Source organism: Abrus precatorius, unplaced genomic scaffold, assembly GCF_003935025.1.
Source record: "Abrus precatorius isolate BTA unplaced genomic scaffold, Abrus_2018 Scaffold7, whole genome shotgun sequence".
In the NCBI taxonomy this organism is placed as follows: domain Eukaryota; kingdom Viridiplantae; phylum Streptophyta; class Magnoliopsida; order Fabales; family Fabaceae; genus Abrus; species Abrus precatorius.
This window is the reverse complement of record NW_020874417.1, coordinates 23,461,141-23,605,319: the sequence shown is the minus strand read 5'-3', so window position 1 is coordinate 23,605,319 and position 144,179 is coordinate 23,461,141. Positions and strand designations below refer to the sequence as shown.

Genomic DNA, 144,179 nt, shown 5'->3' with positions numbered 1-144,179 from the left:
CTAAATCTCCCAAATCTGAGCTTGAAAGCTTATTCCTTTTGATCCCAAGTAATTTCCCGGAGCTTAGTTCTCCAAACTTCATTCTATTCCATTATTTTCTCTCTTCTTAAAAGTATTCTCTTTTGTGATATCTAGGAAAAATCTTGGTCCTTGGGTAGCATTTCTTACCATAACATTGCATTTCCTTTAGATCTCAAGAAGAACGTAGTCTTAGAGACCTATTTCTAGGTAAAGAAAGTTGATCCCGAACTCTAAATCTTATTTATGTATTTTCACTTGGAAACTTAGACTACTTTATTCTAAATAGCAAAGTTATAAAAATTTTCTTGAAATTAGTGTTAAAAAGGGATTTTTTTTTTTTATAGGAAAAACTTGTGGTTTAGTTTAAGAATCACCTAAGATAGAATTTTATAGCAAAAGTTATGAACATGAATGAGTTTTTAAGAAGTTTAAAAAGACAAGTAAAAAGTTATGCTAAAGATGATTTTATTAAGACCGAGTGTGATCTCCAGCAATATACCTATAATTTAATTTTGTGTATGTTAAACTGTACGATTGGTCTGAGTTTGGAGGTGTCCAACCTTTGACACACTTCATCAATTTGTATGATGTAAAATAGGTGTATGATTTGTCAATATTGGAATTGTGTATTATGATGAGTGTGGGTTTATGTTTGATAACTGATGAATGTGAAAATTGATGAATCCATGTTATTATAAAAAGTATTTGATTGTCTTAAATGATAATGTGTTATTAGTAAAAATTAATGAATATGTGTAACACCCTTAATTCCTCAATTAGATTTACATAAAATTTGTGACGAGCTAAAGGAAATAAAAATGAATTTATTATAAAACATGTGATATAAGAAAATAATAGAATTGAAACTTTCCTATCATTAAGTCTATTTATGAAAATTTCAAAGATTTTATACAATAAAAAAAATGTGATTTATGTCTTTAATAATTTCCATCACACAGGAATCAATAAGGAAATAAAGTACACAACTAAATTTCATTACATACATAAGTTTAACATTTACAAACTATTTCTCAAAATGCATCAGGACTTAAATTACAAATTTACAAAATCAAAATATATTAAGTCCCAATAATCATATCACTCCTATCCAAAAATACTGAGACCATGACTCTAGTTTTCATTACTGTGTCAACCCTTGATCTCAGCTAGCTCCTCTGGAGTCAACTCCTCATCCTCTCCACAGTCTTTAATGTCAGCCACAACCTCAGTACCAGTCACCCATTCTGACATAAACCGGGTTGGTCTCTCATGTTGGTTATAATCTAAGAAAGTGTAGACATAATTTACTGCATCTAGTGTCATAACCAAACCTCTATATATGTACAAGCAAAGAGTGTGGTGTATCTTACTACTAATAGGGTACTCAAAAGGAACATTTTACCCTATAGTCATTTCTAAAAAGAATACAGTACCAGAACCATCATTACTATTTATAATAAATTTACAATGACAAAGTCGCTGCCATTCCCTAAATACATTATTAAATCTACTAGTTATTATTAACTCAGACAACCTAATCGAGTCTATGGGGGTCTATCATCCTCGTTCCTTGAAAATATTAGCAAAGATGAGTTCTTTCCTCATCACTAAATCATATGCAATTTTCAATATCACAATACCAACCAAATAATAATCATATTAGCAAATCATAACACACATACTTAAGCCATCTAGTTAATAAGTTCCTCTCTCAAACAAGCACTTCTTTGTGCACTGTGATCATAGATATTAGTTGCCTCCAACATTTCATAAGGTCTTACACAGATAGGTGTATAGTCGCCGGTTAGCCCTTCTACACGAATACAATGCTTACAGTATAGAGCCCCTTAGCAAAGTTATAGGCAGAGGTATTAGTCAAGAAATGAGTGTGAGAACATGTGATGCATTTGCTAACAGATAGATTGTGTACACTTAGGCGAATGCTATTCACCACCCTACATTTTTCCTAAATTACCACAGCCACCCTCATATTCCATACTTCTAGTACATTTCTATAACTATTCACACTAATTCCTTTATCACTTTTTCACCTATAATATCCCTTCTTTCATCTTTATTCTCATCATAATACAATTTCACCATTGTCATTCATATATAATCATTTCATCAATCAATTTGCCAGAGGTCGAACACCTTTGGACTTAGCCTAAATCGTATATTACAATAGTTGTATTTCATATCATACAAAGAATAATCAAGTATACATCAACTTAATCACTCAAGGTCAAAGAAACATGCATCATGAACCTTTCTCAACAATAATAATCATTAAAACCTATATTTACAACAAAGGAAACACACTATCTTGCTCTCACGAGTACAAAATATCTGCTATGTTCTAGTGATAGGATAGAGCTCTTCTTACCTCAATAAAATGATTTTGTAAGGGTCTTGTGAAGGATCTTGCTTAAAGACTGAGTTCTCCACAAATATTACAAGAAATCTTTTTTAGAGGTGAGAAACAAGAAAAAAACTAAAGAAATAAAGAACCAAGCTTTAAGAACTTACCAAATAGCAAGAGAATGAGCTTCTAAGCTCAGATTGGAAAGAGATTGGGTTTTGTCAAGAATTTTCTGAGAAAATGAGGAGAGAAGTTAGAGGAAATGGAGAGGGGTCATAAACTTGGATTATAATCCAAGTTTCTTAACTTAAAAACTATTAAATACCTCGCAACTTTACTGAGCCTATCATTTGATGGATATGGATGGTAAGTCCCACATTCGGTCCATAAATGGGAAATTCTAAAATGAAATTCGATCCGTAAATGTTGGTAGCTACAAAGGGTCTCGCTCAGGCAAGACATGCCTCACTAAAGCGAGACAAATTTCTGGACTAGGCATTCCAAAGCATTCTCGTTTAGGCGAGCTGAGTCTTGCCGAGGTGAGAAGGGATAATATCACCCCAATTATCTTCAAGTTCAGACGAGAAGGCATAGGATGAATAATGAGCTCTCTAAACTCATTCTCGCTCAAGCGAGAATAACCCTCGCTCACGTGATAATATTAGAAAAATTGAGAAAAATCATTGTCTGATGTTTTCGCTTAGGTGAGAGAGGCTTCCACCAAGTCATCTTTTCTCGAGTTTTGAGGAGTATTTAAGGAATTTTCATTCTAAAACTTGCATTACAATCCAAATAATCTTTTCTCTCACTTTTCTCTGATCTTTCATCTTCCATCCTCAGAAAAACCTTCCTTAAACCCCAAGCCTTCTTTAAACCCAGACTTAGACTTTTGTTTTGATTGAATCCAAGTAATCTTTTCAGATCTCAGTTCTCCAACCTCATTCTATTATATCTGTTTTCTATTTTCTAAAAAGTTCTCACTTGTGGTATCTAGGAAGAACTTAGTCCCTTGGACGATAACCTTCATAAATTTTCTTCCAAATCTTCTCATTGAGGTAAGGAGGCTTTATCCCATCATTAGAGTATAATATATATATTTTGTACTCATGAGAGTAAGATGGTGTGTTGTTTTCTTATTTGCAAATATATGTTTGAATGAGATTTTAATTGTTGTGAAAAGTTGATGATGCATGCTTGGTTGACATTGAGAGATTATGATGTACTTCCTTAAATATATGTGATGAGGACTTAGTCTAGAAGTGTCTTACTGTAAATATGATTTGTTTAACTGAACGATGAGAATGGAATGAAAGAAAAAGTATTATGAGTAAAAAATCATGAAAAAAAAAGTATTGAGTAAAAAGTGATGAAAGAATTAGTGTGAATAGTTACAACGATACACTGAGGTATATAATATGGAGCCAATTGTAGAAGTCTAGGATGCTGAATGACATTCACTTGAGTGTGAAATTTATTAATTATGCGACTTAAGTATATGTGCTTTGAATTATTGATATATTTGTTATTGTGTTTGATATGTTAATGTTTTAAAATTAATTATGTTTTGAGTGATGAGGAGGGAACTTATCCTTACTAATATTTTGCAGGAAACTAGGATGATTGACCCTTAGAGACCGATTAGGTTGTCTGAATGATTTGTAAATAGTAGACTTAATAATGTAAATTTGTGGTAGATAGTAATAGTGGGTCTGGAGATGTTTTTACCTTAGAAATAACAATAGAGTATAATGTTTCTTTTGGTTACCCAATTAGTGGTAGAATCCATCACACTTAGCCTACATATTTATAGAGGGATGGTCTGAATGCCAAATGCAATAAACTATGAGTGCACCTTCCACGATAACGATCATATGGGAAGACCGATCACGTTTACTCAAGAGCAGGTGCCTGGCACAGAGGTCATTGCCGACAATGGAGATCATTATGACGAGGACTTGACATTAGAGGAATTGACAGAGATAGAGTACTGGTTTGGGGACAACGATTAAGATCGTGTTCTCAGTGTATTTTTGATATTGTAAATATGTAAACTAAGTCTTAATGTATTTTGATAATGGTATGTAATTATTAAACTTTTGCACATCAATAAAAAATAATTTATGTATATTCCTTATTTGTTCCCGTGTAAATTTATTTATTAAGGAATAATTTATCTTTTTTTGCTTTTGAAATACCCTTGTTTATATTTTTTTTAAACTCGAATCATGCAAAAAAAATTAAATTTATTACATTTTAATACTATACGTATAAGAACTTTATTTTATTTTTCATATTTTGTCATAAAATTATTATTTTTACTTAAAATTGAATTAAGAAATTAAGAATGTTACATGTGTCAAGAAAAATGATGTAATTGGTTTAATTTTTGTGTACCTAAGCATTGGGTAATGATTAAGTATAATATTTGAATATGATTAATTAAACACAACCTATTGTTAATGGAAGGCTAATAGTACTTACAGAAGTTGACGGTGATGAAGAAGAAAGTGATTATTAAAATATTAACTTAGCAAAAAATTTAGTAGAAGACGAGAAAACAAAAAATGTCAAAGAATATGACACAGATGATGAATAATTAATATTGTATCCTATTTTGTTAGAATAAACTTTTTTTTTCTAAACTTGAAGAGAAATTGTTACTAGCCATTTTATATTTGTAAAATTACATTTTTTACATGTATACTATTTTAATTTCAATTATGATATAATAATATCAATACATAAGTATGATAATGAAAATCATGGAGACTCATTTGAATTTTTAAAAAAATTATAAAATTGTTAGAAATAATTTACAATATTTTAATTATATATTATAAGAGTATTTTAAATTTTAAACTTAACTCTTCATAGGTTAGATTATAAGCATCGTTCATCAAATTTTACTCAAGTTAGGTAACGATCACAATTTTTAAACTTATAAATTAATTTACACGCCTAAAAACTAAGTGAAAGAGATAAAAAATTTTAAATAAATTAAATTTATTGATTTTAGGAAATAAATGTTTGATGTAAAAAAAAAACTTACATGATATAATTAAAAAAATAATAAAATCATAAGTCATTTCCGATCAATATATACATAAATACGTACTAATTTTTAAACTAGAGCTTTATTTAAAAAGAAAAAAAATCTTAAGACTATTTTGAAGAATTATTATTTTTTATCATATCAAGTGATTTTTTATATTATATTATTTTAAATTTTAATTTTTATGTGTTTTAATTTTATTTGATATAAAAATATTTATTATCAATAATTATGATATTTACTGTTTTATAAATTTATAAAAAATTTAAAGTAATGTATGAAAATATTCAATATTTTTCTCCCTTTATTGATTTTTTTAATTTAGTTTAGATGTGAGACGACCCTCCTAAAATAAATTAATTTTTTCTATGAAAAATAACTAATAGTAAATTATTGACCAATGAAGAAAAAATTAGGAGAGGAATGATTAACCTTTCTACTTGCCCTAATGCGGTGAGACACTTGAAATTATTAAGCATGTTCTCCAAGATTATTTTTATACTAGAAATGTTTGAAACCATTTTATTTTACCTAGTTAAATTGTTTTTTTTTTTAGTAGTGATGTATTGAGTGTTGGTTTTATGTGTCAATTAATTAAATTTTGGAGAGTTTAAATGATGTAAGTTGCAGGATATCTCGCTATAGCGAGGTAGAACGTCCAGAATCAGGTTTTTTTACGTTCCCTCGCTATAACGAGGAGCTCTCGCTATAGCTAGAATAACATATAGCAAAGGAAAATTTTGTTTGATTTTTCTGCTACTGCGAGAGATAGCTCGTTGTAGCGAGAATGTCGTAAGTTAAGGGGTATTTAAGGGTTTTTAACCTAGAAAACTTGGATTATAATCTAAGTTTTGACCTCTCCCCTGTCCTCTCTGACTTCTAACCCTCCATTCTCATAAAATCTTCCCTAAACTTCGACTTTCCTCTGAATCTGGGCTTGGAAGTTCACCCAATCAACTCCGGGTAACTTCTTGGAGCTTAATTCTCTCATTTTTGTTTGTTTTATATGTTTCTTCCTTCTCAAAATGCTCTCTTTTGTGATATCTAGGAAAAGTTTAGACTTTTTACTGAAACCCCTCATAAACCCTCCTTCAAAACTTTGTTTCAAAATAAGGAGAGCTCTATTTTGCTATTTTAAGCATAGTGAATATTTTGTACTCATGAGAATACTTTTGTGTGTTTTCTTGTATGTAAATATATGATTAAATGATATTGGATTGTAGTGAAAGGTTATTTAAGCATGTTTGGCTGATTTTAGGTGTTTGTACTATATTTGGTAGTATGCATGTTTTGAACTTAGTCCGAGAGTGCTTTACTAAGCACGATCTTTTACTTGAATAATAAGATTGACACTAAAAAGAATATGGGATGAGTATAAAGTGTTGAATGGATCTAGTGTGAATAGTTATAGAGATACACTAGGGATATAGAGTCCGGAGGCGATGGAAAATTTGGAGGAAACATAGGGTGGTGAGCGACATACGCACATGTATACACACTTTTTCTAAGAGCGAATGGGTCATATGGCCTTACACTCATTTCCTAACTATACCTTTGCTAAGGGGTTCGTTATTGTACATGATGTATCTGTATGCATGGGCTAACTGACGACTATTTACCTGATTATGTAAAACCTCAAGAACTGCTGGAGGCATCGTATATTTGCGATCACAGTATTAGGAGTGCGTATTTGCAAGAGAGGAACATAATGACTTGTGATGGAATGCATATATATGTGATATATTGCTTTTAAGATTAATATTATTATGTCTTCTCATGTTTCATGATTATGATCGTGTTGTGTTATTGCCTTTAAAATAGTGCTATGTTTAATTGATAAGATAAATGTTTATCTTTACTAAATATTTCAGGGAATAAGGATGTCGGTACCACAAAGATAATTTAGATTAGTAGACTATCTTGTTAGTTGTAGAATAAATTATGAATTTAAGGAGTATCAACGTTGTGTGTTTTTTAACTTTAATATGGATTGTGAGGATGATAATGTATGGCTGTAGAAATGAATGTAAATTATAATGTTCCTTTTTGAGTTCTCTGTAAATAGTCATATCCATCATATCCTTAGTTTTAATATCTACCAATGGACAGTTAGGCCCTTAAGGATTGTAAATAATGTTTTTATCTTCCATGATATTTTTGAGAGACTCATCTAGTATACATTTAAGAGATTTTCCAACATAGAGGTTGTGGCAAATTCTGGTGATGCCTACCTCAGAGAAGATAAAGAATTGACTACTGAGGATTCGGCCGAGATATAGGGCTGACACAATATTGATGACTAGGACCAAGTCTTCAGTGTATGGGTGTGAATGGGGACTGCTCATAGGACTTAACTTATTTTGGTTATGTAAATATTTATTCTAAGTCTTACAACTTTTTGATTCACAATTTGTAAATTATTACAATGTTCATATGTAAATGAAATTTAGTATATGTATGTTTCAGTTAAATATTTCAGTATAGTATAATTACTAAGTCATGATTTACTTTGTACACTTTACTCTCTTGTTAATTTTGTGAACAAATTCATCCATAGAAAAATTATAATTTCTTCTAAATTTTATGTTATTTGTTTTAATTAAAATTTATTTTTATGTTCTCTGAAAATCTACAAATTATAAGGTATTTGAGAAGATAAAATTTAGAGACAAGTGAGTTATTGGAGTAGCTGGTTTTAAATTTATCCTCCTTCTTCTTCTTTTTTTTTTTTTTTTGCAAGATTCATTGTTGGAATAGATTGTTTAACATATTTGGAAGGATAGGAATGCTTTTATTTTTCAGGCTTGCTCTTCTAGCCTAATAATGGTTCATATTTTTTTTTTCTGACTTTGGTTTCTTTAATTTTTGTTGCAGGAATAGTTCTACTTGAAATGGATTCCTGCAACAAGGCTTGCTAATGATCAGAGTCACATGAAATAGATTCCTCCAAACTCTGGGTCAAATTGAACGTGGATGATGTTTTTTCCTATGTTAATTTGTTGTTTGTGGAGAGCTTATATGTGATTGTCAAGGCTAATATATAGTTACATCCTATATTATAATTGATCCTTATTCTTGTTCTCTCCTAGTTGCTGAATGATAGAGTATTTACTTTGGGGTATAATTGGTGTTGCATAAAGACTTTCAAGTTATTTGGATTGAAAATAACTGGAATGAGGCTCTCCTTGTAATTTTAAAAGTTCAATTTTATTCCCATCCATTATTATCTTTAATTAATAATATTAGGGAGTTATTAAAATCTATTAGATTTATTAAGTTTACTTATGTTTGTAGAAAACTTAATTAATCTGCCAATAAATTAGTTAAATTAAGTTTCGAGAAATTTATGCCTTATTATCTTGAGCAAACTATTATTTTTTTTAAATCTTAAGAAGTTTCTTTTAAGTTTGTTATTTTAGACTTAACTCTTTTGTTCAGTAAAAAAATAAAAAATAACAACATTATTTATGGTTAGTTTTTTTCTTAATTTAAAATTAAAATTAACAATAAAATTACTAAATAAAAAAATAAAACTAGAAAAGAGTACGTAGCAGAAGATACCAAAAATTTACTCACACACCTCTTATCTTTATATTTATTTTTTGTTTTATCTTTCTTCCCTTTACTTATTTTATACTAAAAAAATAGGTGTGAACATCAATGTGAAGGAGTGAAGGCTGAGAATTCAACAAGTGGCACAATTTACCCCTTTTTTTCTTTTTCTTTGGTCAAGAGTGACAGAATTTATCTTCAGTCTTGCTTTGAAAACAGTAACACGTTCAAATTTCAACAACTATTTATTTCAAAATAACCATTTTGATTCTCTCTCTAGAAACCCCAGATTATTCAAACAATTATTTTCAACAGTCTTATCTAATTTTTACGCATAAATATAATTTGTAAAAAAAATAAAATAAAATTGATAGGTGGAGTTTGTTGTACACGTTTACGCTTTACAGCTGCTGCGGCTTGACCAATTTCTGAAAATCATTTCCAATGTTATAAATATTTATAAATAAAGACCAAGAAAAGATAAGAAAAAAAAGAGTAACAGAAGAAGAAGAAGAAGAAAATGGTGATGGGAGTGCTTCCAAAGAGAATAATACTGATGCGGCATGGAGAATCACAAGGGAACCTCGACACAGCGACGTACACAACCACCCCCGACCACAGCATTCCCTTGACCGCCCAAGGAATCGCCCAGGCCCACCACGCCGGCGCTGAGCTCCGCCGCGTGATGGGCGGCGGCGGCTGCTCCCCTTATTGGCAAGCGTATTTCTACGTGTCTCCGTACACGCGCACCCGATCGACACTGAGGGAGGTTGGTAGATGCTTTTCGAAGAAGAGAGTAATTGGTGTGAGGGAAGAGTCGCGGATTCGAGAACAAGATTTTGGGAACTTTCAAGTGGAAGAGAGAATGAAGGTCATCAAGGAAACTCGCCAACGCTTCGGTAGATTCTTCTATCGCTTCCCCGAGGGAGAATCCGCCGCCGATGTTTTTGATCGCGTTTCAAGTAACTATCTCTCTTCTTCCTTTTCTTTTCATCCACTGCTTCGTTCTCAACCATCTTTATTTGATTCCTAAAATCTCACTTTACTCTTTATACGTCTTTTATTGAAGTCAAGAATTCAAGATTTTTTTATATAAAATTGAAGACTAAATTCACCTATACTTATTATAATTTAAAGAATTTAAATAAATATTTACTTCATTTTAAAGATTGTATTGCTGTATTTAGTAATTTTAATTATCAAATTAAGTGATAATATTTTAAATATTGAATTAATGTTTTCTTTATTAAAAAATACTTATGTGATATTTAATCCTAAATTAATTCTTTGAAGATGAAATAGGCTTGAGTAGAGTAAAATAGTATTATATTTTATTATTTAAAATATTTGAAATAGGATGAATTGGAATGTGATGCAATTATAATATCTTATTTTATTTATTATTATTTTTCCTCCTTAGTATGGAGAGTGAACTTGAATATGAGAGAGTATATTTGTTTTGTTCCATATATTCTATTTTACTCATTGATAAAAATATCTGAAGAAAGTGGTCTAGATCTAGATATGTATTTCATGAGTCAAATTAATTATTAAAATTTGTGGCATAAGAATTGATTTTCATTTCAAAAACTAATATGACAGATGCTAAGGACTAATTTGATTACTTACCCGTATCTTTTTTATTGGCTGTGATGTTTCTTATTTGATTGAGTTGCAGGTTTCTTTGAATCTCTATGGAGGGACATAGACATGAATAGGCTTCGTCATGATCCTTCGAATGATCTGAACCTGATAATTGTGTCTCACGGGTTAACATCACGAATTTTCCTAATGAAGTGGTTCAAGTGGACGGTTGAACAGTTTGAGCACCTCAATAATTTTGGAAATTGTGAGTTCCGTGTTATGCAATTGGGAAGTGGTGGAGAATACAGTTTAGCTGTTCATCACACAGAAGAAGAAATGCTAGAATGGGGTCTCTCTCCTGAGATGATAGCTGACCAAAAATGGCGTTCCACAGCGTGCAGGGGTGACTGGAATGATCAATGCTCTTGGTATCTTGATGCTTTTTTTGATCATCTTCCTGACTCTGATGATGAAGCTGTGGAAAATGAAGAAGAAACTAATTCTTTTAGTGTATGTGCATAGTGTGCTTGTTTCCCATCTGGGTCTAAGGATTCATTTCTAACATGTATTGGGTTGATTTTTCTTTTAAAAAAATTAATAATAGAAGAAGAAATTTCAATAGAATGTAAAAGGGAAAATCAAGATAATAAAATTGACAATTTGGACGTTCCAATAGATAACCTTTTAATTGTAGGTCGACTAAGCAATTTTACACAGTTAGTAGGAAACTTGCTTTGTATAATTGTATTAAAACAATTCATGCTTCTTTTTGTGATTTTTTATGGTTTAGTCTCAGTTCATTTTTTTTGTTTTTATCGTGTATGCCGACAAGATCACATGAATCTGGACCTTTCTCTTTGTTTATTTTTATACGACAGGGTGATGTCTAGAAACAAAATACAGGTTTTGCACATGACAAAATTTGTTCGAGTCACATGCGAAGTTTTTATATCTATCCGTATCACGTTGTCTTGCAAAAAACTCACGTGAGAGAGGACTTATGAATTTAATAAAATGATTGCTTAGAACTGAAGTTTCTTTTGAAGAGGGCATAGAAATATTTAAATGTATAAAATAAAAAGAACAACTCTAATTTCGGAATTATCAACGAATATAGAGATTATAAGGCCACCCGGCACATTCACACTTGGCTGCTGTATGCTATTCTAATATAAATTAAATTGTTAAACTCCAACAATGTTACAAACGTAAACGTGAAATTAACTAATGGTATTGGAAGTATCACTGAGATCAGAACTCTGTTTCAGAATTGAACGCGGAGGCTTTGCTTCTTCTTGGTCTTGTTCAAAAGAACTTGATTTTGTGAAGGACCAGCTCCTCTTCTTCTTCAACTTCGGTATTGGGGGAATCTCTTCCACTTTCTCATTTATGCTTACCGTTTTCTTTATAGATTTCGTTTGTTGCAAACCTCCCTTTGGCAAAGTTGATGCCACATTCTCTACCGTCACCTCATCACCGTTCATGCATGGGTTTTTCTTCTCTTCAGCTTGTTGTGCATTAGAAGAAATAGAGTCACCAACGATACCTTCATTTGGTGGAAGTGTCTTGTCATCATGATCATCTTTGCTTGGTGTCTCTGATCTTACCTTCTTGTTAGCTTCAGACTCAGAATCTGTTACTGCAAATGAGTTTGAACTGTAACGTGTAGTACGCCCTAAAGTCACCGTTTTTAATGCTTGGGAAGCCAGAGTTTTGGTGATGAAATTGTATAGCCTGTAACAGATACCCATTGGTTGAAGATGGATTTTTCTTTGGTCCATTTGCTAAAACTTTAACCAGAGATAAAGATGTGAAAAGGGTGTTAGGTTGTGTTAATGGGTACGGTGGAAGAAGAGATTCATTAATTCCACCACGAACTAAGAATATAGAAGTCTAAATCGGGAAGTAGATTTTGAAAATACTTGAAAGATATACTTTGCTTTTCTTGGAAGGGATGTTAACTAAAAAGTTTTCAGTCTTTATAAAGTTGCTATTGAATCTGAAAGTAGAAAGCAAGAATATAATAGGGCATTGCTTAATTTTGCATCTCCCACGCTCTGATCATGTTTTTGGCTTGGCAAGAGCACATTTGAGGGATGCAATTAATGAGGACTAATGTAGTAACCAAAATTTATAAGCGTGTTTTAGGGAATCTTTCCAAATTATTAGCAAGGTTGTCAAACTAATACGGAACTGTCAATCTATTTGTAATAATGAATTGCAGGTTTGGAGAATGGAATCACTTTACCCATTCTTCCACGTTTTCTTTATTAATTATAGAGATGTTAGCGAATTGCTTTCCCGTATGGTTTCTATGGATCGAGAAATTATTTTCCAATTTGCCACCAAGGAATGAGACAGATAAGGAGAACAAACGAGCAAAAAGGAAGGGAAAAATAAAATAAAAAATTTCCAAATGGATTTAATTCAAAGAACAAAATTTGGATAGGTTTACACCTATATTTTACTTATTCAGAGGACAATGCTCCAGTGACAAATATACGAATTCCGCTTAACAGTTATAAGTTACAACACAGGAACATCCAACTATCATAAACTTTGGTTTCTTCTTTCAAGGCCATCATGTTTTTGGGGATATCCGTCCACACAGACGCCAGTATGCACCGGGGTGAAACATAGACTTCTCAAATACCCATATATCACGAACAAGAACCTGGAACATAGGAAACTAGCAATCAGGGCGAAGGGAAGGAGACCTTTATCTAAAATAAATAGCAATGCACTGAACTTGAGTAAACAAAATGATGCATCATTAAAACAACATGAAGTTCCCTCTGCCATAACATCATGTCATTTCACTAGAAAATGAATGAGTACCCAACAATGTAAGCCATGCCACATAAAATCAATTCTAAGCCGTTCCCTTCTATTCTTCCTCCGTACTGATGAGCAAGAAGCCAATGAAGAAAGAAGTGACTATCTTTTCCTTGGTGGTTTAATTTAATGGATTTTTATACTTGGCATAATGAAAAAGGGAATGAATATCAAGGAAGGCCCAAAGGATGGAATGGAAGCAAAGAAATTTAATAGCATTACCTCCTTGTTCTTATCTCCAGCTACAACAGAACCTTTTGAGTCATATGCTGCAAATTTCTGCAATTAATATAACATTATTTCACTATTCTGAGTTATTGAAATTCCTGCTACTCATGGGTGTAAATTTTCTGGGATTGGACTAGTTTTACTGTGCATAAAACATACCTGTTTAGCCAAAATCTCAAGAGTAAGCTGAATAAATACTTTATTTAGGTCTTTTCGATCAACTCCAATCTGTAATTGATCAGGAAATCAGCATAAAAATCATTATGTTGAAAAGCAAAATACCAATTTCAAAATGTGCACGCACGAGAGAGTGACAAGTACAACGCAGCATCATAAATAATCTGCTCTGTTGCAAAAAACTAGTCGGTTATAAAGCACATACATACATACTAAGATGACCTGGTCAATTCATTAACACTTCTAGAATTGTCATCATACTTGAAGCAAGGAAATACCAATTACAATTTTGTTTAAATATATAATCCCAGAAAAGGTCAATGCAGCAGAAAAAAAGTTTTGCTCATGGTGCCAACAAGAAATAACAATTACCCCCAGGGACATGTTCAGAGAAACTTTACAAATAAGCCATGAAGTAAAATTCAAAGTTTTCACTTGTAAAATGATCAGAACACCTCCAACAATATATCCTACCAGAGCAAATAATAGCTATATAGTATATATAACTACTAGATCTAATGGGATCAAATTTTGATCAATAATGCCTCAACATTAGCAAGTTGACAATGTCAATTCTTTGATATGCCCCTATGCCAGTAAGGCAGGTGTTCTTTCTCTTATTTTAATATACATGCTACATTATTTTTGAGCCATCATATCATCTTCATCAAATTATAAATACAGTGAAGAAGAATACTAACCAGACGAGCACGCAACGTCCGTATCTTGACAACTGGCTCAACCATTTCCCAATATACCTGGCTCCATGATGCAGTTTCTCTTTGCTTAATTTCATTCTTAAGTGCCTGTGGACAAGAAAATGAAACACAACATTTAATAAATTAAACTATACTATAGAAATTTTGATGAAAAAAATGTAAAGAGCTGCATCATAGCACATATAATCCAGTATGTAAAATCATGCAAAGGAACTGAAGCATACAGAAAACATCTTCTCAGTAACTGATTTCCTTAATGATCTTTTGTCGCCATTAGCTATTAGTGTGTTTATCTGGAGAAAAAAAAAAAAAAGAAACATGAGCATAGACAAGGAAACTGCAAGCATCAAATCACAGTTCACACAAGGTCTGGCAGCGCGACAGAATTTGTTTCTTAAACTAGCATCAAATACTATTTACATATCTGCTTCCCAGGCAGAAAATCTGTTCAATTACATTGATGGATGACACGAGAAAATTAAATCCCCAAGGATTTGAAGTCATCATGACAGTAAATCAAGGATAAATGGGGATTTGAAGTCATCACGACAGTAAATCAAGGATAAAAAAAGATTTCAAGTTTAACAACTGCACATTTTGAGCAAAATATTTACCATTCATTATTTTAACTAATTTTCATCACTTGCATAAAATTAAATTAATTAAAATTTGATTTAAACAGGTTTGATTTGGTCCCCTAGTTCAGATTTCTATGAAGGTGTCCTCATCAATCTTCAAATTGATGTAAAGTACACCCATATCATATGTTACTATTGTTGATTTGGAATTGGCCACACCATTTCCCTGTCAGCAGAGATTGCCACACCAGCAAACATGTTGGCATGCTAGCCAGTTTTACAAATGTGGCACTACCTTTGCTGACACAAAAATAATGCGGCACATTAAAGACTATTTATTTGCATCAATTTGAATTTTGAATAACGAGGGAAATGTTAATTCAAATTGAAAATAGGGGGACCAAAATATAACATGTTTAAAGCTAGAGGGACCAAAAGTGTAATTAATGCAATATTTGTTTTTCCTCTAAATGTATTTTAGTTCTACTAAGTAGCTTAGTAACAAGCAATCAGTAAAAGATTGTTATCAAATGGAAGAATGAGTTGTAAGACAGGAACACAATGGCATTGTTTGATTTATTTAGCAGATCCCACCCAGTGGGAAAGACAACGGTGGTTGTTGTTAGATTCTGTCCACATGAGTTGTAAAACATTAAATCTTACTAAATGTACAAACCTCCTTGTACATATTGACAACCTCCTTATAGAACTGTGTTTTTGAATATCCTGCTTTTCTTAACTTTTGAATAGCATAGGCACTTTTAAGCTGCAACAGAGCAAACGACAAACTCAGATTAAGGTGACGATTGATAGCATCCATTAAAATAACAAGATTAATGTCCACTGTGCAGGTAAAATACTTTCAGTATGATTTCAATCTTCTTTTTCTTTTCTTATCACTCATAAAAGAGAATATTTAGTAGACAGAATGGGAAAAATAGACATCAGACAGAGGAAGGGAAAGCCTCCTTAAAAGGAAGCAACAATCTGCTGTAATTTCCATGATTGGGGTAAAAGAAAAGAGAGAATAGAAAAGAACAATTTAAATCAACAGAAATTATTGGATCAAAATAGTAAGACTCTATTCTCTAAAACAGGAGAACAATGCAAGCAGAAATTAAAATAAGTGATATACATCATCACCTCAAGAATTATGTCATTTTTGGTTCTTCTCCAACCACTTCTAGTGAACCATCTGATACATCAAATATCAGAGAAATTATATAGCAGATCATGATGCATAATTATAATAGTTTACAAGGAAATGTAATACTATACAAGGGTTGCAGGCATGTCAAATTGGTGAAAGAAAATTGCTAGAAATATACTATACATAAATGATTCTTAGCACATACAGCATTATGGAAATGTTAAAATAAACTAACAAAAAGCTATGCTAATTTTAAATTTGTTGTGTGTGTGTGTGTGTGTGTGCATGCCCCTACGCGTGTGTATAATGGAAGAATGTTGGTGAAAAAAAGGTAAGGATAAACAGTGGAGATTTAAAACCATTGTGATCTAACCTCTTCCAAAATGAGATTTTCTCACGAGGTTCATAAGGTTCATAGATAAATCCGGGACTTGTTATGGATATTTGTGCTCCCTGCATCAATGATATGTCAGCAAAGCATCAAAATTATTACCTGATCAGCAAATTAAATGATCACAGACAGCTACGATGGATCAATTTCATTTATGTTATCCCTTGAGAGTAGTATAATATAGTTAAGCAGTAGATAAAAGCTCAAATTCGAATCAACCTAATCATCAACTCTAAAGCATGGGTATGACACTTCCCATGGAATACCAGTACCGTGTACAGGTATGTCGTGGGTACACCTGGGTACGTACCCAAAAAAATTTGCAAAAAAAAAAAAAATTGGGTATGGAAAGTGGGTACGCGAGTACAGTTTGGCTAAGGAAATGGAATTTTTGGACCAAAATTTTAGGGTTTTGGGGTTTTTTTTTGCCCACAAAACTAACGCGGTTGTGTCTTTCTCCCCTCCAACTTCCACATACCCATACTTCCTCCAACCTCCACATACCCACAAACTGCATACTTCTGCTTTTCTCCTCCCATCTCGAACCTCAACCATCAGCCCTCACTGGCAAGCGGCAAAAACAGATAACAGCGATGGCAAGTCTGGCGACCATCTCCAGCAACAGCAAGCCACGAATGTTACAATTTGTGTGCATAATTTTATATACAGTTTTTTCAAATTTATTTTGTATAATTTTCTATGTGTATGTGTGTGTGTATATATATATATATATTAATCGACGTACTTGTACCCTATTTTTTAAGAAAATGCTGTATCGCATAGCCTGTACCAAAACTGTACCCATATCCATGCAACATAGATCACCAACTGTCTAGGTGACTGTTGTAGTGCAACACACACACATGTATGGTGCATGCACTAACATCTAGCACATATCCTCTTTAAAGTTGTTAAACAATGGAGGCTTCTCAGGTGGTCTGCCAATTTAAATGCTAATATGCTATGAATATTATGAACTTTAGAATTTATGAATGATCAAATTCAAAATCTTTGTAATGCCGCTTAAATTTAATTAAAGCAAACTGAACATCGGTTAGGTCCCATGAACCTAAGTGGACAAGTCCAATCCAACTCAGTCATGGGCATTGGATTTGGAAAACATATAGCAAGAAAAATAAGAAGGGGCACAATGAGAATTAGAAGAGAGAAATTAGTCATGAAGAGCAGATTGTCATGTAATGTTTCATATAGTGGGAGGAAGAGAGAGAACAGATCAATTATGGTTCCTTTTTTTTTTTTTTTCTGTTAGTAGTGAGTAAGGGTGTGAACCTTTGTGGGAGCTTCACTCTGGGTATTGCAAATTGATTCTGACAGTGGAGCTTCTCATAATTTCATTCCAATAAAGATTGTGGAATCCTTGGGGTTTAAAGTATGGCAACACGACCAAGGTGGGAGTCAGATTAGGAGACGGGCCTTGAATTTGGAAAACATATAGTAGGAAAAATAAGAAGGGGCAGAATGGGAATTAGAGAGAGAAATTAGTCATGGAGAGCAGATTGAGGTGTAATGGTTCATATAGTCGGGGGAAGAGAGAGAACAGGTCAGTTATGCTTCTTTGTTTTTTTTTTTTTTCTGTTGGTGGTAGTAGGCAAGGGTGTGAACCTTTGTGGGAGCTTCACTCTGGGTATTGCAAAATTGATTCTGCAGTATTTTCTTCTTCATTAATAATATAGTCTATATCCTTTTGATTTTGTCTCTGACAACATCTTAGGTTCCAGTCTCCCTCTTTATTGAAGAGGAAGAAAAAAACTCCTGGTTGTTTAAAGAACCCCTTTACTTCAGTTGATAATTTTTTTTATAGAAAGGAAACATGAGATAATGATTAATAAATTTAGCAGTTCAATTCAATTAGTAAAATAAAATAAATTAAATGGCTACATAATCTGGTATACAAGTACAGAAATGAGAGCAATAGTAACTGTTAAGATGTCCCACATTTGTTAAGAATAGAGTCAGAATACTCCTTATAAGGGTTAGGAGAGCTAACTTTAGGAGTGAGTTAGACCCAAGTTTCTTAACATGGTATCAGAGCCTATCCAGTTTGAACGTTGGGCTGCCCACAGATGTCAAGTCATATTAGGTCCACCCATGTAGATGTCCAGTCCTAAACGTGAGGGGAATGTGTTAAGATGTCGCATATTGGTTAAGAATAGAGTCAGGCTAAGGTTAGGGCTAGGGTAGTCCTCCTCCTATGAGCTAGCTTTGCTTTTGGGAGTGAGAAACATTAAACATCAAATGAAAGATAGAGGAAACAGGTACCATCCTAAATACAACAAAACTCACCTCTTTATCAATCCAATATAATAATCAAAATTTGATAAAATGTATATAGATTATACCATATAACATGAAGAATAGCAGTAAACACTAGATCATCATAAAATGATGAGAAGAAAATTAAGAATGTACCATTTGTCGTGCTTGTGGTGAAGCTCTGGCTTGAGTAGTTACCATCCTCTTATCATTCAAGAAAATAGACAACTCAGCAGCCTAAAAAAGACAACAATGAAGGTTAGAAAGTCAAATCCCAGAAAGCTAAAATTCAAACTCCTGATGAGACATTAGAATGTTCAAGAATATTCACCATCGTAGATCGTAGTGTCAAAGGTTTTACACCACCAAAGGGAAAGCCATCGTAGCCCTTTAACAAATGAGGATAGAAGCTCCTGAAATTACCCTCAGAACCTGATCAAGCAGAAGTAACACGAACCGTGAACAAATTGAAGGTTAAAGCCCAATTCTGAATCATTCAAATGCATGGCTCTCTCTTATAAAATCTCTTTCCAAAATACGTAGGACAAAAAAGGAATCTATGTTGAAAGAGATTACCGTTTGATAGAGCAGAGGAATAACTCTTGCAGCTACCGAGTCTGTAAAGGAAAATTAGAAGAATGTATCATTTCAAACTGAAAACAATGGTTTGTCTTCAACGGCAAACGTGCATTTTCTGAGAAAACAATGCAACTCACAGATACGAAGAAGATTCTCCATTTTGAGATGAACGATAGAGGGTGCGAACTATGTGTAAGCGTTTGAATGGCGTCATCATCTTCGACTTCGACGCAGAAACATCACAGTGATCACAGATGAACAACAACACCGTTAAAGATTTTCCAAGGGTTTATGCTTTCAACTCCGTTAGTGAGAAAATCGAAATGCAATCGAGTAGGCCTGTAACACTCTAGGCCCATTCCTCCTCAGGTTGGGCCTCTCCAGGCCATCTCACAGGATGCTCAAAATTTAGTATTTTTGGGCTTGGGCCATTATTATCTTTCTTAATATTTTTTTAACTCCTGACAAAAAACAATTATATGTTTTATCTATAAATTTTAAATCATTCGTTCTCTGACTCTGACCAAAAAAAGAAAAACCATTCCTTCATATGAACTTGATTTCTTTTTCATGTTTTTGCGCACAATTTATAACGTTGTTGTGAAAAAATATGCAAATTATCTTTGATAAAAAATAATGGATCTTAAAAACAAAATATCATTCTAAACAAGATTTTGTACAAAAATTCATATATAATTGATTCGTAAATTAATCAAATTCCTCTTTATTTTATTTTATATTTTTAGTAAGTACAAGACAATAAGGTACAGTTGCTATGTGTACTACTTGTTTGTTTTCTCTTCTAAAGAACCTGTTAACAAAATTCACGCTTCCAATTTTGCTTTGTCTCTAATTGACATGTTTTAGTGCTGGTTTGGCACATTAGCTAAATAAACTCACGGGTACCCCAAAAAATAAACAAATAAAAATAATCAAATGTTCACAGCAGATAAAACACACACACAATATATGGACTTGGTTAATGCATCTATCTTTTCACTCTCATTGGATTGCACAGACACAGTTTTCATTGCTGTGTGTAAGGTTCACGTGGAGAGCAATGGAGGAGAAGCAATAAAATCTCGTGGAGATGCAAGCCAAGTTGATCATCTCTTAACTTATGGAATAGTCTAATTTCTATAGTGCAATTAAGTTTGGTTTTTCTTGAACGGCATAAGGATAATAAAATGGTAATGCAAAGCAAAAGGAACGGTTTCCTTTTGGATGTAGTTGCTTTCAAACTAAATCATAAGCAAGCTTTTCCTTTCTTATTGGTAATTCATATTTAGCCATTTGAAGCAACCAAATGGGTGTGCAATTCATGCATAAAAGGCACGCATAAAGCTAGATATAATTGGTATCTTTTCTGTCTCTGTTGTTGGGTTTTGGCTCATTGCACATGAGAAGTGAGAAGTGAGAGTTAAGTGCCATGGTTTCTAAGAAGGTTCTTTTTCAAGTTTTCTTGTTTTGCTTCTGTTCGGCTGTGGCAAATTCGGTTGAGTTCAGTTACCCAGCAGTTTTCAACTTCGGTGATTCAAACTCAGACACAGGTGAACTTGCTGCAGGGTTGGGCTTTCTACTTGCCCCACCTAATGGACAGAACTACTTCAATTCTCCGTCTGGAAGGTTCTGCAATGGTCGTCTCATAGTTGACTTCCTAAGTAAAGTTCTTATCTTTCATGAATTTTTCTTATAGCTAGGCAAATGCTAACCGATATCCTTATTTTGTATTTACAGTTAGTATTATAGTATTTTTCTTTAAGAAACTGGTTAAGGCATGAAAAATACAAAGTTTTTTTATCATTATTAAAATTTGTTATTGATGCATTCTCATTGTGATTTTTAATACATCTCTTATATGATTTTTAATAATAATAAAAATTATTTATTGATCTGTAATGATTAGCAAGTCCCTTATAGTTATTAGAAACAGTGGTCAATATTAATAATCCCGATGAGTCTCAATGCCAGATTTAGTTAATATTTTCCAATTCCTTCTCTATAATTTAGGACGTCTGGACATTTTATTTAATGTGTGTGAATTCATTTTCTTGAAGAGGGTATGTTAGTGGCAATTCTTCAGCTGCATGTAACAGTACTCACTGATTACTTTAAATTTAGAGAACGGATTAATTTGATTATTTATAGCATATGGCAATGATTCTCGTCCATAAAGAGTGTGAACAAAACATCTAAGCTACATAATTGAGGTAATTAAGCATATATATTGATAGTTCCATATTCATTTGGTTGATTACTGCAGTGGATGCAATGAAATTGCCATTCTTAAATGCCTACATGGATTCAGTGGGTTTGCCAAATTTTCAGCAAGGATGCAACTTTGCAGCAGCAGGTTCAACAATCCTTCCAGCCACTGCAAAATCCATCAGCCCATTTGGCTTTGGAGTTCAGGTATCTCAGTTTCTGAGATTCAGAGCTCGGGTTCTAGAATTGCTTGAAGGTATATGATAAATTAATCAAATATCTTCTCATTACTTTGGTGTGAAAATCTAGTATGCTGTTTATCTCATTCATTCATTTGAAGGAAAATTATATTGATAATGATGTTTCAGGCAAGAAATTGGATCAATACATCCCATCTGAAGATTGTTTTGAGAAGGGGTTATACATGTTTGACATAGGCCAGAACGATCTTGCTGGTGCATTTTATTCAAAAAATTTGAACCAAATACTTGCCTCAATTCCCACAATTCTATTGGAATTTGAAACTGGAATAAAGGTTGGTGTCATTGTGTAATAAAATAACAATGATTTGGTACATTTTTTATTCAAATAATTTTATCCTAAAAATCTCTTCAATTCCACAACATAAAATAGTTTTACTGAAATCAACATTCACTCTCTGCTTTGTGTGCTAGAAACTCTATGATCACGGGGCTAGGAATTTATGGATACATAACACGGGTCCATTGGGATGCTTGCCTCAAGTTGTTGCCAAATTTGGCACTAATCCATCAAAGCTTGATGAACTAGGATGTGTTAGTTCACACAACCAAGCGGCTAAAACCTTTAATCTACAGCTTCAAGTTCTTTGTAATAAATTGAAGGGCCAGTATACGGATGCAAATATTACATATGTTGATATCTTTACTATAAAATCAGACCTCATTGCAAATTATTCTAGACATGGTAAGTGCAATTTAAGAAATTATTGTTGTCTCATCTTTATTCCACTTTATTATTGATTTTGCCTCTTTTTTTTTTTTTGGATTATTACTATTTCCAAGAGTTTTTTATGTTAATTTTTATAGATTATGAATTCCTCATCATATGTGACATGATTTGACGATGGAAGAATATAAAATAATGATTTGTACATACATTGCATAAAACTTCATGGAAATTCATTTAATTCTTCTTGAGCTTTGTTTTCTCTAGAGCTTCCTTCCTTCTTTAACCCAGTAATCATTCTAATTGCAACAAAATCTTTAGGTTATCTTATCATATACGTTTACAATCATTAAAATGCTAGAATTTTGTCCAAGCCAATTTCTGAGATTATATGTTTGCAGGGTTTGAACAACCCATTATGGCTTGTTGTGGATATGGAGGTCCACCATTGAACTATGATAGTCGAGTTTCTTGTGGTCTAACAAAGATCTTGAACGGAACCACAATAACAGCAAAAGGTTGCAATGACAGTAGTGTGTATGTAAACTGGGACGGGATTCATTACACTGAGGCTGCAAATCAGTATGTGGCATCACAAATTCTCTCTAGAAATTACTACAACACTCCTTTGGCAGACAAAATGCCCTTCCTTCTCTAGCTCAACTTTTAGATCCCTATCTGTATATTCTTATAATAATTTCATTCTTTCTGTGCTGGTGTAGTGAATGGAATAGTTGATTGTAACATTGAATACCAGTCAAGGTCCTACAAACGAATATGCTTTGATTGGATCAACTGACTTTGTGACATGGCCAATGGAAAAGTTTCTATCAAACTTATTTGGACTTGTCATATATAAATACTTACTAAAAATTAAAAGTTTTCATAGCTTTATAAAATTGGCTTATGGTGCCCCTATAAGTTCCTTTAAACTTAATGTTATAAGAGGGTGTTGAAGTATATACATCAATAGTGTGTTTAAAAACTTGTTCAAAAGTTTGTAGACGTGAATCCAATACAGAAACTACAACTAGTAACATTGATGTAAATGAAAATTGATTAACGCTAACAAAATGCACTAGCAATTTAAGAAAAACTAGGAACCTTGTTATCTAATAGAATTTCCCGGGGGGAAAAAGAGAAGGCACTATGGCAAGATAGCTCGTTGAAAGATAGTTTTGAATAACATTTACTAACCCGTAGAATATGTTGATGTTCTTCGGATTAAGAAATTCATTTGGAAACTGTATAAGGCTGCATTTGATTCAGCATATATTCTTTTTCTGTTTGCAAAATTGCCTTTTTTTTTCTACTTCATTTCTCTTATCGGAGTTTTTCATGCTTGATTAGAGTTGCATTACACAGTACGGCAGACAACATAACCGTTGTTCTAACAATTGAAAAATTGTCGGTTATATAGAGAAAATTTTTAAAAAAAATGTCAGCAGAGAGAGGACATAACTGGCACATTAAAATCGATCAATTCAAATACTATGGAATTGCATTTACAAGCGAAAACTCTGATCTTATTCTTCATCTTTCTCAAACTCAATTGTAACATGAGGATGGTTACAACTGCATATTATACATCTGAATTTAAATACTGAGAGAATTTGGAAGACTAGGTCTAGTTGTATACTTTTTTTTATTTTATTTTTTGGATACATAAGCATAGTATTGTGCCATAGGAACAACAAATGCAATGACCAACAAACCTCCAACAACAAGAGTGAATTGTCCACGCTTCTCTTCTGTCTCTTCCCTGGTTTTGAAGTTAGACTCGCGTTTGTTGTCTTGAAATTTTGGCCCACCAGGATCTGGAAGGCCATCAATGGCAGCAACTAGCCGTTTAGCAGTGCTAAAAATGGCTTCATTATACTTCTCTTCCGTAGCCAGTACTGCATATGAAAACCAATATAGGTAGTTTTGCAACCCCTCAAAAAAATAAATGATCATAGCTGCTCCTGATTGATTAAAACTTCAGAAGATTGACAAGTTTTACAAATAATGCAAACTTGGAGACTATCAAAATAGTATTAGTAGTAGTACGTTTACATTCAAACGAGTAAAAGTATAAGGAGGTGGATAGTAACTTAATGCCAGAATCCAGAATATCCAAAATGCCCATCGTATGTGTTGTCATTTTTAGATCTAGAAACATCCCCTACAGTTAAAATTAGGTACTCTACTGAAAGAAAGGTTAGAACTTGATGGGGACATGAATTGGAAATTTGAGTCTCAACTGATAGGATTGGGGCACAGTGACATAAAAATTCTATTGTAATTCTCAGACTTGTGACATTCCATGAAAAAAATTTGAGGCAACCTACACTTACCTAAATTATTAAAAGGAAAAAATATAACGTATGCTGACATGTAACTCATATTTTCACATTATGCAGACAAATGGTTCACATTTTTTGCCTAACCTTGGATTTGTTTGTCCAAAAGATCTTTGAATCGAAATTCTCATACGTCCTTTATTGTACTAGAAGTGCATGTTATAGCATACTCATGTCAAAGAAAATTGCTTCAAAGTTTGTAAATAGATGACAATCATCAATTCACGTTTGCCATATTTGTTAGTGAAAAGACTTCAACTCCAAGCCAGTTTTGGAAGTTCTTTGAAACCATTAGGTGATATATGAAACAGCAAAACGTGGAGAATTAAAAGTACCTGGAAGGTTCTCTGTGACAGTGGAATCAAGGATATTTTCTCCCACAGCTTGTACAAAAGCTGGGCCACCAGTGATTGCTCCTTCTTTCTGACTCGTGACAAGAACCACAATACCCTTGTTGTCACCCTCTTCTACAGAAGGATACCAACGCTCCAAAACTTGGTCAGCATACTCAAACGCATCAGCTTTGCTCTACAACCAACCACATTATAAACAACAACAAAAAATAATCATTTTCTTTGGTCCTTTCATGCTCCATTTTAGTTCAAGCAAAGAACATGTACAAGGGGGCACAAGCCTAATGTTTGATTAATTCATGTGAAAGCACATGGATTATGAAATCAAAGTATTAATGTCAACATAAAAAATTAAAAACATTTTATTCAAGCATATAGTTGTGTAACTAACCGTTAGTTTTCTAACTGTAATAAAATTGATGTGGAAGTTCTTCCTTGATTCCAAATCAGACAATAACTGCTTCAAATCAGACCTTGTCACTCTACTAAGCACACCTGCATCGTCAAAAACATAAGAATCTTTGGGCGGACCTTCACTAAGTACATCAAATTCTGATGCTATTGCATTGCCACTGTGCAAAAGTGGGCTAAAGTTGAGCGCCAAGGATATAGCCAAAGCTGCTAGGCCTTGTTGAGCAAGAGTGAACCAGGTTGTGCATGAAGGGGATGATGGCTTGAGAGATGAAGTTTGGTTCTTTCTGAGAGTGGAAACAATGGGTTTACAGCAAAAGAGAGAATTTGACTTGGGTTGGAGAGAGGGAGGGAAGAGGGTTCTTGAGGGTGAAGGTTTGATGTTGAGGAGGGAAGAGAGAGAGTGAGGAGGAAAAATGGTTCCCATGGGGAGGAATGGATCAGCAAGGATTCAAGTGCAGAAAGATTCTTCTTCTTCTCTTCCACTTTTACATCACTTTGTGTCCTCTCATGTGGTTCAGATTGTGGGTGGTTTGGATTGGTTGGTTGGCTCTGTTTGAAAGAGGATAACGTCTATTAGCCATGTGGGTCTTTTAGACTTTTCCAAGCCACTAGAAATTATCATTTTTCTCTAGTAAGCATGCACTATAATTATTTATTTATTCATCAGTACTTTAAAAAAATTATCATTATTTTAAGAGGAAAAAAAAATAAATATATATATATATATATATATATAGTTGAATAGGACTGAAAAAATTTGTCTGTCTATTTTGATACATTATTTTATCTTATTAATTCAAGAAATTTACTTAATGAAATGACTTCAAGTGCCCCTTAGGATGCTGGGTTGAGTAAATTCCAAAATCTATCTATTTTACATGAAACTGAAGATCATCAATATTGTGTTTGTGTCTCTATGGTTTATCTTTGATGGCCATTCTTTTCTCCACTTTTCCCACACTCAGCGTCAGCAACAAGAAGTACTTCTCTTTGCCCACAAAACCCATAAACAACCTCACTTCCAAACGGCACCTAATCCTCCAAACTTCTTTCCTCTGCATTGGCATTGGCATTAGTCTAACTCCTCAACTCTCACTTGCTCAAGAGGCGCCCTCTGAATCGCTTATTTCTAGCGTTGAAAATACCAAATCTTGGTTTCAGTTCTACGGCGATGGGTTTTCCATTCGAGTCCCACCAGAGTTTCAGGACCTCATGGAACCTGAGGTACATTCATTCACGACCCAATCAATAAACCCCAGTTACTACTTTTCCTTTTGGGTAGTTAAGATTAATAATGTCCCTTTCAATCTTGAAAATTCAAGTTCAAGTTGAAGCATTTCAACAGCCAGCTAAATTACTGAAATATAAATTAAGTTTTTTTATTTGTCAAATATTTTATTGTTCAACTTTAGAAAATTACAATTGAAAAAACAATTTAATTGATACACAATGTAAAGGTATTTTATACTGTGATCCAATTACCAATTGCCATGTTATTGTGAATTATGGACTTTTGTATTAACTGCTATAGAAGTCATTTGGGGTGATTTCTTATTGTTTGACAATGTATTTATCTTTACACTATTGGTGTATGAAAAAAAGTAAACTCTTAGAAGATGTTTTTATTGATGTTTTTTTGGTAATAACAGGATTGTTTAACTCAGCTAAATTCAGCTATGGTTAGTTGTAGTTTGATGTTTTAGCTAGTTAACTCAGTTTTGATGATTGAAGATAGTTGAATAAGTTAGTTTTATCATTTTGAAATGGTACGACTGTAATTCATTTTCCGGTACTCGCATCTTAACAAAAATAGCATTGAAACATTATTAAATTTTCAGTAGAGTGAGCTGGTTTTCCATTTGCTTGTAGGATTTCAATGCTGGACAGTCTCTTTATGGGGACAAGGCAAAGACAAGGACTTTTTCAGCACGGTTTGCATCTTCCGATGGGTATTTTTATCATTGAACTTCCGATTTTCTTGCTATGCATAATGCATTTGTGTATGTTCAAAAGGAAACATGAGCATCTTGTCTGTGATTGAAACAGATCTGAGATTCTAAGTGTTGTTACTCGCCCAACCAATCAACTTAAAATCACCTTCTTACAGGTAATCAGATAATCATTGACAATTTTATTTATATATGTACCCCCCCTCCCCCTCCTCCCCCAAAAAGCAAAACCCATTATATCCGTAAGGCATGAAATTTTCACTGTATTGATAAAATCTTACAGAATTTGGTGTTTTAATAAAGTTAATAACGTGTGATTCGTGTAGTCAACCTCCCCTAGTAAAATAAGGCTTCGTCAGATGAGTGTTGTTGAGTAATTAAATGACAAACAGGCAAGTTATTTTGCTATTTGTACTTCAGAAACTCTTGGCCTTGTCCGAGTCAATGTGATGTGTCTGCCTCACCAGTGGTTCCTTTTTATGGTTTTCGAGAACTTGGACTAGAATTAGGAGCTTTTTCCTCTTGATGAATTCATAAAGGATGGAGAAACTGATCTAATCCTTATAATTTTTTATCAATTCACCTATGCATGATTTAAAGTTAAACTTTCAGAGGCTCTCATAAATGTCTTTCTCCAGGAGAACATATGTATAGTATATCGGCCATCAGGTTTTTGTCCCTAAGTCGGGACAACTCACTGTAATTGAGATTTGATGTAGTCTTATTTTTTATTCTTGATGTAAACTCCTCAAGGAACTTACATTTTCTTTATTGATTAGAGCAGGCTCAGAATATAACTGATTTAGGGTCCTTGAACGAAGTGGCAAAAATATTTATTCCAGGTGCAATTTTGTTTTAACTTCTGCATGTTTTCTTAGGTTCTGGAAGAAGTTAATTTTGTTCAGAGTTTATGTTATATACTGTTATTTCCAACATTTAATGACTTAAATGATATAATGTGCTTCTTTGATCTCTGTTTACTCCTAGTTCTTGGTTTTTGTATTTCATTCTGCCCACGATGGGCATGCAGGAGGGGCAACACTTTACTCAGCAAAATCAATAAAAGTACAGGAAGACGAGGATTTGAGGTAAGTTCAAATTCAGTTTACTGTAACTACATAGACCAAAGGTTCTCCCATTTTTAGGACAAAATAATAAATTAGTTTATTTTTCTTTTTATTTTTATTCAAAACAAAAAATGAAACAGAGATTGTCTAAGAAAAAAGGGTTATAACTTATAAGTAGACATCATTGATTCGCTTTCTCCTGATCCTCGATTTAGGTACTCAAAATGCTAGTGTAGAAAACTCTGCACATGCGGATTAATCTTTGAAGGCATTTTTATTTCATCTGGAACCAACCTTATTAAATTGTGTGTGTATGCCATATAGAGTTTTTCTATTGCATCAAATTCCAATGCAGTATTGGCTTATATAATTTCAGGACTTACTATTTCTATGAATTTGGTAAGGATGAACAGCACATAGCATTGATGGCAGGTGTCGACAGTGGAAAGGTTTGTTATCACTTGCTTTTACTGATATAACTAACTCATCCACATCTATTGGGATATTCAATGCCAGTAATATATCATCATCAAATTTTGCTAGTTGATACAGTACCAATAGAACAAATTCTTATTATTTCTGTGATGATACACATCAATCATTTCTATATTTTTCGCCCAAGTAAAATTACAGAGAAGTAAGATATCTGGTCCTTATTTTCTGTAGGCATTTATTGCTGGAGCAACTGCGCCAGAGTCCAAGTGGGACATTGATGGCGAAAAACTTCGTTCTGCTGCTGTATCATTAACAATTCTGTAGCCATGTGCTGTAATTTTTAGCCGTGTACATCAAGTCATTCGTAATTTCAATGCTATAATGACATAGTTTTCAACATTTTCATAGAGTGATATTGTTTGTTATTTTATATCAAGATTTTTATATAAACTTACTAGAGTATTGAAGGTCCTATGTTGCATGAATATGATGGATATAGTACATAGGCATCGGACACAATAATTTTTTGGTTTTGATAATCTCAGCCCTTAAAACTAAGTTTAAGCATCTACAAATAGAAAATTTTTATGAAAAAAATATACAGTTATTATATTAAAGTTATAAAAATACAATAAATACTTTTATTTCTAATAAAATTTTATTACTATTAACTGTTTATTTTCAGTCCTAAGGGTTAAAGTTAACAAAAACTTTTGTAAAAATTAAAGATATATGTATGCTAACTTAAATTTTATGTGATACATAAAAAAGAATATAAAATAGTTGTAGATTGGTGTGAAAAATCTATAACAAAAGAACTTAATAAAGAAGCATCTCATATCTCACAAATAAGAATAAATGGATTTGATAATAAGAAAAAATTAAGAGAAAGGTAAAATAATCCCTAAGTTGAGCTAGTTTCATTAAAGTTATATTGGCTTAATTAGAATTTGATCTCTATAAAACTTATACAATTGGGACTTAGTCCTTATTAAATATTTTGTCAAGATGTAGTCTCTATTTTTTTTTCACAATATTTTGTTTTAATTTTCATATTGGATGCAGTCTATTAAAATACTGTCAAGTGAATCACATTAGGTAAAAACTAAAAATAATAATCCGTAAAATATTTTAAGAGGTTATTTATAAACCTGTTTGGATAAACTTATGGGTAAGTTCAAGTAAAAGAAGAAAATAATATAAAAACAACTTATTTTTTCAACTTTTAAAGAAATTAAATAAAATTAATTTTTAAAAAATAGAGAAGTATAAGTTAATTTAATGAGTTTTTATTAAAATTTTCTTTTTTTACAAGAATTTATTCACAAACTTACCCAAATAGGACCATAGGGCAAATTGTACACCTTATGTAAGAACCAAATAATAATTTTAAAGTGAAGATAATAATAATTTTAACAAGTATCCAAGTGTACCACGTATAGACAAAAAGGTCGTGTTTTAAAGCGAAGATCAATTGTTTGTCAGCTTCGAAGTCTAAATTTGTGTTTGAAGCCGAAGCCTGGGGCAAAGCAATGTTTAATAATGAATTGTCACCTGCATGATACACGGTTCATTGCGTCAGCAGCAGCCTGTGAAAGCTGAAAAGCAGTTAATAATGCATTGGACTTCAAATTAGTATTCTTTTGAATGTGGTGAAGCTACGGCATATTGGCATTTGTTTGGATAGAATACATATATTATTCTTTTCATGAGTTACTGAGGAATGATTCTCACTTATTGGTCTTCAAATGAGGAGTTGCACCAAGTTATTTCTCATCACCAATTCTGGATATCAAGCACTATGAAAGCGTATTTTCAATTTTGCGAATGAGGGGAGAGACCAGTTGATATCAATATATACATAATACCCAATAGAGAAACCAACCTGACTATGATAATATTAATGAACACTATGCTTATTCAACGGACTAAACTCTCATGTTGCACAAGACATGAATATAATGCATGGACTCATAACTATGCAAATATAAAAAAGTCTAGTTAATCAGCATTCGAGAACACTGGTTAAAAAATTAACATTAAAAAATTATTCAAAATCATTATGGTAAGAGTATACTAATAACACTTTTTAACAAAAACTTATTTTTTATTATCATAATAACTTGATAACTTCTCAGAGAAAATTCATATTTCGAACGTAAATATCGGTCTTAGCAGACATAATAAAATGTTCTAATTTATCTATGTATTATAATATTCGCATTTGTATTATTAGTATAATTTAAAAAAAATTGTAAAAAATTGGAAAATATAGATAGTATTTGAAAGTGTATAGAAGTTTCAACGTGGGTCCAACACACAAACACAACCACTATTTGAAATGTTTGTTTCCTTTACCAAAAGAAATTATCTGCTTAATGCGGTATCCACGGCTTAATCTTTTCACGGTTCTGATAATGGACTCAAAGTAGGAATAACTTGTACTGAACCACATATTCATTATCTCTTTCAACACCAGACAGTCATAAACTATCCCTTTTGCATCATTTCTTGGTATAAGGTAAAAAGAACTTGCTTAGCAATATTAGAGGGACTACTGACACTAACTAAGAAAACAAAATACAAACAGCAAGTCAGTTTACTGTCTGAATGTTAGGTTTCTCTTAATATTCAGAAATAATTCCAAAAAAAAAACACGTGACTTGTAGTAGGCAGCATACTCACCATTACCTGCCAACATCCGTGATCTCCACGCTGTGACAAATAATTGTCAAAATTCTGAAACGTGTTCAGTAGTCAGAGAAATGCTAATAATACATTGTCTAACAAATCTTAACGTTCGTTAAAAAGAGTATGTTTTTTGTACTTCTCTTGGCTATGCGGGTTTATAAAAACCAAGCGAACCAAAGTTGTTTTCATAACGCAGTCCAACTTTTCTTCCCTCCATTTCATCCTCAAGCCAAATCCAATCCAACTTGTTTGATTCCTCATTCATTTTCTCAGTGATCTTCATCATTATCAGAAAGGTAATTGCTTAACTTGAATGCCCACAAATAATGGGTTTGTTACTGTCACCACTCCATTTTTCAACTTCATATCTCAGCACAAGCACCATTGTGGCTCTATGCGTATTCTTCACACTCCTCTGTGCTTGCATCGTCATTGGCCATCTTCTTGAAGAGAACCGGTGGGCTAATGAATCCACCGTTGCCCTCCTTCTGGTGCAGACTCAACTCATTCTTCTACTCTTCATGTACAATTCATGTGACTTTCTATCTTAATAGATTATTGTAAATTTAAGGGGTTGTGTGCTGGAGTGGTGGTATTGCTGGTGACCAAGTTCCATAGTACCAAGATTTTAGTGTTCAGTGAAGACTTGTTCTTTCTTTACTTGCTTCCTCCCATCATTTTTAATGCCGGGTAAGTGTGATTATTTATTATCTTTTTCTCTCAATTATTTCTTTTAGTTGAGATGTTTGATTTGTTTGTGTAATTTCAAATGGCATGCTAGTTTCCAAGTGAAGAAGAAACAATTCTTCAAGAATTTCACAACTATACTGCTGTTTGGAGTCATTGGAACAGTGATTTCATTCTGTCTTATATCTATTGGTAAGATCTCCATTGTCTGGTAACCCTTTTCAGTTTCATATCGTTTTAATATCAGAACCGAACCTTTGGTCGAATGCCGGTGATAAACAGTTGCTTTCATTGTCAATAAATCTATGTGGAATGAACAGAATAAAGACTCAATATAATTACTTCTGCAACTTCTCAGGTGCCTTTCTGCTCATTCAGAGGATTGGCTTAGCTAACCTTGGCATAAAAGATTACCTAGGTGAGAAATGGTTCTTTGTTTAGAGCAATCTCATATCATCATTTTCCCTTCCATTCTGATTGCTTCTGCATCATGTATGTGAAGCCATTGGTGCCATACTGTCAGCAACTGACTCAGTTTGTACATTGCAGGTATATTCCAACCTTAGTGCAAGCAAAAATTAGTATTTCAAAATTAATATATCATATAATGCCTTCCTTTTCCTTTTGTGATGAAGGTTCTCAGTCAAGATGAAACACCCTCTATTTACAGCATTGTATTTGGGGAGGGAGTAGTAAACGATGCTACTTCCATTGTGCTTTTCAATTCGGTCCAATCACTTGACTTCAGCAGCATCAATGCTATCAGAGCATTGAAATTATTGGGGATCTTCCTTTACCTCTTCTGCTCTAGTACCGTCCTAGGAATAGTAGTAAGTTCAGCTTGGGTAGTTTTGCATGTTCTTCTTGAAAAAAGAAAAACAAAAAAAAACTCTCTTAAACTAGACGTCAGGTAGGAAAAACTGACCTATAGCTAGAAAACCTATGTTCTGGATGCATGGCCGCATATTCAGAAGTGCTTCTCATGGTTACATTTTCTTCTTCTGTAGTCATCAGTCTTCCCTGTAGCAAATGGAATTCTTTCATTTCATTGTGTGAATATACTATCTGAACTTCAAATTTTCTCCATGAAGAAGGCATTACAAGGATGAATCTACAGAATCATAAACCAATACTACATCTTTGACTTGCTTGCAAACCAAATAATACAAGGATGCAATTCTATTCTGACTTGCTATATGATGACTTTTTCAGGTTGGCCTTTCAAGTGCTTATATTATTAAAACACTTTATCTTGGAAGGTATGAATTCCCTTTGCTTGTATAAGTGAATAACTTGACTACTTAACCAATCAAATGGATATCTTCCTGAAACTGTTAGTAGGGTGTCCCGTTCAGTTGGTAGAATTATATATTTCTTCAATGTCATCAATTTTGGAAGGCCAGATGAACTGGATAACATTGAAATAAATAATTAACAGGCCCCAATTAACAAAAAGTCATGAAAATGATGAGATTGCTTAAGAAAATTCTGGCAACTTGAAATAGATAAATAATGTCAAACCATTATGGGATCCCTTTAATTTTACTGATCTTTCAAATAGGACAATAGGTCTTCATAGTTGAGAAGTTTATAATTGGTCCTCGTACTTCTAAAATCTGGAATTGCTGATTCAGTCTATTCCAGCTGAATGGTGTTGATACTCTGTTAAGCTTTGCTAAACAATAAGGACCTAATTAGAGGATTTGGATAGATTATAGAGATCTGTTTGACGGAAAACAGAAATCCATTAGTCCTTGTAGTTTATTTGAATTCTTAAAATAAGTCCCTATAGTTTAGTAATACTTAACAAAGTCTCATAATCATTACATATTTTAAAACTAAATGGATCTATTTGAAAAATAAGTGAAACTATTGGGATTTATAGAATACTATAAGGGATTAACAAATATGATTTGTATGCTTGGTGGACGTCCATTTTCAGGCACTCTACAGATCGTGAGGTTGCACTTATGATGTTGATGGCATATTTATCCTACATGATCGCAGAGGTATAAAAATCACTGTCTACAAAATGCATTTTAGTTGACATTTTCTAGAACTAATTTATATAGGCATGCACTTTTAGAAATCAAAACAGCACAAGTCACCACTTCCAGGGACCCTTTTATATATTAACTCTAAAAATAATTGTTACATAGGGACCGATATATAACATTTAAGGTCATTATGCATGATACTCATATTTTGATTTTGCCCCCATCCCACACGTTATGACTCCAGCAGATGATTGGCGAAGACCAAGTTTGTAACAATCATACATATAGAGACTAAATTGAAAACTTGTTTTTCCAAATGCTTAAGAGAGTAAGTAGTTGTTTCCAGGTTCCAACCCATCCTTCCCTTCGCGCATTGCACAGGGAGTGGCTGAAAAGAATTGAATTAAGACAAGCTAGGCAAAAACAATGGATTCAAAACAAAACTTTCAAGTATAAATTCTCTCCAAAATGGCAAAAAAATACTCAGTAGCTAAGAGCATCATAAATGCATTTATTCACTTTAGAATTTCAAGCGCTTTACATATATGCGGCTTTTGCAGCTTTTGAATCTCAGTGGGATTTTGACTATTTTATTCTGTGGCATTGTAATGTCACACTACACTTGGCACAATGTTACAGGAAGCTCAAGGACAACAACCAAGTAAGGACATGATCTTAAACTCATTTTATCTGGGAAAGATTAGCATATTTTAATGTTAATCAATCAGTTCAGCTAATATGGGGAATGCAATAGCAGTTACAAAATATAATAAAATCATTTCATTCTGCTGATGCATTTTTTTCTCCTCGCTTTTTTTAGTGTTATTAAGCAATCTTAAATTTGTTATGATACTTCTTGCAACCAATAAAACTACATGAAGTCCTAATTTGCAAAATACTTCCACTATTTCAGGCACTCCTTTGCAACCATCTCGTTCATTGCTGAGACCTTTATATTTATATGTGTTGGCATGGATGCGTTGGATATTGACAAATGGAAAACCAGCAAAGCCACGTAATTGAAAATTTATCTATTTCACGCTGTAGACAGTAGGTTAATATCATTGTTTTAGAAAGGATCTGCATCACAACTAATGCAACTATATATTCAGTTCATGAAGTTCATGCTGCTTTCATCAATGAACACATAATATTCTGTTGTTAATATTAATAATTTTCTTAACACATTACCATGTTTTTTGGAGCAGCCTAGGAACTTCAGTTGCTGTCAGTTCAACGTTGTTTGCATTAGTGTTGATCGGAAGAGCAGCTTTTGTGTTCCCTATTGCAAATATTACAAACTGCATCAAGGCAAGAGAGAGTACAAAAATTGAGTTCCGTTCACAGGTGATAATTGTGGGCTCTTAATTCCTCAAGCGTTGACATTTTCAGTTGACCTCACTGAATTTATGCTGTACTGTTCAAAATGTCAGTTTATAATATGGTGGGCAGGCCTGATGAGAGGTGCAGTGACTATTGCCTTGTCTTATAGCCAGGCAAGTACATGGTACAAGTTCATTCTTTTCTGAAAATTCCACTTTAAGCCAAAGATTTTATTTGAGTTGCTGTCAAATGCAGTTTGGAAAATCCAACATAACATCAGCTCAAGACTCTGCATTAATTATCACCTCTACTATAATTGTGGTCTTATTCAGTACTGTGGTGGGTTTCATATTGCATGGTTATAAATAACATGATTTGCATCAAGATAGAACAGATACTAATACGGTAGCTTTCATTGCAAACAAACAAACAAAAAATGCAAACAGGTATTTGGTTCCATAACAAAGCCTCTGATTGAGGCTGTGCAGCTAAGGCATTCAAAACCAGCCATTTCTGATTCCTCTGATAATCAAGAAGATTTGAGATTCCTAATGCTTGAAAATAACTGTGTGATTAACCAAAGCAACAATCAGCCATTTCACAGTCGAAGTAGCCTAAGTTTGCTAATAAGTCATCCAACCACAACTGTTCACTACTTTTGGAGGAAATTTGATGATAAGTTCATGAGACCCGTGTTTGGTGGAAGGGGTTTTGTTCCATTTGTTCCTGCATCATCTGCTGAAGTAGAGGAGATTTCTTGAAACACAGAATTTGGCAGCTTCTCTTCACCTTCTCTTTCTTTAAGTTTCAGTAACAAATGGTGGCCTTGTATATTTGTAACTACAGTATATATTTGAGACAATCTCTCTCTACAATGTCGTGTGTTAAATGGCAGAATCAGATTTTAGGGTGATTGGCGAGATTTATAGGTTATCATCATGTCATAGATTTTTTGGGGTGATAATTTCTCGATTGGAATAGTGTCATTGAAGTAGTAATGTGAACTTTTATTTCTGTATTAATACATATTTTTAAATTGTACTTGAATTGATTATTCATATATCTTACAATTTTAACTTTTTTTTAAAATATTTTCGTTTAATTAAAATTATAAAACTTACGTGGATTGTAAATACCCATGTAATGGCCAAGGCCCTTGTCAGTCTGTTTATAATGATTATGACTAAGATGTTGCATCAACTAAAGTCTATATTTACCTTTGTTTTTGCTGTTACTTTGCATGCATTCCAAGCATGAAAAAAGGCGTTTACCAGTAAACCAATTTACCAGTTTTGAAATGAATGATATGGTGAACAAATTGAATGGAACATTAACAGGGGGTTGACATCGGTTAACATACTTTTGAATAGTCTTATTGTAAACATAGAAATACACAATTCCTGAAGAAAGAAGAATCAGTGGAAAGATACTCACAATGGTGGGTCATGGGCCAATGATAAGCAAAATTTTAGCTCGGCAATCTAGTTTGGGAAATTTCTTTCTGCACCACTTTTTTCTATTCACCCCGCTTTGAAATTTTTTTAATCACTTCCAAAATTTCGAAGTTATACATTCTGAAAATTAAATTCTGAAGGTGATTTATAAATCACTAGTGAAATTAAATTTCTAGATGTAAAAAAGAAATTTCCTCTAGTCTAAACCTCTAACAATACTTCAAAGGAGAATTTGTTTTACACCGACTCGATCCAACTTCTCCATGTTAATATACAATTTAACTTTTTTTATTGAGGAAATACACCATATTTTAATGGGAAGAGGTGGGAGTGGGAGAATAGTTTGTTTTTATGAGGTTCCCCACCATGGCTCATGATGTTACCACATCGCCTAATCCTGTTACACCTGAAAAATAAAAATGACAAGATTCATCATCTATAAAAAAGCCATCCTTATCTCGGAGATGTTCATAAAACGATTTACCACCATTACTTGCGTTCTCAGATTACTTTATCCCTTTGTAGCATATTGTTTCTGAGGAAGGGCTCTCCAACCAATATCCCTACGATAGAAACCTCCTGGCCAGTTAATATTCTCAACAGCTTGATAAGCTCGATCACGAGCCTCTTCAAGATCATTTCCCTTGGCAGTAACCCCAAGAACACGCCCCCCAGTTGCAATAAATCTTCCTTCAGAGTCAAATGCAGTTCCAGCGTGGAATATCTTGATCCCTGGAGCAACAAGCTCAGCCTCTTCAAGGTTTTCAATCACAGTTCCCTTCTCGTATGGTCCAGGATATCCCTTACTTGCCATTACCACAACCATGGCAGACCCGGGAGACCAGTTTAGTGATACCCCAATCAACTCTCCTCTGCATGCTGCAAGCAGAACTTGTGCCAAATCAGACTCCAATCGAACCATTAAGACCTGTTTAAAATTCCAAAAGGAAAAACGATACACATTAGTTAACATGGCTTATATATTACTGACATAAAACAAGCGTTAATGTGATTATCATTATCTGTTATCAAAGATGTTTGCATTGTGTAAATAAACTGAGGGATTGTGTATCTGTGCGTCTGTTAGATAAAATCTAAGATATCGGTGAACTATAGAATGATAACAATAAAAAGAACACCCAATAGAGAAAGCAACGAGACAGAAATATGAAATATCATTAGACATCAACTTGTGATTTCAAACCAAATATAATGAGCCCAAACAAAACAAAGGCACATATAGCAAGATAAGAAACATTGACATTGTAGTCTCTCAATGCATATGAAGAAAAAAATGGACAAATGAATTATAAGGAAAAATTGCACATCTTTTTAATTAAAAACTGCATATATCGCACCATAAAATGAGCTCAATTACAATGCACATATCTAACTGAGAATTATGAGATTCCAAAGCAATTTTTGTCATCAATAACTGAGTTCTAGCCTGTTATAACGTATTTCAAGGGTTAAGTACTTATATTAGGAAGTGAATTCATGCCAACAAATATCTAATGACTTAACTGACCTGGCACTCCGGATCACCAAATCGCACATTATACTCGATCAACTTAGGCATGCCAGACTTCTTCTCAATCATAAGCCCGGCATACAAAACCCCAACAAACTTGCAACCTTCTGCTGACATTCCTTTTACTGTTGGCATGATAATAGAATCCATTACAATAGATTGAAGTTCCTTGGTTAGTATAGGAGCTGGAGAATATGCTCCCATGCCACCAGTATTTGGTCCAGTATCCCCATCACCAACTCGCTTATGGTCCTGAGCAGATTCTAGTGGAATTGCACTTTCTCCATCAACCAATGCAAAAAATGACACTTCTTCTCCTTCTAGAAATTCCTCAACAATAACACGACAACCTGCAGAACCAAAATCACCCTTCACTAGCATTGAATCAACAGCTTCATCCGCTTCTTCCAGTGTCATGGCAACAGTAACTCCTTTTCCAGCAGCCAGTCCATCTGCTTTGATAACAATTGGTGCTCCTTGTTCTTGAATATATTGCTTTGCAGCAGATGGGTCCGTAAAGGTTTTGTACTGCAGTAGTATATCCATGTTAAGTTAAAAGCTTAGAAAGAAATTTCAGTGAGTAAATTGGCATACGCAAGGTCAGAAGAAGATGGAAACACATATATTCAAGAATGATACAACAGAATACCATATACATGGAATTCAGATAGGAAAATAGGGGCACAAACAAGATGACTCTATAAGGAACTAACTATCGTGAACACCATTTCTTAAATATATTCTAACTTGATTAACAGAACAATCAAGAGGCAAGTTGACAACGCTCGTGCTGACTATCAAAGAAAATTGTCATCTTATGATCTTAACAAAAATTACATATCCAGAAACCAATGCAATACAGCTTTCACTAGTCCTCTAACTAACTAGTACGTTAAAAGATTCAGAGAAACAAGTGAGCTAGTTATAAGATACAGTAAACAACGAAAACATGCAGAAATATCATTCCGGCAGAACAAGGATTAAACGGTGATCTGGTTGATGAGGTTCAGAACAAGAAGACAGACCTTGGCAGTTGGAATATCATACTTGTCACACAAATGCTTCATGAAATTCTTAGAACCTTCCAAAGCAGCAGCCTCAGCAGATGGACCAAAAGTTGGGATTCCAGCCTTAACTAACTCATTTGTAAGACCTGCAACAAGTGGGGCCTCGGGTCCCACAACAACTAGTCCCACCCCCCAGTTCCGGCAAAATAAGACTACTGCAGCTGCATTATAAACATCGAGGTCTGAGATACAAGTAGCATTTCCTGAGCTGGCAATTCCAGCATTGCCTGGGGCACAAAATACAGTATCACAGGTTGGTGATCGTTGCAAGGCATAGCAAAGTGCGTGTTCTCGTCCCCCTCCACCAATAACCAGAACAGAAACCCTTTCTCCTTAGGCACAAGAAAAATTTAGAAGGTACAAAGTCAGTAAACGAAATAAAGAGAGTAAATTACTCATATATAAGACATTGAATCTTCTTGACTCTGCAATCAGAACAAAAATAGAAATAACAAAAAGAAAATGGAACTGCAGTGCTTACGAGAATCGTTCTTCGTCCCGACGCTAACAGAAGGCGATGGTTCCGAATTCTGAGCAGCACATTTGGAAACACTATGGAATAAACGTGAGCGCGTATCCCCACCAAAACTATGAAGAGTGGAACTCAAATTCAAGGTCTCAAGGAAGAGAGAAGAAAACTTGGGGAAAGCGCAGTGGTTCTTGAACCCAAATGGCTTAGAAACTCCATGCTTAGTGTATTCATGAAGATTCAAAGAAGCTCCTACGTTAAAGGTGGCGCAAGACATTCTACTCCCTGTTCCAAAATTACCCACTGTAAGAAGAAACAGGATAAAAGTATAATATTCCTAAAAATGAAAACAAATATGCTTAAAATTTCAAAGACAGCGTTCTTGACTTGAAGCAGTGTATTTATGAAAGCTGCAGAATGGGTTTTCGCCACAAAACCTGTTGAGTTATTTTATCAAACAGCTTGTGTGCTACGAGAACAGTGGGTTGAAAGACCCAAGATGGTTTTAAAAGCAATGCTGTAGGAATTGAGTATCGAAGTGAGAGAATTGCAATGAATTTTACAGTTGAATCACAATCCAACTCTCGCGCCTAACACGTTGAAAATTGTCTCTGAAATTTGAGAAAGTGGTCTTCAGTTTCTTGAACTAAAACCAGGTGCGCCGGCTTGTCTTTTCCTTAACACATCGTTTCTTTTGGTTTTTGAGATTCCGAGGAAAAGGAAATGGGTGAGAGACAAGCAAGACATTACATGTAAACAGCTGTTTTAAAAAAATTTAAATTTTTTTTTTAAATTTATCTCAAAAATTTCTAATGAGAAATTATTTTGTTAAATTAAATATGTACAATAATAATAATTTTTTATTCTTTATTTGAAAGAAAACTAGTTTCAAAAAAAGTTTTAATAAATTGGCATTCATTGAAAAAAAAAATATTACCCCGATAGGAAAGAAGATTCTGTCCCTTTTTTTTATTATTATTATTTATGTTTTAAAAAATTAAATTGAATTTTATGACATAAAATTATAAATAAGATTACGTTACGAAAGTTAATAGTATAAAAACTCATATTTCTGTGGATTAATTTTTCAAAATTTTATTCAATTTTTATATAAAATAAGTTTTATTATTTCTTTATTCATTTTAATAAAAAATATTATCCATCTAAATATAAATTTTAATATATAATTTTTTAGACCACAAGTAATTTTATTGGACCACAAAATTTAATATATTTTTATATCTCTTGTGTATATTTTTTTATTTTATATGAACTACATCTTAAACTTTAATTTAAAAATAATTAATAACTTTTAAAAAATTATTTAATTTTAAAAATTAGGTTTTAAAAAGTTTATATTTGAGATTGTAAATTTTTTTGTTTATTTACTTTCCTCTTAAAAAAATTCTCTAATATTTTATCTATTCTTTTATGTTTAATACTTTAAACTGATTCTTCTAAGATTAATAAATAAATTTTATCTTTATAAAAATTGAAATATTAAATTACTATCTAAATATATAATTTATTATTTATTTTAACTTTTATGTTAGAATTCATTAATTTGTTTTCAAAAAATATATGTTACATATTAATAATTATATAAGATGATAAAAATATTTTATTTTTTTATAAATTTTTAATAAAATTTTATATATGAAATAAAAATAATTAATAATTTTAAAAAAATCTGTGATATTTTCTCTTGTTTTTTATCACTGTCAATTCATTTAAAACTTTAAATTAATTTTTTAAGTTAAATAAATAATTTTATCTTTATAAAAATTGAAATATTAAATTAGTCCTTAAATATACAATTTATTATTTATTTTAACTTTTATGTTAGAATATATTAATTTGTTTTAAAAAATATAATATTACATATTAAGAATGTTATGATATAAGATGACAGAAAATTTATTTTTTTTATAAATTTTTAATAAAATAATATATGAGAGATAAAAATGAAGATTTTTTAAAGTACTTTATTGTTTAACATTATTAGATAACACAATAAAAATATATTAATATGTTATGTCACTTGATAAATTTACATTTTATAGATATTTTATTTAGTTTTTTATAGGTTTTTAATAGAAAAATACTTAAAAATTGTAAATAATATAAAAACTTCATTTAGGTCAATTATTATAACTTTTTCAATTTTTTTCTTATTTACACTAATTTTTGTAAATATATTTTACAATTTTTATCATTTGAATAATTGTGCATGAAATTCTAGACAAATTCTATGAATTTTTGGATATTTGAAAATTATGAGGTGAAAGTAATTACTTTCAGGCACCATAGTAACTACTTCAGAGAGTAAATTTCAAAAGACAGTTCAAAATAACTATTTTCAGAAGTGAGAGTAATCACTTTAGAGCCAAAGCAAGTACCCAAGTTTGCGCGTGTTTACTCTTATAAGCAAGAGTAATCACTCCAGTGAAGCTCTAGATTAAAGCACCTTGCGCGTGTTTACTCGTATAAGTAACTACTGTTATACATGAGAGTGATTACTGCAGAAGGGAGAAAACCTATGAAATGTTTTGTGTGTTTACTCTTGTGAGCAAGAGTAATTACTATGAATTGACGTTAGACTTAGTATAAATAGATTTTTAGTAATTAGGGTTATGATTTTTTGACACTTTTAGATTTTTGTCATTTTAAGAACACTTTGTAGAGCTTAAGTCAGCTTTGGATGACAGCCAAGGACTCAACCTAGAGTTTGATTTTTATTTTTTCCTTACTTCTCTTTGATTTTTACATTGAAGTTATTGATTTCTCTTCATTTTCACTTTTTGATTGTGAGACCCATCCTTATGGAGGGCTAAACCTTTTGTAATCTTTAGTGAATTCACTTAGATTCTTAAATTCCTGAGTTTTAAATGTTAATATAATTCCTTTTTTTTTCATGAATCTTTTCTTTCTAAACTCTTGAATTGAATTAATGGTTAAATGAGGAGGATATTGCGTAATTAACCCTAATTTGTTTTAATGAGATTCTAAATTTGAATTGCTTAATTCTGGGTTTATTTCTAAGATTGCGTAATCTTGAGATGAGAGATTGAAGTCCATTGAATTGCTTAATTCATATGAGAATATAAGGTTGATTTTTGTTTGTTAAATTAACCTAATTCTAAGAGGAGAAAAAAGAGTATTAAATATTGAGAGGAATAGGGATGAAGTTTACATGAATGAATTAGGAGTTACTATATTTTATTGATTGAACTTTATAATTTTGTTTCTTATTTTTTATATTAAATTTAAAATCACACAAACCCTCCCTCCAATTAATTGCCTTCTGAGTTAACGTTTATAACATGTTTGATGCATATTCTCAACCAATGTCATCGGAGACAACCTAGGCTTGCATCTTAGACTATATAAATTTTTTTGCATATTTGATGAAGATTGGTGACAAATCTTTATGCAAATCTGAGTGATCATCATCACTCCATCAATAAATTATAATAAAAAAATTTAAATTTAAACTCAAGATTATATTAATTAAGTTAAAACAACATCAGACCCATAGATTTACATGTTTGGTGATTTTAACTAAAGAAATTAAAGTAAAAATTTTTTATCATAAAAAAAAACATCATGAAGAATAATTCTTTTATAAATAATAATTATGAGAAATTTTGTTGATGTATATATTATGAGCCTTTATGTTGTGAATATATTTTTTATTACAAATTATTTTAATAAATAAAATACTTTAAATCAAATTATTTTTATAAGAATTTAATGATATTAATTAAATAGTAAATACAAATTTATATGATATAAAGTAAAATATATGATTGTGAAACTTTACCAAATAATATAACGTTGAAAGCAACATATGAGTCGACTAATAAACAAGTTCACATAGATTTGTGATATTCTCTTCTCACATGGATACATATTAAGAATAATATGTATTGGATCGATCAACCATAAAAAATATTGCATGAATTGTTACATAAATATAATAAAACAGTTTTGAGTGTGATATTTGTATATATAATCATCCAATTTAAAGTCACTGCAAATTTTATATGAAAATTTCTATATTTTAATATCATCAAATGTTACATGTAACATGTAATCATAAAGTTTAAAATAAGATATACTATAAATAATATGGAAAAATATTAGTCATATTTTTTATAGAAGTTAATCATCGTGCTAATTAGCTTATCAAATTTGAGACAGATTGTAGGATGCCTTTTTTATCATTTTAATCAAGCTCTTGTTGATTTAATTCCGATTTTATCTTTGGATGCTTTAGGCTCTCAATATTCTAGAAGTGTGAGATAGGTTTATGTTTTTTTCAAGCTTTTATGCCCTGTTTAAATGGTAAAAAAAATATTGAATTTGTTCTATATGGTATGAGAATAAAATTTATGAGATTGTAAAATACATAATTATGCATTGTAAAATAAATATAAGATATTTATTTAAAAAAAGTATATTTAAATATTAAAAAAATAATATTAGAATTTAATAGATCACACGTCTTGTATTTAATTAAACATTAAAATAAAAAGATTAATCATATAATTTATATATTATTAAGAGTGTTTAAAATAAAACTAAATTATTTTTAAACTTATAAATTTGAAAGAATCAAGAATCGATTAAATTGAAAAAATTATATTTTATATTGTAGTTTGATTCAATTTTTTTATCACATTGTTAAAATTAAACCGAACTACATCGATAATAAATTTATATTATTTTTATTATATTTTTATATAAAAATTAATTTTTATTTAATTTTATCGTAACATTATTATACATAACATATCAATTTTATTTACTTTAAATTCTTTTTTTTCAATTAAATATCTTTTATTTTTTTATGTCAATAATTTATTATTATTTTTATAATTTTATCTTTTTAATATAATTTCTTTTTTCTATTTTTTTTATTTTTAAAAGAAATCATTTCAAATTTTAAATTATTACTTACTATAAATTTAAAAATAGATTAAAATCCTTACAATAATAAATAAATTGTAAAAAAAAAATTAATAATAAACAAAATCTGAAAAAGTTGATCCAAATCGTTTGATATTTTATAGTTTGATTTTCAAATTATATTAAATTGAACCAAATCAAACTATATAATTATGTATTTGAAGACAATTAAAGAAAGTGGTGATACAAAAACAAAGAAACTTAGAATAATAAAGAGAAAAAAAAAGTCATGTAATAGAGACAAAATGTGAAAATAAAAAGAAATCATTGTAAAATATAAAATAAAAATAGAAAAATTTATAAATTGTTTAATTTTATAAAGTATTTTTTATTTTGTATTTAATAATTTAAACTTTTGTCAGAGATATTTTAGGAAAAAAATTATGGTAGAGTTAAAAAAAAAAGAGTTGCACAAGAGCAACCCTAGTCACTAAAATAAGTTACGTTCTAGTTGGATTATAATTAGAATTATTATCTTATTAGTCAAACTTCTTCATGATACTACTTTAATGTTGGTCACTTAGGAATATTTAGCCTTCAAGCTGGTCCTTAGTGATTTACTAGAATTCCATGTGCCCTATGCTACTCAGGTCAAAGCGTAAGATAGTGATGATTTCAGCTATGATGTTTTTTTAGTGTAGCACTTCACTGCTTCACCTAGCAAGACAATACTTACTCTCACAACTCCATTTTCATGGTTTAGGTTGCTCCCATTTTGCTCGTTGTTGCTACGAGAATTATTTTGCTTTCTTTTCTTTTAACTACTAAGATGTTTCAGTTGGTCAGGTTGTCTCTTGCCTGTCTATGCATTCAACAATAGTTTGAAAAGTGGACCTATATTAGGAATCTTTGAATTTATGCTTATTTTCAACTTCTTGAAGCATTTCGCGCTTGCTATATCCCTCCTCATCTTTTGGTGCATGTATCCACTATATATCTTTCCTCATTTGAACCTTGCCCTTCACTCTAAGGTTGTGCAATTCTAAGGTGCTATTAGATGGAAGAATCTTATCAATATGTCCACCAATGATAAATCATAGCATAGGTCAAACTGCTAAATTGAAAAAATTAGGTGTTATCATATAGCTTTGTATCAGTTAAATTCACGAGTTAGAGATAAGTCGACTCGAACTACTGACATCTCCGTAAGGTAAACCACTGCCTCTCAAGCAACATAATCATCCCACAAACACAACTTACAACATTCATTGTACTATTCTCTCCTAAGAGTAACTCTTCTCAAAATCTCAAAAGGTGTTGAGTTGAAATTTCATTCTAATTAAGGATTTTTGTGGTTCCAGAGGATCTAACTCTTGGAGAATTGGGAATAGAGAGCTTTCCTCCCCTTATTTTTCACCTGACTCTTTATTGTTAAGAATACTAGTTTTTTAAGAATGAGTGATTGCTCTTTTTTTACCCTTACCATCCAACTTGAGAGCAAATAACTAACATGTTCTGCTTTTTGAACATGGTTTTATGGTTGGTTCATGGCCCTTGGATGTTGAAGGTGTCTTTGGGATAATCTTGTAATTTCTACAGGGTGAAGATGATAGGGTTGGTCTTTTCCTTTTGTCGTCTTTCACTCAAAGGATTGAAATGAGATGATGTATCAAGCTATTTGCAAGGGTCAACTTGGTCTTCTTCCCTAAAATCCCAAATGAGGAAATCCTAAGAGTGACTCCAACTACCGTCCATGTAAGATCCATACTAGATCTGACCAATTGCCCATCCTACCTCCTCTACATTCTTGACAACCCAACTTTGTCTTAGTAATGCCTTTTAATGCCACGTTTCAATCCTTTTTTCCATTACTTAGAAAAAGTGAGTCATCAGTTTAGGTAAAAGATACTATCATCATTGCTTGGACAATTAGACATCCAACTTATAATCACAATGACTCAATTGCAAGAACAGAACTCTACCAATTGAGTTATATCTCCCTGCACCAAGTGGAGTATAAATGAAGGAGTTATGTCAATCTTTTATTCTTTTCCTTAGCTCAGCTTGGCCATCCTAAATTTGAACCAGAGACCTCTCTTGTGAAGTAAATCATTGCACCTACAGTCTAACCAATTAGGAGAGAATTAATAAATTCTTTTTCAAGAGAAATTCATCCTTCTTGAATACAACATATAACTATCTATTGTACTACGCTCTCCAAGTGTGCTTGTTCCCCCTTGTTCCTTACCATGTTAAGTCTTTGTGAAATAACTCCTATAAGAAGAAAAAAGAAGGCATTAAGAGACCCTCCTAACCCAATCCTAAACACTCTAAGATCTTTTTTCAAACATACTCCCATTTTGAGTCAAGACATAAATAAATAAACACATCTTAGTGCACTAATTGGGGGCATTTGTAGTGATTGAAAGGGTCAAAGACCGAGAAGTAAATTATTTATCAACCAAACATTATATTCTTCTTATGGCTAGATCCAATCTCATGGTCCCTTTAGAAAGGAAAAAGAATTTCACAATCTTGCTTTCAGGAAGGAAGGATTTAGAAAATCCTATTGATTGCAACTTTTGCTGGACATTCAGGAAAAGAATGAAAAAAAAGCCTCAAATGGTATGATTCTATCATCACCTCAGAATGAAAAGGTTGATCTCGTAGTTCTTAGTTTGTGAAGATACGTTGTTAGGTGCCCCATTTCTCTTTCTCTATTGAGGTCAAACCTAAACATTTGCAAGAGAGATAGTTGTCCATAAGTGAAGAAAAAGTTAGATCTACATTGGATCTATTCTGAATCACCCTATCTATCCTCCTAAAGTTTGGTTTCAAACCACAGTTCAAATAGGAGAATTACACCATACTAATTTATGTTGAGTGATCCATATCTCAGGGTTAGGTGTTGATGAACTCGTTGAACTATCCATGTGATTGAGAGCCCTCACAGTCCAAGCACAACGACAAAATTATTAAGGGCGTGTTATACCACTAAGCTAATTGTAACATCCTCATTTATACAATGTAGTATAGAAAATAATTTCAGAATTTAGAAAGAAAAATTTAAATTAAGTTCATTTACTTACAAAATATAAAGTGGAGAAATACAAAACCTTTATTTGGTTTACTCATACTTATAAAATTTAGATAACAAAGTAATAGGAATTAAACAATTTAAGAGGAAACATGAAATAATACTAATATACATTATTTTCATAATTTATAAGGGATTGAAATTCGTAAAATATAACATCAAAATACATTATGACTCATTTACATTTACAATATACAAAATATAACAAGTCCTAGTGAGAAGTCCATCAACCATAAGACTGAAAACTATACTAGTTGTCCCCATATCATCTCTCTATCTCCACAATGTCTTTGGAATCGAAATCGTCGTCTAATTCAAGATAAAAATCTCTAGAATCTGCAATAACTTCCACATCTAAAACCCCCTCAAAGGTGACTCGAGTCGGTCTCCTAAGGAAGTCGTGATCATGATACGTGAACAAGTAGGTCACAACTGCTGGAGACCTAACCGTGCCTTGATAAAAATACATGCATAAAGTGTGGTGGATCCTATTGTTTACAGGAAAATCTAAAGGCATACTATAGTATAATTCCATCTCCAATATAATAGTATTCTTAGGTACATCATCAGCATGCATAACCAACTTAAAATAACATGTCCTCTAGTACTAATTTAATATATAATTTAACCTACATTGTACAGAGTTACTTATAAGCCTAATGCTTTCTTTGGGTGATGTCATATCAGTTCCCTGAAAGGTTATGTAAGGATGAGTCTCTATTTTCATTACCAAACATACATCACAATTAAAGCACACAAAGCAAGTAAAGATAATACAACAATTGATTATGCCACAAAATCATATTTAATTACTTGCATCAATTATTAATTATTCAACTTATTACATTTCCTTTCTACTAACACTTGAAATCCTCTTTTTACACTTTCACTGTCCTTGGGATCCCTTGAAGTCTTTCTTAGCATAGATAATTGTTAGATAGCCACAGCTATACGGATACAAAGTATGTCGATCTGGCCCCTTTTAGCAAAAGTATGGTCAGGAGTTTAGGTCCGGAAATAAGTGTGAGACTTGTGGTGCTCTTACTCTTAGTTGTTATATGCAATTCAAGAAGAGCATCCACCATTCTCATTTCTCCGAGATTTTTCTAAATTGCCTTCATTTTCCATACTCTCAATGTATCTCTAAACTATTCACACTTGTCCTTATCATTTTTCTTTTTCATTCCATTTCTCTCTTCATAATTTCCAGCTCATTTCCATATTTTTCATTATATATCTACTCCTCTCATTAGCCACTATATCCTGAACTTATTATCTTTATACTAACATCTTCTTCACTTTTCTCTCTTTGTAATTTGTTCAAGTTCATCACATACATGCTTTTATTCTCAATATAGAGGATATTTCAACTCATCAAGAATAAGAAAACTCATGATATTAGCAAAATTATTTAGACATATAATCACAAACAAGAACACATAACTACATTCACACGAGTATAACAAATCATGTTTTCAGTAACATAATAGAGCTCTCCTTACCTGTAAGGACAAGTTTAATGAAAGAGTTAGTGAATAGGGTCATTCAAAAGGTTAAGGTCATCCTACACATTACAAAGAAGAATATTCTTTGAAAAGAAGGAAAATAGGGAAAATAAAGGTAAGAACGAAGAGTTAAGCTCTGAGATACTCACCAACGATCCGGTAGATTTGAGATTCAAGCTCGAATTCGGAGTAAGTTCAAGGTTCCTGAGGCTTTTCTTTGGAGGGGGGAAGAGAGAGTTCAAAGAAAATAAGTTAGGAAATGTTTCTTGGAGTGTAATGTAAGTCTCAGGTTAAAAATCCCTTAATACCCCCTAAACCTTGCGTGTTCTCACTTGAGCAAGCAGATTCTCGCTTGAGCAAGACTATTCTCGCTTGAGCAAGACTATTCTCACCTAGGCGAGCTCCATCTCGCTTGGGCGAGATAAGCAGACAGTGGTTCCCCTAACTATTTTATGATATTCTTGCTTGAGCGAGCCCTATCTCGCCTAAGCGAGATGACGTCTAGAGAGCTGAATATTTTTCCTATGAGTCCTTGCTTGAGACAACTTATTCAGGATTGATAACTGTCCTTACAAACCAACACAAGACTTTTCAGCATGCTTTATCCTCACTTACACACTTCTGGGGAACTACCCAGAAGGACACCTATCCTATAATTTTCCCAAGTTAAGCACGCTTCACTTTGGAGTTCTTAACTGATGGGCCACCGAAAAGTAAATGCATTTTGTTAGTATAGGTAGTCCTAATCAATTCCTTTAAGATATCCTCAACTGTATACATAGTCTATGGATCCCTTTTATTTTGGTGTAAGTTCGATTTATTCATGTGTTTCTTACCGCTGGAAGCCTGCCATGAGCAGCTCTTTGTCTGTGCCACACATTGCACCAGCGATCACTCCTCGCCTTGTCTGGAAGCCTGCCAGGAGCCGCTCACTGTTGATGTTACAATGCACCAGCAATCACTCCCCATCCTCGCCTAACACCTAGGTGTCACACCCTGCATGAGACTTCTACAAAAATGCTCAAAATTCATTCTCAAGCACATCTTAACACTATACAATACTAAATAATTCATCAATTAATAAAATAATGAAAAGAGGGTGTTACACTAACAGCCAATCGTGTGGGCCTTTTACTGGGGTCCACTATGCCAAAAGTGAGAGAAACTTCATCCTTTTCTTTCCCTTTTTTTCCCACCCCATGTAATGTAATGCCCCAATTTTTGTAAATTAGCTAGTAACTCTTAAATCTTAATTGCTTGTTAATTCTGGTTGGCTAATATCGAAATAATTTACTAAATGCTGAAAATTTTCTATTTTTATTCTCTGAGGAGAATATTGATTGATCTTTGAGTTCGACATTTTAGGGTAACTGCATGCAATATATTTGGTTTCAATATCATCCAAGAATTTCTCTGATTATGTTCAACTGTACTGTCTAAAATACCCCTAACAGTCTTATTCGAAAAGCTAATTTTTGTCTTATTTAAATTATTAAAAATTATGATTATTTGCCTCAAAAAACGTGAGATTTTGTAATCATTGCTAAGATTTTGTAATCATTGCATTAGATTTTTAATCATTTCTTAGCCGTCAAAATTATTGCACAGAATCTCACGAAATCTAGTAATCATTACTTTGAAGATTTCCAAATCTAGTATCGATCACTAGATTTTCATGCAAAGAGACCTTGTCCTCCAATTTGCAAACATCGTAATTACTTGAATCTTCCGAAATCTAGTACCGGCCATTAGAATTTCATGCAAGAAGATTTTGTCTCCCGATTTGCAGACATAATCATTTTGGAACATTCTTTTCTTGTCTTCCAAAATGCCGACACCATGATTGCCTTAATCAATTACCTTTTCTTGAATTTAGCACCTTGTCAAATGTCTCGTCCACATGTCAACCTAGTCATGTCACATTCTTTTCCAGCCAATCAAAATACATGCAAATGTTGCGCAAAATCTTGTCTTTGAAATTTTGCGTCGATTTTTGGGAATTGCTCCACCAAAACCGTGTGCATGCAACCCTACACTATTCCATGCATTTAGCTTGCTAAAATGTGTAAACTTTGCTTACAAGTCTCCTTAAAATTCACTATTCCCACTTGAAAAACCGTGACACCCTTTCTTGCATCATTTGTACCAATTTCACTTCAAATTTGTCTCAATTAAGCCTTGTGCAGTTTTGGACTTGGAGACCTTACCAATTAAGCCAAACCGTGAGAGGCATAGTGACATTTGGTCACTCAAAGTTTAGACCCCATATAAATTGATTCACTTTTTCTATTTGCCATTTTGGAAGCCAAAAACCATGACCTCTCTCTCTCTCATTTTTTGTCCACTTTGCTCTCTCATTTCTCATCCTCTCAAAGTCTCTCACTCTCTCTAACCCTCTCAAGAAAAATCAAGAAGCTCCAACCCCACAAACCTCACAAATCTCTCATTCAAACTATACGAACACCCCACCTCTACCTCACCAACATCTTCCTCCACCTTTCCTCCAAATTTTGTGTTGAGGGAGCTCACTTTGGAGGAGGAACTTGAAAATCCTTGGTGCTGTTCTCTCGGTCAGCAAGCATTCCTTGGAGATCTACCACTTGCAGCCTTCTTCACTTCCATTTCATTCTCAAAAACCCAAAGGCAAGGGGGAGTTCTCACCTTACATCCTTATTTTGCTTTCCCTTGGTTGAACTTGTGAAAAATCTTTGGAAAGATTTCATTTTTACTTCAATATTTTTGGATGAGATGATTTCACCACTTGCATGTTGAGTTTCCACTTGGTTTTTTAGTTTTGTTACTTCTAAACTTTCGGTTTTATGCTTGGATGAAGTGATTCCTTAAAAAGCTTAAAATTTTATCACTTGCATGTCTCGGTTTTGTACTTGTTTTGTTGAATCTCTTATCCAAATTAATAATCCACCTTTGGAATCATGGAACTGTGGACTTGTATGACAAATTTACTTGCATGTAGATTCCAACTCTTGTGTGTTTCAGTTTTCCATTTGTTTAGCTTGATCTTCATTTCTAACCAAAAATCTTGTATTTGGATGGTAAGACAAGATGTTGCATGTTGATTTCCTACCTTCGCATGTTTCGAATTCCTTGTTTCCAATGCTTAATCATTCTTGAACAAGTTACTTTTAAGATCTTTGGAAAAACTAAGGGTTTGAGTACTAAATTAACCTTGTATTGCCTCGGTTTTGTCTTTTTAAGTATGAACCCTTGCTGAAAATAAAAGTCCTGCACTTGGATGATGAAGCTTTATGTTTGCATGTTAGTTTCTCTTTTTTGCATGCTTGAACCTTGGTGAATGAATGAACTATGATGCTGGACAGTTTTGATTTTTAAGAGAAAGGCTTGAACTTTTGTATTTTGAAGTCTTGAAACTATTTGGAAAAGGTTAATGTGAACTTTAAAAAGGGATTACACAAAAGGAAAGACTAATTCTAGTGGACAGCCTCGGTTTTGGATATATAAAACACTATAAAAGTTTGAAATACACCTTGCATGCCTTGTTTTATGTAAGGAAGCTAAAATGAACTTGAAAATGCCATGATATAACTTGATTGATTGAACCATGCTAAACTTTGCTTGTGTTTATGGATGAATATTGCTTACAAGTTTGCAAATTGGTCTTGATATTACCTTGTGATGGTGCTTGAAAGTTGTGATGCTTACTTGTGTGAACAAGCTGGAAAAATGTGAATGATGTGAGATGAAGTACTATTCATCCTTGGTATTTGCTCTTAGAAAACCGTGAAGAAGCTTGATGTGATGCATGGCTGAAAATTTAAGTTACTTGCTATCCAATATGATTTATGCCATGGAATTACTACTTTGATAGCATCACATGCATCATTTGTATCTCATTATAAAAGAATTGATGAATTATATTAAGGTGCAGTGAAAGTGATTATATAATACTATGATTTTGATGATCTAGTGCCCTTGAGGGCTGTTGGATTGAAATAGACCATGGATATGATTGGATTTATTGGAAATGTTACAATCTAGTTGTGTTATGAGTGATTGAGTATAAAGAATGAAAAATCAGCAAGTGACCATGCAAGAAAAAGTATGAAAAATCGAGAGGAAAGGACTTGGAAGATTTGTGAATTAAATTGATTAATTGGATGTTATAGAAAGTACTTAGGCTTGATTGAACTTCTCTAATAAAGAGCGCAAAAACCAAGAGATAATGACCTGGGATCATTGGGAATCAACTTGACTAATTGATGGTTTAGAGGAAATTTAAGTTTGATGAATACTCCTTTTTAGAGAGAAAAACTGAGAGAAAAGAATCAAGAGAGCAAGAGTTTGAGTTGAATGATTTATGGTTTAGAAGGTGCTAGAGATTGATGGAAATAAATGAAATGGTTAGGATGAACTTGAATGGCGAGATTGCAAGGATTGAGAGACGAAATTGTACCAAATTAAAGAGAGACTAGACTTGAAATATGAAAGAAAGAAAGTAAACTGAGAAGGAGGAAATGAATCTTGAGGGCTTGAATGAATTGCCTAAGTTATGGTCCAATGTAGCACTAAAATTATCCATGAGTATGAATTTATAAAACCATGAGATTGTGAAATTATGATGAGAGATCCACGTGATACTTGAGTTCCTGAAAATATACTATCTTGACTCAAAGAACAAGGTTTATGGAGTTTGAGCTGGGCGTGATTACTATTATCAGTGAAAGTGAGTGTTTCAGAGAGTTTCTTAGAAGAACACAGTGCGCGTTGTTACTTTCACTAGTGAAAGTGAGCATTCCAGAGAAGTTTCAAACATTGCATAATGTGCGTTGTCACTTTCACTGGTGAAAGTGAACGTTCCAGAGGAATTCAAACTCAACATAATAGCACGTTACCACTTTCGTTGGTGAAAGTGGATGTTACTCATGAAAGTGAACACACGCACAACTTGACCTCCAACATTGCCACTTTTATGAATGAAAGTGATCATTCCAGTCTTCCAGAACACCAGATAAGCCTTTGTGTGGTCACTCTTGTGAAGAAAAGTGATAACGCACAGAAGGCGGGAAAACTTAAAAATTGCAGAAGCGCTCAGATTTTTGGATCTTTTGTTCGTTTTTCATTTCCACTTAGTTCTTTGGTGTGGAGAGAGTCTGAGAGAGAGAGATTGGAGACGAACATCGAGCTTCAACCTAGAGGAATTAGATTGAAGATAGATTGAGGATGGCTCTTCTGTGTTCTTTCTCCTCTTCTCTTTCTTTTTCTTTCTCTGCTGTAATGGCTTTGTAATTTCTTCATAGTTAGGGATTGTGGATCCAAAACGAACGTGTTGAATTGATTCTAGATATGGATTTCAAGTATTGGAATGAATTGAGTGGTTGATTCTGCACTTTATGTAGTAATTGAATGGAAATTTGACTAATTAATTACAGAGAAACTCTTATCAATGAAAATTGGATTTGTTTCTCATATCTGAATCAATTACTAGGATTATAGCTTTCTTAGGGATAAGAGAACTTGATCTTGCAATCTTCTGGTTTCTTACACTTAAAGTAATATTGAATTGAACCAGATCTAAGGAATTAGAGTGATTTGATTGAATATTAGGTTCACTGAGTTAAAGAATTAACCTTTGAATAATACAACGTGAGACTGATTGTCATTCTTTCTAATTACTTGAAAGTTCATATCCTTATTGATTCAACATTGAAGTTTTGGTGAAACAACTCCCTAGCTATGTCTTCCACATCTGTTCATCACACATTTATATATTCATTATTTTGTTTTTCTTTTGATTTCAATATTTGTCAATTTTAATTTCAAACACTCTTTGAAATTCGTGAAGCTCAACTAATTGTGGCCTTGTGAAGTGGTAATTGAATACTTTTATTCCCTGAGATTGATACTTGGGACTCTAACATAGTTCTATCATTTTTATAACTTGCTACATCAACACTAGTACACTTGCTAGTCAAATTTACTTCTCCTCTGAAGTGTGACACACATGTGTGGTGACATATTGATTGATGTGGTGTAAAACATGTATTGTGACGTGCATGATAGTAAGCAGATGCATGTTATGAAAGTTAGCGAATGTGATTGGTTGTTTATCTTGCGTGTATTGTTCTGTGATAGTAAAACGTATGATTTGAGTGTTATTGTGAATTAATTCATGTTGATTGGTATTAAGTACTGTCTATGCATATGAGTATTTATTTATGTGAAACCAGATATTTAGTGGGGCGGGAGATACTCACCCTTACTAATATTTTCAGGTGATGGATGTCAAGAGAGAAAGGTGTCTGCCCATCCTAGAATCATAGTCCAAGGGTATTGAAGGGAAGACTGCTCTGTAGAGATTAGAAATGTTTGAGAAAATGTACTATTTTATTCAAATTGTAATTTGTGATAACTAAATTATGTAAAGGATTTTAAAGGCCAGATTTAAAATTTACGATACTTGGGCCAATTTCGTTGAAATTATTTCATTATTGTCCTTAGTAAAAATCCCAATTTTATATGTATTCATAGTTAGCTACATGTTTTGTTAAAAATAAAGTTAAATTTTATCTAATTATCTCATGTTTCAAAATTTTACCCTTGGAATAATATGAAACTTTCATAAGAAGAAATTTGTAAATTTTGTTATTATGTTACTATGGAGTTTGAGAGTGAAACTAAGTAAATTATTTTTTTATTCGCATAAAAGTTCGTTTATTTAAATAAAGAAAATGAAGGTGTTACAATTTTTCATGTGACACCCAAGCGCTAAGCGAAGGCGGGGAGTGATCGCCGGTGTAGTGTGGGCACGGACAAGAAGCGGCTCCTGGCAAGCTTCCAGCGGTAAGGGGCACATGAATGAATCAAATTTACATCAAAATGAGATGGGGATCTAGAGACTGTGTATATAGTTGAGGATAACTTAAAGGAATTGATTAGGACTACCTATACTAACAAAATGCGTTTACTTTTCGGTGGCCTATCACTTAAGAACTCCAAAGTTAAGCACGCTTAACTTGGAGCAATTATAGGATGGGTGACCTTCTGGAAAGTTCTTGGAAAGTGTATGAGTGAGGACAAAACACACTGAAAAATTTTGTGTTGGTTTGTGGGGACAGTCGTCAGTCCCTAATAAGTTGTCGGGCTGTTATAGCAAGTGTGCCACCCAGAACATAAAGGGCATGATGCTCAAGGTTTCGACATAAGCTGGTGATAGCTATACACCACCTCTTTTGAATTTCATTCTTGTGAACATACTCCTCAAGCATGATACTTATTACCGTGTTAGCTACATCATTGCATAAGTCAATATGCACAATACTTAGTATCTATCATTTACAACTAGGACTACTAAAGTATCTAATCTCATTAACTCTTCTAGATTTCGTCTCTTAGTGTCAATTAGGAGTTAAACTACCCTTATTAAGATTTTCTTTATATAAAAGAGCATTAAATGTATAACTCTAATGTGTAGTTATACTCACTTCTACATATTTATTAACATAGTGAGGACAAGAGGCCTTTAGTAGTTGATTTATGCAAAAACTTAGAAAGATGTAATTGTAATTATACATTTGTAAAAAATAAATAGTTATAAAACTAACTATATGTATATACTTGCTTTAAAATATAATAATTATACAAATATTTGAGCATTTTTATGTTTCACTGCTACTGACTGATTGCTAACAAGCTGATGTTTGAATCTCATTAAGGATAATATGTTAGTTGCACTTAATTTTATTACAGAGGAAGAGAATTATTAATGAGATGAAAATATTTATGTGAGATAAAATTTATAAAATAGTTTAATTTGAGAAAAAAAATTGCCTATTAGACAAATTTCTAAGTGAGAAAAAAACTAAGAAATTTATTAGTGAAATGAAATTATACTTAATTGAGTAAAATTCTTAATTATACTCAAATTCTTTGGAATATAATTAAAATATTTTTATTTTTTTCGTTTAACATGTTATACTCACATTTTATAATTGTGAATCATTTATATATTATTTATATATTACGATTTTCTTTAGTTTGTCTGACTCACCATTTTATTCGACAATTGAGTTACCTACATTGAGAGTTGCAGTCCATTTTAATGACATCTTTTTGTTAAGAGTTAATATTGTTATTTTGGAAATGTAATCAATACTCAAACTAAAAATACATTATATTACATTCCTTTAACCATTAGTGGATAGTGAATAAATTATAACAAATTATTGTTATTTTAGAATATTAAAATTATAAAAAAGATCTACTAAAAATTTAATAGGTTTCAAATATTTTGTTTAGAAATTTGATAATATTGCGAGTGTTTATTTTGGTTAAACTTACAAGAGTAACTAGTATCTTCCACAGTTTAGTTCATATGCTAACCATGGATGTAATTGTGAGTTGTGACGTTACTACTTACTACTCATTTAAATATACTTAGTATGTAAGATTAGCTGTCAAATTTAAAATTTTAAAATATAGATAAGAAAAGAATTGCTGAATGATAGATCTTGATCTTGAGTGAGATCCTTTCCTTTTCGGTAGGAACAGGACACCGCCTTATTTGATAAATCTTGATAATTTATTCTATTAACAGCTCATTGATGATTCCAATTCTACCGCATCACACATTTCATTAACGTTGTTTTTCTACGCTATTTCTCTTTTAACTGTTTTTTTTATTTTATATATAATTTTTAATAAAATTTAATTAAAATAAATAAAAATATGAATGATTTTAGAAAAATTTATATTTATATAAATCTAAGATTAGTAAAATTTTTAAAACTTTATTCTTATTTATAATAAAAATAAAAATTAATTTTCACAATTTAAATACTAGAGTCGAACGTAAATTTCTAGTAAAATAATTACTTATTAAATATTATAAATATATTTTAGTTTATTATTTACAATAAGATTTATCAAAATAATTATATATTCTAAAAATTGACATTTAAAATAGGTACATACTATTTTAATTAGGACTAAAAAAATTATCACAAAAATTAAAATAATTTAAGTCTTAACAAAACAAATCTTTTCTTCCAACACAATTGAAAATATGATCCTAAAATGAATCATTATTCATTGATCATATTATTCTAATTTATTTTCTTTATTTTTTTATTTTCATTACCTAAAAATAATTGTAAGGTTGAGTGTTCTCTATCCCATTAAATTTTTATTTTATTAAATAATCAAATGATACATAAATCTTATTTAATATAGTATGCGCCAAAATAAGAACAACTTATTTATAAATTTTCATTTAGAAGTCACCAAGACACAAAATTTCACACTCAGCCAAATCCGATTATATAATTCTTGAATTCATGCCACTTAGATCATTTCAATTTCGATGGATCTATCGTTTATCAGTACTTATGGGCTCTTAAATTGTTGCCAACATTCTTTCTCTAATCATGAAAGACTTACGCGAACATTGATAGTTGTCGGATAGCCACCATAAATGAATACAACGTGTGTGTTATACAGCATATTAGCAAAGGTATAATCAAAAGTCTAGTTATAAAATGAGTATAAGGTTTATGATGCTTTCACTTTTAGTAACTTATGTGCACCTACTACAACCAACATTCACCACTTTCATTTTTTTTTATATTTTTCAAATCATCTTTGAATTTCATACTTCAAGTGTATCTCTATAACTATCCATGCATCACTCTTTCATGACACATATTTTCTCAACAATTCTATATATTTTGATAACATAAGCAACTCTAAATCCACATTCATAACTATTTACACCAACAGTCTTTTTATAATTTTCTCTCACATGCAATCAATTTTACATCACACAAATTAATACACTATGCTGAAGGTTGGACACCTTCAGACTCAACCCAATCATATAATTTAAAAGTATATTGAAAATAAATCACATACCATAGATACGTTGCTGGAGATCACACTCTTCTGCTTTTAATGAAAATCACTTATCCTAAAGTTTAGTATTTTCCAATACAAGTATTGTTATTAACTTTACATACATAATAATAAATAGTAAAAATTATAAAAACTTCTTAAAACTTGTTTTACTCTTAATCTTTACTATAAAATTCTGTTTTAGGTGAATCTTGTACCAACAATAGGTTTTTATACCCAAAGAGTCCAATTTTGACATTATAATTTAAAGAAAATTTATAGATCTACTATTCAAAACAGGGTATTTTAAGTTTTTCAAGATAAAAACGCATAGAAAGGACTTAAGATTCAGGATCAACTTTCCTTACCTGAAAATAAGTCTTTCACAACGAGGAGATGAGAGATGACGTCTCTAAGACCAAGTTGTTCCTGAGATTCAAAGGAAATGTGCAACTTTTCGATGGAAGATATTATCCAAAAGACTAAGTTCTTCCTAAGCATTACAAAGTTGAACAACTTTTGAGAAGGAAAATAATGAAATAGAAGTGAGCTTGGAAGATTAAACTTCAATAACTTACTTAGAATCAAGAAAAAAAGCTATCCAAGCTTGGATTTGAGAGAGGTTTTGGAGTTTGGAGGTATTTTAGTTGCGGGAGAGAGTGAGAGAACAAAGAGAGATGAGAATGATTATTTGTTTTAAAATCTACGTTTTTAAAATACCAGAGTCGCTTAAATATTTTTTTTCTTGATAACTTTCACTTGAGCGAGAAAATTAGACAAAATTTACTACTCTTTTACTAATGTTTTTGCTTGAGCAAAAATACTTCAAAAGAGCTATCCATTTCTATCACTAAATTTTGCTTGAACAATAGATTTTTTGCTTGAATGAGTGTTAATCCATTCTTACTTAATCTAAAAACACTCATTTTTTTTTAGGATGTTACATTTCAAATGTTCCTTTTTTATTTTTCTTTTTCATTTGTTTGTCTCTTTCAACAAAATCATGTTAATAAGATAATTCGCAATTCTAAGACAATACTTCAGTAATTTGTGCCAGCAGAAGGAAAAAAAAAAACCCAGAAAATATCAAGAATTACCATTTTATATACTCGTTACTCCAAACACCATTTGACTCAAGAAAAATAACAGAAGCTGCCAGCATGTTATTGCGCGGGCACTCCTAACGGTTATATGTTGAGTTTTGACTTTCCACACTGCTGCTCATTTCCAAACACTGCTTTAGCTGCTCACAGTATTGTATTTTTAATTAATCAATAGCGAATCATAGGTAGGTCGCGTGCGTCAAAAACAGTTTTATTATATAATTAATATTAATAAAAGGTGAGATTAAGAGGTGTGTCTAGTTATTTCTGAACTGTATAGCATCACGGTACTGATTAGTCTCTGAAATTGAAGATGGCGGAGAGTGTGCATGGAGTAGAGGTGATTCACTCATGGTCTGCTCCAACGTCTCTCGATACCCCTCTCATGTATTCTTTCGCACAGGTATCAGTATCACTATCACTCTCACTGTCGCTGATTCAACTATCATTCGCTCTTTCTTTCATAGATTCTTTCATCTGTTGCTAACTGTATTTAGAGGGATGACGTTGAAGTGCTTGATGAACCACTCTATGCTAATTTCCTTCGATTCAGTGGTGTCGATAGACCCTACAGGGACCAACTCCTCTCCAAAATGGTATCTATCTCTTCTCAATTACTCGATAATATTCCTCAATCCTAATGTTTGTTGTTGCTTCCATTCTAACAGGAATATGATGGAAACAAGGTCGTTAAGGACATTGTTTATCGTCCAGGAAACAAGAAATACAGATTCTGCAAGGTAAACAGCATCTCCTTTATCTTAATTTTGTTTGTTAAAAGACAAGTCTATAGAGAAGGAATCCAATGCCTTCATGGCTATAGTTTGATAGCTAACTAGTCATTGTTGTTACGATGATGTTGTATTCAGCATATATCGAAACAGAGGGTACGGGGATTGCCAGAGGATTTAATGAAGAAAGGAAAGCACTTCATTCTGATAAGAAATCCTCTTGACATATTGGTGAGTTGTTTTTCATTTTTATGAAAAAGAAAAAGCAAGAGGTCTTCTGTTTGTTTGCTCGTTTATCTCTGTATCGAAAGGCTAGTGCTGTATATACTGTTTCTCATATGCTTTGCAGTCTTCATCTAAACCATATGGATCTGTCTGCATTAAAAATTGTTTGGTGACATGCACTTACATTAGTGAACTTACATCTAAACCATGAACTTCTTGTTACAGTGTTCTGCATATATCATGTGATCACTTTCCTTGGTTTTACTATTCATTGGGTCAATGGCTGATGGTGGTTGTATGTTTTGCATGTGATTGTGTGCTTCCAGCCATCCTTTGAAGAGGTTGTCCCTTCCTCTTTCTTTGAGTTGGGTTTGGCCGAGCTGGTTTGTATCTACAATGAACTTTGCGAGCATGGAAAAGCACCACCTGTTATTGATGCTGCAGAACTTCAACAAGATCCTGAGGTATGTGAGCTCAATGAACATGCGTAATTCTTAATGAAGTATGAAATAAGGTCATGTTAGGTTCAGTAGAATGAGATGAAAGGAAGTGGGAATGAGAATGGGATAATTTTAATGGCTTTGAAATGTGAATACCATGGTTCTAGCCGAGATTTGTTACTACTGTTGCTGTGCATTTGTGTAGTACTAATATAAAGGAATTTTTGTTGTATGTTAGTTGCTGTCTAGACCCTTGTTTGACTTTGAAATCTCAATTGTAATGTTAGACCTGGAATCATTTGTCCTAAAAGATATGCGTAACATCTTTTAGATCAGAAAATACAATTTGAAAGCTCATCAATTATGTCAGTGAAACTCTATCAAAGCAGGTCAAGATGTTCTTTCAACATGTTTTGTAAATAATTTTTCTCTTTTCTATAAATTTCAGTTAAGTTTTATGTTTGCTGGGGGGATACATCAAATAGGTGGTTACACTTATACGCAAACCTAAATTCTATTTAAAATTTTGCATCAATTTATTATCTTACTAATTTGCAGGCAACTCTACGGGCTCTCTGCAATGATTTGGAGATTCCTTTTCAACCTGCAATGCTCAAGTATGCAGAGTTTTCATTTTGAAATATTTTTATGTGCTGCTATTGTTTCTCGTCTATCTTTTTCAATGTTTTCTTGTTAACAACTCCTGCGGCAAGTTTTATGCTTACATACATACATGAGAAGTGACAATTCTCTTGAACTTTCCAGTTGGGAAGCGGGTCCAAAACCTATAGATGGCTTGTGGGCCCCTTGGTGGTATAAAAATGTACATAAATCTACTGGTTTTAAAGAAGAAAGGAAGTATCCTCAGGTATGCAGCTGTTTTGTGGTGTGCCTTCAGTTTAGTTCCTGTTGCGTGGTGTCCAGGCCCATTATTTTGTTTGTAGTAATTATTTTTTTTCCCTTTGTTTGCACCATTGTCCATAACTAGTATAGTTCTATATCATCTTAGATGGATACATGCTTGGCATTTTATAGCTAGCTTTATGATTTCTTTCATTGTTAAAGACTAAATTCCATATGAAAATGAAGAGTTGAAGACAAGAGGTCTGTTTTTTTTCTTCTTTTTTCGGGGGGTTGTGGAAGATACTCTGATTGGAGTTCAGGTAAAAAATCCTGGATGAGTTTATGCTGTATTCTTTTTCCCTTTTCAGCCATTTCCCTTTTCTCTGTATGATTTGTTGGAGCAAAGTCTACCCTTGTACAATATGCTTCGGCGCCACGTGAAGAAGTCCTCCCTTCTAGGTCCTCCATTACCTCCTCCGGATCTTCCAGTTCCCGCAAATGAGAAATTGTTTGCCTGGGTTGGTGATGAGATTTTGCCACGTGAGAGTGCAAAGGTACTTTTCGTACAACATTTTATGGTCTCCTGTGAGTAGAATAAGGCATCTGATTTATGTGATTGATGCTCACATTCTCATGTTTTTTAATTGATATCGTGTGATGTTTCAGGTTTCTGTGTTTGATTCAGTTGTCCAAGGAGGTGATTCAGTTTGGGAGGGTCTTCGTGTGTATAATGGAAAGATATTTAAGCTTGAGGAACATCTAGACAGGTAACAGTGCAAACTTGGGAAATAGAAAGTGGATGCTGGATGCTCTCATTTTATTCAATAATGTCATAAACTGATAGCTGATTAACTAAACATGTATAGATTGAATGGTTGATGTAGTATAATCTATATATTAAATTAGTATGATTAGTACAACCTTATTTTATGATTAGCTTTCATGGCTTTGGTAGAAGTAGAGGCAAACTTTTTACAGCAAACTGCAACCTGCCACTTGTTGGTGTATTTGGTTGGAGTTTTAACTTATATTTTTAAGGAGGTTTGGCCTTTTTGAGGGGTTGAACAGTTTTTCTGCATTGGTTTTCTCTTTTTTCTCTATCATTTTCTGTTTTGTTCTTTTGTCAAGGAGGAGTCCTTATCAACCCTTTCTCTTTTTAACATTTTCGTATTAATGAATTTAACCTTTATATATATATATATATATATGAAAAATCTCTTTATAGTCTCATTTTTCATTGAGTAATGCTATTTCATCCAAAAATAACAAACCACAGCAAACCAACTTGTGTTAGATATCAAAGTTTCTTGTCCCTTTACTTTCAATCTGCAGCATTCCATCTTTTGTGGATATGATGCCAAATCACTTCTATGGGCTTCAATGGTACAAATGGTTGAATGACAGCATTTCTCGTACTCAAATTTTGGAGAATTTTTATAAACAATTTGTGATTGATGTAAGAAAAATCTGCTCCACTATGCTCCGATTTTCTTTAAAAAAAATTATTGAGCATTTCTCAACCAAACTAAATAGTTACATCACAATAAAAAGAACAAATTTTTATCGAGGAAAACTCTGTGTGTGCATTTCTGATTCAGTCTAGACTAATACTGTTAGGGTCTAGAGATGAAATTCAGATAGGGTTAAAGAAGAAAACAGAACTTTTATTAATTACTTGCAGAACTATGATTTCAAGAATCCCCCACAGCAATAGTTCCTCCCAGAGAATGAAATTCTTTGTTCTCTTATTCAAAGAAAACCAAAAACTCCCCCTAATAACCAAAACTGACTGCTTAAATAAAGAATAGCTAAACTAATCTAATCCATATTTCTTCTAACAAACTATCCCAAGCTTATCTTATTCAACATCCTAACTAACTTCCTAATAAGCTTATCTTATTCAAAATCCTCACTAACTTCCTAATAAGCCCTTGTTACTGATTATTGGATTTCTTCTAATGGGAATAAACCCGCCAACTCATGGACTTCGTTGGACTTACATCCAAGAGGCCTTCATTGTGGGTTTGGGTCCCATCAATACCACCCCTAGAACTTCCACTCTTGTCCTCAGGAGTGAAGGAAGGAAATTGACTCTTGATGACCAATGCCTCTTCCCAAGTAGCTTCCTCTACAGTAGACCCTTTCTACTGTACCATTATCAGTTTTTTCCGTTGACCACCTTGGGTAACAATTCGAGTAGCCAAAACAGCTTCTGGTTCCTTCTTCTATCATTAACTCCTCTAGTAAGGTGGCAGATGCAATCTTCTATCGTATGGCCTTCTTAAGTTGCGAAATGTGGAAAACCAGATGGAACTTTGAAGAGGCTGGAAGAGAAAGCTTGTACGATACCTCTCTTACACGTTGCAAAATCTGGAAGGGCCCAAAATACCTTGTGAAATTCTTTTGATTGATCCTGCGGATCACAAATTATTGCCTATGGGGCCTCAATTTGAGGAAAACCCAATCTCCAACTTTCAGCTTCATCTCCCTCCGATGGCGGTCTGCAAAACACTTCATATGCTGCTGGGCCTGTTCTAAATGGAAGTGCAATTGTCGCAGGGTCTCATCTCGGTCCTGAAGGTCATGTGCCACAGCCTCGACCCGCATCTCTCCTTCAATCAGTCTAGGAACTACCGGAGGCTTCCTCCCATACACTACTTCGAAAGGAGTGGTCCCAGCTGAGGAGTGATAAATCAGCCCAAGGGACTTAATGGGTCCAGTTTTTGGGCTGCTCCGATGGAAAACAGGAGAGATATGTTTCCAAACACCAGTTTACTATCTCGGTTTGACTATCTATTTGCGGCTGGTAAGCTGAGCTCATACGTAGCTGTGTTCCTTGCAACGCAAATAACTTTTTCGAAATAGTGCTCAGAAATATTGGATCACAGTCACTAAGTATGGATGCCAGCAACCCATGTAGTGGAACGACCTCCTTGAAAAAATTTTTGGCTACCCTTCTAGTTGTGTAGGGATGCTCCATAAGGATAAGATATGCATATTTAGAGAGACGATCCACCACAGCCAGTATTGCATCAACACCTAATGACTGTGGTAATCCGACTATGAAATCCAAGGAAATGTCCTCCCACACTTGAGAGGGAATTGGGAGGGGTTGGAGTAATCTACTAGGAGCTTCAGCCTCATACTTATTTCTTTGATAGATCTCACATTCCTGGACAAATTTTTGCACATGCTTCTTCATACCGACCTAATATAGATTTGCTGTTAAGCGCTTGTAGGTTCGTAGAAACCTGGAATGGCCCCTGATGGAAGAAGCGTGAAATTCATACAGCAGTTGGGGAATCAAGGAGGAAGAAGCTGGAATTACTAAACACCCTTTGTATTTCAGGACTCCTCCTACCAATGAGTACTCGTGTTTGGCATCCGGATCCTCCTCCAAAGTAGTGACAATTTGCTGCAGATGAGAGTCCCCTGAAATCTCATCTTGCAAATCTTGTTGCTACTCCCATACTGGAAAAGATGCAATTGTAGTAAGTTCCCATCATCGAGCCACCTTGACAACACATCTGCAGCTCTATTGGTGGATCTCGATTTATAAATGATTTCGAAACGATAGCCTATCAATTTTGCAAGCTAGCACTGTTGATTGGCTGAAACTACCCCTGCTGCAAGATATATTTACGACACTTTTGGTCCATAAGCACAAGGAATTCCCTCCCCAATAGATACTGCCTCTAGTGTTGGATAGCAAGGACCTCTAGTGTTGGGTAGTAAGGACAATTGCCATCAACTCTTTTTTATAAACCAACTTGGACAAATGGGCATCCGATAGAGATTTACTAAAGAAAGTAATGGGCTTCTGTTGTTGCATCAACATTGCTCCAATTCCTCTGCCTAAAGCGTCACATTCTACTTTGAATATTTCCCCAAAGTTTGGCAAGGTTAAAACAGGGGCTGTGCTGATAGCGGTCTTTAGGTCTTGAAAAGCCTTCTCAGCCTCAGTTCCCCACCTAAAGCCATCATTGCGGGTCAACTCTGTTAGGGACTGCACCATATTCCCGTAATTTTGGATGAACTTATGATAGTATCTTGTGAGTCCTAAGAAATCGCGTATCCCTTTAACACTTCAAGGGATAGGCCAAGCTAGAACACTTCGGACCTTGCTAGGATCAACATGCACCCTGCAGCCGACACAACATGGCCCAAGTACTCAACCTGTGCCCTTCCAAAGCAATATTTCTTCATATTAGTGACAAACTGATTAGCCTGTAGGGTTTGAAGGACCAAGGTCAGATGCTTCAAGTGTGAGTTCCAGTCCCTGCTGTACACCAATACATCGTCAAAGAATACCAATATGAATTTTCGTAGAAACGACCTAAAGATCAAGTTCATTGTTGATTTGAAGGTAGAAGAAACGTTTATCAACCTGAAGGACGTCACGAGGTACTCATAATGGCCCTCATGAGTGCGAAATGCGGTCTTATGATTGTCCTCATCCTGCGTATGGATTTGGTGATACCCCAACTTAAGGTCAAGTTTGAAGAAGTAGCGGGAGCCATACAATTCATCGAGCATTTGTCAACCATCAGAATTGGAAACTTGTTGGCAACCATCAAGGCATTCAAGGCACGGTAGTCAATACATATACACCAATTGTTATCCTTCTTCGGAAAAGGACTATAGCTTGGCCGAATAATTCCCTATGCTAGCAAGTCTTTCACTTGACGCTCAATCTCATCCTTGTAGCGGAGGGGATATCGGTACGGTCTTACGCTAATAGGCCCAGCTCTATCCTTGAGAATGATAGCGTGCTCCACGCCTTGGACTGGTAGAAGCCCTGTTGGCTCTCGAAAAATGTGCATGTTGGTCAAGCACCAATGTAATCTCCCTAATTTGTGATGACAAAAGAAAAGGTTACTCTAGCTCCTCCGTAGATGCCCCATACTGCCATGCCAAACCCTCGAGTCCCAATAATCGTTCCTCAACCAAGTTGTGTAGCAACGGTTGTTGCCATGACGCCTTTCTCTCTTGCGCGTGAACTCTTCGAAGTTCCACGGTTCTCCCTTGCCATTGGAAAGACATGGACATGCAGCTCTAGTCAATAGTAACTGTTCCGAATGTTCTCAACCACGCCACCTCAAGGATTAAGTCTATTCCTCCCAAGTCAAGGATATGCGCATCCACTGCCATTTTTATGGTTCCGACCTATAATGGAATTTGGGAGCATTTACCCCGAGTCATAACCTGGATGCTAGGACCTAAATCCGTGTTGAGCCTAAGAGAAGTAACTATTGTCGAGCTTATGAAATTTTCACTAGCCCCACTGTCAACAAGGACCAAGTCTGGGATGTGGCCTAAATTCCCTTCCCACTTAAAGGTGCCAACATGTTGCGGTCCAACTTGGCAAAGGCCCAACAGCCCAATAGTATTGCACTCTATCAAAACATCACCTTCGTCTTCTTCCGCTGCAATAGCCACGACCACACCATCCTCTCCTTGTTATTGCGAACAAAAGGTATAATACTTCGGTCTCTATTAAACGAGTGATTCCCTGAAGACGTAAGCGCATAATTGCCCTTGTTCTTGACTTCCGGAGTTTCCAAACCTCCCGATCCCAAACCTTGTTACCATAGACCTCTTCAAGCGCTCCCATGTGGCACGCCTTCCTTGTCTCTCCACAGATTAAACCAATGAATTGTATTACCACCCATACTCAATTTTGAGAGACAAATTTTCATCTCGTCCAAAGTACAATGGGCATTGAAATAAGTTTCAGCCCTGCAAATCCAACCAATGGGGTCCACCTCATCAAATTGAGGCAGTTCGACCTTCTTGATTGAGGCTCAGTAATCATCCCCATTTATCTCTGATAGGAGTCAGGCTCCTAACCCTAATATCTTTGTAAATACTAACTTAGACAAAGCCAAACCTTGGCTGGTGTACTCTAGAAGAAAGAGGACAGTTAATAATGTTAGTTAACAGTTAGCAGTTAACAGTAACAGCTAGGAGTTAGTTTTCTGTTTTAAGGCCAGTTATAAATAATAGCTGCGAGAATAGTGAGGGGTCTCTTTTTGAAAAGTAGTTTCTGAAATTAGGCAGAGAAAATTCTCTGAGGAGCTTTGCTCTGGGAAACAGAATTGTATACACAATATTCATCAATTCAATAAAGAATTCATAAAGATTAATTCTTTCTACCCTCTTTTTCTGGTGAACATAACATTGGTTCGACTTGCCGGATCCTTGGGGGAGAAACAAAAAGGTGTGGTCCAGCAAGAAATTTCAAGATGACGAAGCGTGGTGCAAATGAAGGTCAACGCAGTGATGCTGTTGAGGAAAGAATGAATTCCTTGGAGGAAAGATTGGATGTATTCATGGAAAAGCTGATTGGGAGGTCTTGAAGATTTGGTTCAGAACTTCATTGCCAAACATGATGATACGTTGGGACAGAATCTAGGACAAAGTAATTCATGTGCTGAAGAACAGGAAACATCGCATAATGCGGATGCTGATGTGTTAAATGAGTTTTGTTTGATGGCAAAGAAAGTGGAACTGCCATCATTCAATGGGACTGATCCAAGGGGATGGATCACGAGGGCTGAAACATATTTTGAAGTTCAAGGAATATCGGACTCCAACAAGATTAAACTTGCAAGATTGAGCATGGAGGGAGGAACAATGTACTGGTTCCAAACTTGGCTTGATTCTGAGACTGTTCCCAGCTGGGAATCTTTCAAAAATGCGCTGCGATTACGTTTTGGAGGGGGGCGTTTGGAGGATCCTTTCGGAGAGCTTGCTGACCTAAAACAGAAAGGGAGCATAGTTATACCTTCTACTTCCTCTTACATTCCTCAATTCTTGGAAGAATTCCATGCTTCTCTGGAGGGTGGACATTCAGGTTTTCTAAAAACTTATAGGAGGATTGCTCAAAATATTTACTGGGTGGGCATGAAAAAGAGAATCCTGGAGTTTATCAGAAGTTGTGATATCTACCAAAGACAAAAGTATGCAGCTACTTACCTAGGAGGTTTACTTCAGCCCCTACCTATTCCTTCTTTGGTATGGGATGCTATTTCATTGGACTTCATTACAGGGCTTCTGAAATCTAAAGGCTATGAGGCAGTTTTGGTAGTAGTAGACAGGTTGTCCAAATATGGGCATTTCATACTGCTTAAACATCCCTATATAGCAAGAACAGTAGCTGAGATTTTTGCTAAAGAAATAGTTTGTTTACATGGCATTCCCTCTTCAATTGTGAGTGACAGGGACCCACTCTTAATCAGCTCTTTTTGGAAAGAGCTCTTCAGATTACAGGGGACTAAGCTAAATATGAGTTCTTCTTATCATCCTGAAACGGATGGTCAAACAGAGGTTCTAAATAGGTGTCTTGAGACATATTTAAGGTGCTTTGCCTCTGAACAGCCAAGGAACTGGTCCCTATAGGTGCATTGGGCTGAATTCTGGTATAACACATCCTTCCACACTGCTGCAGCTGCTACTCCATTTGAAATTGTGTATGGCAGGCCTCCTCCAAGACTTGCCCGGTTCCTTCTTGGAGAAACAAAGGTACAACCGGTAGCCAGTGATCTACTAGACCGTGATGAAGCTCTTTCTCAATTGAAGTTTAACTTGCACAAGGCTCAGCAGCAAATGAAGCATTTTGCTGACAAGAAAAGAAGACCTATATCTTTTGAAGTTAGAGAGTTTGTTTTCTTAAAACTGTGTCCCCACAGGCAGCAAACAGTGGTCCGCAGGATCAATCCTAAACTTGCTGCTAGGTTCTATGGGCCCTACAAGATTTTGCAGAAAATTGGTGAGGTAGCTTATAAGCTACAGCTGCCTGAAACTTCAAGAGTGCATCCGGTATTTCATGTTTCTCAGTTAAAAAAGGCCATTGGTAACTACACTACCTCTCCTGATCTACCTAGAGGATTTGAAGTTGAACTTGAAGCCACAATTGAACCCGAAGCTGCTCTAGCCCAAAGAGAAGTTACTAAGGACAACACGCCTTGCAAACAATGGCTGATCAAGTGGAAGCACTGTCCTCTAGAGGATACTACTTCAGAAGATGAAGCTGTGCTGCTGAGCCAATTTCCTCACTTCAGACTTGAAGCCAAGTCTACTCTTCTAGAAGGGGAGAATGATAGGAGTCAGGGTCCTAACCCTAATATCTTCGTAAATACTAACTTAGACAAAGCCAAACCTTGGCTGGTGTACTCTAGAAGAAAGAGGACAGTTAATAATGTTAATTAGCAGTTAACAGTAACAGCTAGAAGTTAGTTTTCTGTTTTAAGGCCAGTTATAAATAATAGCTGCGAGAATAGTGAGGGGTCTCTTTTTAAAAAGTAGTTTCTGAAATTAGGCAGAGAAAATTCTCTGAGGAGCTTTGCTTTGGGAAACAGAATTGTATACACAATATTCATCAATTCAATAAAGAATTCATAAAGATTGTTTCTTTCTACCCTCTTTTTCTGGTGAACATAACAATCTCTCTCTTTCATTTCTTCCCTCATCAATGCTCGATAATCTGCAAAGGCAGTCTCCATGCTCTGAATTCTCGCATCTAGTGCTTCTATCTTTTTTGTCAATCTCGTGTGCATGGAAGGATAATCCGGCAGGTCAGACCAATTGTTAAGGTCCAGAGACGAAATTCAGAGAGGATTAAAGAAAGAAACAAAACTTTTATTAATTACTTGTAGAACTAGGATTACAAGAATCCCCTAGAGCGGTAGGTCCTCCCAAAAAATGAAATTCTCCATTCTCTTATTCAAAGAAAACCAAAAACTCCCCCTAATAACCAAAACTGACTGCTTAAATAAAGAATAGTTAAACTAATCTTATCCTTATCTCTTATAACAAACTATCCCAAGCTTATCTTATTCAAAATCCTAACTAACTTCCTAATAAGCTTATCTTATTGAAAATCCTCACTAACTTCTTAATAAGCCCTTGTTACTAATTATTGGATTTCTTCTTACGGGAATAAACCTGCCAAACCGTGGGCTTCGTCAAACTTGCATCCAAGAGGCCTTCATTGCGGGGTTTGGGTTCCATCATAAACAAGTGGATGTTTTTTGGTTATCTATGTTAGTTTCATTTCTTATTAGTTCAATTGAACTTGTTTGTTGATCATGGTAAAAACATAAGGTCTGCATCAATGTGGTTGATCTCTACATTTTATGCTTCTCATCAGGATGTTTGATTCAGCAAAAGCTTTGGCTTTTGAAAATGTTCCAACTCGAGACGAGGTGAGCCTGAAGATGCCTTGTGTTCTTCTATCATATTTCACTCAAAATGCCTACTTATTTTTTATATCCAAATAGACTCTGTCTGATGTGGATCTTACTGAAAAACAAAGAGCTTATTTTGTCTTTGGTCTTTCTTGTTTAGTTTTTACATAATGATGAATATGGTTGTAACAAATTGCAGATTAAAGAAGCTATTTTCAAAACCCTGATTAGGAATGGAATGTTTGACAATTCCCATATTCGACTTTCTCTAACACGAGGAAAGAAGGTTTTAATCTCTCACATTCTCTTTCATCATTTCAGTTATGTATTTTTTTTTTTTGTTGCTAATGATTCAGAAGTTCTATTTTATTCATCATTGACTTAGAAATGGCCAGCATTATATGGTTAAGACTACCAGGATTTTAGCATAAAATATATGAACAGAAAAATCCTGTGAACACGTTTCTTAATTTTATAGTCTTAAATAATTGACATGAAAACATAATAACAATAAAAAGATACAAATAAGTCCATTCAAAGCCCTATTGAATGAGAATTATATCCATAGATAATAATCTGAGTTTTTTGGTTAATGAGACCAATGAAACTTGCTGTGCTCTTAAGTAACTTTTTTTCTGCTGGTAAGGGTTATCGATGAACCCATAGTAAATATGCAATATGCTGAATGATAACGTGTTTCATTAATGGTGACTATATTTTATACCATTTGCAACCTTAGTCACGAAACCATAAGTTGTTTGTAATTCTATAGAGCACACTGTCTTTTAACTGACAAAAACATATTTTCTTCTCCAGGTTACTTCTGGGATGAGCCCCGCATTAAATCTGTATGGATGCACATTAATTGGTAACTTCCTATTCTTTCACTAAATATCAATGATGCTGGTACCAAAATATTTCTACTATTGAAAGAATATATCTATATCTGTTAGGAACCTAGAAATGGATTCTAAGTTTTTCAGAGAGAGATGACAGAAACAGAAATAGAAGGGGGTAACAGTATTTATTTTATGGTGTCCATTTTTTAATGGGAATGATATTTGTGATCTATCATAAAAAGTGACTGAGAGATAGAGAGAGCTGTAAAATATAGGATCCAAACTATGTGGATGAAATAGAGGAATGCTTCATGTGTTATTTGTGATTAAAACGGTGTCCCAATCTAAAGGGAAAATTTCACTGCACAATTACAAGATTATGGGATGTTTTATAGAACAGAATGCTATTTGGCAAAGTGCTAACAAGAGCATAAGTATTGTTAAGATGAGAATGCTATGTTGGCTGATGGCTAAACAAGAATAGATATGGTTAAGAACCAAAGTATTGGAAATAATGCTTTTAAGTTTTGAACCTATTTACTATGAAAGCATTTTGGTAATGGAAGAATGCTTCAGTTGTTTGCGGAGTTATGCTGAACAATATTTTTTTTTATTTTATTTTTCTTGTACAAGCTACCTAAATTGTTCCATAACTCAACAATTTGGCTTTTCAAATGGATATGGCATATTTTTCTGAAATTGGTCATTCTTAAAATATGCAGTGCTTGCTGAATGGAAGCCCCCTGTTTATGATAATGAACGTGGTATAGTTCTTGTAACAGCTACAACACGCCGTAATTCACCAAATGTAAGTTTCTTGTTTGTATACTTGTTAATTGAAAAGAAAATAGAAGTCAATTTGTATAAACTTTTCAACAAGCATTTATGGAAAAGTTAAACGAGGAAGCTTCTGCAAAGTGAAGTTGCATAAATTAAACTTAACTTATTAAATTGAGAAGTTTATCCAAGTTGGCTCAAAGTTGTTATTTTAACTGTTCTTGAATTATTGTTGAACTTTTTGATTTTTCAAATAATAGTTAACATCCAAACTTCTTTGGTTATATTACCTTGGTAGTACCATGATAGGAACGGGTATCCATACTGGTGTTGTAGCCTTATAAGAAGAAGTGTAGTTAGGAATACAGAAAAAATAGTAGGAGAGCAAAGATGGACCTAATCCTCTTAAATTCCCCTCACTGGTTGAATAGCCGTCCCCCCCCCCCAATCCAGCTACCTCCATAGTATCCTGCCTCCCCTTGCCTATCATACCCCCTTCTCCAATATCTTTTTGCTACCTGTCCATTCTGTTAGACTTCTCAAAATCAATTGCCTCTTGCTTCTGTGCTTCTTTTCCTTCTCTGGTCAACACGAAGAATTGGATGCCCATGATTTAGGGGCATGAACATCATAATCTCACTGTTTAAGAACTAATTTTTCAACATAGATATCGTTGGGTCCAAGCCAATTGGGCCTCTACTAAAAACATACCAGCGAAGGAGGGATAAAAAGGGGATTGTGGACAGGGAGGCTGTTAGGGAAGATTAATTGACTAACAAATTGAATGATGTGGAGGAGGGAGAGAGCGGCTGAGGGAGGGATATAAGTATTGATCAGAGTAAAGAGGTAGGAAATATCTGGGAAGTAATTGGGAGGTGGTTGCTGCCTAGGAGAAGTTTCCATTTCATCATTATTATGCTGTATTACCAGGGAGTTCCCTGATGCTACGGTGTTAATTCCATAAATACACTCAGTTCCTATCAAGTTGGTATTAGAGCTCCCGATCCTGGGAGCACCTGATGGTATCGACTCGAATGGAGAATCGATTAGAAAACGCCCAATGAAGGTTGGAGGGCCTGCAGGTTGCTATGCAGGAGGAGTTTAGGAGGCAGATGGATGAAATGATGACAGTGATGACCGCCAGGTTCGAATCAGCCTTACAAGTGGTGAGGGCGAAGAAGGAAGGTGAGAACAATAACCAGAGGGGGTGCCAATGGTGAGGGCGAGCTTGGAGGAGGGAGGAACAAGTGAAGCAAGTGGAAGTGCCTTACTTCGCAGGGGATGACCCATATGGATGGGTGTACAGGGTAGAGCGGTACTTTGAAATTAATAGCATTCCCGAAGCAGAGAAGGTGGATACTGTAGTGGTGTGTTTGGAGGGAAAGGCGCTCAACTGGTACCAATGGTGGGAATAGTGAGTTTTGATGATCTCATGGCCTGCGTTCTGACAGGCTTTGTTGGGGCGTTTTCGGTCATTATCATCGGAGAACCCATACGAAGCCTTAATGAGATTGAAACAAAGGGAACAGTTTTGGAGTACAGGGAACAATTGGAGCTATTTTCTGCTCCGCTCTGTTTCGTTGATGAAGAATTTATGATTGGGGCTTTCCTTAACAGTTTGAAGGAAGAGATTAAAGCAGAAGTAAGGTTGAGAGACTCTGGAGATTTGAGCACTCTCAAGGACATGGTGCAGAAGGTCGAAGAGAAAAATAGAGTATTAGGCCTTTCATATGGGCTTGTGTTGAAAGGGAGTGGGTCAATGAGTAATAAGCTATATTGGGCCGAAATGGGGGGAGCCTAATACGCGCCTAATCAGAGTTGGGCCAGAAGGAATGAACCCACCCCATCTTTCGGGTCCAGGGTTCCTAATCGCCCCAGTGGAGGCCTTGTCGAGACTCAAGGAAATTGAAATATTTCACGTGACTCCCCCATGACGAGCTTAAACCGAAGGGGCTTAGGGTTCAAGCAGCTTACCGAAGAGGAGGAAAACAAAAAGAGAAGGAGGAGGCTCTGTTTAATGATTTTCACCCGTCCATGTATGCCGCAACAAACAGCTTCACGTCATTTTGTTGGGGGGAAGAAAATGCTACCCAGGGCAACATTCCTGAGGAAGACGAATAGAGGAAGTAAATCTTCAACTAAACCCAAGTAGTATTGCTGGTATGACTTCGAAGAACTCACTGAAATTATGGGGACTGATCTCGGGTAAGAGGGTAATCGTGATGGTGGACTTGTGGGCATCGCACAACTTCTTGTCACCGGGCTTGGTAGAAGAGCTAAATATTCCCACAGAGGCCACAAAGGGGTACTTTGTTGAAGTGGGAGATGGGCAAAGGTTGGGAAGTCACGGGGTTTGTAGGGGGGTGGTGTTGGAATTACCCAATTTACAAGTAATTCAGGACTTTTTCTTGTTTGACTTGGTGAGGGGTGGATGTGGTTCTAGGGTATGAATGACTTAAGAGCTTAGGGGAATTTAGTGCTGACCTATGACAGCATTTGATTGAGGTGCACAAGGATGGGAAAACTATTGAGGTGAAAGGGGACGTGAGACTAGCACGGATAGTGGCTTCATTAAAGGCTATTAGAAAGGAGTTAAAAGGGGAGGCTGAGGCTTATTATGTAGAATTGGGCATGATCACATTAGGATGTACAGAGTTAACCACGTAGGTGGCAATGACAGCTCCAGAGGCTATAAGGGAGCTATTGAGGGAGTTTGGGGAGTTGTTTAAGGAGGGAACAACTCTCACACCCCCAAGGGAATGTGACCACACCGTAGTTTTGAAAAAGGGGGCTACCATTCCTAACATTCGCCCTTACCGACATCCTCATCGCCACAAGGAGGAGATTGAAAAATTCGTAAGGGATATGCTAGTAGTAGGCTTGATCAGACTCAGTACCTGCCCCTATTCTAGCCCACTGATTCTTGTCAAGAAAAAGGATGGTAGCTGGCACTTTTGTGTGGACTACCGTGCGCTTAACAGTCTCACAATTCCAAACAATTTCCCCTTCTCAGTCATTGAAGAACTGTTAGATGAGCTGGGAGGAGCCACAGTCTTCTCTAAACTCGACCTGAAGTCAGGTTACCACCAAATCTGCATGAGGCCAGAGGACATACTTAAAACAGCCTTTCGGATGCATGAAGGACACTACGAGTATATGGTAATGCCTTTCGGGTTAACCAATATCTCCTCAACGTTTCAATCATTAATGAATCAGATTTTTAAACCATATTTACATAAATTCGTACTAGTCTTTTTTGATGATATTTTAGTGTATAGCCCAGATTACTCTTCCCATATTGATCACTTGGGTGTAGTTCTTCATGTGCTAAGAAGCCAAGAGCTATGGATCAATGGTAAGAAGTGCAGTTTTGGAGAGTCACAGCTGGAGTATCTTGGGCACATAATATCCTCGGCTGGAATCTCTGCTGACCCTGCAAAAATTTCTGCTATGACTTGATGGCCAGCACCCAAGGACATTCGCAATCTGAGGGGATTCTTGGGGTTAACCGGGTACTACCGCCGCTTTGTTCAGAATTATGGTACATAAAGTATATCTCAAAAATATTATGGTACATAAAGTATATCTCAAAATATTTAATAATTCTGTTTAGCCCTAAGAGCAGTTCTCACCCTATATTTATATAAGGGTAGTAATCATTAGAATTTCAAACAAAAGTAGTGCATTGCTCTAAGGAGTTCGACCATGTGCCTTAAACAACGACTCAATGAGTTGGACCCAAGGTCATCATCACACAAAAGGCACACTATCGCTAGGCTAGATTGTAGAGCCACGTGTCCTCTTCTAATAGTAAGATCTATACCTCGATTAAGTCTCGGTTTATCTGCACACACCCACACATGCAACAAACAAACAACCAAAGAAAAAAAAAAGTACAAAACACACAAGAGGGTGAGTCCATATACTCAATTAAAACAATTAAGCCATACAATAATTCAAGATGTACATTCACAATCTTTCTACCTCAACAATTCATCATTGGGTAACAGTCACGTATGCAGGATGATGCATGATGCAAGTCATTTATGAGTTTCTCTCTTGTTTAGTCTCATGATGTGATGTATGGGGATCTCAATCACTTACAATATCATCATCATAATTGTTTAATGTCAGAGGTAGTCGGAGGACTCCATTCCCTACTTCACATCCAAGCACATTAAAATCATATATCACTTTGTCGACAATAAACGCTAAAGGTGTCCCATTCAAGAATGGACCTACCATGACCCTGGTAACGGGTGTTCACGTCAGGATTGGTAAGGGTTTGCTAGCAACGTAACCCAGTCACATTGAGCTACTCTGTGCCATTGGGTCATCCTCCTTTACTACCCCCAAGGTTAGCCATGAACCTAACACAAGCGCCCCACAACTGTGCCAACTGTAGCCTCGACAATTCTTTCTATTTATGCTACCCATGCATCAGTTTCCTAGAGTAGGACCTATGTATTACATATTATATTTGATTTGTCAAGTTTTCTCCAATTTATTTTATTAACCTCGTGTGCTGAAACCTTGTTCTATATTAGGGAAAGTAAAGAAATAAGTGATTTTGTATTCTTTCTTCCTACAAGATTATATTCTAATCCGACTATGTCGTATAAAAATATAGTCTCAATACTTTACTTATAGGGGTTGCAAATTTGTTTCACTTTAGTCTAACATCTCATAAAGTTAAACACATACATGTTCGTTGCTCATCAAAATAGTACAATATTTCCTTTCTGTGCTTACGTGGACTATATATATATATTATTATTATTATTCAATTTTTACTAGTCATTAGAGGAAGACCAGTACTTAATATATATTAATCCTCACATGCATAAGTAAAATTATAAGTCTTCATGTAAATATTTAGTTTAGACCGACACAAGGGGAATATTAATATATATACTTATCCAAAATTAATATATATTCTACATGTGGAGGTAAGGTTAACATATGTACATGCTTTTTATTCTCATCAATACAAAACTGGAATCAGTAATCACGCATCTATCTCAGGCAATATGTAAATAAAGGATATGTATATACGTGTAAAAGTGGATGATTCAATACATCCTCTTTACACAGAAGTAAAACATCATATGTAATTAATTTATTTGTATGTTGAAGTCATCATCTGTTTCTCAATCTCTTCCTACTATCACTAATTGTGATGCAATGGCATTTTGACGCACATGAGACAACATTGTACCAAGAATTTAGGTACTCCCACCTCATTACACTAAATAACAGGAGTCGGAGAGATTTATTCATTTTTTAGGTCCTTTTTAGCTATGTTTATGATTTAACATTATTTAGGGAGGAAGTAGAGAAATGTTATTCCTCTTCCTATTCTGAACTTATGCATAAAATGTAATATTCAAGAGAAAAGAATTATTTGTTTTTACTGCAATTAACAGATATCAAGAAGTCAATTACTCTGGCACATACGTTACTAGTAACTTAAAGATTTAATATCGTCCTTAAAGTGTAATCTCGTGATTTCAGTCAAGGACAACCACATGTGATTATGTTCCTTCATTCACCCAGATGTTGTTAGTATTTAAATATTACCTTATTTACACTTGTTTCCTTTTGTATTGGCTTTTATATAGCAGTAAAATTGACACACACACACACACATTATACTGCTTACATAAATTCACCTGTCATACCCAAATTCAATACCTTTATTCTACATTCATTAGATTCAGATTTGGTAACATGCATGAGTAAAAATCGTAACACATCAACGTCAGTACCACCATATTCATGTATTAAACACTTTTAAGCAGAGTCAGAATTAACATATACTAGTCATACATACACCAAGTTCACTATTTACGAATATGCAGAAGTGAAATTGATACACATGATTCAAGTTCATCATTAACCATATTTGAGGGTAAAAGTAAAAAATATTTGGTCTTATTAGTTAAATTGTTTCAATTTATGTTATATTGCTCATACCATAGATTTTATCAAAGAAAAAGTATTAAGCGGATTTTTAATTTATAATGGGCTCCCCCCTTATCTTGGTGAGTGAAGTAGTCCGCAGGTTCTTTTTCTTGGACTTCTCTATGTCAGAATTTGAAATTTTTTGGTTCGTTGTGTTCCTAATTCAGAGAGGAGTTTATCAGAATTCTGAGTTAAAATGGCCAAGAGATAGTATTTTTAAAAATTCAGAAACAGTCATGCACTTATTGTAGAAAACCGAAAAAACTTCATATTTGTACAATATTTATAAAATTAAGTGTAACGACTTCAAACGAAGTCCAAATCACGATCCGTAAATTTATTTAGAAAGCTAAGATCCTAAGTATCAAAATCAGCTTTTAAAAATTAAATTTTGATGCACAGAAAAGTGCAGAAAAATCAAAACTTACTGCTGTTCACGCAGGTTTATCAGCTTTGCACTATTTTTGTAATTCATATCGTAACGAAGTCTAAAATTAACATAAAAATATTTGTTGGAAAGCTATTTTCATATAGTTTATGAAAATAAAATTTGTTTTGGTTGAAACAACTCTATTCAGAGGGCATAAAAATTATTTCTTTATAGTATTTCTGCATAAACGTAAAAACAAAGGTGTTCACATATTCTATGTGTTTGAAGGGGCACAGATTTGAGCCCAAGATATGCCGTTAGAAAGATAAATTTATTAATTATGTAACTCGGCTGAAGAGAGGTAGAATGTGCTGGATGGTGGCTCGGTTTTGATAATACAGGGAGAAGGATGCAGAGAAAAAAATGATTGCCTTGATGCAGTCTCAGTAATTTCTTAGTGAAAGGTTTGGTAGCTTGAATTATGGTGATGAGATGGACGTGCACTGTCACTCCTTCCCAATCACTCAGACTACGTTGAAAGAACAAGGGGAGTTTCTACTATTAATTACAAGGTGGAGTTTAACAAGGAATTTTTTCCAAGTACCGTGCAGCGGCTAACAATTTTGAAGAAGCGTGAAAGCTATAATGAATAGAAGAATGGGTACTGGTGTAGCATTTATGGGATGTAAAAGTATAGAGCAATAACGCTGTTCTGTCCTCTCTTAGCACGCACACGAGCATGCAGTCCAGCCACCTAATTACCAAATCCAACAGTGGGGAAATACATGTGCAGTACAAACAAGAAGCCACCTACACCCTTTTCATGCATTGAGTAAGTGGAGTGATCCTATGTGTAACTTAAATACAAGGCCAGTTGTACTCCTTTCATGCAGCAAGGGAGTGGTGTCTAGAAGTGAAAGAATAATAAAGAAAGAGTAACAAAATGATTGTTGCATTATACATGACGTGACACCATGGGAGAATTCGGCAGTTCTGCTTCTCTTCTAGGGACATACTTATACATACATCTTAGCCAACACCATTTTATAATTATGGTTTGTTAGGTGATTTTCCTTAGGTAGACTTGTAAACGATTTAATAAGGAATGTCCCAATTGAACAAAGAGAAGCCTAATAACCATAAGTCCCAATGTGCTGCACTACATGATTAAGGCTCAGCTATAAAACTATAAATGTTGCACGTTGATGCTGCGTAATTATATGTAGATGCTAGACAGACTGTTCAAACAATTCGTTTATGCAGATTTTTATATCAAAATTCAACTTAGCTATATTTAACTCACGTAAGAACTGTGTATTTCCTATACATGGTTACCAAGGTTAATATATATTTTACGTAGAGGCAACTACTCATTATATACGGAGGCGATCATTTATTATAGGTAGATATAACAATTTATTATATGTAGAGGAAAAATTAACGACTGCAGTTCACACATCTGACCCGGCATTTCCTTTGTGCAGAGATGAAATTAATACAAATACATAGGTTATACATACACATCCAACTCAGCACTTATTTACTTGCAGAGTCATACCTCTTATGTGAGCATTTAATATTTACTTTTCACAGAGATCCCATCAACACATGCACTTTACATACGTATTCATCTAAGTCATTGTTCACCTTATGCAGAGGCAAAATCAACCTAGGTATGTTATGCAGAAACAAATTAATATGTGTACCTGCACTTGATTTAATATTTTCCTGATGCAGAATCAGAATCAGCATTTGTTATTTATACACATATCATCCATAAATTCTCACACGCAGAAGTTGGATATACATATAAATATATATATATACACACACACACATATTCTATAGCATCAGTATATACCACATGTACATGTATATCTTAGCGTAGTATTTTATCTTTTGCAGAAGCAACACAGTACGCATATAATACCATATACATGTCCCGAACTCATCTTCCGTCGAGTACAGAGGAAGGATTCACATGCATATTCTGTACATATGTATTGAAGTTGTTTCATCCAACATGCAAAGATAAGATCAGTCCATACACTAAAATTTTTCAAACACACTAAACTCATTATCCATAACATGCAGAGGTAGAAATTAGTACACACTTACCACGTCCATTTAAATTTATTACTTGTTATATGCAGTGGCAGGGTCAATGTGCACATATTGTACTCATTCATTGAATCCATTATTTATCTCATACTGAGGTAAGAATCAACACATTCCATAGAATCATAAAATCAAGGTCATTCACATAGCAACACAAAAGATAAGAATAAAAAGAAAGAAAGAAAAATTCCTTCACAAAAATTAAGTCTCTAAATACTTCCCATAAACTTAGGGAGATCAGGTTCATAAAACTAATAATTCATAGAATTAGGGATGTTACAGCAGGCAGATAAGGTACGGCGAGAAGTGGAATATCAGATTGGGGACAAAGTGTAGTTGAAGGCTCGACCATATAGGTTGAAGTCATTGGCAAAGAGGGTGAATGAAAAATTGAGCCCCAGATTTTATGGCCCCTTTTGTGTGGAAGAAAAATATAGGAGCTGTTGCTTATAAGATATCGTTGCCAGAATCATCCCGAGTGCATCCTATTTTTCATGTTTCCCAGCTTAAGAGGGCCCCCTACTAGTCAACCCAATCAAGCTCTACCCCCATTTTTAATAGAAGAATTTGAGCTCCAAGTTGAGCTTGAAGAGGTGCTGGATGCCCGGAAACTCATGAATGGGTGCTAGGAGGTTCTAATTAAATGGAAGAGTCTGCCTAAGGAGGACAGCACGTGGGAAGACTTTGATTTGCTGCAGGCTATATTCCTGCACTTCAACCTTGAGGACAAGGTTCCTCTCAATGGGGGGGGGGGTATTGTTGGGTCCAAGCCAATTGGGCCTCTACTAAAAACATACCAGCGAAGGAGGGGTAAAAAGGGGATTGTGGGCAGGGAGGCTGTTAGGGAAGATTCTAACGGACTAACAAATTGAATAACGTGGAGGAGGGAGAGAGCGGCTGAGGGAGGGATATAAGGTAATTGATCAAAGTGAAGAGGTAGGAAATATCTGGGAAGTGATTGGGAGGTGGCTGCTGCCTAGGAGAAGTTTCTATTTCATCATTATTACCTTTCTGCTATTTTCATTTTTTCTGCTGTATTACCAGGGAGTTCCCTGAGATTTCGGTGTTAATTCCATAAATACACTCAGTTCCTATCAGATTTCACATATGTAAGAGCAGGAAAAAGGTGCCAATTGTCTAAGCAGAGCAAAGTTATAATATCCAGAATTAAAATTTTGATGTTTGTTGTGTCAGCATATCTGTAGGCATGTTTAGATCAGATAGAAGAGAAATTTATTAACGTTAGTACTGAATCTACTGGTATTGACAAATGTGATTGATGTTGTCTTGTTTAACTCTAGTGTATGAAATTCTTCTGAAATTATTTTGCCATTATAATAATTGAAGTCTCACAGAATTGCTTGGGATATAGCTTTTAATACATGAGATTAATCCAAAACCAACTAAATTTCTGCTTGAGTGGTACTCGTTTAATTCTGTCCTGTTGACTGTCTCTTCCCCTTTTATTTGTTTACCAGAATTTGGATTCAAAGATTCATCACAATAACCTCCTCAATAACATACTTGCAAAGGTAATTTTCTGTTCTTCTCATGAGATTTTACATGTAATTATTACAGCAAAATGTGTCAGATAATGAATAATATTGCTAGTAGATTATATACTATTGTAACAAGGATGGCAGTTGAGCTTATCATGAATTTTGAATTTCGATAGGCTATTCTTTAGATCAGTATCAATCTTATTGTGGGCAATGTTTTATACTAAAAAAAATGCAATTTACTTTCTTACCCATGATGATTTGGTCTTAATTTGAGAGGGGTTTTTATGATATTATGATTGCAGAAACACGTTGATGATTTGTTGATACAGGAAGGGATGTATGTAGCATTGTGAAAATTTGATTAACTGTTGCAACCACGAGAAAACTGTTGTTTTAAACATCTTTACATGCATATCATTCTGAATATTATCTCTTACAGCTTATCTGAAAAATGTTATTATTTGGCCTGATGCAGATTGAAGGCAATAATGCAAAAGCAGATGATGCAGTCATGCTTGACAAAGATGGTTATGCATCTGAAACCAATGCAACAAATATCGTATGCTGTCAGTCAACTTTGGTCTTTGTTCTCTATTTTGTGAATTATATGCCAGGGTTTCCTAGATAGCAAGGAGGTGGTTCTTGGAGTTTAAGCCCTGAGCTATTGATTTATGCACAACTTTAAAAGGAGAGAAACAAAAATGGTTTTTGTATTTCTTTTTGCAACGGAGAATGGAAGGCTTCCACATAAAATTAATTAATATAGTTTTTTACTTCGTGCAGTTCATAGTTAAAAAGGGCCGTGTTTTGACACCACATGCTGATTACTGTCTTCCTGGCATTACTCGAGCAACTGTAAGTTGTATAGGTTCACTTTATTTTTATACCAATCTACGTTTCATACTTGTATATACTGTTAGAGTTGGAACCCCTGTTTCACTTGCTTTAACATAACAGTAACAAAGGTGCAAGTGTGAGAAGTAGAATAACATATAATAATAGATTTTTAATATGTATGACCAAGATCTAGTAAAACTAAGAATTTGACAATGAAAAAGCCTTTGAAGGGAACGCCAGCATGAGATGGCTCCCAAATACCATTTTGAACCAATGGTAGTGCTCATATTCAGCATCTTATTTATTTACTGGTAATGGAAGCATTTTGTTGTCATAAAATAAATATTTGAAGAAAATGGAGAAGATAAATGTAAAGCATGATCTTTATATATAATTTCATTCAGCAGGTACTAAATTATTTTCTATAACATTTTAGATTATGTTCATTATTTTATTCTGACACTGATGAAACTCAACTGTTTCACAATTTAAGGTAATGGATCTTGTAGTGAAAGAGCAGTTTATCTTAGAAGAGCGGAGAATCAGCCTCTCAGAAGTGCATACCGCAGATGAGGTTTAACTAAAATATCTACTATTCCAAAAATCTTAGAATTTTTAAATTTTCTTTTATTTTTTTCATTGAATAATATTTGTGGCTCAAGTATAGAAATGAGGGATATATTAGGAAAACCAAGTTATATTTCTAACGTATAAAAACGTTAGTTTCTTGTACCACACTGTCAGATGTCATTACATAATATTTGTTCCGTCTCTCTCTTTCTGTCACCCCCTCTCCCTTGGTTCGAAGATTCAAATTTCTACTTTTGATAACTAGAAGATTGCCTTGCAGATATGGACAACAGGAACGATGGGAGAACTAAGCCCAGTAAGTGCCTTAAACTTTTATGAATTTTCTCTGTAGTATGTTATCTAACATGATAGATTACTCAGTTTGGGTTTTGTGTTCCTCCTAGTTTTCTCAATGGTTTATGTGCCTCATTTTAGAATATTGATAGATCCCTTTCAGTATCGATTTCACAAAGGGTTGTCAAAGCTGGAAGCATGTTGATTGGTTACCACATGATAGTGGCCAACATTTATGTCTCATAGCCCATTCAGTCACTGCATTTTGATGGTGTCCGTATTACTAGCAAGTCTCATAGCCCATTAATTAGCCCAGATAATGTATGTACTTACTTACATTGGTTAAAATAAAAGGTGAATTCATGTAGAGCTCAAGCTTTCACGATTTTGAACTCTCATAAGCGGCATTGATTTTTTTAATTAATCATTAAATCGCAATTCTATTGATGGGAGCTCAACCTCAAGAACTTGAGTTCTCCACACACTTAACCATGAAATGTAAATGCTCCCCTTAACCAGTGCAACTCGAGAGATCTTATTGATGAAATGCTCAGAACTCCTTGGTCTTTAATCCATTAGCTCCAATATAACTAGTCTGACCTGATCCCTTTGAAAGTTGACAAGCATGCCCATCAGTTATTTATCTGACTGGTTTGAGTTCCTACAAGTGCTATTAGCAACATGATTCAGAATTCGATATTCAACTAACTTGGCTTCTTGCAGCCATTTAGTAGTTAGTTATTTGCTCACATGATATGCATATGGTACCACTTCCAGGTAGTGAAGGTCGATGGACGCACAATTGGTAATGGAAAAGTGGGGCCGGTAACTAGAAAGTTGCAAGGTGCTTATAAAAAGTTGACAGAACAGTCAGGTGTACCGATACCGAGCTACCTCGAAACTTGAAAAGGGGTACAATCTTTTTCTGAGAGTGCTCAGTCTCAGCTATGCAAACAACATTTGGACTTTTCTATATCACTTTTTGCGCTTGATTTTCATAATCTGTGTTTTTTTTCCCCAGAATTTCTTTCAGTCTGCAGTTGGAACCTGGAAAGTGAGTGAAAATTGCTGGCGTGGCATTACTTGAAAGCAACTGAGCTTAGTTCTTTTCTCTCATCGATAGTGGAAATGGATTATTTTATATTCTACTTATTGGCTCCAAAACAAATAAAAAAAAATTATCAGGTTATAATGTAAGTTAAAAAAGGGTTTATATCCTTTATAATGTACTTTTCACTGCATAAGATTTCAACCATAAAGTAATGAGGTATGTTACAATGTAAAATTTTGTTAAATTTCAAAGGCGAGATCAAATTCTGCACCTCTCTATCCTAAAATTTTAAACTTGCGAGGATGCTAACAATTTAACTTTCATATTAAATTACACATTAGGAATCTTCATCAATGGAAATTGAGTTTATTTCTTAGATCTGAATCATATGTCTAGGTTATTGAGATCTTAGGAATAAGTATCATAATCTAATAATCATATAATTTTCAGAACTTAATGCAATATTTGATTGAATTTCATCTAAGGAATTAGGGAGGTTTAATTAGGTATTAGGATCAATGAGGTAAGGAATTATCCTTTGGTTAAAGAAGGAAAATTGATTATCAATCAATTAGAATTCTTAAGAGTCCAGAACATTATTACATTGCAATAAAAAATATGGTGAAGTGATTCCTAACTATTTTTTATATAACATTTTAATACAAAATTCGTATTCTGTTTTACTGTATTTTTCAAATTTCTGCACTTTATTGTTTTTGTTCTCAAATGATTCAAAACATCTTCAATATTCGATTGGCTCAACTAGTTATTGATTTATGAAGTAGTAATTGATAGACCTAATCCCTGAGGACGATACTTGACACTCATATTGATTTTTAAATTTTATTACTTGCTACAACTACCTAGTACATTTGCTAGTTAGTTCTCTAATTATGTGACAGCATCCCTATTCTTAGTAAGCTTTATAGAAGATTTTCTATCTTTTAATGAAGGCCGAAGTAATGACACACAACCCATTAACGACGATAAGCCAAAAAATGAGTTATTTGTTGCAATGAGATGTCGATAGCACAATTTAAAAGTTGAGTAAATTATTACCTTAGTTCTAAATTTTTTAAGTCTTTTTTAATTAACTTTTAAATTTAAATACTTTATTTTAGAATTTAGGTTAAAATTCTTGTGATTTCTATCAAAGTAGTCTCTTTCATTAGTAAACATAAGTAATATTTATGAAAAATGTTCATGTGACACATTAGATATTAAATTAGTATGTAGTTATTAACTGGGCTAATGTTATTAGTTACATAATAGATGTTATATAAATAACATTTTTTTGCTAATAAACGGAGCTTACCAGTCTAAACAACAAGAATCCTTACATAGAGGGTCTAAAATAGTAGCAATTATAGGAATCTCTTGTTAACAAAAGAACCAAGGGGAGGGAGGGGACTTAAACTGACAAAGGGGGACATGAGGTCAAGACCCATTTTTGCCATAGAATCGGCACAAAGGTTTTCCTCTCTACAAATATGATTCAACCTAACAAACCTAATCTATCTAAGGGACTCTCTAATGTCCCAAACACGATTCCAACCTTCAATCTTACTCACAGACAGCTTTGGAGACAATTTGATCGATGGAAAAGGGTTTGGGGTCAAGAGAATTGCGAGAGAAGGATATTCTGGTCGTGATATTCTCGCTACAGCGAGACATCTTCCCTCGCTACAGCGAGATTGACACCCCTTCTCGCTACAGTGAAAATATCAGAGAAAATCGCACTCTAGTTTCTGTAGAATCTTGTTGCAGCGAGACTACAACCCAAAAATCCACCATCTTTGTTGCCTTCTCGCTACAGCGAGGAGCCTCTCGCTGTAGCGAGAACGCAACAGAATTCCAAACTCGCCTAGGGCCTTCTCACTACAGCGAGAATGTCCTTGCATCACACACTTATCCTGTTTCTCAATCAATTTCAAACACACCCAGCCATCGATCCACAATTAATATCCACAATTATGCTTATATATCCATCTACACATATTCATATTCATATATTCACATCATCATACTCATCAAATACACATTCAAATAGCAACCCACATATTCATATTAATAATCAAAACAATATTACAAAATTCAGGGCATTACAACTCTTCCCTCTTTTAGGGAATTTCGTCCCCAAAATTTAACTAAGCTACACAAACAACTCCGGATACAATTCTACTCTTCGTTTTCCATATTGCATCTCCCTCATCACTTGAGCTCCAAATTACCTTCACTAACGAGATTTTCTTGCCCCTCAACTGCTTAACACGGTGATCCGCAATCCTTACCGGGTACACATCATAGGACAAGTTCTCTCTTAATTGAACCGGGTTAAGATCGATCACGTGAGAGGGATCTGACACATACTTTTTGAGCTGTGACCTATGGAACACCAGATGTAGGTTCGAGAGATTCAGAGGTAGCTCTATCCGATACATTGCAGGACCAATTCTACTTAGCACTTCAAATGGCCCAATGAACTTAGGAGATAGCTTTTGAGATTTCAGAGCTCTCTCAACTCCAGTCATAGGTGAGACCTTCAAAAACACATGGTCACCCACCTGAAACTCTAAAGGCTTCCTCCTCTTATCATATTAGCTCTTCTGCCTATCCTGTGCAGCCTTAATCTTCTCTTTGATCATCTTGATTTGCTTGTTCTGTTTCTGGATCATGTCCGGTGCACACAAGGTAGCCTCTCCAGTCTCGTACCAACACAGAGGAGTTCTACACTTTCGTCCATACAAAGCCTCAAACGGTGCTATCCCAATGCTAGCGTGATAACTATTGTTGTACGTGAACTCCACCAATGGCATGCATTCTTCCCAAGTTCCCTACGGCTCAATCACACAAGCTCTCAACAGATCCTCTAAGGATTGAATGGTTCTCTTTGTCTGACCGTCAGTCTGAGGATGATATGCCAAACTAAGTTTCAATTTAGTGCCTAACGCCTTCTGCAGGCTCTCATAAAACTTTGAGGTAAACCTAGGATCTCTGGCAGATATCACACTAGTTGGCACTTTATGCAACCTGACTATCTCTCTCACATATAAATCTTCGAGTCTCTCCAACTTATACTTCAGGTTGATCAGAAGAAAGTATGCAGCTTTGGTCAACCGGTCCACTATCACCCAAATGGCATCATGGTTGTTTCTGGTCTTCGGAAAATCCAAAACAAAATTCATGGAAATGTCGTCTCACTTCCACTTAGGGATCTCTAACGGTTGCAACGCTGGTGTTCTACATTTGCCTTTTGGCAAGTCAGACATCTAGACACATATTCAGCCACATCTTTCTTCATTCCATTCCATCACAAGTTCCTTTGGAGGTTCTGATACATCTTGGTTGCACCGGGGTGAAAACTTATCCTACTCTTGTGTGTCTCCTCAAGTATCATCTGTTTCAACTCATCCACTTGGGGAATGTACACACGATTCTGAAACTTCATCACCCCATTCTCATCATAGTGGAACTCTAAGTCCTTCCCTTCACTCTTCTGTCGCATCATATCTTGGAGGAACACATCTCTTTGCTGAGCATCTCAGACGTATACCAAGAAATCGTTGTGGATCATTGTCGCTCCGAGATACAAACTCTTTGGCCTTACCTCCATAGTCAAGTTCATGTCCTGAAATTCCTCAATCAACTTCATCTCCTTTACCATCATAGCTGCCACGTGTAAAGACTTTTTGCTCAATGCGTCGGCCATCACAATTGTCTTGCCAGGTGATGAACGAAAGATTTGTCGCGAATCCTCATCAAAATATAAACATAAATTAATGTAATACTAGGGTGCTAACCTAGGTCGTCTCCCATGAATCATTGGATGAGTAACCAAATATCAAATATGTAGTATGCAATGTATTCAGAAAGCAAATAAAAAGGGGGGGTTTGTGATTTCAAGTTCAATCTATTTAAGCAGAAAATTAAATTGCAAAGTTCAATCAATAAATTGTAGTAACCCCTGGTTCATTCATGTAGACTCTATCCTTATTCCTCTCAAGATTTAATACTCTTCCTCTCCTCCCAGAATTAGGTTAATTTAACAAGCAAAAATTAACCTTAGATTCCCATACAAAATTAAGCAATTCAAGGACTCTAATCTCTCATCCCAAGATTACACAACCTTAGAAATAAATCTAGAATTAAGCAATTCAAGTTTAGAATTTCATTAAAATGAATTAGGGCTAATTAAGCAATGTCTCCCTCATTCAACCATTAATTCAATTCAAGAGATTGGGAAGAAGAAATTCATGAAAGAAAAGGATTTGTATTAACATTCAAAACCTAAGAATTCAAGAATCTGAGTGAACTCACTAGGGATTACAAGAAATTTAGCCCTCCATGAGGATGGGTCTCACGATTACAAAGTAAAAGTTAAGAGAAATCAACAACATCAATGTAAAAATCAAAGAGAAGTAAGAAGAAAATGTAAATCAAACTTTAGGTTGGATCCTTGGCTGTCACCCAAGGCCACCATAGGCTCTGCAAGTGTTCCCCAAAATGGCAAAAAAAGCTAAAAGTATGTGAAAGCCCTCGTACCCTAATTTCTAAAATTCTATTTATAGTGTAGAAATTTTTGCTTATAGTGTAGAAATTTTTGCCCATAGTAACTACTATGGTTTCATAGTGATAACGCGCAGTGCTCCATAGTAGTTACTATCGCTTCATAGTAGTCACGCGCAAGTCTTGTGCTTTTGGCCTCTCTGGAGTTGTTACTTTGGTATCAGAGTGATAACGCGCAGTACTCCATAGTAGTTACTATCGCTCTATAGTAGCCACACGCAAGTCTTGTGCTATTTTTGGCCTCTCTGAAGTTGTCACTTTGGTATCAAAGTGATAACTTTGGCTACTGCAAAGTGTCTACTATGGTTCCAAAGTAATCACGCGTAACACTTCTTCAAACTGGGGTCTTTGTAGTGTCTACTATGGGTTCATAGTGATCACTTTGGTCTGCCTTTCTAGATCTAGCTTGCTGTAGTGTTCACTATGGGATCCAAAGTGATCACTTTCATCTCAAATTTTTTCAAATGATAAAAATCCATGGAATAAGTCTAGAAATTCCTACACAATTATTCAAATGGTCAAAATTGCAAACTATATCTATGTAAATCAATGTAAATTAACAGAAAATTAAGAAACCTATGATATTTGACCAAAATGATGTTTTTATATTATTTACACTTCCTAAGTTTACTTTTTCTGTTAAAAAACATTAAAATGACAAGTAAAAATCTAATAAAATGTGGATTCATCACCAGGATGGTAAGACAATGTGAAATCATAGTCCTTGAGAAATTTCACCCACCTCCTCTGCCGCATGTTCAGCTCTCTCTAGTCAAATAGGTACTTCAAACTCTTGTGATAACTAAACACTTCAAACCTTGCTCCATAAATGTAGTGCCTCCACACCTTAAGAGCAAAAACCACTGCGATTAACTCCAAGTCATGTGTCGGATAGTTGACTTCATGTGGATGCAATTGCCTCAAGATATAGGTAACTGCTCTCCCATCTTGCATCAAAACACACCCAAGCCCATGCCCAGACGCATCACAATACACATCAAACTTTCGCTCTGGGTTAGGCAGAAATAACACAGGTGCTGAGGTTAACTTCAGCTTCAACTCTGGGAAACTAGCTTCACATGCTCTGCTCTATTTAAACTCCTTACCCTTGTAGGTCAGCTTCGTCAAAGGCAAAGCTATTTTAGAAAACTCCTCAATGAATTTCTTATAATAGTCCGCTAGTCCTAAGAAACTGCAGATCTCTGTCACATTTGTAGGCCTCGGCCATCTGGCTACCGCTTCCACCTTTGCAAGATCTACCATAATTTTGTCATCTTATATTACATGCCCCAAAAACTGAATTTGAGACAGCCAGAAATCACACTTGGAGAATTTGGTGTACAACTACCTCTCCCTCAGAATTTGCAAAATGATCTTTAAATGCTTGGCATGCTCCTTTCGAGTCTTCGAATAAATTAGAATGTCGTCTATGAACAACACCACAAACTTATCCAAAAACTCATAGAAGATCCTGTTCATGTAGTCCATGAACACGACAGGCGCATTGGTCACTCTAAACGGCATCACCAAGTACTCGTAGTGACCATACCGCGTCCTGAAAGTCGTCTTAGGTACATCCTCATTCTTCACCCTAATCTGATGATACCTCGATCTCAAATCAATCTTCAAAAATACTGCAACTCCCCTCAGCTGGTCCATCAAGTCATCAATTCTGGGAAATGGATACTTGTTCTTTATTATCACTTTATTCAATTGTTGGTAGTCCACACATATCCTCATACTCCTATCTTTCTTCTTCACCAAGAGCACTGATGCTCTCCACGGTGATACACTCAGCCTTACAAACCGTTTCTACAACAAATTCTCTGCTTGCTTCTTGACCTTTGCCAACTCCACCAGTGACATCTTATATGGTGCCATAGAAATCGGACTTGCTCCCAAAATGAGGTCCATTGTGAACTCAGATACTTCTTCAGGTAAGATTTCCAAGAAATCCTTCACCATCGAGATGTACTTCAGTTCCATTCCACTTTCGGCCTCCAATAAGAACATGACCATAAAGGCCTTAGCGTTCACCGTGTTCTCCCACGCACCTTGACTCAAAAGCCTTGGAATTTCTAACATCGACGCACCAAAAATTAACGTCTTCTCTATGCAATCTAGCAGCACATGGTTGGCGACTAGCCAATGCATCCCCAAAATCACATCCAATTGAGAAAGAGGCAAACAAATCAAGTCTACCTCGAAGTCCCTATCATGCACCATTATTGAGGTAGTCACCACAACATTGCACGACAATTTAGTCACGTGCAAACCCAGACTCTTCATACATTCCACAGAAACAAAGGAGTGTGTAGCACCTGAGTCATACAACACATCCAACAATCGACCCTTAATAATGCATTTACCTCTAATTAACTCCTCAAATTGTGAAGCTTCTGCTCTACTCATGGCAAAAACTCTCCCAGGAATACTTGGCTTTGGCTCCATACTCGGTCCTGTGCTCCCTCTCGACTCAGGCCTTTAAGTTGTACTCATACTGCCACTTTTCTTAGCAGCCTAGCATACATTAGCAGTGTGCCCTAACTTTCTACAGTTGCCATAATTGGTCCATGGGCAATCCCTCAATATATGTGGTCCTCCACACCTGAAATACTTGATAGACCCTCTGAAAGAGCCTGAACCTGAGCCACTCCCACTGCTCCTCTCCTGAGACGAAGTCCCTCTGGACTGAGAATGATTGGAGCTTAAGTATGGCCCCTTTAAAAATCTATGGGGTCTTCTATTCTGCCTTATGGGGCCACTCCCCTTGGTGTCCACGGTCTTGCCCTTGGAATTAGCTTAAAAGATTCTACACTTGCTCACCAGAGTGGGCAAGTCGGTCAGCTAGAACACACTGACAGTGGCACAGATCTCTAGCCTCAGCCTATGCTTAAACTGAGCACACAAGTCTTCCTTTCTATCCCCATGCTGATAGTGAGGTAAGTACTTCATTAATTCTTGAAATTTTGCAACATACCCCCCCACTGTCATATTTCCTTGTCTCCAATCGAGAAACTATCTAGATTTCTGCTTCTTAAGGTCCTGAGAAAAGTAATTCCCTAGGAAGCTTGCCTTAAATGCCTCTCATTGAATATAGCCACCCTCTTGTGGCAAGGTTTGACTGGCAAACCTCTACTAATCTTCTGCTTCCCCAAATAACATGTATATGGCATAGGTAACTTTGTATTCTTCCTTGCATCCCATCGCATGGAAGATCTTCTCCACATTTGCCACCCACCTTTGGGCTTCTCCTGGGTCAAACTTGCCCTCAATTTTTGGAGGATTATGCCTAGTGAAGGCAGACAATCCTCGATACTCAGCCTGCTCTCCATCTTGATTGTGCACCAAGGCCTTTAGAACTTTGGTCATTCGCTCTATGAGGTCATTGGTGATTCCAACTCCTCTACCTCTACCAGCCATTTCTAATCTAAGCTAGCAAACAATTCAACAAACCACACTTTAACTCATTAAATTAATAACAATATCATAATTCAGGTAAACAAAACATATGAGTACACAGCTTAGATGCTTCAGCCCGATACCTCAATCCAGTTTGGATGAACTGCTCTGATACCAAAATTGTAACACCTTAATTTAAATTTTCTAAATAAATAAATTTTTACAACAAATGGGAGTAAATAAAATTACATTTAATTAGTTTTCAATACATAGTTCAATAAGGTATTTCAAAAACAAAGGAGAGTTACAAGTTTGCATTAAATAAGTACTATAAGACCAAATTAAATACATCAAATTTCAAAAATTAATTTTCTAAGTCCTATAGCAATTTCATCCCTTCCGTTCACTGAGTCTGGTGTTGATCGTCTTAGTCACCTGAAAAATAAACGTAAGGGTGAGTAATTTACACTATCACACACAAGCACATAGACTCACCTTACACATTTCACACATTTATTAACATAACTCAATCGTGCATCAAACAGGCACAAAGCAATAATTCCAACATTCCATTCTTATTCACACACAAGTGCGCTCACTGTACCATCAAATAATTCGCACACACGTGCGCTCACTATACGTCAGTCACGCTCACTATGGCACTGTGGTCACAAATTCCTGATGCCCTCAACCTTAGGAACTTACTCGGTTCACACCATGGATGGTCACCGGATAGCTCCCGCAATACGGATACAACGTGTGCAGTACTGAGCCCCCTAACAAAGGTGTTACTTAAAGGTCAAGTCAGGAGGAAAGTGTGTGGCATGCAGTGCACCCACGCTCACTGTTGGTGTCACCACCATTCTTTCTTCCCCAAGGTATTTCTACCGCCCCAATCTTCCACACCCCCAATGTATCGCTGAATCATTCATAATTTTTTAACATATTCAAACACAATCAACATGCCATGCACACATATTCACTCATTTCATATTGTTCATCATCCATCAATGGCATCCAACCATATACAATCACCTACACTTTCAATCACATCATAGTTTTCATCTTCACATATCACATGTATACACATAATCGGTCACATTACACTTAAACACATCACAAGTCCGTTACAATCCCATGTCAATCAAATTCATTTCATCACACACATCACCCAATAACTATCCTATTATATTTCATACGAAATTTCCACTAAGGTACACACTTTCCTACATTCTATCTCAACCACATTTCATTATCTATCTCTAACAATGAATTTCAAACAAAAAGAAATAGGGTAGAGTCCCCTTACCTCAGAATGAAAACCCAAAATGAAACAATAGCAGAAAACGTTCCCTACAAGGTGCTTTGTCCTTAAAACATGGGAAATCTCCATGAGAATCCGAGAAAACGAAGGAAAAGGACAAGAAAAGGACGAAGGAACGAAACCCTAGTCCATAAAACTTACCTCCAAGCATCCCAAACACGATTTCAACCTTCAATCTTACTCATTGACGGATTTGGAGACAATTTAATCGGTGAAAAAGAGTTTGGGTTTGATAGAATCATGGGAGAAGGAAAAAGAAATGTGAAAAATACATTTCCTTGAACCCTAACCCTTTAAATACCCTTCTGGTTGCGATATTTTCACTACAGAGAGACATCTCTTGCTGCAGCGAGGTTGACACCCTTTCTTGCTACAGCGAAAATATCAGAGGAAACTGCACTTTAGTTTTTGCAGAATCTCACTACAATGAGGCCCTCTCGTTACTGTGAGACTGCAACCCAGAAATCCACCCCTCTCGCCCAAGGCCTTCTCGCTACAAAGAGAATGTCCCTGCATCACACACTTAGCCTATTTCTCAATCAATTTCAAACACACCCAGCCATCAATCCACAATCAATATCCACAATTATGCTTTTATATCTATCTACACATATTCATATTCATATATTCACATCATCGTACTCATCAAATAGACTTTCAAATAGCAACCCACATATTTATATTAATAATCAAAATAATATTACAAAATTTGGGACGTTACAGCATAATTCACTTGTGTTTCATTTAAAACCTTACTAGCATAGTGAATAGCGTGGAAACTTTTAGACTTCCTCTATCCTAGTACAGCTCCAACTACATAATCACTTGCATCAAACATTAATTCAAAATCTAAATTCCAATTAAGGGAGACTATGGCAGGTGCTGAAATCAATTTTTGTTTAAGCAATTCGAAGGCATGTAAGCATTCAACATTAAAATTAAAAGAGATATCCTTATTGATTAAATTGCTAAGTGGCTTTGCAATCTTTGAAAAGTCCTTGATAAATTGCCTGTAAAATTCAGCATGCCCAAGGAAGCTTCTTATTCCTTCTACATTTGTTGGCCCTTGGAGGATATTTTATAGCCCAGCACCATTCTTTCAATCACCATAAAATGACATTTTTCTCAGTTAAGCACCAGATTTGTTTCTACACACCGCTTCAGTACGGTGTTTAGATTTTCTAAACAATGCTCAAAAGATGATGCAAACACTTAGAAGTCATCCATGAAGACTTCAATATAATTCTCCACCAGGTCTGAGAAAATAGCCAGCATGCACCTTTAGAAATTAACTGCTGCATTACATAATCCAAACGACATCTTCCTATAAGCAAAGATACCAAAAGGACATGTCAAAGTAGTTTTTTCTTGGTCTTCCAGATCCACAGTAATCTGATTGTAGCTTGAATACCCGTTTTGAAAACAATACAAAGCTTGTCCAGCTAGTCTCTCTAGCATTTGATCCATAAATGGCAAAGGGAAGTGATCTTTCCTTGTAGCTTGGTTGAATTTTCTGTAGTCATTGCACATTCTCCAATTAGTAACTGTTCTGGTTGGAATCAATTCATCCTTATCATTTCTGACTATAGTCATCCTTTCTTTCTTTGGAACCACCTGAATTGAACTAACTCAGGCACTATTTAAAATGGGATAGATTATTCTTGCATCCAGCAATTTCATCACTTTTTTCTTTACCACCTCTTTCATGGTAGGGTTCAAAAGCCTCTGAGGTTGAGCTACTAGTTTAAAATCTGCCTCTATATGAATCTTGTCCATGCAATAGGACAAGCTAATACCTTTAAGATTTGATAAAGTCCAACTTATAGCTCCTTTATTCGCCTTCACCATTGAAATCAATTTTTCTTCATCTCCCTTTGACAATTCACTGCTGATCACTACTAGCTTCTTCCCCTCATCTTTTCAAGGGAGCCTTCATGTGGAGATAGTTCTTTAGAGGATTCTAAATCTCTCAAACAATCTGCAATATCCTTTTCTTCCTCTTCATTTAAATCTTGATAAGCTTCAATTAAAGCTCTTTCCAATAGACAAGACTTGTACAATTGTTTCTTCTCTACTATGCATAACTCATCAATGACATCCATCCTAAAACATTGTTGTATGATTTAGGATGGTGTATTGCTTCAAAGACATTAAAATTTACTTCTTTGTACCAAACTCTCACATTGAGTTTGCCATCATCAACATCAATAATCGCCTTAGCAATGTTCATGAAATGCCTTCCTAATATCAGAGGGACTTTTACATCTTCCTCCATGTCCATAATCACAAAATCAACCAGAAATAAAAATTTATCCACCTTTACCAAGACATCCCCTGCTACACCATAAGAGAACTTTATAGATCTATCTGCTAGCTGCAAAGTCAATCTAGATCTCCAATCCTCTTTAACATGGATAATGGCATTAAATTGATGTTTGCCCCTAAATTTAACAAAGCCTTGCCCATAGGTAATGCACCTATGGTAAGTAGGATCGTGAAACTGCCCGGATCCTTTGTTTTATGAGGCAAGAATTTCTGAATTATTGTAATGCAGGTTGCTGATAGACGATGTCGAGTCGCTATCAAAACAACCAAGTTTTTTTTTTAAAGATTTTGTAGTAAAAATTGCAAATAAGTTTTTTTTTTTTTTTAATTTTGAAAGTTAAAAATTAATTGAATTAAATTAAAAATAGAATAGAATTGAGTAAAATGAATTAAGAAACATCAATCCATAGAATACCAAATGCATGTAACTCTGACTATCACAGTATCTAAAGATTTAAATCCGAGTTTGAACAATCACTCAATTCAATTGAATAACCCAATTGAATAAAGTTATAAATTAAATTAAATAATCATTTAATCTAATCCGCTTTAATTATCAAATCAAGCACCAATCAAGTCCTAATTTGAATTCTAACAACAAAAAAGTTAATCACAATCGCAATATCCAATAATTCTGATATTAGAGAGAAAAAGAAAATAAACTCAGAGCAATTTAGCGCATAAGTCAAGTCAGAATTACAGCATTTAGATTCCGGAATGAGAGGTTTAGCCTTCCATTGAAGTACTTAACCCACGCAAGTATCAGAAAAGAACAAGAGAGCTTGAGAGAAAGTAAAAATAATGATTCTTATTTCGGCCAAGTCTCCAAATCTAAAAGTGTTTATTCACCTCCTCTAAATCAAAACCTTATTAGTCTATTAATAAGCTCTGATTAGGATATACTAAATGGCCAAAATTTGGGCCTTAATTATAACTACAAGCGCAAATACAATTTTCTAATAAGAAAGGGTCCAAATGCAATTTCGTAACAATATTCAGCAAATATGCTTTAACTTCAAAAAATCATAAAAAATCGAAATTAACTCCAAATGTAGTGATCCATATATGTATTTTGAAGCTCTAGATGTGTAGAATTCAATGCATTTTGAATAAGTAAAAAATGATATCTACAGAAAAAATCATGGCCGAAAGAGTAATCAGTGGTCAAAATTACTAAAAAATATAAAATTAAAGCATTTATTTGTAATAAGCCCAATTTATTCCAACAAAGTAAAAAATGGTAAAAACTCTAAAAAAAAAGCATATTAAACATGTTTATAAACTAAAATAAAACTATAAATATATACTTAAAATATATCATGTAACATCTTTATTTTATTCAAAATGATAACAAAATAATTTCATAAATAAAAGGGAATAATTAATTTAAATTCATGACCAGTCGAGCATAATATGTGGAATTAGAACTTATAAAAATTTAGAGAACGAATCTATGGAAGTAAAACAAATTAAAAAGGAAACATAAAATAACATTTATAGATATATTGTTCTAAAGAGTTTAAAGTGAGTTGACCTTAGGAAAATATACATCACGACTCTTTTACAACATTTACAAAGTACAAAATATAACAAGTCCTAATGAGCAGCCTATCCACCAAAAAACTGAAGAGACACTAGTCATCCACGTGCCATCTCTCTATCATCGCGATATCATTAGACTCGAGATATAGATCACCTGAGTCTATAGAAACCTGTATACCAGTAATCCGCTTAAATGTCCATCAAGATGGTCTTCCAAGATAGTCGTGGTCATGATATGTAAACGAGTAGGTTAAGACTGTTGGAGTTATCACATTGACAGGAAATATATATATACAAAGAGTATGATGTATTCTACTTATAGAGAAATCAAAAGGAACACTATAAGCTAATTCCATTTCCATCATAATAATATCCCTAGGCACATCATTAACATGTACAACAATTCTGAAGTAACATAATCTCTGATATTCATTAAATACATAGTTAAGTCTATTATGTATAGAACTATCTACAAGCCTAATTCTCTCTTTGGTATTGTCATCCTGGTTCCCTGAAATATTTATGTAAAGATGAGTCTCTATTCATATTACCAAGCATACATTCACAATTGTTCACATAGTAAAACAAAAGTAATACAACAATCAATCATGTTCATATATATGCGACAATCTTTAAATATTCAACTTATTACTCTTCATCTTCCTTTTAATACTTAAAGAGTTCTCATTATGCACTTTCACTACCCTTAGGATCCCTTGAGGTCTTCCTTAACATAGATAGTCGTTGGATAGTCGTAGCTACACGGATAAACGTGTGCCAACCCGACCCTTTTTAGTAAAAGTATGGTAAGGAGTATTAGTCAAGAAATAAGTGTAAGGCCTATGGTGCTCCTACTTCCATTTGTTTTACGCAATTCAAGAAGAGCATCCATCACCCTCATTTCCCCAAGACTTCTCAGTCGTCTTTATCTTCCACACTCCTAGTGTACCTCTGAACTATCCATACTCGTCCTTATCATATTCATTTCTTATTTCATTTCTCTTTATTTGTATTTCCCATTTCATCTCTATATTTTTTATTATATATTTACTAACATATTATTAATACTTTTATCTCTCTATCTTATTCTAGTTCATTATTACATCATATATTAATTAATCATTGTCGAGAGTTAGTCTCCTCAGACTCAGTCCACCACATACATGTATATACACTCAAATCAAGGATCATACACTTCAACAAACACCACAAAACATACTTCAAACATAACAAAAACATATTCTCATCTAACATATACTCAAAATCGTGCATTTCATCACAGCATTTTTATGAATACAAGCATATCACTTTCTTGGTAACAAAATAAAGCTCTCCTTACCTTGAAGTGGAGGTTTAGTGAAGGATTTTCGAAGGATCTCGCCTAAAATGTCAGGTTCTTCCTAAATATCACAAGAGTTCCTATTTAGAGAAGAAGAAACAAGAAAATAACCAAAGGAATAGAGAACTAAGCCCCAAGAACTCACCAAGAAGCAAGGAAAGTGAACTTCCAAGCTTGGATCGGAGAAAGGTTGAGATCTTTCAAGATTTTTCTGAGAAAAAGAGAAGAGAGGTTAGAGGGAACATAAAAGGTTGTAACTTGGATTATAGTCTAAGTTTCTTAACTTAGAAACCCTTAAACATCCCTTAACTTACGACATTCTCACTACAGTGAGCAATTATTGCTTCAACGAGATCTTCTCTCGCTACAGCGAAAAAACCAGATGAAATTGTACTTTACTGTCTGTCATTCTAGCTACAGCGAGAGCTCCCGCTACAGCAAGATATCATCAAAATGCCTGATTTTGGATGCTGATTTCTCGCTACAGTGATAAATCCTGCAACTCAAACATCTAAAACTCTTCTAATTTCAAGTAACATGTATTAAGAACTTATACCAAATACAAAATTAATAAATACTAAAATAAGGGTGTTACATATCACATCAAATTCTCCCACACTTAAGACTTTGCCCTCCGAGGAAAATCACAAAATCAAACCATAAGGAACTTAAAACAAATTAAGGTATGCAAAATTTCTATCAAGTTCAAATATCATGGCTAAAATGGAAATCAATCCTCACACTCTAAATTTACAAATGAACTCATCAAACCAAGTGAATGAACCATAAAAGATAAAATCCTCACATGACATACCGTCAATCACTAAAGTGTATAAGGTAAAGTGTATCACTCAAAATGCACAACATGGAGCATGATCAACCATAAGATTGCCCATTGTCTACTTCTCCACTAGAATTCACACACACAAAAAAATCAAGAGGACTTTGCTAGGTTAAAAAAGGGCATGGTGAAGGTGGAAATTTACAAAGGTAATCAAGCTAAAACCAAAGAGGATATAAGAACAATGGGGAATGAATCCAAAGAAAGTAAGCATGAAAGTAAATCTCATAAATAAAGATATAATGTAATACAATGCGAAAACAATCATCTTTTGCTTTTGTTAGCCATCCAATGCTCATTTTCCTTTTTATTGTTTACTTTTTCTTTTTTGCTCTTGCATTTTCTAAGGTAATCTCCCCACACTTATTTCTATGATCATTCCCAAAATAATTCCAAAGTTCTTGTAAGAAATAGGATCATAAGAAATAGGTCAATTAGTCTCAAAAGGGATCAAACAATGGAAATAATGCAAGGTTGGCTAGTAGTTTGTAAGAAGGAAATGATGCCTCTATCATGTTAATGCAAGCATATGAAAATATAGTCTCAAAAAGGCTCAAGGCAAGTTCTAGTGTCATACAACTATGAGTGTAATCACACAATAAAAGAAAGTAAAATGACATAATATTATCATTTATATGGCTCAAAACCTCACAAGGTATATATTCTATCACAAATAATCCAACACACAAGATATCAAAGTCTGCCTATCAAATCGAAGAATGATTCATCAATCCGTCAAAGCCATGAAATCATCGCTTGAATAGATTATGTACACACCAAAAACATAATACCCCTACTTGAAATTAACATTGTCCTCAATAGAAATACAATAAGCATAAGGACAATTCAAACAACCAAATAAGTGAGAGAGAGGTAAGAAAACTCCCTATTAATTGAGGTAAGTGGCCAATTTAAAAGTGGTCTCCTCGTGTGCATGTTCTGACAAGTCCTCATGAAAAACTTTGAGCTGATGCCCATTAACCTTGAAGCTCCTTTGCGATCCCATATCCTAAAGTTCAACAACACCATAAGGAATAACAAGAAAGGGACCATCCCACCTAGATCTCAATTTATTGGGCATCAACTCAAGTCTAGAGATATATAAAAGGACTTCGTCACCAATGTGGAATTCTTTACGCCCTATTAGCTTATCATAAAAATCCTTGGTGCACTTCTTGTAGATGTTGGAGTTCTCACATGCTTCTCTACGAATCTCTTCTAACTCTTGTAATTGAAGCTTCCTTTGTGAGCCAGCTGCCCCTATATCCATATTATATTGCTTGATCGCCCAGAATGCTTTATGCTTCACTTCTACTGGTAAATGACATACCTTGGCAAAAACAACCTGATAAGGAGACATTCCTATGGGTGTTTTATATGCGGTCCTGTAAGCCCATGATGAAAAGGGATTTGTCGCGAATCCTTATTAAAATATAAACAGAAATTAATGTAATACTAGGGTGCTAACCTAGGTCGACTCCAACGACAATGGTTGAGAATAGGCATCAAACATGTTAAAAACATTAATTACAAAAGCAATTAATTAAGGGGGGTTTGTGTAGTTCCAAGGTTGAAATTAAGAACAACAAGCAGAATTATAAAGTTTAATCAATAAAAAGTAGTAATTTCTAGTTCATTCATATGGACTCTATCCTCATTCTTCTCAAGATTTTAATACTCTTCCTTTCTGCCTAGAATTAGGTTAATTTAACAAGCGAAAATCAACCTTATGTTTTCATATGAATTAAGCAATCCAATGAACTTCAATCTCTCATTCCTTGATCACGCAATCTTAGAATTAAGCAATTCAAATTTAGAATTTTATTAAAACGAATTAGGGTTCATTACGCAATGCTCCCCTTATTCACCCATTAATTCAATTCAAGAGATTAGGAAGAGGAAATTCATGGAAAGAAAGGAATTATATTAACATTCAAAACCTAGGAATTCAAGATTCTGAATGAACTCTCTAGGGATTACAAAAGTGTTTAACCCTCCATAAGGATGGGTCTTACAATTATCAAATGAAAATAAAGGGAAATCAATGACATTAATGCATAAACTAGAAAAGTATTAACAAGAAAATGGAAATCAAATTCTAGATTTAGTCCTTGGCTGTCACCCAAGGATGACCTAAGCTCTGCAAGCGTTCCTAAATTGGTAAGAAATCTTAAAGTGTGTAAAAAGCTCCATACCCTAATTTCTAAAGTTCTATTTATAATGCAATGATTTTCGTCCATAGTAGCTACTATGGTTTCATAGTAGCTACACGCAGTGCTTCCAAAGTAGCTACTATTGTTTCATAATGGCTACACGCAGGTCACCATACTGTTGACCTTCACTGGAGTGTCTACTATGGGTTTATAGTAGCTACGCGTAAGACTGGGGTCTCTTTGGCCTTCTCTAGAGTGTCTACTATGAGTTCATAGTAGCTACGCGCATCACCTCTTCAAACTAGGGTCTCTGTAGTGTCTACTATGGGATCAGAGTGATCATTTTGGTCTGCTCTTCTAGATCTAGCTTGCTGTAGTGTCCACTATGGAATCCAAAGTGGTCACTTTTAACTCAAACTTTCTCAAATGCTAAAAATCTATGGAATAAGTCTAGAAATTCCTGTACAATTATTCAAATGATCAAAATTGCAAATTATATCTATGTAAATCAATGTAAATTAATCAAAAATTAAGAAACCTATGATATTTGACCAAAATGATGTTTCTATGTTATTTACACTCTCTAAGTCTACTTTTTCTATTAAAAAACACTAAAAAGACAAGTAGAAATCCAATAAAATGTGGATTCATCAGCCCACAAAGCTTCCTCTAAGCATAGACTTCAATCCTGCCTATTGGGTAGGACAGTCTTCTTCAGGATTTGCTTTATTTCTCGATTGGAGATCCATTAGTCTAGGAGTGGTATAGTGTGGAAACTCTATGAATAACTCCAAACTTTCGAAGTAAGGCATCTATTATGCGATTGCAAAAGTGTGATCCCTAGTCACTAATTAATGCTCTGGAAAATCCAAACATGAAGAAAATATGTGACTTCACAAAATCTACACCAACACAAGCATCATCAGTACGAGTGGCCTTTGCCTCCACCCACTTGGACATATAGTCTACTACTAACAAAATATAGGCATAGCCAAATGAAACAAGAAAGGGAACCATAAAATCTATACCCCATACATCAAACACCTCACAGAAAAGGAGAGGTAGTTGGGGCATCTCATTCCGGCACTAGATGTTCCCAGTCCTTTGATATCGCTTGCATGTCTTACAGAAGTTGTGTGCATCCTGGACTGTACATTGAGGTCCAAAGTGTCCACCACAAACCAAGGAATGGAAAAATCTAAGCACAGACTGGAACTCAGGTTTAGGCACACATCATCTAATAACCTTGTCACTACACATCTTCCACAAGTGTGGATCATCCCAAATATAGTATTTGGAATCACTTTCTAGCTTGGCAGCTTGAGTTTTGGAAAATTATATCAGAATCTTCTTGGCATCCAAATAATTCACTAAGTTTGCATACCAAGGATCATGCCCTCCAATGTGGTAAAGCTGCTCATTTGGAAAGGTGTCTCTAATGGAAAGATCCTTAAGTGACTGTTGAATTATGCTCTAATGGTCTTCTACTAAGTTCTCTACGCCACTTCTATCTTTGATCTCAATGTTAAACTCTTGCAAAAGAAGCATCTAGCAAATTAGTCTAGGTTTAGAATTTGACTTCTTAAGCAAGTACTTCAAAGTTGCATGATCAGAGAAAACAATTACTTTATAGCTAAGTAAATATGAACGAAATTTATCTAAAGCAAAAACAATGGCTAAAAGTTCTTTTTTTTTTGTAGTGAAGTACTTTGCTTGTGCTTTATCCAATGTACGAGAAGCATAGGCTATGACATGGGGTTGCTTGTCCACTTTCTAACCAAGGATAACATCAACTGCAAAGTTTGAAGCATCAAACATAAGCTCGAATGGAATCTCCCAACTCGGAGGCTGAATGATAAGAGTAGAAGTGAGGCGCCTCTTCAGCTCATCGAAAACGTCCTTCACTAATACAAAACATGCATATACAGATGAATTTTTAAACCATTACAGACAGTTTTTGAAATTATAGACAGATTTACAGACCGACAGAAACTGTTTGTAATATCCTCGTTGGTAAAAAATTACAGACAAATTTCACAATCTGTCTGTAACTTACAGACGAAAAAATTTGTCTATAATTTGTCTGTGATATATTTTTCTATTTTTTTTAATTTTTTGTTTATATACATAGTTATTCATGCCTTTTCCTAATTATCACAATTTATAAACATAATAAAAACTACAAAATTAAATCTAAAAATTCAGAATTGATTTATAAAATGTAAAATTTAAATATCATTACAAATGAAGACAAAAATATCCAAATAAATAATATTAAAAATAAAATACAAGTGTTCATCATGAATAATCTGCATGATCATTATCTGGAGGAGCATCGTCATCAATAGACGAGGAGTCAGAAGAGGAATAATGCATGGAGCTGGTAGAGGAGAAAGAAGAGGTTTGGAGCTGCTTGCTTTCATGAGCTCAAAATATGGATGCATCTGTTGCATCTGCTGCTGGACCTTCCTTTACATCATCGATGCCACCTTCTTCTCTATCTTCTTTTCTATTTTCTTTGCCCATTTCTTCTTCCATGCACTTGCCTTACTTTTTCACATCTCCTCATTCTACTTCTAGTGTTCTTTATTGAGGGCATGGACTTGAGTGCAGACTACGTTCTCCATTTCCTTAAGTGCAAGAGAAATGGCATCTCCGGTGACAGATGCAAGGGACATTGAGTCTGCAAAGTAGACCCCCATGCCATAGATGCGACCTTTATAAAGGTCACCCACTATCTGTGACCACATAACATCCTCACCAACTGACTTTGGATCTTGAGAAGATGTCTTCTCAAGCCTTTGAACATAGTCATCCTACAATTCAGTTCTGATAATTAGATATTAGTCTGGAGAACTACTTAATAAATCACTAATAATAACATATAGCATCAATAAGAATGACTTACATATGTGGTTTGAGATCGTGTATCAACCCACTGATTTTGTCTCCCTTGCGAGTGTGTCTCCTTGAACAACTCTCCATGCGTAGATGGCCTCTTTAACAACTTCTGCAATTCCAATTCAATTACAATCTCAAATATGAAATTATAGATAGAGTAAAATGAATTTTAAAATCACATACCAAGTTCGCCTTAGTGCTAACCAAAGTCGTAGAGCCACTAGTATGCAGTGATCCCTTATTAGATGCCCTGTTTGTCTTGTTTTTTACGGAGAGATTTTTAAACTCATCCATACCCTAATACTCCTGTAAGGCATGAAAAAAGTTAGGTGTTATCCAATCAACAGTAAAAGGGTCCTAACGGGCCTCTGTGTACATCTGTCTTAGTTGTTTTGTAGTGTGACTCTTCCAGACCTTGAAAATCATCTTTTTGTCCTAGGAGAATGGAGAAATTTTTCTACATAAACACAATTTCATTAGAAGAGGTACAAACAATCATATGTAATTATATTTAGTTAAAATTAATTAACTATTATTACCTTCTAATCTTTAAACCATTCCATCTTTGTATCCTTTAGCACATTTGCAAAACTTGTGTAAGACGCATCAAACATCTTCTTAATGGTATCTGTGACCTGGTGGAGACCTTTCTATGGTGGTATCCAACTGATAACACAGTAAAATTAAACAATTATTATAACATTCACATAAAATATGCAATGTTAGGCATATTTTGAAGGAAACTTACCGTGTGGACCCATCTCATCTCAAAGTTTCTAACGATCTTGATGATGCTTGGGTCTATGATGATTGGTGCCCACTTACATGTGGGACATCAGTGGATCTCTCTCCTGTGCCTTGTGTAGAAGGTGATTGTGTGGCCTGTGTAGTAGACGGTGTAGAGTGCGAAACTCGTTGTACTAGAGGGGGAGGAATAATATACCTAGGATTGGGCAGCATGATAAATTGCTCCTGCCTCCTAACCTGGAAGGTCTGCACTATAACAAGTGTGGAGGTCGAAGTGGGAGCAGTGGGTAAAGGAGTGTTACCACGATTAGGACGCTGAGCAACACCCTTCTTACCTTTACTTGCTATATTTGAATCAAATACAATATATGTTTAGAGGCAAATATCATAATCTTTATAAAATATGGTTAATATTGGTGATAACTCTAAATAAATAATCATAGAAACATAATAAATTGACAAACTTATTTAATTTTTCTCATTTACTCTTATAGTTCAAGACTGCCTTCATCATCACTCAATGAAATGTCATCCATAAATCCTTCCTCCTCATCTTCAGTCATGTCATCCATTTCATTATTTCTTAATGCTTGGGTAGGAGGGTCAATTATTTCAATTTCATTCAAAGGAGAAGATAAAATTGGAGGGACAACAGTGTCTATTACTACACGTGAAGGGATTGAGTCATCAATTTGATATGCATCTTCATCATCTACTTCATCATTTTCAATTTGACCCCTTAGTTTAGTTTTTATTACAATTCTCTAACTTTTATTACATTTTTCAGGGTAAGATAAGAAATATACTTGTCTTGCATTTTGTGCAATGATGAAGGGGTCAAAGCCTCTATATCTTTTGGTATGGTTAATCTCAATTATATTGTAATAGTTATGTTTAAGTGTCCTTGTTGGGCATGTTGGATCAAACCATTCACACTTGAATAAAACAATCATTTTTATGGTTTCACCAGCATATTCAAGCTCAACTATTTCATTAAGTTTCCCATACCAATCACAGTCACCATCACTTGAATTTCCTCTCACACTAACCCCACTATTATCTGTTTTTCTCCCTTTAAATGATTCAATGGTTTGAAATTTATACCCATTAACATAGTAAAATTGGCCAACAATATGCTTTATTTTTTGGACCTTTGAACAAGTTATATCGGTCAATATCTGTGATACCATTACTGGGATCATACACTTACATATACCATTAAATATGTCAATTGATTGAATAAGAATAATATTAAAAAGTCAATAAACTAAAATGTTAGGGAAATTCCATGACATACATAACTTTTAAACCATGATGGAAATTGATTAAGGCATTCGTGACTATATTATTGTTCAAAATATCAATAAATATTGCAACATCATTAATTAGATTTGAATAACCATGATCAGGAAAAGTCATTAAAACAATCATGCGTCACTTACGTTCTGAATGGTTGAACTTCATCATAATTTAATAAGATGTGCAAGTGTGCGGCATCTGATTCATCACCTAAGATCCATCATTCTTCGCATTTCCCAGATGCACAACCTGGTTGGTTGAATATAGATAGAGTTGGCTCATTACTGCTTTCTCCCCCATCATCATTTTCATCAACCCGAGTCCTCCTAGATTGAACATAAGGTTCAAAATACAGTCCATGAATATGTGGCAATCATGGTCAGGTAGTTCCCTAAATGCAGCAGGTAGAATACACTCCATGAATGTGGCAATCATGACTTTTCATCCCAAAAAATCTTCCTTGTTCAACATTCACACAACGACCGAGGTTTGAAGCATAACTATCAGACATTTTCAAGTCCTTCACCCACTTACACACATCTTGTCTTTATGGTAAAGTCAGAGTGTAACTTGCCTTTGGCTTTGACCATCGACCATCTGTAAGTTGTTGTAACCTCAATTCTGGACGCCTACAATATTCTTTTAAATCTTGCCTTGCCTTTACATTATCTTTAGTTCGATCAGTGTCCATTACAGTATTCATGATATTGTCAAATACATTTTTCCCACATGCATCACATCTAAATAATAACGAACTAAGTTATCCTTCTAATATGGGAGCTCCCAGAATATTTTTTGTTTGGTCCAATTATGTGTCATCTCATTATTAGGAAACCTAATAAATTTTCCTACTTCTATTACTTTTGGCAAGTGTCTAACTCTATCCCATACTTGATGGCCATTTAAATGGACGAGAGGCCCTCATTCTCAACAGTTGCTTTCCTAAATTTGTAAGCTTGACGCCTATAAGGATGTTCCATATCTAAAAATCTGCTATGGCAATCAAACCATGAATTTTTCTTCTCCATGTTTCAAAGTAAATGCCTTTGTATCCTCTATACAAATTGGGCATGCTAATTTCCCTTGAGTCATCCATCCAGACAACATTCTATAAGCAGGAAAATCATTTATCATCCACATCAGTATTGCCTTTATATTAAAATATTGCTTCCTTGATAGGTCATAAGTTACTACACCCTCATACCATAACTCCTTCAACCTCATCAAAGGTTGAAGGTATACATCAATTTTAGCCTTTGGATTTTCTAGACCAAGAATTATACAAGTCAAGAACAAATATGGACTTTTCATGCTCATTTCAAGAGGAAGATTAAAAAGTGTAACCACAATAGGCCAATAAGAATATGGTTTATTAAATTGGTTGTTTAAAGTGAACCATCAGCACATAACCCTAACCTTACATTTCTAGGATCAGATGCAAACTCAGGATACACTTGATCAAAATGTTGCCAAGCCTCACCATGAGATGGATGAGTCATTATCCTATTACTCCTTTTATTTTTAGCATGTCACATCATGTAAGGAGCTAAACTCATATATGCATACAACATTTTTAGCCTAGGAAATAAAGGCAAATAATGCATTCTAGTTTGTGATACATCTTTATGTTTACCACTTTTACCACCTCTTCTTAGTTTAAACCTAGGTTCTCCACAAAATTTTCAATTAGTCAAAACAACATCATCTTTGTACTACAACATGCAGCCTTTCAAACAATAATCAATTTTGACTTCTTTTAATCCAAGTTTGGAAACTAATTTTTTTGCTTGGTAAAAGTCTTTTGGGATTAAGTCGGGTTGGGGACTAAGCTCACTAATTAATATAGCCCATTGATCAAATAAACTCTGACTTTGATTGCCTTCTAACTTTATGCTTAACATTCTTATTGCCAAAGATAACTCTGAATGCACACACCCATCCCATAAAGGCATGTTTGTTGCCTCTAAAACATTATAAAACTTTGTAGCCTCTCCATTAGGTTCTTGTTCAGCTTCAAAATCATGAAAAATTCCAAATTCAAGACTAACAACATCATAAACCATTTCTTGATAATGACTATTACTTTCTTCCCAACTTACATTACCTATATCCTCACCTGATTGCAATATATTTGAATTGCCTACTTGATTTTCCACATTAACTACTTCCCCATGCTCAGTCTATATCTAATAATCATGTTTAAATCCAAACTTATACAAATCATACCTAATTGAATCAATATCTAAAAACTTTCTACACTTGCACTTAGAACATAGATACCTAACTTTTTGGTTGGTAATGAATTGCTACGAATTACAACAAACACGTATGAATTCCTCTACACCCTCAAAATATTCAGGTTTTATTCACCCCAACTTGGGTGCAACCTATCATACATCCACTAATGATCTGTGAGAAACATCTGGAACAAGAACTATATAAAGCTAATACAAATACACAATGTTGTATCAACCTTCTATTATACATTACAAATCTCCCCTAATACATGTCAATTTCCTTACGTTTGTTTACCACCTTTTTACAAAAATCAAAATTTTCACCACACATAACTAATATATTATATAACATATTAACCAATGCATAAAACACAAATACATCACAATCCTAAACTGTTCTAGACCATATCCCTTTGTAACTCCACAATATGCATATTCTACAAACTCTGCAAATACAAATAATCCCATAGCACACAATAATCAGGTTCAGAGAAGGACCTCTACGCCCTTCCCCCCAATCATACAATCTCCAATCCTACTACTCTATCTTAGAAATTTTAAGTCTCTAAAATAGATCGACAATAAAAAACTAACCGAATAAAAGTTAGAGTATCATACTAGGAACACAATAATGCAAATTATCTTTTAAATGGATGCTCCAATCACTCGCAAAGGCCAAAAAACTGAAGCTCCTAGAGAGAGACAAAGAGAGAGGCGAGAGAAAGAGAGAGAGGAAATTATGCAAAATGAGGAAGAAGGAGGAGGAGGCGCGGTTTTATGTTTTTCACACATTACAGATGAAAAAATTCATCTATAAATGGTTTAATGAAACAATATGTTTTAAATGTTCACTTATTGACAAATTTATCCGTCTATAAATTCATCCAAATACAGTTACAAAAGAAAAAATTTGTCTGTGAATTGTCAGATAAAAAGTCAGTAAAAAATGGCAATATTTAAAGATGAATTTCTCTGTCTGTAACTCACGCTTCAAATTTTCCTCCCATTTTCAAATTACAGATGAAAAATTCTATAATTCCGGTCTATAATACTTTATGCCAAATGGTGGGCTAACTACAAACGGTCATTACAGATGGATTTTTTATCGTCTGTAAATAGCACTTTTCTACTAGTGCTTGCAGGTTTGATCAAAGATGAAATCAGCATCTTTCTACAAAAGGGTGGACAATGGGGACATAATTTTGCTGAAATCCTTGATGAAGCACATATAGAAACCTGCATGGCCAAGAAAAGAGTGCACTTCTTTCATCAAAATGAGGTAAAGTAAAGAAACAATTACATCAATCTCGGCTCTATCAGTCTCAATACCCCTACTTGACACTACATGTTCAAATACAGTCCCTTTGGTCACCATAAAATGGTATTTCTCATAATTTAAAACTAAATTGAATTGTATGCAGCTATCTAATACTCTAATCAAGCTATCTAAAAATGCATCAAATGAAGACCCATAAATAGTAAAGTCGTCCATGAATACTTCAAGTGAGGTCTCTAGGAAGTCTTCAAAGATGCTCATCATACACCTCTAAAAAGTGACAGGCATATTACACAGTCTGAATGACATCCGTCTGTAAGCAAAGGTACCAAAAGGATAAGTGAAGGTGGTCTTATGTTGATCCTCTAGGGCTATGCGTATTTGAAAGTAACCAAAAAATTCGTCTAAAAAATAGTAATGAGATTTACCTGCTATCTGTTGCAAGACCTTATCAATAAAAGGCAAGGGAAAGTGGTCCTTGCGAGTGGCCTGATTCAACTTCCTATAATCAATACAAACTTGCCACCCATTCTGAATTCTGGTTGGAATCAACTCATCAAACTGGTTCTTTGTGACTGTTATGCCAATTTTCTTGGGGACAACATGGATCAAACTCACTCATTCGATATCGGAGATCGGGTATATCATGCTAGCAACTAACAGTTTGCTAACTTCTTTCTTCACCACCTCTAGGAAGGTGGGATTCAGCCTTCTTTAGGGCTGTCTCACAGGTTTTGCATTTTCATCCAACAGAATTCTGTGCATACAAGTGGATGGCCTAATTCCTGGAATGTTTGCCAAATTTCACTGAATTGCTTGCTTGTGGAATGCTAAAGTTTGAAACAACTTCTCCTCTTGTGCAACATCCAAATTTGTTGAAATGATCACTGCAGCTTGTTATTAGCCTCTAAAAATGCATACTTTAAGTGCTTAGGCAAAGGCTTTAATTCAAGTGTAAGTGGCTGCATAATATAAGGAAGTGTCCTGGTAGAGAAGTCTTATTTTGTAGCATGTATCTAGGCAGGTTTAAGGGTATGTGTACTTGTTGTAATAAAGTTAGAGTTTTTCAAACCTGCTACTGCATCACATGAAACATCATTAGCTGTTAAATATGCATCTATTTTAACACAAACTTTACACAAATCTTCTACAGTGCATGTACAACTAGAAATTTTAGAAAAATTAGTACAAAAATTCTCAGTTAAAACTTCAATAATATCTATATAAAATGTATTGTGCAGCTCTGATGAATGTTTATGGCCTCAAAGATGTTCAACTGCATAACATCATCTCCAAACTCTATGGATAGAATTCCTGAGTGCACATCAATCTTTATCATTACTGTTTTCAGGAAGAGTCTACCAAGGATGAGTGTGGGCATACTGGATTCTTCTAACTGAGTTCCTATCAAGAAGCCATTGGCCATCCCTATTGGACGAAGGCCATGGAGGCAAAAATAAAGGCCTTGATGTAGAATTAAACTTTGGGGACGTTGTGATTACCCTTCCTAGTGTGAGACCCATCAGTTGCAAGTGGGTTTACAAAATCAAATGTAGACCTGATGGAACAATAGAGTGATACAAAACTTGTCTCGTGGCTAAGGGATATTCTTAGATAGAAGACGTTGATTATTTGGAGACCTTTTCCCATTTTGTAAAGATGGCCACCATTCCCGTCATACTTGCTTTTGGCTTCTATTAATAACTGGTACCTGGAACAACTTGACGTCAGTAATGCTTTTCTTCACAGTGACCTTTTAGAAGATGTTTACATGAAGATACCTCCTGGGATCACTGGCTTCTCTTCAGCTCATTGTTGTAAACTCAAGAAGTCGCTCTACAGATTGAAGCAAGCAAGTAAAAAATGGTATGAAAAACTCTTTGTTTTGTTATTGAGATGTGGTTATAAGCAAGCACACGATGATCATATTTTGTTTACTAAAGCCATTGGTTCTGCCTTTACTACATTAATATTCTATCTTGATGACATTGTGTTATGTGATAATTCTATTGTTAAAATGACAAGGATCAGGTCCATACTTTGTTCCAATTTTCACATCAAAGACTTAGGCCAATTAAAGTATTTTTTGGGAATTAAAGTTACCCATTCATCATTATTTCAATGAAAGTACTATCTCGACTTACTGTATTATTAGTCTATGTTGATGACATTGTGTTATGAGGTAATTCTATTGCTGAAATTACAAGGATCAAGTCCATACTTTATTCCAATTTTCACATCAAAGACTTAGGCCAATTAAAGTATTTTTTTAGAATTGAGGTTGCCCATTCATTATTATGTCAATGAAAGTACTATCTCGACTTACTGCATTAATAGTCTATGTTGATGATATTGTGTTATGTGGTAATTCTATTGCTGAAATTACAAGGATCAAGTCCATACTTCATTCAAATTTTCACATCAAAGACTTAGGCCAATTAAAGTATTTTTTTGGGAATTGAGGTTGCCCATTCATCCAAGGGAATATCATTTTGTCAACGAAAGTACTATCTCGACTTAATTTCGGATTCTGGCATGATGAATTCCAAACCTTCTTCCACGCCCATGAACAATTACTTATGTCTTCATTAAGATTCTAACACACCTCTTGTTAATCCTTTGCCATACAAACGCTTAGTTGGTCACCTGATATATTTAACAAGCACACGTCTTGACATTGTCTTTGCTACACAATAGCTTAGTCAATTCATGACTAAGCCCATTGAGACTCATATGCAGGGTGCCATGAAAGTCATTTGTTACTTTTCTTTACATTTTTGCTAGAGGATCTTCATAGGAACTTGGACTTCATCTCACTTTCTCTGGTTTATGTAATAGAACAATAACTTCTCATTTCTTCTACTTGCTGTAAATGTTTCTGTGAGCATGAACTCTATTTTTGCAATATATTTCAGTTTTATATTACTTGCTTTCCTCATGTCTAGCTAAATATCTTGGGGTTAAGTGAGGATGAGCTTATACCTTCACCCTTTGCAATGAACTAACCTTGGATATAGCCCAAGATACAAGTTTTATTCTAACATTTTGATTCTAAACTTAATGTCTCACTGTTCTACGTGAATGGGGTTGATGAAAAGGGATTCATTGCTGGAAAGTTGTGAGCTTTCTTGGACTGGAACCAAAATGCTTATTATAAATTGTTTAGGAATAGAAGTTTATGATGATGTGGTCTGTTGGATTTTAAATCTTAATGCTAAATATTTTTAGTTGTATCTAAGGAATTAGGACACTAATTTCGTTTTAGAACCAATTACTAAGGAATTGGGATTAGGTATTTTAGAAAATATGACCATTAGATGAAGTTGTATTTTGAGTTATGTATATACTTGTAAGCAAAGGGAAAGGGATAAGGGATTCCAAACTCAACCTATTTTTAATTGTGTTTAGACCCATCTCCAGTAATTTAGACATTTACATTCTGCAATTATTTTAATTATTACTCCACTTTTAGTCTTGTAGTTTTTGTTCATTTATAAATATTAATCTCAACACTTTTATTTCCATTTTTACAATTCTGTAATTAAGTACTTTTTATTCTGTTTATACACTATTTTTGGTGACCCAACTAGTACTATTCTTGTAGTTTAGTACTTAGCATTAATCCGTATGGATAATAATCTTTTGTTACTTCAAAAATTTGGTGCACCTGCCAAAAAGTTTATCAAGCACTTGCTTCTGCTACTTGTGAGCTCCAATGGCTCTCCTTTTCGCTCAAGGACTTAAGGATTCATTGATCTCAGCATGTTGTTCTCTACTGTGACAACCAAAGCACTCTATATATAGTTGCAAATCTTGTTTTTCATGAACGGACAAAACACTTAACAATTGATTGTCATATCGTTTAGGAAAAGTTATTGGCTGGCCTTATGCATCTATTGTCGGTTTCTTCTTCACATCAACTCGCGGACATCTTAACAAAAGCGCTCCCTCCAAGATTGTTCAACTCCAATTTATCCAAATTAGAGTTTCTTGACATCTTTAAACCTTCAGCTTGTGAGGGACTAAAAGAAGAAGAATCCAACTCTGCTAAAGTCCATATTGCACAACTCAATTGCATAAACAATACAACCCATTTGTACAAATTTATTTTTGAATTATTTCTTATTTTATTTTATTTTTTCCTTGCATTGTAAGTTGTATATAATTGGTACACTCGAAAGCATTTTAGAAGAGATTGAGCTGTAATTTTCTGTTATTCTTTGTTCTTATCATTTTAAGTCATTGTCAATGTATATATTGTATTCATGAATTTCATTAATATCAATTGTCATTTTAATCATTTGTCTCAAAACTCCTCGTCATTCTTTTCTTTTACAAATACTCGTATTTTCTTGTCTTGAGAAATGTACAAATTGGGTCGATTATTAAATTGATGAAAAAACTAGTTTACAGTAGAGTGATTCAAGTATAATTGAAGAGTGGTCAAATTAATAATAATAAAATATTTTAGTATTATATAATATATTAAATAATAAATCTATAAAAAAAATTAAATTAACATAAAAATATCATTTTACATGTTATACAAGATGAAAATCATAATAAATCGTTAAATGATAGTAAATTATATATAATATAATATATGAATTTTATTTATTTAAAAATAATTTTTTTAATAAAAAGACTAATTCTAGCCGATTTTCTACGTAGTTTGTTACTTGATTATAGTCTGTTTTTAACCAGTTTTGAACGTAGGTTGAGGTGTCTAACATGTATTTCAAGGGAAGCTGAAACTATCCAAGGAGGTTAACTAGTTCTTGACTAATTTTCTACTTGACAAATTGCTTAAATTTCCCAAACAAATAACCTAAACGATTTTCTATTTATGAGAACGAACCAACTGGTCCAATCCTATCTTAATAACTATTTGAAAAGTCATTGAGGAGGGTCTCATACGGACCAAATTGTCATTGGGTATATATATCACCCAACACTGTGCTTCCTTTCCTCAACAATTATTACCCTTACATCGTTTCCTTAGATGGGGTGATTGTCACTGTTATTTTAGTCAATCTAACTTTTTGCTTTATACTGTTCGATCGAACAAAAGATGTCAGGCTCTCCAATCTCGCAACTATTTAATTCTTCAAATTCAACTGTGTATATATATATATATATGCTACGAGAACTATTCATATTGCATCTCCTTTTATGTATTTATTTCTCTTAGAGCTGCAATCCAAGGCCTAATCTTCATGTCTTGGATAAGTGGTCAACCTCTTCCTTTTTCATCAAGCTAACTTTGAAATAATACAAGAGAGAGGGTTGGTATCTATGAATGCCATGTTGTTCACAAGAGAACAAGAAGGTAAAAACAAACAGGTGTTAAGAGTTGGAATCTTCTAAAATACAATGGAGGAGCTTCAACAACAACCAATAAATTTCTTTTATTATTATTAGCTTTTGCACAGCTGCACTAACGGACGCTGTGACCCTTGTAGGGTTGGTTTTAAATCAACTCATGTGAAATCTGACATTAAAAAAATAGGGCAAGAAAGAAGGCCAAAAACAAAGGGGTGAGGTGTCTAATGTATTTCAAAGGCAACTGAAACTATATAAGGAAGTTAATCGAACCGTCATCATCTATTGAACTCATCTATCTTACCGTACTATGCATGCTTGGTTAAATAATTTTCAACTTTCACTTTTGGTTCTTGCTGTTAAACAATTGCTGACTTGGTTAACAAGTGTCTAATTAAGGTTTGACTTGTATATGAACTCATCATATATATTAAAAAAAGTTACACAAGTAATTGATTTGGAGAGAGACATAAAATAATTTTTTGTGGTTTTAATGATGAAAATAATAACATATGTTGTTTGTGTATAGTTTTTTAAAAATATATATATGACGAATTTATGCATAAAACTTAGCTAGACATCTATTAATCAAGTTAGTAAATATTTAATGCCAAGTTGACGAAAGGATCATAAAAATAATGAAAATTAGATCAGAGATGAAAAAAAAAATTACAATGACTGAAAATAAAATCACTATATTTATAAGGACTAATACTATTTTTAAGGTATTTTTTTTCTAGAATGTTGCATCTCATTAATCTTTTAAAATAGTGAAAAATTATTTTATAATGAGCCGTTGAAAAAGACTAGCTAGTAGCTAACATGGTTTATTAACTAAGCTTATATTAATTCATTATCGTCTTACATCATTCTTACCTCTTTAAATCTCCAGAGAATTAAGCCTCATTAGGGTTTGAGAAGCTTTAAATAATCTTAAAAGTGTGATAAAAAAAAATATAAACATATATCTTACTTAAGAGCACTCCTAAAAATTTAATAAATAAAAAATATATTAAAAATTCAGTACAAATATATTAATGGTATTTTTTATAATTTTTAAATTAAAGTTTTAAAGGCACTTTTTATCATTTAAAAAAAAAAAATACTTCCTCTGTTTTTTTTTTATCTATTCACTTTTGAAATGTATTATTTTTATTTTCATATAATTGTCAGATTCGTTACACATTTTTTGCAAATGAAAAAAAATATAATTAGTCATAATAAAATTCAAAAATAATTATAATTTTAAAAAATATTAATTATATTTATTCACATAAATATTTTTTCTTAAATGGATAGATTAAAATAAACTGAAGTAACATTTTTTTATTTTTTTAATAAAAATAATATACTCCAAATCAGAATAGCTTAACTAGACTTTGCTAGATCACTTTCGGAAAAAAAAAAAAAAAAAAAAAAAGACTTTGCTGGATTGTTCATTTTCCCAGTTTTACTTAGGATACTTCAATGTGTTGTCTAAATGCTCTTGTACTCTAAAATAACATATTTAAACATCTACAAAATTCTATTATAATTAATTAAATAAATGGCACAATTTTTATCTCACATATTATTTTTGCTCAATTAATGTAACATTCTGAAATTATATTTAAAACATTCCATTTTACGGGTGTGTCTGTATGTAAGGATTTTCTAGTGCTTTAGTATGTTTTCCCTGTAATAATAATTACCTATAGAAAGGGTGCAAATAAATTTAGTGAACGAACGCAACATTAAGGAGAAGGTTTTATAATTTTACAGGATTATCTTTCTACCAGAAATTAGGAGTAGCAGAATTCACTTTTCTAAAACTTTCTCTGCAAAATGGAAACTTTTGGCTACATTTGTTGGTTGGTGGTACTGCTTGTTTAAAAGAAACACGTATTAAATACTTACTCATGGATAGTTGAAAGTATTGAGGATATCCTTATAAAATTGGAAAGTATTCTATGAATCTATGTTATTACTGTTTTGGATTTGACCCAATGAAGAACTTTCACTCAATAAGGGAACAGAACAAGGTTTTAAATTTGAGAAAACATCACAGAATGAGATCATGGTTGTTGAATGGCAGCTACTTAAAAAGTCATACACTTCACTACTCAAGCAATCATCATGATAACTCAAATCTTCAATGTACACAAAAAGTTTGAGTACAAAATAAAGTATATTAATGAAGGGAAAGCTTTTTCACCTAGACAAGTTACTCCCTTTGCTCTCAAATCACTCAATAACACACCTTCATTCAACAAGTTTACCACAAAAAAGGACTTTGCCTTTCGAAATAGTTTATTTTACATGTGACTTTATTCTTATCATTCTGCTCTTGGATCCCACTACCACAAACCAACCTTCTTTTATTTTCTATTTTACCTAGGGATTCGACTTTGAACATAGTACAACTTCATGGGGCCATTGTTTTACCTTCAATGTGTTAATCATTTGCATTTTTAAAAGTTATAAAATAATTCCAGACCCAGAAAGTGAAGTAAGAAACTATGATATAATATACATACACGTACACTCAAACACATGCATCTTTAGGTTGCTGAATTCAGTATAGTAATCTTGATGTTGATGATAAGGATGGACCATTTATTTTTTGTTCCTTGTCAAGCCCAATGCTCAGAGAAAGGTGTCTTTCAAGCTGTGCTCCGCAGCTTTCCTCTGCAATGCAACTATACTTGGTACTTAGTACAGACTACGGTGTAGGTGGGTCTCCTTTGACAGTTAGAACCTTTTGCAACGAGTCCACAACACAAAATAATGCCCAACTTTTATTATTATTTCCATTTAATCAAAATTTTCACATAGAACTTCCACTGTAGTGCTTGAGTCCAATCATCATAAGAGAAGCACTGATTATGCTGCAGTGCAGGTTTGATAATTCTGATGATCTTGGAAACCATAGAAGCAATAGAAGTCATGAAATCTTAAGCCTCTTGCTTACCTTGCAATGGTATCTAGTGTGAGATACAGGAAGTGATGAATATTATTGAGTTGATGTTTTTAGTACTTAAGACATGTCAAGAAGAAATCGTTGGCATAAATTTATTAAATTATAACAACCAAGTAAAAGAAAAAATTGAGTACTTAATATGTGACAATTGCTAAAAACCTTTGGCTCTCATTTTCATTCAATGTTATTTTTGAGAAGCTCTCAATTTCTGCTTGACAATTTGGCTGATGGTTGAGGTAGACAAGGCCTACCAATTTCAAAGCAAGGTAGGCAAAATTGACCAAGCACTTGAACATGTCTCAGGCACAATATTCCACATCCTTCTCCACCCCGACCCCAGAGAAAAAGAGAAGACACTAGATAGAGAGGGAGATCAAAAGGAGCTATAGCTAGCTACAAAGGCATACATAAGAAGGAATAAACCAAAAAACTTCCTCCAAGGAGCCCACAGCATGGCACCATCTAACAAAGAGTGAACAGAAGTTGCAATAATTAGGTACATCTTGAAAAAGCAAAAGAGAGAGAGAGAGAAAAATAATCCACCATGATGCAAGGTCATGACATGAGGTTAAAAACCAAATGGGGCAAATTTGGTCAATTTCTCATCTTAAATCTTAATTCAACATTCCCTCTTGTTGAATCCTATCCAGCATCTGGTATACAGCTGCAGATATATCATCCACTGATCCCAACTTGCAATCATCCTCTACCTGCAACAAAAATTTTCAACACATTTTCACCATGAACAACACTTAGAAAAGCATGTAGAACAAAATTAATTAAAATCTAAGACACCAAAAGCAAACACAAACCTTAACACTGAGAGAGTATAGGACAATTTCACCGGTGGTGGTAACATTTAGGTGCAAGATTGTGAGACGCATGGTATGCAAACCAGACACCAGCTTCAAGAGCTGCTTTGGCCTCTTCTTGGATCTTATTTTGAGATTTGCATGGCTTTCCACCATGGTCACTTCTATGTCAGCAATGCAAGACTGAACTTCACCCACGTGCTCAGCTATGGCTGCAGAACTATCACAGCCACCACCACTCGTTGAATACTGAGGAAAAGTGAAGAACTCAGAAAAGGGCATGTTATTGTTTGCACCATCACCACCATCAGATTTCACTTCTGCTTCTTTCTGAGCTCCAAGAAACTGCAACCTCTGCTCAAGCTCCTTCACAAAGTTAATAGCACCTCCAATTATAGAAGCTTGATCACCCTTCAATCCATTCACCATTACCAAGTACCACCCATACCAAACAAGACAAAACAAACCCAGTTCAGTAGAAACCAAAACGTAGAACTATTCATGTATTTCTTTGGTTTAAACTTTGAATAAAGCAAGTAAGTAACAGTGAAGTGAAGAAGTACCCTTTGGATATAAGAATCTGGCATTAGAGAGCGAAGAACAGAGAGATACTCATTCATCTGCTTTCTCCTATTTCGCTCCACAGCAATGTGAGTCATTCTTTGGTTCTCAATTTCCTCCTTGTTCTTTCTGCTTTTGGGTCTGCGCCTCTTGGGACGAGTTGGGGTATCAATGTTTTGGTTGTTACTGAGGTCAGTGGTTTCATTCAAGTGGGGTAACATTGAAGAAGTGGAGGAACTGGTCCAATCCCCATAAGGGTAATTCTCTGTTTGGCTATCGAGAAAGTTAGTGATAGAGTCTTGTTCTTCTTCTTCTTTGTCAAGGTTGAGGTGATCATAGGCACCCCAGTTGGGAGAAGGTGAAGCAGACAAGAAGTTGCAGTTGTAGAAATCCTTGATTGAAGTGTAACCTTGTGTTTGTGGGAACACCACTGCTTCTAATGCCATGGCTCTCTCTCTGTCTCTCTCTCCCTCGGGTAAACACATAACAAACAACCCAATAGCTTCAAGAGGAAGACGATGAAACAAAGGAAAAAAAATCACAAGTGTTGGGTCCTCTCTTTGATCCAGTTTTTCGCTTATAAAGGCCCTCAGGTTGCAAAAATTTATGGACAGTGCTCTGCACGTGAAATTCAATTAGTTCAGTGTAATGTAAATACATGTACAACCTTTACACAGTTCAAAGGAAAAAATAATTAAGATACAACTTATTAAATTGAAACCTGTTTATTTGTAAAATTCTCTCCACCAGCAGCAATTACTAGTCAAGAGTGGGATTAGTGTTTAAATTTTTAAGCTTAAAAACACTCCGTAATCTCTAATTTTCGAATAAAAATTTGAAAAATGGTTTTTTTTTTATAGATCAAAGTAACAAGGAGCACTCTGCTATCAAAGAGTTAAACAGTAATATAAACTCCTTCAGGTAACATGTCTAGGGGGGAAAAAGCGAACAATTTAGTGTTTTTCATGTAATATTAGGTTTAATTCAGACGAACAAAGTCATAAGAAAAAAAAGATTATTTGATACTTAAATCGAATGTATCTGATTTTATTTCTTTTATAATTACTTTAATAGGAGTTCAGCTAATTTGCATGAGTTATGTATCTTGAGACTTTCGCGGTTTCATAATATGTAAAAAGTGGCAAAAACATGACATTGTGGCTAAAAACAAATCGGGATGGGTTAAAGAAATAAAATAAAATAAAATATAGTTACTTCCCTATTATTTCAAAGATTAACAAAAACAATTGAAATATAATTTTATGTTACCTTATTTGAAAGTTAAATTATAAAGTAATTAAGCAAAATTATTGCAATTCTTTTATTGTTTCTTAGGTTTGAGACATGGTTAAACATTAAATATAAATCTCCCTCTCAAATATACTATTTTGTAAAATTAATGAAAATTTTTTATTATAATTTTTAATCACTAATTTATTTTAATTTGGGTAGAATAAAAAACGATTCTTTGAGGAAAAATAAAGGTAGAGAGGAGCCCCAGACAATGTTTTCCTTCTTATATAATTTTAAACTTTAAAAGAAGAAATTGTGTTAACCTCCTTTTTCCTCTTCCATTTCTTCCATTGTTATCATTCAAACACAAGGTTAGAAAAAATTGTATAAGTCAATAAAAAAAGAAGAAAAAAAAACGATAAATGAAGGAACTGTGGTGGGAATGTGGTGTGGTAGGTGTATATGAACTGAACTTGTAATAAAACAATATACTTAGCACTTTTACAACAATTGCGGTCATGTCTGTATTTGTATGAAAATGATATGTCAAAAAACATAATGAGTTAAGTTCCTCTAGACACGGAAAAATGTTGGCATTGATTATTGAGTTCAAATTCTCCTTGTAGGTAGTTCTATTTTAGTAAATAAATTTTATTTTTCATATTTTCAAACAATTGTTTTTAGAGTTTTGCAAATAGATTTTTTAATACTCTAAATTTATACATATATATCTATGCTTATATATTTTATAATTATCATCTTATTCTATTAATTCTTTCTTGTTCATTTAATAAAAATACAATAGAAGGTAAAATAAAAGAATAATTATTCTTGATTTATGAAGTGTAAGTAATTTGAAACAAATTCATAGTTATATCATAAATTTTTGAAAATGTATAACGTAAATATCAGTGTAATAATTTCATCGTGCTTATGGTATATTAATTTTTATCTCATCTTAAATTTAATTTTACAAAAAGAAATGCATGGCTTTCATGAGCTTCACAAAATAACTAAAACAATTTTGATAGTTTTACATTTATCTATTATAATATTTTATTGTATTAAATAAAATTAAATAAAAAATAAAATTTTAAAAATATAAATATAAATTGTTATTAAATTAAAAAATTGTTTAATGCACAAAAGTTACATGGTATAATCAATTAAATTAATTTTCTTAAACTATTGTTGTTTAAAAATTAAGGCTTGTGAATTATTGAGATACATAATTTTTAGGAGATATTTGCTAAGTTTTGTCTGTGTTTTTATCATGATAAGAATGAGTAGGGAATAGGGATGCAAAGGGTTGCCACCCGCTACGCGTAGAATAAAAATTGGTCCAGTATGCGTCACATATCCGTGCAAATATGTGTTAAGGGAATTTATTATTATCCGCATTTGATAATGATTATAAATAATAAGGTTAGGTACATTTTTATTTAAATATATATAATAATAATAATAAGACTATATTAATAATTTTATAAGTATAAATATCTTAATATTTACATTCGCTCCATTATTAATAAACAGGTAAAAACACAACTATATAATTAAAATGGCAGGTGTTTATGAGTGTAGATATTTTTATCTATGACAAATTCTTACATCCAATATGTGCAAGTATGGGTAATTTTATTATTCTTTGGACTTTTAATAGTTCGGCATATCGTTATTCAAATATACGAATATAAAATGACTCGAAATTTGAAGCGGGGGATGTCTACCTCATAAACACGTGCATGTAAATCGGTCGAGAATCTTAAAGTTGAATTCCCAGGCTATAATTTTATAATATAAAGAAATATTCAAGGTATCTAAAAACGCTATAATATATAAAAATATAATAACAAATACTTCTATCTACACGTACTATTAGGTAAGTGGTTACATTGTGCCACTCAATGCACACAAAATTAATAAAATGTGCATAATCTATAAATAAAAAATATCGTTACATTAGATTTCTTAAACGTATAAATTGTAATATACATTCCTTTATTAGAAAAAGTCTAATATTATATATATCACAGTCCCAAGAATCAATGGAGGAAGCTTCGCTAGGCGCTGCCTTCCAAGCAAAGGCTAGAAAGGAGTTGAGAGCAACCTAAAATCAGCTTAAAGGAAATTATGTATTTTGGGGGCAGTGATAATGATGTGGAAGTTGGAGAAGAGTACTGCAAAACACCATATTACTGTTATCCAACCATTAGTGCCAAACACAGCATACCCTATGGATAATAAGAATTATATTAATTTTATACACACTTATTAAAATACTTTTTTTTATAACTCTCTCTCTCTCTCTCATGTATATTTTTTTTTTCTCATTTTTTCTTGTCTCTACTACAATTGTAAAATTAGTTGAAAAAGGTTATGATGTTAAATCTATCACATTGATTGATGTATTACACTTGCTAATTATTGCCATCATTTAGTGCGTCCAAGTCATTATTTGCCCGTGCTTCTTTTAATTTTATATCAACCAGATTTATAAATAAAATTTTGATTGATGCCTTTCTTTTCGTTACAATGTGTTTTATATATATATATATATATAAAAGTGGATTCATTAACCTAAATTTAATTTTTGGTAAAATTGTTATCACAACTATAATTGTCAAAAAATAATTATTTATAAGCCTTATTTTTCAGCTACCGATCTATTAAATTACATGAAAGAACGCGCAATAGCATTTGAATCAGCAACTAATTAGTTCAGCTTTTTTTTTATCACATTCCTTCGTATCATGTTGGCAGAAAAATAAAGAGGCCTAATACTAGTCTAAGGTGCAACATGAACATGATTGAATATAATCATGGGAAATTGTTATATTTTCCCACAAGGAATAGTGAAAAGGAGCTAAAATCTCAATAGTATTATTATTTCAATATAAAAGTAATCCCGTTGATCATGTGTGTGTATATATATATTTACGTACATTATTTCTTATTTTTATATAAAAAAAAACATCTCAAAATAAAAGGCATGACCTTTTATTGCTCTAAATTTGTATTAGTTTTTTTTTTTTCTAAACACAAAATAAAAGGCACAACTGCGCGCGTGTACATCAAAGACCACGATGAACTTCTAGTTCATGGGGGTGTGCGTGTGAGCACACGTTATGACTGGTACGGGAGTTTCAATTTTTAATAAAAAAGAGAAAAAAACTGTTTCGGTTTTCGTTATCACAAATTCTCAAGTATATTAATTAAAAGAAATTTTTTTTTTACCAAATATATAAATTTTGTGATTTGGTAATAACGTGGTCGAAAGTAAAGACATGGTACTACGGCAGATGGAAAGAAACAAAATAAAGATTTAAAGGATGTGAAGGATAACACATTTCTGCAATTCTGCATTCAGATTTGATTTTTATACATTATATTTTACTTCTCTTATCTATTTTTTTAATTACATTTTTTATTTCTCTTTTTTCCTCTTTCTATCTATATTTCACTAAATATATACATTTGTGGAGTAGTGTGTATCAACTTTTTTCCTTCCAGACTCTTTCATGACTGATAGTAAAGCTTAAGAATTTGAGGAGAGGGAGAGGGGGAGAGAGAGAGAGTGGTACACTTCCATCGTCAGAAATTTGCAGAGAAACCATGTGCATCGAAACAAACATAAGCAACCAAATCTTCCAAAATAGGGAAAGGAAACCTATAATTCAGGTTTATTTTTTATTTTTAAAATTTTAAATACAACCTTAACCTATGGGGCTACAACAACTTACTCTAAGTTGAATTTCGTAACCCTTAAACTTCGCTGGTAGACAGTGATGATGATGCCGTTGCCCAAAATATTTGGAACCAGAGACACCATTCGTTTTCTTTTTTTTTTCTTTTCAAAAGTTCAAACTCGATCAATACTCAAATTGAAAGTGCATGCAACTTTTCCAGCTAATTAAGTTGCTGACAAGAGTTGCACTTCAACTTACCAATCCAGGTTAACTCGAAACATGCCAATATAAAGGCAATTAGAATATTTCGAAGTTAGTGAAAAATGGCATCTCACAACTCAGTTAATTATTGTAGAGTATTATTAATTATCACTGTTAATATTGGCCAACCTATAGAACCCTTAAAAGAAATGTTAGACCCAACTGGCACTCGATTGAATGATTCAAATGTATTGTTACATAATAGATACGTTGAAAATGAAGAGTGTTAATTAACAATTAATTCCATTGGATTAACCCAATTTGTGTATTTTGTCTCATACGTACAATAACGATTACTCTCACATTATTATATTATATATAAGCATCTTGTCAGTTGTCATCACTAATTCGTTGATCATGTGGTTAAGATGCTTCTAACAAAGAGAACTGTAGCAAACAAGAAATTATGCAATCCTGTCATCTTTTTTGTCATTTTAGTGGGGGCCTCTCTTAATTTAGTGTAGATTTATTAATTATTATTTTAAATAGTGATTAATAACCATTAGTAGACAGTACAGTACGTCTGTGGCTTGTTCTGGTTGTTTTCATGCATAAGAACAACAATAGGAGCATAAATATGTAAGGTATACATAAATGTGACTGCTTCTGCATGTGTGAGATATGAACTGTGTAGACGTATCATCACAAAAATCAGCAAATAAATAAATAAAGCCGCGATGTCGAAATCTACTTTACTTTTGACTAGCGTGGTGATCATCTACAGCCAGTGGGTAGATACAAAGAACTATTTTTATTAATTAATTTTCAGCTTACTCAGGCCGCAATATATGCATTAAACAACCAATTTTTATATCAGCTAAACAACCAATTATTAATAGGACAAATTAATTGAGTTTAGGTCCATATTATATACCATCTCTAAAATAAATTTATAATTTATATATGAATTTTATATATAAGTTAATTTTAAAACGCGCGTAAATAAAAAGACACTGAATCATTTCAGAATCTAATATAGGTCTAGCTACCTGCGTGTTAGAGAATACGTGTGTGTTTATGTATTGCATTTAGTTAATGAATAAAGAATCTGTGGAATTATATAATCCATGTATTAGTCCATATATCACATTGTCATTTAGACTGAGTACAACATCCGATTAAATTATTAGATTATTAGTCTAGCTAGTTTGAATATGTTTTTTTCCCCTCTTTTCGACTATGTACAAAAAGCTATACTTTTATTACACAAAGCTATACTTGTCGTTTTGTACAAGGTGATAAATTCATGTTTGAAACAAAGAAAAGTGGAATCAAATGGATAATAAAGTGGCATTTGCCGGCGTCGTTCGTTATTAATTACTAATTATGTGTAGCAAACGTTGTTTTGAAATATTATGAATTATTGATGTACGTCTTCAACCCTCACTTCAATATTATTACTGATTTTGTGTATTATGCGAAAATGAAATATTATGCTATTCCAAAGCGCAATCCAGTACTAGTACACTGCAGAATACGAGTAAATGGCAACCCACGTACTTAAGGCATACATATGGCCTAATTAACTTAATTAGGTAGAAATGCTAGCCTACTAGCAAAAAAAATCTTGTATATATGATTAGCAGTGTCAAGCAAGCACCGTCCATTAGAAATTCAACCCAAAGATCAAAGAAATGAGATATTGATTAGGTAAATCCACACTAAATTACAACCATTATTAATTAAAAGTGGATGTGGTTAGGGCTATGAAAGATTATTTAGGTATTAGGCCGGTTTGATCCCAAAGCCGGAGACTTGATTTACACAGGTCAATTCATTAGAAATAAGGCATGGAAGCAATGGTGGTGATTTATACACATATGCTAACTTCATTGGACATGTATTAATTAATTTCGTTAATTAATCTTATTGGAGACAAAAGTGCAATCTCAAGCAAGGTAACCAATTAGGTTTTACATATGAAGATATGCGTGTTTAGTCATGCATGTTGGGCAGATACCACACATTGACACTGAAGTCTTGGTTTCGTTGATTAGCTAGCTAGGGTTCAATATTAGGATATATATGATGGATTAGTTTTGAGCAAATGCATGCATGCCGCGTCTACGACGGAGTGGGTAAGATTGACAAAATTGGGCTTAGTTAATTTAAATCTTACTCTCACCGTTGCGTTCACAATCACTTGGATAGGATTGATTGAAGACTGAAGAATCAATGAAAGTTTTGGAATTGGTTCAATGGTTGTATCTAGCTAAAGATACCGGAAAATTTGTCTGTATCGAGCAATAGATGTTTGGACGGAAACAAACTGAGGTTAAATTTCAAGGATTCAGATTTTGTTGTTGCCGAAGAAGGACGAAACACACACGCCTGCTGGTCTACACTGCGCTTAATTTGTCCCTTATGAATGACACCCTATATGTATTAAAATTACATGCATGGTCATCTATATATTAACTAATCACATATTTAATCATCATTCTCCTATTTCTCTTAATGTCTAACAGCTCATCCTTATGTCATCGCTTATGAGAGAATTATATACTAATTTATGTTTTGATCGCCGTATATAAAAAAGAAATAAATATTTCAATATTCCAAAACCGAACATGTAGAGTTAAATCAATATTAAAACTATGCATTATATTCGAGATCTATTGTCTGCGTTTGTTTTTTCAGTCAATTACCTAAACCAAATTATGGAGTGTTCCAAGATTTTAGGATCTAGTCAGTACAACCTTGTCTTTGTGCCATTAGTGACATTGTTCTGGCGCTAACACATTATTAGTTTTTATTTGTGTGTGTGCGCGCGCGTGTTGAGATAAAATGTAGTAGTGTGCATGGGCAGTGATTAGCAGCCAGCAATCCAAACAAGGCTGATCAGTTTAAAGTCATGGGTTGCCTAATAAATATTATAATGTTGTTGATAAAATTAAACCAAGTTCATTGATTATAATATGAAAGTGAGCCAAAATGGTACTATAATTTGCGATAACTGATTGAAAAAAAATGATGAATTTCTTAATAACAATAAAATTCGTGAATTAGAAAGAGAATATAATATTAATACACTTAAAATTCAGCAGGGGCATTCTACATCTATTGTTCTTGAATGAAACTGTATATAGCGCAGCAGAAATTAATTCAGCAGCGGATGTTGAAGTGAGCTCCCTTTTGTCTTATAGCTGGCTGTCAATATTGATGCATAGAATAAAGTGCAGACAGAGCCTTCAAAATACCAAGTTATTGAGAGAAAAGTCATTGCTTTATTCTCACTTCACTAACTAGCTACTGTGTCTGTATGAAGTGTGGAAGCACAAAAGCATTTGATAGAGTTGATCAGGGACAAAAAATATTATCGCTTTAATCCTTTCATCATGTTGAAGCACACCTTGTTGTGGGTCCTAATAATCAATGCTTTATTCCCTCATCCAACTCTATAAACTTAAGAGAGCGGCTCTTCCTATATGTGTATATACATACATATATATATATATACACAAAAGTGAGTACATTATTGAGTAAAATCATACATAGTAATCCAAAAAATTAATAGGGTACGGCTCTGCCAATGAATCAGACCCACATTGGTCAATTTTAGAAGCCAGTTCAGCATGGAAATCAATCGCAAAAGGTAAACACTTTCTTCCACAGACGTATATCCTAACATACAGGGAAAAATCAATTTCAATTTCGTCAAAGAAAAAAAAAAAGTTCACTCTAATTCTTGGACCGCCCACAATCCTTACCTACCTTCTTTACGTCTCCATCCAAAATGCCTTTGAATAATTATTGTGATTCTTATAGTGAAAAGTTCATTCACGTCCAATCAAATTCTCCTCAAGGCTTTTGGTGTCTCCAGGTGATAGGAAGCTCGCCACTCCAGTTTTCCAAAACATAATTATACATAGTGGAATTGTCAATATATGTTATAGACTATGATTAAGTTCTTTGATTATTCACATATCACACTGTGAGCACACGTGCTACAAAGCAAAAACATGGTTGGCGTCTTTGTTGGTTTTCACATACCGCACCTAACATTATAAATTGTGATATATAACAAGGGAACTGTGTTTAAAAGTTGATCAAAATTGAGCGTGAAGAGAACAACATAGATGGAAACAAATTATGATGATTCTTTATTAATGAAACCTCCCACTAAGGGAGATGTTCTCCCACCTTTAATTTGACGAATGAATGTACATGTAGCCCAATGTTCCCCTATCTATGTGCCATGCTCGTTGGTTTATATATGGGAGGAGTAGAGCCTTACAATATTTACATAGAAAATGTCAGTATATCTGTATATGTTATATAATATTACATAAAATATTGTATTTTTTGTTAATTTCAATGGTTCAATTATAACTGTATATTATTTTGAATATTGTTTGTATTATTTTGTCAAAATTAAATGACTATAATTAAAATTACAATAAAAGAGTTTCTTTCTTTTTTTATTTTGAAAGTATATATTATACGATCAGAAGTTTCAATCCGTTTGAAATTGATCAAAAATATAAATGATGAGCCAAAGCAATGAAGAGCCGTAGCAGAATGCATGCATACATACATGCATATTTATTTTATTTTGTGGATTAGTTTTGGTCAACATATAGACTGATATATAAGTTAGAGTGAGTGTTGGGCCCTATGCAGAGCAGACATATCCTAAACTGATTTGTTAATGCTTTGGGCTGTTGGATTGGACATAAAGGCATGGACATGATGAATAGTGGAGTGATCTGGACCATACACGCTTCCCAGCTTGTGATGCAACTGCAGTGCACCCTACTCAATCACTATACAGTTCCCTCATGGATCAAGCAGGGACATTGGGACAACAATCAAAACAACGGCTGCAGATAATAAAACCACTTTGCCAAAGTAGAAAGCGGTTTTCCCTTTGGATCTGGAACAAACAAACACGTTCCCTCCTTCCCTTTCAGTTTGACATTGACATTGACATTGACATTGACATTGACTAGGATGTTTCATTAAATTTTATTTAGATGTGAGATGTGGCGGATTTAATCGCATAAACCAGTAATGCTACTACCATCCCAGTGCCAACAACCAACTACAGCTCTGAAAGCTCAAGTGTCTATACCTATAATCCCCGCGATATTTTACCAAATCTTAGATCTTCAAATACATATATAAATGCTACAACTATAATATATAAATTTGTTTTAAACGACAATCATTATTTATGAGAGTAGTCGTTTCAAATAAATTAATAGTCACAAATGTAATGTATATCTTAATATTTTGATACATAACAAAAAAAAATGTCTGCTACTTTGTGGTTTTTTTTTTCAGATGAATTAAACTGGTCGGTAAGATTATAGTTATTAACATTTTTGTTAAAAAAAAAAACACTCATAATAAACTCCCCCAAAATATCTAAAAAACGGAGGAACAAAAAATAATTAAGCGTAATGTAAAAGATCGAATCTAATATTTAATTTTACTAACTGATTTGACTCGATTTGATGTAAATATTAACTTTATTTTTCATTTATACAAAAAAATTATTAAAGCAAATATTAAATTTATCAACTCACTTACTTTTTTTAGGTTGGTATTGGTTGCAGCAAAAGAGAAAGAATATGTTTATTAATTGTTTGAGTAAGTGCAGTGTGATCTTTGTGGTTACATAGAAATAGAATTGTATTTTTTAATGGTGTTTTGGATGAAAAGAAAGTCATAAATTCTATTATTCTGAGGTCCTTAAAATGACTATCACTGGTTAACAAGGGATAAGCTATATTGCTAGCTGATTGATCTTTAAACCCTAAAAATTGTATCTGTCTTAATTTTGTATAAGTATATTTTTACTTTTTATTTTCTGAAGTAAGTGTTATATTTTTTATCTCTATATATGGATTTTGAGTTTCTCTTAAACTCTTTAATAATATATGTTTTACTTATAAAAAAAAAGTTTGATTATTATTTCTCAGATAACTTTTAAGAAATTATTACTTTTACATGTTTTTATCAAATTAAAATACTAAAATTTTTTATTTTAAATAATTATTATAAATAGTGCAAATGAAAATATTTTATATATATATATATATATATATATAATGAAAAAAAAGGTACGATATTTATCAAACTTAATAAATATTTACACTATTTAATAGTTTTTCATATAATGTAAAATTTATTAATTTAATCATTGATTTTGTAAGTTCATATTAAATAGATTAATTTTGTAAAATTTTATAAAAAATAAAATAAATATTTATTTTATCTCATTACTTTATTTTAATATGTAATATTTTTTAAATATAAATAAATATTAAATTTTAAATAATATTTCTTTGAATGTTTAAATTATGTTGAATTAAGATAAATAATTATATAATATAAGATGATTAAATAATTAAATTGATAATTTTATATTATGAAAAGTTATTAAGGGATATAAAGAAATTTGATGATTGATGTTAATAAATCTCAAGTCACAACACACATGTAACGAGAAAAAAATTTAATACGAAGATGGATGAAATAAATTTTAATAATTAGATTTAATCATAAATAATTAGTATTAAAATATTTGGTTATAATTTATTCTTTTCTGCATATATAATGATGCACCATACTCAATCTCATTATAAAGATAAAAATATATTAAATTTATATTTATTCATCTATATATTATTATTGCTTAGGCGAGGCATGGTGGTTAGAGATGTATAATGGCATTTGAGGATAGGAATATAAATATATATGACTATCCGGTTTTTCTTTGGGAAACCATACAATATGAGATTGCTAATAACTTTATCTGGTTGGCGTGAAAGGATATATGTTTTTGTTTGTCTACTTGGTTGAGCCTTACTTTTTGTTTTACTATAAAGTTTGTAATTGACAAATATTAGTTAAATATATTTCAGTTAAGAAACAATTCAAGAATACGTGTATTATATTATTTAATAATTTTTATAAAATACAATATTAATAAAATTAACTATTGAATTATTTTATATTGTGAATATGATTATATACATCAAATTTTACATGATTTATACATTTATAAGTATATTATGTAAATTTTAATAATTTATTATATTTTAAAAATATAGTATGCATTAAAATAAAAATATAAAAATATATTATATTATTCATTATATTTTAAAAATATATTATGCATTTGACATCAACGTTCAAACTAATATTTACATTGATAGATTTTATATAATATAAAAAAAATATTAAGTAATATAAATTTGTAAATTTATAAACTTAACGTCTAAGTACTAATCTCAGATATAAGCGGTGACAATGGTTGAAAACATGAACATGGTTGGAGGATGTTAGTGGCGGCAGTGCATGTTAGCACTTGGTGGTCAGGGGACAAAGTCGGCGACACTGGTCAGACTCAGTATGTAGGTACCGGCAAGGACAACTGTTGGCGGTCGCTTCCAGTAATGGGGGTCGAAAAGTTGGTGGTGCCACCACAATTTTACCAACGCTGATAACGTTGTAATCAAACAATTTCAATATCATTTTCTTTTTAAAATAGTCAAATGCTAATATATTAATATTAAATAAATTTTTAAAGTTTTTTAAGTTCTTAATTGATATTTTAAAGATACTAGAAAGGAAAATTGTTAAAATAATAAATATAATAAACAAGAAAAATAAATTGTATCTTTGATAATTTAAATTTAATGGTTAAATATATAAATTAATAAATAAATATAATATAAGTTAATTATATTTCAATTCCAACTCAATTAAAACTTCAGTTTACTATTTTACCATAATTAAAGTTAAAAGTTTTAACTCCAATTCCGATACCATATCAGTTCCATGTTTCAATCGCTACCTATGGAAAACGATGATGATCCAAAATATATACGCGTGTATGTTGCATGAGAATTGAAAATGATCATTAAATATTCATTGGATATATACACCTATATATATTGAGAGATAAATAATATAATAATAAATAATGTGATATAAATAGATTAAAAAAATATAGATAGATGAATATCATTATTGTATGAAACTTAATGATTCTGCCAAATTTTTTAGAACTATTTCAGCTTGTGTAGCAACAGATGATTAAAAAACACATTGAAAACACTAATAATCAAAAGAGAGAAAAAATGAAAATGAACGAATAATATACCTGATAAATATGTAATTAGAGTAGCCGATTTCACAAATCATATACATTGCTTAAGTAGTAAATATTTGAGCTGGATCATGTAAAATATTTAGCTTGCAATGTAAGAGATTAACTTAGTATACAAATGCATAATTAAATACTTGAATAAAAATAATTTTTGCCAGCATTAATTATTAAGTATTTTAAAATAAAATTTCTAAAAATATTTATTATATTTTTATATAATAAACAATTTGAATTTAAAATTATCACTTTTGTTGACTTAAAATCAAAATTTACAAATTAATGTCAATAATTTTGAATAAAAAAGAGTTACCGTACGTGGAAAGAAAAAAGGATATGGAGTCATGAGCCGAACAGTTTGAAAGGTGGGAGCCCACATAGGATGGTTTTTCCAAATGAATAACGTCTATTTCCCTACTCTCCATCTTTGTCCCATTCCCATATATTATCTTTATCCTCTCTTCTAGAAACAGGTATTTATACAAACCCTACGAATCCACCAAAATTGTAACTCAATTGTCTCATTAATTTTGTTTATCGATAACTTTGTACGACATGGAATCACACACTCCAAACTAATAGACCTTACTTTTCAAGTAATTAGATGAATGGGATTCATGCAATATGTGACTCAATCAATAACAAATAAGCTGTCACAGTGATTAGGGGATAAATATGTGATGTATTTTTGTTTCCTTCTCTTTTCTTGCAGATGCTTGTTTATGGGTAAGTGTATCCATAAAAAAGTAGTTTTTGAAAAGAGTTTCTAAGTTATCGTCCTACAGAGATTAATTTTAAGTATAAAAAATAGCTTGATTGGATTGTTTAAATGTAACGGGATTATAATATACCAAAAATAAAGCTTAATGTTAACAATAAATTAAAAGAACAGTAATAAAATGTATGATAGATCAGATGAGATGAACCTAGGACTTATGAGTTCATTTACTACAGTTTTTTATATTCTAATTAATTTAATTCTGATATTGGTATTCAAATATTTGCCAACCACTCATAATTAGTTCTATTAACATCCAATGATTATGCAATGTCAATATTCATTTCCCTGAGCAAACACTCCCAATGATCATGCAAGGTAATTAGTCGAGAAAACATAAAGATCTTATGAGTTTGTTAATTCAATAACAGCTGAAAAAAAGAAGTTAAGTGTGATTAACCTAGTCCCTTATCTCATTTTATCCTGTAGTTCTGTTAATTATATGTAGTACGATTGCATACAATGCATCTAACTATAGGATGCTAAGGGTGATCAAATCTTAACATACATAATGTAATCCAATAGAATAAAATCAAATATTAAAGGAAAACCAATACCAATATTAAAGTAAAAATCACATAAAGTTTGTAGTAAGATTCGTCATAGTCCTAGCTATGGGTTTAGTTACTCATAATAAAATAAACTATAAAAAATGTGATAAATAAACTCATAACTACAAAGAAAAACTCAAACAAAAGAAACCCAAAAAAGTAGAAAATAAAGAAAGTTCTTGTTTTTCGAAGGAATGCTCAATCACTTGCTTGGACTCCAAAGAGAAGCTTGTTGTCCTTGAATAGTCTCTAATGACTCTCAAAGATGAGTTTGGATAGAACTAAGAAGGTATGTAGAGAAGTCGAAATGTCTCAAGTGTGGAGCATAAGCTCTATCTTTTCAAACCGCTTTTATCTACAATTAGAATTTTAACAGAAAAATGCTCCAAATCTTTATGTAAGTTTAAATTTTAAATTCAAAATTTAAACTCAGATTCACATAGCACATCAAGGACTAAAAGTATCTAATTTTTCTCCAAAATATCTTCATAATGCACTAATAACAACTTATAGTTAAACTACAATAATTAATAATATAATTAGTATAAATATATATAAAATAAGGTTTAAGTATATAAATACAAGTCATAAAATATATCAAAATATGAACTTATCAATGATAAAGTAAAAAGCTCAACACATGTGTTTTATTTTTAAGGAAAATAGTAAGTAATCACATTTTATGCAATGTACATGTAATTTTATCCCAAAAAAATTTATCTACTTAATACTTGACTATTAAATACCTTAAAATTAATATATTTAATGTCTAATAAACTATATATGTTCATATAAAAATTTTCCGTTTATTAAAAGATGAAAGATTATTAAAGAACATAACATTACATTTTTTAAAAGTAAACTTAAAATTATTTATTTGTACTTTAATTGTGTTGAATATTTTCCATTAGTGATTAAATTATAAGAGTAGAAAAAATATATTTTTTTATTGATTAAATGATAGGATTACAACAAATTTATCTGTTTTTACTAAGGATAAATTTTAGACATACTATCATATATGTGTGTTTGGTATTCTCCAATTAAATTTAGAAATCATCCCAATATAAAACTTTTTTTATCTTAAATATATAGCTTATTGAAATAAATTTTAACTTTTAATTAGAAATAATTTCAATAGTAATATTGTATTAAGATTTAAGATAAATCACACTCATTTTAATGCCTTTCTTTAATTTTACAAAATTAATCGTAATTTTGTGTAATAATATTATATTGTTTATATTTCTTTATGTTACAAATTATTTTTTATGAAATTAATTATATAAATTAAAAAATTAAATAACATAATTTGATTCAATAAATAATGTATTAAAATTAAATATAAGAAACAATACATCAGTAAAACAAAACCATTTGAGGGAAAAAAACAGATTGAATTTGTGAAAATACTCACTCTGTCAGGGCTAGGACAAAAGAACAAGTACATAGTTTATTTTAAATTTTAAAAACTGTAATTATGTATGTTTTAGCCCAAATCATCCCAATGATATCTCCAGCGGGACCAATTAATAGAATGTTTTAGTATTTCCATGGTAATTACAAAAAATAAAAATCATCTTAATGATATTACTATGTTCGTGCCAAAGAATGTATTACTAATAGACAATCAATTTTAACTTGTAATTTTTAGAGAGCCAAATTTATTAGTAACAAGTATTTTTAAATAGGACAAGCTCTTATCCAACCGTACAAAAATTACACATAAACAAATAATAGCTACCTACATCATATGCACGACGAGATAAGAAACCACAAATTTAATTTTGCTCAGTGAATTTTAATTACATTAGAAAATAGTATGTTTAAAGCGAATGCAAAATTGAAATGACAAGTTTTAAATTTACTTTGATTCGAGTATACATACTTTTAGCTAATTATGAAATGACTAATTCTAAATGTTTTCACAACAATTTCTTAAAAATCCTCATTCTTATTAATTAAAAACAATTGATATTTTTAATTTAAATAAATAAATGTATATAGTTTTTAATTAACAATTTTTTATGAAGCCTTAAAAAATTTAAAAAATATTATAAAATATATAATATTGCTCAAAATGAAACTTGAAGGCGGTAGGTGCTGTCTCTTTCCGCTTAAAGATAATGAGAGTAAGGGGCAATGAGTTTGGGATATTCTTATATTAGTGAAGTATAAGAGAAAAAGGAGTAAAACGGATTGGGTAGAGAAAGTGCTATTTGCTTAATTTCTCATCACGATTATGATGACAATAATTGTTGATTTGGACCTAAACAAAATTACAAACTACGTGCGTAGGGTTAAAAAAGAGAGACCTATAGGAACCATTTTGCGATACTCATGTCCATTCTTTCATGTTGCATGTTTATTTTTTGGGGTCCATAATGAAGTTGACATTGCAAATATCTTTCATTCCACTCAGTTTCGTACTGTTCATTAAGTGAAAAGGTAGATTTGACTGCACACAGGGGTAGCCATCTTGATTTAATTGGTGATATTTTTTCTCCGCACTTTAATCAAAACCAGTCCTCACCCAGCGACACCGCCTGAGAACCACTAGAACCAAGCCCTTGCTGAAAATGTTTGTATCTATTCCCTTATTTTATAATTAATTATGATTTTATTTCTATAAATTAATATTTTTTAATTTTTCTAAAACATTATTAAGATTTAATCCCTAATATTTTTAAAATATTTGTAATTAGTCTTTACTCTCAATTTATCATTTATTAAGTGATGAGTTGAATAATAAATTTTTAACTTATTATTAACATCACTTAATTGTTAAAAATATTTTATTTAAAAGTTAATACAGTAAAAGAGTTTCTAATTTTTTTCTTTTTTTTTCTCTTATTTTTTGTGCATGACTACATATGTTTCTCTTAACTTCGCTGCTTTTGATCTCACAGTATAAAAGAGCCTCTTTCACTATTCAAATTTGTCTTAAAATATAGATTTGTGTGCTCATCCATTTCAAACAATATGACTTCCTCATTTGCCTCTTCATTTTCCTTTCTCTCTCTCCTATTCAAACTCTATCTTCTATCATATTCTTAAACTTTCACCTTTCTCTAGAACATCCTCATCAAAGACAATTGCCAAAATAGACTTCATCTTCTACCCATCCTTCACGCTTTCTAGTGGTATTTTAAGGAAAAAGAAAGCATTCCATTAAAAATTCATTTGTCAGACTTTTGCCTTGTCAAAACAAGGGCTATTAATTTAAGAGAAAGACATATGATACTCTATTCTAAGCTTAGAAAAATGGACAAGCCTCAACCTTAGAAAGAGTACAGGGGTTACTAGATTTGATTTAACAGAAGACAGAGAGTCATTAATGGTTTCTTTATTACTCCCAATTTTGAATCTTTTCAAAAATATTTCTTTGTTTACTTTATGCATTAAGAAGATGTAGCTCTATGAATATATGTAAGGTCTTCATAGAAATAAAAAAAAAAAAGGTTGGTGGAACGATAAAATATTTAAAAAGTTTGATTCTTGAAACACTTGTGACATTATTTCTTATTTTTCTTTTTTACGAGTATGCAACTTTTGAAAATTTTGTGTATTTACTTATTTTTTATGAAGATGTAACTTTTCAACATTATTTCTAATTCAATTGCCAAAATATTGCACCGCACAAGCAAAGAAGTCACTTCAACTTTCACATTCAAAGTTTTAGTAATTCACAAGGGTAATATTTTGAGAGTTAATATAGGATGTAATGAAATCCATATGTTTTTGTCATCATCGTCTGTCTCTTTTTTCATGACATTTACCAACGATCTTCCATGAGGATTACTCTCGATGTTAGGACTATCCTCCTTGAAACTCAATTGTTTGACATTAATTAAGTCTTACACTTTGAACTTTATTGCTCTATAGTTTTCTATTTAATGACCAAATACACTAGCATAGTATTCGTGCCTAGCATTTGGATTATATCCTCTTGGATATGGTAGTTTTATAGATTTCATTAAACATGACACAACTAGTGAACTTTGGGATAGATAAGATAGTAATTCTATATAAGACATAAAAGATGATATCAAACTAAACTTGTTTTCTCTCTTGGTTATTTGGACCTATTTTGGTTAGTGTCGGAGTTTTGGTTCCGTTGACTAGGTTGAGGTGGTTTCATAGGAAGTGTTATAGGTGAGGTAAGAGTTGTTGGTTGGTATGGTCTCGACTGGTAAGGTTGGGGGTAGGGATTTTGTGAAATAGTAGTGGCATAAGAGTATGGTATTTGAGGGGTAAGAAATACTAGTCATTGATGAGGTGCAATGTTAGGTCTTAGAAATGAGATTCTTCCTAGTTGAAAAGTCATGCATTAGTTTTTATTTCCTTTTTCTTTTCTTGGCCATTTGAAAACTTCTTTACATTAGATGTTCCAACAAAATTATGGAATATCTTTTCACTTCTTATTCCACCTTCTACTCTCTCTCCAATAAACACGATGTTAGAAAAATTCGATGATATGCTTCCAATCATCCTATCGTAAAAGGGTGATTTGAGAGTATCAATGAATATTGATACCATTTCCTTCTTAAGGAGAGGAGACTTAACTTATGCTACCACTTCTTGCCACCTTTGAACGTATTCCTTAAATGTCTCATCATCTCTCTTTGACATGTTTTGCAATAGTGACTTGTCAGAGCCATATCAACATTATACTTATATTGTTTTAAGAAAACATAAGTTAAATCTTTCCAACAACAAATATAAGCATGTTCAAAATGCATATACTAATTCAAAGTAGCCACAGTTAGGCTATCTTGAAAATAATGGACTAATAATATATCATCATAAACATGTGATACCATCTTTCTACAATACATTATGAGATGGCTCTTTGGACCAATGATTCTCTTGTACTTATCAAATTCGAGTATCTTGAACTTTTGAGAAATAGTCTAATTTGTGACTAGGCAAAGATCCATAACTTCTCTAATATCATAACCGTTCTCCTCAATAGCTCTTAACCTTTCTTCTAATATCTGTAAATTTTCTCGAGCTAGAGATTTTTCTTAAGATGGAATGGTGATATTGGTGGATTTTCTTCAATGCTAAGGTTAGTGATTTGTGACTATTGATGAATTAGTGAGTTCATTGTTGGCATCATGTGCAGTACATGAGTTTCTTGAAAGTTAGTATTTTGAGGATAAATATATGATGGGATAGATGTCAGAATTTGATGTATTTATGGAGATGAGCTTATAGGTTGTGTGTGACTAGGTTGGGTTATTGATTGGCTATTGGTGATGTATTATCTAGGGGAAGGTCATACAAGAAAAATGGACCTTTTAATGAGTAATAGTTTATTGTAAGGGCATTTCTATATGTAGGGTCAAAGGAACCACTATTTCTTGAGGAGGAAAGCCTTAAGACATTCCTTTTGTAGGAGTAAAACTAGGCGAATAAATCAGAGTAAGTTGTTGTGCTAGAGGAAGGGGCCCTTTTGTGACTCTCTTCTGTAAAAACTTCAGTGCTTCCAAGATTTGCTTCATAAGCTCCTTCATGTGGTTAACATCATTCTTCAACTTCTTATTATGTTCTTCTAATTCATCCATTCTTTAACCGTTCAACTAACATTTTTCATATAAGGTTATATTTAATTTGTTCATTCTCAAACCTAACTTCTTGCAACTTCAAGGCATCATTAAACCTTAGCTATATGACTTTGCACATATTTCTATTTCTTACAAACTTCTTTATAAGTATGTTATTTTTCTTTATTCTCTCTCTTCAAAATCACACAAGTTTGACGACTTTCTTAAAGCTCTCTTTCCATTTTTTCAATCATCTTACCTAGTCTTATGTTCAGTTCTTTTACTTCTTTATTCTCAACGGGTTCTAAATTAGATGATTCACCATCGTAGGAAGTATTTGAAGTCATGAATGGTAACTTAATCTCTTGGACTATTTATTTAACCCAATAAGATGACTTGCTTTTACTATAAAACTCCTCAAAACCAGAACTTTTCCCTTTTGAATAATCTTTGCCGAAGCACTCCTTACTTTTTGGATTAGCTCAGTGAAATTTTCATCTTCATAGCAAACAAATGAGTCAATAGTTCCTTTGTAGTTGGTCTCATTATGGGATAAGTAAGCTAACATTAGCCAAGATTGCAATTGATGCAATTTCAAGTACACATAAGAAGAATAATTGGATAACTCCCACAATGATAAACAAGAGTCATTGAGTTCTACCATGGAGTGTGTGCTTGAATGTATACAAGGATTGCATAGAAAGTATGTAAACAGGTTCAAATACAATTTAAAATATGTTTAGTTTACGAACTTATAAAACTTAAAAAGAAAATTAACTCAAATTTCTATTTTGTGCTTTAAGGTAGTTATTGTGTGCCTTCTTTCTTGCTTTTTGATACTTCATTCCCTATCACTCTTCATATTCGTTATGTTTGTCAATTCTCTACGCTTTTTCTTTAATAATTTTTTTCCTTCTTTGTTATTTTTAATCTCTACCCTTGTTTAAAATATATTATTGTTACAATAGATCATTAACCTTTCTATTTGTGTTTGTTTCATTAGATAAACTTTTAATTTTTATTTTTACAATAGATCATTAACCTTGAAAAAAGTTGGTTTAAAAAGCATTCAAATAAATTTTTTTTACCCTTTAAATAAAATGGAACCTTGTAAATGTTGAAGTTCATGTCTTATCTCATGTGTACTTAATAGTTCATAACTTTGAAATATGCCTTGAATATAATTAGTAAGCCTTTGGAGAGCAAATGATTTTCATGTATTTAGTAAAAAATAAAAATTATGAATTGTTGACTAATTTTGACCAATTTCGTTTAAGAATTGAATAAATTGAAAAGGATGGTTAGTTTAAACTATTTGGAATTGTGGGAGACATGTTAAATTGATGGAATTTTGTAGACAATTCTGGATTTGGTGAAATTTTTTAAAAAATAACCTTTTTTCAATTTATGAAATTATAGGACTAGACTGAAAAATTCTAGAAAAATGTTTTAAAATCAAATTATTTTATATTAATAAAATAAATAATCTTAAGAATTTGTTTAAACAGAAGAAAGTTAAAATAAGAAATTATATTTTAAACTATAAACTTTTTAAAGTTTTCTAACATTTAAAAGAAAATATGTACATGTAACCTAGATTGGAAAAGAATTAAATTATCATAATTGACATTTTGAATATTAAACATTCGATGGGATTAATGTAATTGTTTCATAATATTTTGAGCAAGTTATAAAATTTTGAAATAAAGGTACAAAAATATGATAGAAATTGATGAAAGTATGCAAATGTA

General features: G+C 33.4%; 10 protein-coding genes across 18 annotated transcripts; 5 read left to right on the top strand and 5 right to left on the bottom strand.

The window, feature by feature from the left end:
* The first annotated feature begins 9,469 nt into the window (after window positions 1-9,469).
* LOC113873182 (phosphoglycerate mutase-like protein AT74) lies at window positions 9,470-11,383 on the top strand. Its single transcript, XM_027511202.1, has 2 exons — window positions 9,470-9,949; window positions 10,666-11,383. Exons 1-2 carry the CDS (start codon window positions 9,508-9,510, stop codon window positions 11,091-11,093), a joined length of 870 nt encoding a protein of 289 aa, XP_027367003.1. The 5' UTR covers window positions 9,470-9,507; the 3' UTR covers window positions 11,094-11,383.
* A 1,576-nt stretch (window positions 11,384-12,959) lies between these two features.
* LOC113873362 lies at window positions 12,960-19,764 on the bottom strand. Its single transcript, XM_027511459.1, has 12 exons — window positions 19,640-19,764; window positions 19,500-19,540; window positions 19,255-19,355; window positions 19,080-19,160; window positions 16,632-16,711; window positions 16,252-16,303; window positions 15,785-15,874; window positions 14,755-14,823; window positions 14,513-14,617; window positions 13,794-13,862; window positions 13,629-13,685; window positions 12,960-13,245 (listed from the first exon to the last, which is right to left on the bottom strand). The coding sequence occupies exons 1-12, from the start codon at window positions 19,717-19,719 to the stop codon at window positions 13,153-13,155; spliced, it is 918 nt and encodes a 305-aa protein (XP_027367260.1). The 5' UTR covers window positions 19,720-19,764; the 3' UTR covers window positions 12,960-13,152.
* Window positions 19,765-20,472: 708 nt separating this feature from the next.
* LOC113873361 (GDSL esterase/lipase At1g54790-like) lies at window positions 20,473-23,527 on the top strand. 2 transcript variants are annotated; one of them, XM_027511458.1, is made up of 5 exons: window positions 20,473-21,163; window positions 21,766-21,963; window positions 22,076-22,242; window positions 22,382-22,652; window positions 23,036-23,527. In XM_027511458.1, exons 1-5 carry the CDS (start codon window positions 20,932-20,934, stop codon window positions 23,290-23,292), a joined length of 1,125 nt encoding a protein of 374 aa, XP_027367259.1. In that variant the 5' UTR covers window positions 20,473-20,931; the 3' UTR covers window positions 23,293-23,527. The 2 variants fall into 2 exon arrangements, with proteins under 2 accessions (XP_027367259.1, XP_027367257.1); XM_027511456.1 differs by having other exon boundaries at window positions 22,382-22,679; window positions 23,021-23,424.
* A 538-nt stretch (window positions 23,528-24,065) lies between these two features.
* On the bottom strand, window positions 24,066-26,279 carry LOC113873363 (UPF0603 protein At1g54780, chloroplastic). Its single transcript, XM_027511460.1, has 3 exons — window positions 25,721-26,279; window positions 25,312-25,504; window positions 24,066-24,532 (listed from the first exon to the last, which is right to left on the bottom strand). The coding sequence occupies exons 1-3, from the start codon at window positions 26,165-26,167 to the stop codon at window positions 24,285-24,287; spliced, it is 888 nt and encodes a 295-aa protein (XP_027367261.1). The 5' UTR covers window positions 26,168-26,279; the 3' UTR covers window positions 24,066-24,284.
* Window positions 26,280-26,606: 327 nt separating this feature from the next.
* On the top strand, window positions 26,607-29,665 carry LOC113873364. Its single transcript, XM_027511461.1, has 7 exons — window positions 26,607-26,967; window positions 27,613-27,692; window positions 27,790-27,850; window positions 28,477-28,534; window positions 28,723-28,780; window positions 29,136-29,208; window positions 29,426-29,665. Exons 1-7 carry the CDS (start codon window positions 26,674-26,676, stop codon window positions 29,516-29,518), a joined length of 717 nt encoding a protein of 238 aa, XP_027367262.1. The 5' UTR covers window positions 26,607-26,673; the 3' UTR covers window positions 29,519-29,665.
* Window positions 29,180-36,411, top strand: LOC113873360 (sodium/hydrogen exchanger 1-like). 2 transcript variants are annotated; one of them, XM_027511454.1, is made up of 14 exons: window positions 29,180-29,208; window positions 32,159-32,376; window positions 32,457-32,575; window positions 32,667-32,764; window positions 32,931-32,990; window positions 33,075-33,121; window positions 33,208-33,402; window positions 33,785-33,831; window positions 34,515-34,581; window positions 35,130-35,230; window positions 35,483-35,584; window positions 35,778-35,916; window positions 36,003-36,065; window positions 36,148-36,411. In XM_027511454.1, the coding sequence occupies exons 2-14, from the start codon at window positions 32,212-32,214 to the stop codon at window positions 36,259-36,261; spliced, it is 1,317 nt and encodes a 438-aa protein (XP_027367255.1). In that variant the 5' UTR covers window positions 29,180-29,208; window positions 32,159-32,211; the 3' UTR covers window positions 36,262-36,411. The 2 variants fall into 2 exon arrangements, with proteins under 2 accessions (XP_027367255.1, XP_027367256.1); XM_027511455.1 differs by having other exon boundaries at window positions 36,003-36,247.
* Window positions 36,412-37,380: 969 nt separating this feature from the next.
* On the bottom strand, window positions 37,381-41,152 carry LOC113872269 (phosphoribosylamine--glycine ligase). 5 transcript variants are annotated; one of them, XM_027509693.1, is made up of 6 exons: window positions 40,851-41,142; window positions 40,426-40,698; window positions 39,903-40,276; window positions 38,875-39,405; window positions 37,831-38,274; window positions 37,381-37,752 (listed from the first exon to the last, which is right to left on the bottom strand). In XM_027509693.1, the coding sequence occupies exons 2-5, from the start codon at window positions 40,688-40,690 to the stop codon at window positions 37,858-37,860; spliced, it is 1,587 nt and encodes a 528-aa protein (XP_027365494.1). In that variant the 5' UTR covers window positions 40,691-40,698; window positions 40,851-41,142; the 3' UTR covers window positions 37,381-37,752; window positions 37,831-37,857. The 5 variants fall into 5 exon arrangements, with proteins under 5 accessions (XP_027365494.1, XP_027365493.1, XP_027365496.1 ...); XM_027509695.1 differs by having other exon boundaries at window positions 37,439-37,752; window positions 37,840-38,274; XM_027509692.1 differs by having other exon boundaries at window positions 37,384-38,274; window positions 40,851-41,152.
* A 20,031-nt stretch (window positions 41,153-61,183) lies between these two features.
* Window positions 61,184-86,764, top strand: LOC113872308 (branched-chain-amino-acid aminotransferase-like protein 2). Of its 3 annotated transcripts, none has more exons than XM_027509760.1 (20): window positions 61,184-61,296; window positions 61,391-61,489; window positions 61,562-61,633; window positions 61,763-61,855; window positions 62,176-62,313; window positions 62,848-62,906; window positions 63,055-63,157; window positions 63,501-63,686; window positions 63,799-63,899; window positions 72,284-72,338; window positions 72,520-72,606; window positions 73,137-73,188; window positions 73,882-73,967; window positions 83,867-83,920; window positions 84,366-84,449; window positions 84,674-84,745; window positions 85,221-85,301; window positions 85,578-85,613; window positions 86,369-86,503; window positions 86,632-86,764. In XM_027509760.1, the coding sequence occupies exons 1-19, from the start codon at window positions 61,207-61,209 to the stop codon at window positions 86,495-86,497; spliced, it is 1,677 nt and encodes a 558-aa protein (XP_027365561.1). In that variant the 5' UTR covers window positions 61,184-61,206; the 3' UTR covers window positions 86,498-86,503; window positions 86,632-86,764. The 3 variants fall into 3 exon arrangements, with proteins under 3 accessions (XP_027365561.1, XP_027365563.1, XP_027365562.1); XM_027509761.1 differs by having other exon boundaries at window positions 61,196-61,280; XM_027509762.1 differs by lacking the exons at window positions 85,578-85,613; window positions 86,369-86,503; window positions 86,632-86,764 and having other exon boundaries at window positions 85,237-85,301.
* Window positions 86,765-93,020: 6,256 nt separating this feature from the next.
* LOC113871647 lies at window positions 93,021-93,659 on the bottom strand. Its single transcript, XM_027508745.1, has one exon. The coding sequence runs from the start codon at window positions 93,657-93,659 to the stop codon at window positions 93,021-93,023; it is 639 nt and encodes a 212-aa protein (XP_027364546.1).
* Window positions 93,660-121,489: 27,830 nt separating this feature from the next.
* LOC113873514 (transcription factor bHLH94-like) lies at window positions 121,490-122,733 on the bottom strand. Its single transcript, XM_027511663.1, has 3 exons — window positions 122,251-122,733; window positions 121,688-122,098; window positions 121,490-121,585 (listed from the first exon to the last, which is right to left on the bottom strand). The coding sequence occupies exons 1-3, from the start codon at window positions 122,731-122,733 to the stop codon at window positions 121,490-121,492; spliced, it is 990 nt and encodes a 329-aa protein (XP_027367464.1).
* Between the last annotated feature and the right edge of the window lie 21,446 nt (window positions 122,734-144,179).

Bases quoted from the DNA above. Each gene is read 5' to 3' on its own strand.
- LOC113873182 (XM_027511202.1), top strand. From the start codon at position 9,508: ATGGTGATGGGAGTGCTTCCAAAGAGAATAATACTGATGCGGCATGGA. The intron at 9,950-10,665 runs GTAACTATCTCT...ATTGAGTTGCAG, and splicing joins TGTTTTTGATCGCGTTTCAA to GTTTCTTTGAATCTCTATGG.
- LOC113873362 (XM_027511459.1), bottom strand. From the start codon at position 19,719: ATGATGACGCCATTCAAACGCTTACACATAGTTCGCACCCTCTATCGT. The intron at 19,356-19,499 runs GTAATCTCTTTC...CTGCTTGATCAG, and splicing joins TTCCTCTGCTCTATCAAACG to GTTCTGAGGGTAATTTCAGG. The intron at 13,863-14,512 runs GTTAGTATTCTT...GATCAATTACAG, and splicing joins GGACGTTGCGTGCTCGTCTG to ATTGGAGTTGATCGAAAAGA.
- LOC113873361 (XM_027511456.1), top strand. From the start codon at position 20,932: ATGGTTTCTAAGAAGGTTCTTTTTCAAGTTTTCTTGTTTTGCTTCTGT. The intron at 22,243-22,381 runs GTTGGTGTCATT...TTTGTGTGCTAG, and splicing joins AATTTGAAACTGGAATAAAG to AAACTCTATGATCACGGGGC. The intron at 22,680-23,020 runs GTCTCATCTTTA...CCAATTTCTGAG, and splicing joins CAATTTAAGAAATTATTGTT to ATTATATGTTTGCAGGGTTT.
- LOC113873363 (XM_027511460.1), bottom strand. From the start codon at position 26,167: ATGGGAACCATTTTTCCTCCTCACTCTCTCTCTTCCCTCCTCAACATC. The intron at 25,505-25,720 runs GTTAGTTACACA...GGTTGGTTGTAG, and splicing joins TTACAGTTAGAAAACTAACG to AGCAAAGCTGATGCGTTTGA. The intron at 24,533-25,311 runs GTACTTTTAATT...TTTCATATGCAG, and splicing joins TGTCACAGAGAACCTTCCAG to TACTGGCTACGGAAGAGAAG.
- LOC113873364 (XM_027511461.1), top strand. From the start codon at position 26,674: ATGGCCATTCTTTTCTCCACTTTTCCCACACTCAGCGTCAGCAACAAG. The intron at 27,693-27,789 runs GTATTTTTATCA...TGATTGAAACAG, and splicing joins CGGTTTGCATCTTCCGATGG to ATCTGAGATTCTAAGTGTTG. The intron at 29,209-29,425 runs GTTTGTTATCAC...TATTTTCTGTAG, and splicing joins CAGGTGTCGACAGTGGAAAG to GCATTTATTGCTGGAGCAAC.
- LOC113873360 (XM_027511454.1), top strand. From the start codon at position 32,212: ATGGGTTTGTTACTGTCACCACTCCATTTTTCAACTTCATATCTCAGC. The intron at 32,991-33,074 runs GTGAGAAATGGT...ATGTATGTGAAG, and splicing joins TGGCATAAAAGATTACCTAG to CCATTGGTGCCATACTGTCA. The intron at 34,582-35,129 runs GTATAAAAATCA...CGGCTTTTGCAG, and splicing joins TATCCTACATGATCGCAGAG to CTTTTGAATCTCAGTGGGAT.
- LOC113872269 (XM_027509692.1), bottom strand. From the start codon at position 40,690: ATGTCTTGCGCCACCTTTAACGTAGGAGCTTCTTTGAATCTTCATGAA. The intron at 40,277-40,425 runs GTAAGCACTGCA...CTTGTGCCTAAG, and splicing joins CGGGACGAAGAACGATTCTC to GAGAAAGGGTTTCTGTTCTG. The intron at 39,406-39,902 runs GTCTGTCTTCTT...ATACTACTGCAG, and splicing joins ATGATATTCCAACTGCCAAG to TACAAAACCTTTACGGACCC.
- LOC113872308 (XM_027509760.1), top strand. From the start codon at position 61,207: ATGGCGGAGAGTGTGCATGGAGTAGAGGTGATTCACTCATGGTCTGCT. The intron at 61,490-61,561 runs GTATCTATCTCT...CCATTCTAACAG, and splicing joins ACCAACTCCTCTCCAAAATG to GAATATGATGGAAACAAGGT. The intron at 62,907-63,054 runs GTATGCAGAGTT...TGAACTTTCCAG, and splicing joins TTTCAACCTGCAATGCTCAA to TTGGGAAGCGGGTCCAAAAC.
- LOC113871647 (XM_027508745.1), bottom strand. From the start codon at position 93,659: ATGGAGCCAAAGCCAAGTATTCCTGGGAGAGTTTTTGCCATGAGTAGA.
- LOC113873514 (XM_027511663.1), bottom strand. From the start codon at position 122,733: ATGTGTTTACCCGAGGGAGAGAGAGACAGAGAGAGAGCCATGGCATTA. The intron at 122,099-122,250 runs GTACTTCTTCAC...AATGGATTGAAG, and splicing joins CAGATTCTTATATCCAAAGG to GGTGATCAAGCTTCTATAAT. The intron at 121,586-121,687 runs GTTTGTGTTTGC...TTTTTGTTGCAG, and splicing joins TATACTCTCTCAGTGTTAAG to GTAGAGGATGATTGCAAGTT.